Below are 101,023 nucleotides of genomic sequence, written 5' to 3' on the forward strand. Positions count from 1 at the left end.
AGGAGGGTTTTGGGGGTTGGGACTAGCTGGCCTCCGGGATTCTTTCCAGCTCTAGGTCTATGAGCCTAGGAATTAGAAACGTTTGGAGGGCTTTAATCTCATGGCTAGAAGGATTACCCACATCTATGAGATCATGGACCTTTGATACAGACAAAGCAAGAGAGAGATCCACACAATAGGAGTAGGCCAGGCAGAGAGAATTAGGGGGAGAGGGTGAGGGAGATGGAGAGGCAGAAACAGAAACGAATGTGAACCCAGAAATAAGGACCCAGGGAGGACCCCGCTCTAATATATATATGCTCATCCACAGGTCCACATGTAAATGACACACACAAGTCATTCACACAATGAAGCACGATCACAAGTGAATACGTGGAGTTCTCTAGTGCCCATAGACATTCAGACACCAGGAGCCTTCCTTCACAAACCTTGCCACAGGCATGACAGAACACCCAGAATCTCGTGGAGTATTAGCCCCATCTGGTGGCCTTGGGCAACATCACCAGTTGGTCTTGATCTTGGGGGAAAAAATGTTGGTTTCTTTCTGGACTAGTTGAAAACTATTTATGTATGAACTTCCTATCCTCTGGCTTTATGAACAAAACAAATATTTAGTCAATAATCACTTTGTGCCAAGAGTTTTACATACATACACACACACACACACGTGTCTGTATGCATCTATGTATATGCTAGATAGATAGATTGATAGATTGATAGATAGATAGATGTTATAACTTGGATAATTTTACAATTTGGGAAACTGAAGCAGACAGAGGGTGATTTGCCTAGCTAGGAAGTGTCTGAGGATGGATTGGAACTTCCTGACTGTGCCACTTGCACTAGACCTGCACATCCTTTCCACTTTGGCCACAGGATCTTTCCTGTCCTATCTTTATTGGTCAGAGTCATCTTGGATCATGGGCAATAATAGAATACCTCTCAAAGCCTGTCCTAGGCCAGGCTCTCATCCCTTTCCCTGCTCTTATTACAATAGCCTCCTCTCCATTCCAACCCCCTGCCTTCAGTTTCTCTCCCTCCAATCTGTCCGTCATAGGCTGCCAGAATTATATTTCATTTCTTTGCTCAAAAACCTTTAAAGGTTCCCTATTGCCAGTTGGGAAAAAATGCAAAGAACACATTTGGTATTGAGTCCTTCAAAATCTGGCTGGTATCTATATTTGATCGTTATCTGCCATGCATCCCCCTTTGCCTGGTCTGCCCAGCTGCTACCTCTTCTCATCTTATTTGTGTCTCATGGTGTCGTTGCACATACTGTTCACCATGATAGGAATAATCATAAAGACTTGCATGACTATCTAATTTTCCTCAGAGCTGTAAAGTAGGTGGTACAAGAACAGATGAGGAAATTGAGGCTTAGCCAGGTAAAGTGACTCTCCCATTATCCCTCAGCCAGGAGGGCCATCTCTGCACTGACTTCCTGCTGCTCCCCTTTCACTTCCAGCTGGTCAGATCTTCCCCATTATCCAGGACTGTTCAAAGCCCCTGTTCCAGGGAATGCTCTCTGACAGACTTCTCCATTCCTAGTCCTTCATTCTAGCTTCTCTGCCAAGGAAACAGGTGGCTGTGACAGGTAAGTTTGTATGTCATTTCCTGGGGCTGTGGTTTAGGAAGTACATGGAAACTGAGGGAGGGAGTCTTGGCAACTTGAGCCTTGGGATGGGGGAGAAAGATGTGCTGGAGGCAGCTTAAACTGGCTCTTTGTTAAATGTTCATAATGAGAATTTACACTTTGGAAATCTGCAAATGCTCCAAATTGGGAGTTAATTGTTTTGTTGATTGCCTAGACTTAAGACAGTGATAGAGAAAATGTTAATAATGCAGATTAAAAATATACAAGTAGATGAATATTGAAAAACTTTCATACCATGTAATTGGAAAAATAAACTAAAATATCAATTAAAAATAATGCATGTTGGTGGAGTTGTGAACTGATACACCCTTTCTGGAGAACAATTTGGAATTATGCCCAAAGGTCAATAAAAATGTTCATGTCCTTTGATTCGGCAATACCATTCCTGGGTCTATAACCTGAAGAGACCATGAAAAAAAAGTAAAAATCCCACATGTACAAAAAATATTCCTAGAAGCTTTTCTTAGTGGCAAAGAATTGAAAATTGAGGGGATATCCATCAATTGGGGAATAGCTGATTGGATTGTATATGTACGTGATGGAACACTATTGTTCTATAAGAAATCATGAAGGACAGGGTTTCAGAAAAACCTGGAAAGACTTGCATGAATTGATGCTGAGTGAAGTGAGCAGAATGAGAAGAACGCTGTGCATTCTAACAGCAATATCAGGTGATGATCAACCATGATGGACTTGTTCATTTCAGCAAAGACAATTTTAAAAGACTTGTGATGAAAAATACCACCCATATCCAGAGAAGGAACTATGGAGTTTAAATGAAGATCAAAATTTATTATCTTCAATTTTTGAAAGTTGTCTTGTGTATTATGTCATTCCCCCCCAAAAAAATGCTTTCTTTCTTCCATTTGGATTTGATTTTTCTCTCACACGATCAATTTGTATCTATGTTTAGCATGGTTATAAATGTAGAGCCTTTATTAGGAGGGGGAAGGGAAAGGAAGAAGGAAGAAAAATGTAAAACTCAAAAACTTGCAAAAAAATGGTTAAAAACTACTGCTGCATGTAGTTGGAAAAACAAAATAGTTTTTAAAAAATATTGCAGATTAAATTTAATTCATTTATTATTTTTCAGAGAACCATTTTTTGAATTTACTAGCACATTCCTGGGGAGGAGGATCCAAGACCAGGACATACTGTGGCTCTTAAGGAACTCTGAAGGGACCTGTTGGAGCTCTTCAGGCCTTAGGACCATGTTTTAGTAAATGGGGGAAGGGCAGGTCACCAGTCAGATTCTTACCATTGCAGGGTTGGGAGGGATCTTAGATTTAACCAGTGGGAAGAAAAGAGGAATAAACATTTATATAGCCTAATTTGTGTCAGATACTGGGCCAGATAGGTTTTGTTATTATCCCTCACTTTATTATAACTCCTCAGTTGAGGAAACCAAGGCAGAAGTTAAGAGACTTGCTCAGTCATACAACTAGGAAGTATCTGCGGTCAAATTTGAATTCAGATCTTCCTGACTCCAGGCCCAGGGCTCTGGCCTCTGTGACACCTCATGTATTTCACCAAAAATAAGACTGGATCTTATGTTAATGCATTAGGACTTTTCAGGGGATGTTTGGAACAGATAGGAATCATTATTTGATCTATTCTTCTTTCTGCAAGAAAGTGGGGTGAGTGCTGGCAGAATCACAAACAAGCCAACCTCTTTGGTCACCTCACAAAACAATGGCGGTGTTAAATCTACCCACTTTCTTTTAACTATGGGCACCAGGCTTTTTCAGTTTCAAGAACATAAATACCTAAAAGATATTTATTATTCAATTTTATCTCTCTTGCCCTTGGTGATGATTAGGGGTGGGGTTTTCTCTCCATCCAGATGTTATCCCAGGCCTGTGTCTGTACTCTAATTGGTCATTCAGCAATAGGTTTCAAGTTATCTGTTTACTTATGCATTTATCTCTTAACCAAAGATGCCCCCTTGGGTATTTACAAATACTTAATCATAATTTATATTATCATTTATATTAAGTATTAATGTCAATAATATTTATATTTAATTATATATTTATATTATATTATATTATATTATATTATATTATATTATATTATATTATATTATATTATATTATATTATATTATATTATTTTATAATTCAATACCTCCATTGTGTGTTGCAAGAGATGTACTAAATGCATCCATCTGGCTGAAGATCTTAACTAGGGTAGGATTTATATTACATTGCATTCTGGGGGGGGGGGAAAGGACTTATTTCCAGAAGGTCTTTTTTTTCCTCAAGGATTATGGTAGCTACTCCAAACAAACATGGGTTACCTTGAATGGTAGTGAGGTCTCTGTGACTGGAAATGTTTAAGCAGAGACTACATAGGCTTCTATTAGGTAGCCTTATAGAAAATTTCTCTTTCAAATGTGAGGTGATCCAGATACACTTTGAGATTCCTTACTCTCCTGAATTTCTACAGATTTAATATCCTTTAAAACCTCCAGAGGTAGCAAGCTCCTTACCTTCTGAAGCTGCCCATTCTGTTTTTGGATGTCACTTTTCTCTCCAGCCAAAAGGCATCTTTTCCCCGTTACTTTCCCTTGCTGCTGCTGTTGGGGGCCAGGTTAAATAAATCTGTTCCCTCTCCTAGGGAAGGCTTTGCAAATACTTGAAAATAGCAATTAAATTCCCACCAAGATTCCTCTTCTTCTGCCTGAACAATTCCATTTATTTCAATGGATTCTAGCTTGGTAGAGTCTCTAGTCTCCTTGTCATCTTCTTCCCCTTTTCTAGATGTGCTTCCTAAAATCCTGGTCATTGTATTCCTTGTATGTTTGGAACCACACAGAGAGCAGTGGGATTATTGCCTCCCTTTGTTCCTGATACCAGATTCTACATGCTGAGATAAATAAATACTCTTGCACTAATCCCTTTATCTATCAGAGTCTAAATTTCCTCCTTTGAGGAAAATAGAGAATAAATTAGATGGTCTGTTAATTCCTTTACAATTACATTTTGAGTTCTACCCCTGAGATGTGACACATTCAATTCAATAATACATATTTATTAAATGTCCACTGTTTTCAAGGCATAATACTTGGATGTTGGGTGTGAAAAGATAAAAAAAAAATTAGAGTCTACCCTCAAGGAGTTATATCCTACTGGGGTAAGGAGAATATCATATATACCTAAAGAGGTACATTATAAGATAGAGTGTGCCAAAGAAAGATATAAAGTGCTCAAGGAAAATTTGAAAAGGAAGAGAATACCTTTAGCTAGGGGTTGTCAGGGAAGGCTTGTTTTTGCAATGTGACCAGGGAGGAGAAAGCGGAAAGGAGAGAAGATAAAATAAGATTGATTTTTTTAAAAAAGGAGAGATGTAGAAGGAGCATGTTTCAGACCTGAGACATTGCCTGCATTAATGTGCTGAGGTGGAAAACAGAACGTGTAATATATAACTGTCTAATTTGGCTAGAAAAGAGAATGAATAAAAGAGAGTAATGATAAATTGGAGACAGTTTGATGAGGATCATGCACAAACTATGAGTTAGCATATAATATTATAAAGACTAGGAGCTCCTGAAGATTTTTGAGCAAGGGAATGATGTAATAAGTTTTGTGCCCTTAGGAAGCTTATTTTGGGAGCTGGGTGGAAGGGGGAGGGCAGGGATGAAGGCAGCCAGGAAGGTCTCTGAAGTAGTCCAGCCAGGAGTTCATATGGTCCTGAGCTAGGGCAATGGCTGTCTGAATGGACAGATGAGACATGAGAAATGGATGGGAGAATTACTGTTAAGGGAGGGGGGAAAGGGAGGGGAGATTCAAAGATGACTTAAAGGTTTGGAAACTGGGGAACTGAGAATGGCAATGCCCTGAATAAAAAATAGGGAAGTTAGGAGGTCTAGGGGGAAAGATAATGGGTATATTATTGGTTATGATAAGTTTGAGATGATATACAGGTTGACAAAGTATAGCAGGCAACTGGAAGTAAGGGACTTAAGTTCAGTGGAATGAGCTTGTTTATATTTTGTTGTGGCTGTCATTATTGTTCAATTCTGTCCCAGTCTTTGAAACCCCTTTTGGGCTTTTCTTGGCAAAGATACTGGAGTGGTTTGTCATTTTCTTCTCCAGCTTATTTTACAGATGAGACCTGAGGCAAATAGGGTTCAGTGACTTGCCCAGCTAGTAAGTAGGTGAGGCCAGATTTGAATTCAAGAAGATGAGTCTTCCTGAATCCTAGTCAGGCATCCTATCTTTTGCACTATTTATCTGCTCTATATGTATATTATTGATATTTGTCTTTCTTTCTTGAAGGAGACTATGACATCAGGGAGATGATGCCATGACATACAACTGAACTGGATTTGAATGAGGGGATGCTGTGCAAAGTCACCAGCCTCACCTTCTCCTCCAGGGTCATTTGGGCCCAGTGGTCAGATATGCATCAGGATGACTGGGTCACAATGGGAGACCCTGGCCTTTTAATGTATATAGAGGTTGTATAAAGGGGAAATTACCTGCTTAGATGTGATAATTTTATCCACTAAGGGAGAGAGTGTAGAGGGAAAAGAGAAGAGGCTCTAGAACAGAGCCTTGAGGATGAACAAAGAAATTCAAAAAGGAACAATCAGCCAGGTGGCAGGAGAGTCAGAAGAGAGCAGCTCTATGCCCAAAAGGAGGGAGGAATATTCAACAAATCATTAGGTAATTTATCAACCTTTCTCAAGGGGCTCAAGGTGAACTTTTTCTCCAAAATCATTCCCAGCCCTCACACTCTGGCACTTCAATATCAAGTTCCCAGCCCCTTCTCTCATTTCTGCCACCTCAATTCTTTTGCCCCATTGATTCATTCTACCATGCTGATGTTTGGATGTTTATCCTTCCTTCTTTTTTTGTTTGTTTTTTTGCAAGGCAATGGGGTTAAGTGACTTGCCCAAGGCCACCCCGCTAGGTAATACTGTATTAAGAGTCTGAGGCTGAATTTGAACTCAGGTCCTCCTGACTGCAGGGCCGGCGCTCTACCCACTGCCACCTGGCTGCCCCCTGTCCTTCCTTCTTGAAGAAGGCCGTGCCAGCAGGGAAGTGATGGTGTGGCAGGCGCACACACCGGACTTCAGTGAGGGGATTGTGCTCCGTCAGCAGCCTCACTTTTAGTCCCAGAACAAGCGGGGGTGGCCCTGGCAGTGAGGCAATCGGGGCGGGTGACTCGCCCAGGGTCACACAGCCGCTCCGTGTTATGTCTGGATGCCAACTCCCTCTTCCTGACTCCAAGGCCAGTGCACCAAGCTCCCTGCCCCCACTGCCCAAGGCACGGGGGCGCCCCATACCCACGGCTTGGCCACTTTGGCTTGTAAACCTCGGCCCCAAGCCCCTGCCTTCCACCGCTCCCCGTGGCCCGGGTCTCTGGGGCTCAGCACTCCTCCGCCCTCCCCCCATCGGGTCTCCCTCTGTCTCCTAGCCCCGGGGCCACGCGGCCCTGCGCCCCAGCTCCCCCAGCCCTCACTGCTGTTGCCTGCGCCCCCGACCTCTTCCGAAGCTCCCCTCCCCTCCCGGGCGCCCAGCCGCACGCTCTGCCTTCTGTCCTACACCCTGCCCCGCCCGGAGCGGGGCGCAGCTGCGCCTGCGCGGCCCCGGCGGGTCCGTCCGGCGCTCGGGGGCCTGGGCCCCGGCGCGCTACCATCCGGGCCTCTCCGGGCCCCGCCCCGCCCCCACCCCGCGGTGCCCCTCCCGCCCAGTCGAGGTGACGTCATCCCCGGGGCCCAGCCCGGGAGAAAGGAAGCCCTTTGAGGACAAGATGGCCCCAGCGGAGGAAGTCCGGCCGGGGAGGCCCGGCCGGGGAGGCCCGAGGACCCATTCTCAGGCCGCTTCCGGATGCTCCGCGGGGGCCCGGGAGTCGGCCGGAGCTCGTCCCACCCGTCGGCAGGTGGCGCCCTCACCCAGGCCTGCTGCCGCGGCTCTTCAGGCCTCCCCTCCCCCCGCGGCCCCTCCCGAGCTGCCTCTACAAGGACCGAGAGCTTTGCCGAGGGAGGCAGGGTGCCCCCTGGAAGCCGCCGGGGCCGCCCTCCCTGCAGGCCCTGCCACCCCGGCTCCCAGTTTCTGATCTCCCCATCCCTTCGCACCAAAAAGCCCAATATGTTTATATGAATCAGCTATCCATAGTCACCGTGATAAAAATTAAAACCTTTCAGGATCATGAAAACACTAGTTTTGGCCCCAGGCGTCCCCCGAAAACATCTCAGATCATTTGAAGAACCAGAGCCCTACCCTAATGGGGCCTTCGGCAAATAAATGCTGCTTTTCTCTAAGAAGAGACTGGTGGACAGGAAAATAAATGAGAGCCTGTCTCCGCTCTCAGGAAATTCAGTCTAATAGGATGAAATTCAGTCTAATAGAACTTGAAAGCAAGGCACAAAGTATAGTTTACACTTGTTTCCAACTGGGGGAGGTGGAAGCTCAGGGAAGGCTTTATGCAGAAGACAGAGTTTGGAGTAGGGGCTTGAGGGATGGGTAGGATTTTGATAGGTGGAGTATCTGAAGAGGGAGAAAAAAAATCTAAGGCATGATTAAGTGACAGTAAATAATCCATTTGGATTATAAGCCATGTGGAGGAGAATGAAGCTAAGAAGCAGACTGAATATAAACTTTATCCCTTCTGCAGTGGGGAGCCATGGAAGGTTAATGAGCAGGAGAATGATGTGATAAAGGGAAGATCTTGCTGGCAGAGTATGCAAAGGGAGAGACTGAAGGATCCAAGACCCGGGCTGTTATAACGAAGCCCATTAAAATGGAACTGAGAAATGTTCAACAAAATAAGATGATAAGACATAAATATTACATTTTAAAACTAAATCGTGAGCCTTACGGACAAATGAGTGTCTCCTGTTGCTGTTTGAATGTGATGTCACAAGTGCAAGCAAGAGATGCTAAAGGCAAAGGAGAGCGAGATCATGGGAAGGAAGAGGGAGGGAGAGGCAACTCACAAGAGCTGGCAAAGGATCGGACGTGGCAGTAGGGAAGATGCAAAAATGATAGGTAATGGGGCGGCTAGATGGCGCAGTGGATAGAGCACCAGCCCTGGAGTCAGGAGTACCTGAGTTCAAATCCGAGTTCAGACACTTAATAATTACCTAGCTGTGCAGCCTTGGGCAAAGCCACTTAATCCTATTGCCTTGGAAAAACTAAAAAAAAAAAAAATTGACAGGCAATAAGATCTTAATGAACAGGGATATTGATGTTGCCCTAAACAAGAATAGGCATGTAGGGATGAGAGGAGGATATTGGGGGGAGAAGGAGAGGAGGAGAAATGGTGAATTCTCTTTGGGACAAAGTTAAGGTGCTGATTAGGACAGAGAATAATAAAACTATTCCTTTTACTGGATGCTAGCTAGATTCATACAGGCTTAACTAGATTATTATGTCATATGTACAAACATCAGTGTCCTATAGACAACTGAAAATGCATTACTGCAGAGACAGGAGAAAGGCTGGGGCTAGAGCTATATATTTGATGAGACATAGATCTGGAAATTATCCATATAGAAATGGTAGGTGAAAACACCAAAATAGATGAGAATATTAAGCAATGGAGTAGAACTGGGAAAGGCAGCTAGGGGACTCAGTGGATAGAGCACTAGGCCTGCAGTCGATCAGAATTCAAAAATGACTTCAGATACTTGGCTAAGTGGCCCTGGGCAAGTCACTTAACTTTTATTTATCTTAATCCACTGGTGAAGCAAACAGCCTCTTCATTATCTTTACCAAAAAAAAAAACCACAACAGAAAAACAACCTCATGGATAATGGTCCATGGGATGCAAAGATTTGGACACACCTGAATGACAACAATAGTAAGAAAAGAGAGGAGAATCCAGATAGAGCATAGGAAAGTATCTGCTTGCACATGACTTTCTCAGATACTTGTTTGTTTTTCATGTGTAAATGTTTTCCTTGGTTTCTATATGAATATACTGAAGACACAGTCACACACATATACACACACACACACAGAGGGATTGTGTATAGACATTCACATGTCTAGGCACACACAGAAACACATGTGGAATGCAAATAGATATATGTACAAGCACATATTTACATGTCCTGATTGTGTTCCCATCTGTTTAGCTACTTAGACATTTGTTCTTATTTGTGGATAACTGTGCACATAGGCTTGTTTGTATACCACCACATCCATAGATGCTTAGGGCCAGGCCTGAAAAGACTCACCTAGTCACATGTACAGACACACCCTTACGTAATCCTGGCGGATGCCTGGCGCTGCTGTCTGGGGTGACTGTAACAGCAAAGCTTGCGATGTTGGCTGCCTATTTCTGCCATCTGCTGAGGGATTATGATTAATCCAAGAGAATGTGGGTGGAAGGGGCAGCAGGTGTGGCTGTCTTTGAGGGGGCAGGGGCAGCAAATTGGAGAAAATATTTCTTTATTCTCTCAATGCCGAAATCTGAACTCAGCTGCACCTGGGACTAACGGCTGGTTATTTTCTCTGTCCTTCCCAGCAAGCCATGGCCCAATACCCATGGGAGCCATTAAATCACTAAGGGCTGAAATCTGTTGTGGGAGGGAAGGGTACTGGCCTTATCCAACCCTTTGGAGGAAAAGCTGGGCCTTGGTCTCTAGATCTGGCTATGGAGTTAAACTTGAGAGATACTTCAAGAATGTTTATTCTCTCATCCATTTATTTATTCATAAAACAATAAGCACCTACCACAAATAAGAATTTCCATGTCTAGGTTACTTAAAGATTTACATGTATTCTTACAACTCTGAAGTGGGCAATTATCTTCATTTTACAAATGAGAAAACTGAGGCTTGGTTAGGTGTTTCTTCTAAGGTCATATGTAGCTGATGAGGGCCAAAACTGGACCTGAAACCCAGGTTTCTTGATTCTCAGAGCAGTATTTGTTTCCTTCTATATATGTACACATGTGCAGGTCTGCACCTATGTATCTGTGTGGATTCACACATGTGTGTGAAGAGAGAGAGAGAACTTTCTTTTCTTGTTTGCACTGAAAAAGCTCATGGCATTGGTAGTAAGGGTCCCTTCAGTATTCGAGATATAGCTGATTAGGACAGAGAATAATAAAACTATTGCCTTCCTTTTATTGGATGCTAGCTAGATTCATACAGGCTTAACTAGATTATTATGTCATATGGACAAATTCCTTTTCCTCTCTGAGCTAAGTAAAGCTACTGGGTGCCGAATCTCTGCTGAATCCCCATCTCTCCCTAGCCCTGGGATCTGGAGATGATCCTGGATAGCTTTTTCTACATGTCTTTGTGTTCCCCTGTGTTATATATACATACATATGTATACCTAAACACATGTATATATATATATGTATATGTATGTTTGCATATATGTATAGCAAAAAAGTCTTGTGTCTTGCCATGAGTTGTCAAGGGTCTTACACAAATAGATTATTGAAGGATTGGACCACAAGGACAATTCTTTTAACAATTATTGCTGTATCCTTGACAACATCTTGGGTCTTTCCTATTTTCTAGAGTGAGCCTGAATCAGAGGTTGAAGAGTTCTTGTGGGCATTATTGTAATCTCTGTTGCTTTGGAGACTATGCTTTTGTATCAGTGACTATAGGTCTCCCTTGCCCCTACTGAAGGGGCCCAGGAAATAGGTAGCTCCATTTTTTCCCCCCTCCTTTTTAGATAACTTTCACAAAGTAGACCTAGAAATTTGAATAATCTGGTCCAGATACCTTTGGGGAAAATTAGAGAATATAAATTCAAGAGGGGAGAATCCCCCCAAATCAGCAGGAGACCGAGTGACTTGACACTGGGGGAGAAAGGAGTCACATGGCAATCATTTAACATAAACTTATATGGGTATTGAAGATAGAAACCCATTTGGAGATATTAGATAAAGGAGTTGTGATTTTCTTTAAGACAGCTAATTGCAATGATTTTTTTTTTGAGCTATTAAAAAATATTCTCAGACTGAGTCAATGGGGCCAGTTTAGTGAGCCTGTCCCCTGAGAAAGGAAATGAGTGCCATCTGATGGAGGAAAGAGAAATTTTAGTAGGCCGAGCTGAGAAAGTGAATTACAAGAACTATCTTTTGGAAAAGAGCTGAACTTTATTTTTTCTATTTTAATTGAAATTTTATTTTATTTTTTCCAATTACATGCTGTGATAATTTTCAGTATTCATTCATTTGCAAATTTTTGAGTTATACATTTTTCTTCCACCCTCCCTTCCCTCCTCCCACCCTATGGCAGTGAACAGTCTGGTAAAAAAGTTATACATGTACCTTTGTGTTTAACATAATTGCATATGAGTCATTTTATGTAAATAGAATTAGAATTAAGGAGAAAGGAAGAAAACCATTTGTTAGGAAGGAAAAACATAAGAGAAGTTTTTAAAAAGTGAACCTTAGCATGCATTCAAATTCCATGGGTTTTTCCCTCTAGATGTGAATGGCATTTTGTCTAGCAGGTCTCTCAGGGTTGCCCCCTGATAAGAGCTGAACTTTAGAAATCGGTAAAGCTAAAGGTTGAGGAGGACAGAGATATTGAGAGAACCACCATGTGCTTGGAGAAGTGAAGCAGGGAGCTTCTCTGCAGTGATGGACAAATGATGGGAACAATGACTGGTGACATCTGCTAAGAGCAGAGTTGTTGCATGAGACAAGTAATATGGCACAGATGGAAAAGCTGTGGAGAAGAACTGTAATGAAGAGAAACCATCCCTGACTGTCTCCAACTGGATCTCTATCCAGGTCATTAGTGGAAGTCACAGATAGCATACAGGTCTCTGGGGAAGAGCTATACACTATGGATTCAAGTGAGTCTTATCCATTTCTATTTACTTGTAAATAAAATTCATGTTTCCAGCTTGGTTTGCTTTTAGGCTAAGTTGGTAGCTGCACTTGGGGAACAGGAATATGTGTGTGTGCTAAATACTGAAACTCCAAGAGAATTTATGCAAGCAAATAAGCCAAAAAAATGAAAGATTCCCCCAAAGTGTAACACCAGACTTTTTGCATTGGGAGTCTGATTTAAAGGGCATGCTTTACCTCCCCAACCATCTCTTCACCAGCTACTTTGCCACTTTGTGTATCCTTTGTAATGCTCCTATTTTCTCTCTCTTACCTCTCCCTCCTACCTCTACTGTTTTTCCAGTTCAGGAACCACACAAATCAAATCAATGTTGCTATTATTGCCAGAATAGTATGTCAATCTACTCTCCTATGCCACCATTCACCTTCCTTGTAACTTTCCAAACCAAAATACCTTTCCTGGCCATAAGCTCCTTTATGTGTTCTCTCCTCCTATAAGAATGTAAGTTCCTTGAGGACATGAACTGTCTCCACTTTTGTATTTTTATGTCCAGCACAGCTTTTGGTATGTAGTAAGTACTTAATAAATTTTTTGTTTATTCATTATACTCCTGTTAATACAGCTTAAAGTCACATTTCCTTTGTTGACTGCCATGTCTTACTCTGGAGCAAGGTCAATTTTTTAAAAATGTAATATTTTTAATTTAATATTTTATTTTCCCCAATTACATGTAAAAACAATTTTAACATTTTTTTAGGTTTTTGGGGTTTTTTTTGAGACAAATGGGGTTAAGTGGCTTGCCCAAGGCCACACAGCTAGGTCATTATTAAGTGTCTGAGGCCAGATTTGAACTCAAGTACTCCTGACTCCAGGGCTGGTGCTCTATCCACTGCTCTACTTTAACTGCCCCTTAACATTTGTTTTTTTAAATTTTTGAGTTCCAGATTCTTAACTTCCCTTTTTCTAATCCCTTTCCCCTGTACTAAAAAGGCAAACAACTTGATATTTATATATATATATATATATATATATATATATATATATATATATACACATATATGCATTCATCCAAAACAACTTCCATGTTAATCATGTTGTGAAAGAAAACACAGACAACAAAAACCCAAGAAAAATCAAGAAAAAGTATATTTTGATCTACATTCAGTCTTCATCAATTTCTTCTCTAGAGATGGATAGCATTTTTCTTCATAAGTCCTTCAGAATTGTCTTGGATCATTGTATGACTGAGAAGAGCTAAATTGTTCACTGAAGATCATTATACAGTATCACTTAGTATGTACAATGTTCTTCTGGTTCTCATTTCACTTTGCATCAGTTAATGTAAGTTTTTCCAGGTTTTTCTGAGAGCATCTTGCTATCATTTCTTATAGCACAATAGTTTTCTATATATTTCATATATATATATATATTTCATAATAATTTACAACACATACACAATTTATTCAGTCATTACTCAATTGATAGTCCCTCAGTTTTCATTTCTCTGTCACCACTATTGCTGCTATAAAGATTTTTGTACACATATGTCCTTTTCCTTTTTGTTTTTTATCTTTTTGGGATACAGGCTTAGTAGTGGTATTGCTTGGTCAAAGGGTATGCATGGTTTTGTAGACTTTTGGGCATAGTTTCAAATTGCTTTACATAATGATTGATATACAGCTTCACCTACAGTGTATTACTAGTCTCAATTTTCTTACCTCCCCTCCAATATTTGTCATTTTCCTTTTCTGTCATATTAGCCAACTTAACATGTGTGGGATGATAGGTCAGAGTTGTTTAATTTGCATTTTTCTAAGCAATGATGATTTAGATCATGTTTTTATTATGACTCTAGATAGCTTTGATTACTTCATCTGAAAACTGCCTGTTCATATCCTTTAACCATTTATCAACTGAGATATCTCTATTTCTATAAATTTAATTCTGTTTTCTCTGTATCTGAAAAATGAGGTCTTTATAAGTGAAGTTTATTATAATTTTTTACAGACATGATTACAATGTATTTCCCTCCTTCATATTTTCCCCTTGTTTATCTTACTCTCTCACCTTATCCATTCTTCCTTTTTTTTTTTTAAGGTTTTTGTGAGGCAATGGGGTTAAGTGGCTTATCCAAGGCTGCACAGCTAGGTAATTATTAAGTGTCTGAGGCCAAATTTGAACTCAGGTACTCCTGACTCCAGGGCCCATGCTCTATCCACTGTGCCACCTAGCCACCCCCACCTTATCCATTCTTAAAAGTGTTTTGCTTCCCACATTTACTTCCTCCAAACCACCCTCCTTTCTCTCAGCACCTTTTCCTCTTTTCCTTACCCTCCCCCTTCACTCCTGCCCTTTTCCTCCTATTTTGTTATATGGCAATATAGATTTCTATATCCAACTGAGTGTTTTTTTATTTACTCTTTGACCTTTATGTTGAGAATAAGGTTCACATGCTCCACCCCACTTCCCCCATCTTCCCCTCCAGTATAAAAGCTCTTTTTCACCTTTTTTTGTCAGACATTTACCCCATTTAAATTCCTTCCTTCTTTCCATTACTCCTAATACATTCCTTTTTCTAATCCCTTAATTTTATTTTTAGAAAATTATCCAATCATATTCAACTCACACTCATACCCTCTGTCTACAAATGATCCCTCTAACTGCCCTAATAATGAGAAAGCTTTTTAGGAGTTACAAGTATCGTTTTTCCATGTAGTAATGCAAACATTTTAGCTTTACTGAGTCCCTGTCTTTTCTCTACCATCTTTGAGCTGTCTCTTATTTTGTTTTTTGGTTTTTTTAAACATGATTTCTTCTTTCTTTTTATCTTGTTATGCTTCTCTTGAGTTTTTTTATTTAAAAGTCGAATTTTCTATTAACTCTGGTCTTTTATCAGGAATACTTGAAAGTCCTTTGTTTCATTGAATATTCATTTTTTCTCCTAAAGGATTATACTCAGTTTTGCTGCCTAGGTGATTCTTGGTTGTAATTCGAATTCCTTTTTCCTCCAGAATATCATATTCCAAGCCCTCTGATCCTTAAATGTAGAAACTGCTAAACTTTGTGTGATCCCGACTATGACTCCACAATATTTGAATTGATTTTTTTTTTACTGCAATATTTACTTCTTGACTTGGAAACTCTGGAATTTGGTTATAATATTCCTGGGAGTTTTCATTTTGGGATCTCTTTCAGGAGGTGATTAGCAGATTCTATTTTATACTGTGGTTCTAGAATATCAGGGCATTTTTTCTTGATTATTTGTTGAAATGATGTCTAAGCTCCTCCAGGTTTTTCCAATGAGATATTTTACATTTTCTTCTATTTTTTTCATTCTTTTGATTTTGTTTTATTTTCTTGATGTCTCATAATGTTATTAGCTTCTGCTTGTCCATTCTAATTTTTAGGGAATTATTTTCTTCAGTGAGCTTTTGTACCTCCTTTTCCATTTGATCAGTTCTACTTTCCAAGGCATTCTTTTCACTGGACTTTTGTGCCTCTTTTAATATTTGTCCTATTCTATTTTTTTTAATATTTGTCCTATTCTATTTTATTCTATTTTTAAGGGGTTTTTTTTTAGGTTTTTGCAAGGCAAACGGGGTTAAGTGGCTTGCCCAAGGCCACACAGCTAGGTAATTATTAAGTTTCTAAGACTGGATTTGAACTTAGGTGCTCCTGACTCCAGGGTTGGCACTTTATCCACTACACCATTAAGGTGTTATTTTCTTGAGTATTTTTGTGCCCCCTTTGCCAAGCTGTTGATTCTTTTTTTTTCCATCATTTTCTTAAATCACTCATTTCTTTTCCCAATTTTTCCTCTATCTCTTACTTGATTTTTTTTTAGATTTTTTCAAGGCAATGGGGTTAAGTGGCTTGCCCAAGGCCACATGGCTAGGTAATTATTAAGTGTCTGAGGTCGGATTTGAACCCAAATTCTCCTGACTCTTGATTTTTAAAAGTCTTTTTGAGCTAGTCCATGGCCTGAGATCAAATCACATTTTAATTTGCGACTTTGGATGTAGCAGTTTTTACTTTCTTGTCTTCTGAGTTTATAATTGATCTTCCCTGTCTCTGTAGTAACTTCCTATAATTAGTATATTTTTCTGCTGTTTGCTTATTTCCCAGCTTGTTTCTTGACTTTTAACTCTATGCTAATGTAGTCCTGCTTCTAGAGTGGAAAGGGCACTGTCCCAAGTGTTAGGTATTTTGTACATCTGTTTTCAGAGATAATTTTGCAAACCTATAACTTTTTGGTTCTTTCAAGGTGGTTTGATTTAGGGAGAGGTGTGTTTTCTATTCTTCTGGCCTATTCTCTGGTCTATGAGAAGCCACAAGCTCTCTTTTTCTGCCTGGAACTGTGAATAGAGTTCCAGCTCCCCTATGATAGTAAGCTTTTGTGCTTGTACTACTTCTTGCCCTGGGATTGTGATCCAGGACTTCAACTTCAGTGCAGCAAAGTCTTCCCCTGGTACCAGCAAAGAGACTCCTGTAATATCCTTTTAATTTAAATATTTTATTTGTTTTTTCCAACTACAAGCAATGGTAGTTTTTACCAATCTTTTTTTTTGCAAGGTTTTGATTTGTACATTTTTTTTCTCCCTTCCTCTCCTGCCTTCCCCTCCCCTCTGACAGAAAGCAGTCTGAATATTATTTTGACCAGTTGTCTGACCATCTTGCTATCTGTGGATTGAGAGCTCCAGAAACCACCACTGCTGCCATTGATTTAGTCACCCTCAAGACCTACTGCCAGCCTCAACTGGCCTGTGCTCTGCTCTTACCTAGTGCAACAGACCTTTCCTCCCAATCTTTTAAGTTGTTTTGGGCTGGAAAGTTTCAACCTCTCCTTTTGTGGGATTCTACCACTCTGGAATTTGTTTGGAGGTGTTATTTAAAGTTGTTTGGGGGAGGTTTGGGGAGAGTTCGAGTCCCTGCCTTTTCTCTATCATCTTTGAGCTGTCTCCTATTTTGTTTTTTGTTTTTTATTTTTAACATGAAATATTATTTAGTTACTTCTTTCTCTTATATTTTTGCTGATAAATACTTGAAAACTGATGCAAAGTGAAGTGGGCAGAACTAGAAGAACATTATACATAATAGCAGCAATTGTTGTTCAGCCTCGTCTGACTCTTCATGACCCCATTTGGGGTTTCTTGGCAAAGATACTGGTGTAATTTGCCATTTCCTTCTCCATCTCATATTACTGATGTGGAAATAAGACAAACAGGGTTAAATGACTTGTCCAGGATCACATAGCTAATCAGAGTCCCAATTTGAACTCATGAATTTGTCTTCCTGATTCCAAGCTCAGTGCTATATCTACTGTGCTACCCAGCAATATTGTAATGATAATCAATTGCAAAAGATTTAGCAATGATCATTGTAATGATCTATGACATTTCCAAAATACTCATGATGAAAAATCATTCCATCTCCAGAAAGAAGAGAAAAACTTTTGAGTGCAAATTTTTTAACCCTATTTTTTAAACTTTTATTTATTTATTTATATTTTTTAGCAACATGGCTAAAAGGAAAATAAATTTTACCTGAATTCACATGTATAATGGATATCATATTGCTTGTCCTCTCAAAGGGTAGGAGAAGAACTAGAAAAGGGAGAGAATTTGGAACTAAAAATTTTAAAATGAATGTTACAATAAAAAAACTGATGAATAGCTGAACCCAAGTGTATTCTTTTCTTTTATCCCTAATAAGTTTCATCCTATTAGATTTAACCCATCCTTCTAGTCTGTGGAGAACTTTTAGGATCTTGATTCTTTCATTCAATATGCTCATTTTCCTTTTCTTCTATTAAAGAGCCTGTATTTTTTAAAAAGGTCACAATACATATTTATTCACCACATTTCATTCTTCCCTGCAGTTAAAACAAAAAATTAGAAAATACTGTGGGTGATGGATTACAGGTGATCATTCTTTTTTTGTTTCCTGCTAGAAAATTCAAAGCTCATCTGTCTTTCCAGCAGACTCTGAAAGCAAAAAGGGAACATTTGCCCTTTCTATCTCATGAGTCTGTTATTCAATTACTTTATATAGGACTGAAACATTGCCAACTTGACCAGATCATAGCTTTCAAGACTCAGATTGCTCTCCTAGCTTTGTCTTCTCTCTCCCTGCCTCTTTCTTAACTCTCTTTACCAAATTTCACCTGATTACCTTGAGTGGAGCCCTTCAACCTAATCCTGAGCATGGTGAACAATTCCACACTTCAAGACACCCCTTGCCTTAGAAGCTCCTTTTTGTTTTGTTTTGTTTTAGGTTTTTGCAAGGCAAATGGGGTTAAGTGGCTTGCCCAAGGCCACACAGCTAGATAATTATTAAGTGTCTAAGACCGGATTTGAACCCAGGTACTCCTGACTCCAGGGCAGGTGCTTTATCCACTTCGCCACCTATCTGCCCCTCTAGAGGCTCCTTTAAAGAGCAACTAGGTGGTGCAGTGTATAGAGCACTGGCCCTGGAGTCAGGAGGACCAGAGTTGAAATATGGCCTCAGACACTTAATAATTACCAAGCTGTGTGATCTTAAGCAAGTCACTTAACCCTGTTCCCCCTGCAAAATAAATAAATAAATAAATATAATGAATTAAAAAAAAAGAAGCTCCTATAAAATGCTGCTACTTATCAATATCAAGACACCAGTCTGCGTTAAATAGTTCGAAACTGGTCCAGGAAGAAGCATAAACATATTGTACTTCCAATTTATTCTTTTTTAAGTGATTTGCCCAAGGTCACACAGCTAGGCAATTAATTAGTGTCAGGCCCCTTCCAATTCATTCTAATTCAACAGGAGCACTAGAATGATTTGCCTTTTCTTTCTCTAGATCAGGACTGAGGCAAATTAGGGTGAAGTGATTTGCCCAGGGTCACACATCTATTTAAGCGTCTGAGGGTGGATTTGAATTCAAGAAGAGTCTTCCTGACTTCCAGTCCATTGCTCTACCTAGTTACCTCTATATCATCTTTTTCCAGGATTTTCACAATAGTCTCCCTACCTCTAGTGTCCCCCCACTCTAATCCAAAGTGATTTTCCTAAAGTGCAAGTGTAATCTCCTCTAAGTGCTAGTCACTCCCTATTTATTTATAAATTCTTCTGATTGGCGTTTAAATGCCTTTGCAACAGGTCCCTTCCTACCCTTTCAGCTCTTCTCAAATCATACTTCCCTCCACATATTCTAATTTAGCCATAATAGCCTGTTTGCTATTTTACACATTCAACCCATCATCTCCCAAAATCTTTGCACTAAATGCCTTCATGTTCTCACTTCTGCCTCTCTGAACCCCTGATTTCCTTTAAGACTTACTTAAGTGCCACCTTTTACAACAAAGCTTTTTATCCTTCCGGCTGTTGATGTCTTCTCTCCCTAAGCTACTTTTCATTCTATAAACATATATTCTCTCTCTCTCTCTCCCATCCTCCCTCCCTCCCCTCCCCACTCTTATAGTCTCCTCCTTTAGAGTTTAAACTCTTTAAGGGTAGGGAATGTTTTATTTTTGCTATTGTAGTCCCAGCTCTTTGAAAAGTATCTCTACATAGGTGATTTAATAAATGCTTGCTGACTGATGGTCAGGAATTAGCTGGCAGAAATTCATGGAAGATATTGCTCCTATACTGTGTTATCAGAATTGAGATCCAAAAATATCTACATAGGAACAATAGGTAAAGATGAAATTTGATTTTGGATAAATAAAAGTCCTATTCTTCATTTAAAAAAACCTGTAGGCAGTATGGGAAAGACTTGTTTGTATAAATATATAGCATATAAATATATATTTATATATGTATAAATATTCAATACATGCATTGTTCATATACATAAACACATATATGTATATAGTGGGAAACTGGATGGACTGTCATGGATAAATAATATATCACTTAATGGCCAACATAGTGGCAATGAACCCCTTTATCCTGCTAGACTGCTCTTCAGACAGCAGCTACAATCTGTTTGTAATGTGGAAAGAGTACTGACTATGGACCTGAGTTCAAAATCTGCCTCTGATCCTTATACCTTTATATTTTTGGACATGTCATCTTGTTTCCTTATGTGTATAATGAGGGAAATTGGACTAGATGGTCTCTGGGAACCAGTTTAGCTTAGCACATAATTCCTTTAATCTGTGATCACACTTGAAACTTTTCTGGTTTTATAGTATCTGCCACTGTTGTTTTTGAGTTTTCAGGGGCATCTGAGATCCATGGTGATCCTTGTGTTTGTTTGTTTTAAGATTTTTCAGGGCAATGGGGTTAAGTGGCTTGCCCAAGGCTACACGGCTAGGTAATTATTAAGTGTCTGAGGTCGCATTTGAACCCAGGTACTCCTGACTCCAAGGCCGGTGCTCTGTTCACTGCGCCACCTAGCCGCCTCCATCCTTGTGAATGTTTAAAGAATCACAGACTGGCTTCCTTGCCAGGTAGATCCTATGTGAGAGATTTAACAGAGGACATTCTGGACAAGAGTTGCCTAGCCTAAAAAGTTATGAATCAGTTGAGATAAGTACTGTTGAAAGCTAAATCCTTACTGATTACAACACAAGTCTATGCAATAAAGACTAGTGGGATTGTGAAGAAATTGCAACATCTACATGTGTAAATTGGAGATAATGATGCTTAACTTAGGGCAGCATGAATGGTTACTAGAGTAAAGCAACTGGGGCTTTGTCTCACACTGCCAATATGCAGGGGAGGGAGGGAAAGGCTGGGAAAGGCTAACTGTCTTCTTTTGATATTGTACAAACATGGGAGCCCAGACACTTCCATGGGGTACTGGCATCAGAACCATAGAGCTATTTCCTCTGTCAAAGAAAAAATAAACAATGCTAATAATGCACACTGCAATTCAGGTTCAAGTTATCCAGAAAAAATTTTGTTGTATCTAATATTATTCATGTCTAGTTCAGAAGATCAGAGATAAAGAGTGAAAATGATAGAGATGTATAAAGTGGTTGAGCATCTTTCAACTAGTCCATTATAGCAATTTGTGCTGTTTCTGGGAGTCCTTTCTTGATTTCTTATTTCTTAAGGAAAAACTTTAAATTTAATGATCCTCCCTCCTATTTAATATCAAATAATGGGAATGCAATCTTATATAATTTTGAACTATGCTCTAATATATTTAAAGAGAGCTAGGTTCGTGTATTGTGCAAATGTTATCTGCCCCAAGATGATTTGAAATAACATTTAGAGTGAAACTCAAAATTTTACAAAAAATCAATGTTGAAAATTATCTTTACATGTGATTGAAAAAAATTAAATTAAAAAAGACAAAAGAAATAACATTTAGAGGAATCTTTTTTATTTGTTTTGTTCACTAGGAATCTTGAATAAGGAAAAGATAATAGGTTAAAATACAGTAACATTCTTGAATAATTATCATGAACCACTCTCATTAGAGATTGAAAAAGAGTTTCTTCTCGTGATCTGTATCTTTGTCTTGAATGCAAAATAGCTCTTTGGTGGGCCAAGATACCAGTCTTTTCAGATGAGTGGGAACACAATAGTTTTATATTGAGTTATGTTTTAGGGATAGCTAGGTGGCACAGTGTATATAGAGCACCTGCCCTGGAGTCAGGAGGATCTTAGTTCAAATGCAGCCTCAGACACTACTTAATAGTTACCTAGCTGTATGACCTTGGGCAAGTCACTTAACCCCATTGCCTTATAAAAAAAAGTTATGTTTATGATCCAGTCTTTCTGAAGAGCAATTTGGAACTTTTCCCAAAGGACAATAAAACTGCATATCCTTTGACACAGCAACACCACTACTGGGTCTGTATCCTGAAGAGGTCACAGAAAAGGGTAAAAATCCCACATGTACAAAAATAATCATAGCAGTTCTTTTTGTGGTGGCAAAGAATTAGAAATTGAGGGGATGTCCATCAATTGGTGAATGACTGAACAAATTGTGGTATATGTATGTGATAGAGTGCTATTATTCTACAAGAAAACTTGAGGGATAGGATTTCAGAAGAACCTGGAAAAACTTGGATGAACTGATACTGAGTGAAATGAGCAGGACCAGAAGAACATTATACACAATATCAATAGCATGGGGGTAATGGCGGACTTGTTCATTTCAGCAGTCAGTAATCAAAGACAATTTTAAAATGTTTGTCATTTATTTTCATTTTTTTTAAGGTTTTTACAAGGCAATGGGGTTAAGTGGTTTGCCCAAGACCACACAGCTAGGTAATTATTAAGTGTCTGAGGCCAGACTTAAACTCAGGTACTCCTGACTCCAGGGCCAGTGCTCTATCCACTGCGCAACCTAGCCTCCCTTGTCATTTATTTTCAAAGAAAACTGTGACATCAGGGAAGTGGTACCGTGACAAAAAAAGACATGATGGAAAATACCATCCATAACCAAAGAAGGAACTGTGGAGTTTAAATGAAGAACAAGGCTTATTATCTTCAATTTTTAAAAGTTGTCATATATTATGTCATTTTTTTCTCTCCAATGTTTTCTTCTGTTTGGATTTAATTCTTCTCTCACAACATGATCAATATTGATTTAGCATGGTTATAAATATAGAGCCTATATCAGATTGTTTTCTGTCAGGAGGAGGGGGAAGGGAAAGAGGGAGGGAGAAAACCTTGGAAAAAAATTGATTGGTAAAAACTACTGCTGTATGTAGTTGGAAAAACAAATAAAATATTTCTTAAAAGAGAGTTATGCTTAGTTTTTCACTATTTTATTCATTTTCTTTCTGTATTTCAAAGGAAAGTCTTAGCTTTTTCTTCTCACCACTTTTTTTTTTTTTGCAAGGCCAATGGGGTTAAGTGGCTTGCCTAAGGCCACTGAGCTAGGTAATTATTAAGTGTCTGAGACCAGATTTGAACCCAAGTACTCCTGACTCCAGGGCCAGTGCTTTATCCACTGCCCCACCTTTTCTAAAGAAAAAGTCTTGGAAGGATTTTAGACCTGAGAAATAGTATTTCTTCTATTTCTAGAGCAACTAAAAAGGAGAATTTTTTTTTATATTCTTCCATAACTCAATGGCCCTTCTCCAAATCCTGCTTACCCAGATCCCAGATTTCCTTTCTCCCAAAGTTTAATCCTAGGACCTTTCAATTTGTCCTACCATTGAATCTTAAGGACCAACTCTTATTCTTCTGAATTTTCTTCCAATTAGTAAGAAGGACTTTGTAAACTTTGTATACAAGGATTGTCTCTCTTTCTGTATGCATTCCCAGCATGTAGCATGTGATTGTCAAATAGTGTTTAATGAATGTGTTTCCTTTCCTTTCTGGATTCTAGGAGCTGTATCAGATACTGAGGAATATAAAGAAAAAAACATTTGACAGTCTGTGCCCTTTCTATATTGGATCTTAAGACAGTTATGTATTTATTGAATCTCATCCACTAGTAAGAACTCCTCTACATAGTTTTCCAGTTATTTTTCCAGTTGTTGTTGTTCAGTCATTTTATTTGGATCTGACTTTTCATGACACCATTTGGGATACTTATGGTAGAGATACTGGAATAGTTTGCCATTTCCTTTGCCATTTTACAGAAGAGAAAACTGAGACAAACAAGGTTAAGTGACTTGCCCAGGGTCACAAAGCTAGTTAATTTCTGAGACCATATTTGAACTCAGTTTGGTCCTCTATTCACTGTGTCAAGTGGCTGCCCTTTTTGGTTATTGCAAGACTGCTATTAGGTCTTCCCTACATTTTTTCTTTACCAGATCAAATATGATAAATTATAATATTTTCTCCTGTTTATATAGTACTTTAAGGTTTACAAAATGATTTTCTTTGATTGAGGAAGCCAGGTGGCACTGTGAATTAGAATATAGGACTTGAGCTGACACTTAGCACTGTAGTGACCTTGGGCAAGTGACTTGATTTCTGTTTACCTTAGTTTCTTCCTCTATAAAATGGGGAACAAATTTATGTGACATTTACCTCCCAGGGATTTTGTGAGGATACAATGAGATAATATTTACAAAATGCTTTGCAAACCTTAAACCTTATATCTAAATGCCAGCTATTATCTTCTCACAATTACCCTGGGAAATAGGCAGCATATTATTATAGGTCACACAGTAAGCAGCAGATGTTCTATCTCCAATTCCAGTGCTTTTCCCATTATACCACACTTCTTTTCCCCTAACAATTGTTGATGTTGTTGTTGTTGTTGTTGTTCAGTTGTATCTGACACTTGTGACCCAATTTGGGGTTTTCTTGGCAGAGTTCCTGGAGTGGTTTGCTATTTCCTTCTCCAGCTTTTATAAATAAGGAAACTGAGGCAAATAGGGTTTGTCTGAGGACAGATTTGAACTCGGGAAAATGAGTGTTCCTGACTCCAGGCCTGACATTCTGTCCACTATGTCATCTAGCTGCCCTCCCATTAATAGTACCAGATCTCATTTCTATAGTACTTTAAGATTCACAGAATACTTTAACTGTCATATTTTTTTTTAAGACAAGTTGTGCAGGCATTATTATCATTCCAATTTTGAAGATGAGGCCCAAGGCAGTGAAATGGCTTATCCCAGATCAGATAGTTTGTTAGTGGAAGAGTTAGGATTTATTACTTGCTCACCAAGATAGCACAGTGGTTAGAGGGCTGGGCCTCAAGTCTGGAAGACCTGAGTTCAAATCTTGCTTCAGTCATTTACTAGTTGTATGTCCCTGGGTAAGTTACTTTACTCTGTTTGCCTTAACACTAGGGATGGAAATAGTGAACCCCTCTAGTATCTTTGCCAAGAAAACCCCATGTGTACCTAGTAGGGGGATGCTGTGGTCCCAGGGTCATGAAGAGTCAAACATAACTGAGCAACAACTACGTACAGCATACCAGATCTACTAAACTTATACTCCTATCCTTTAACATTTCCTATCTAGTATGATTTCCCATTCTCTAAGCATCTTGATAACCTTTCCTATGTCGCCTGAAATCCTGATCTTAACCCTACCCTAATCATCTCTCCCTAACCCTGAACTTGGAATCAATCCTAACATTAAATTTCTTTTTCTTGTGCTCCTGATCATTACCTACCATGTGATAGATGCTATATTTTTATGTACTTTTGGAGAAATTTGGCATCCTGTTTTTTTAGGTGATAGGAACCCTGTCTTTTATTTCTACATGTTTGTATCTTGGTTGGGGAAATAAGAAGGAAATTATAATATTTCATATTGCTAAAGCACTTTCAGCTTTGCAAAGTAGGTGTTACCTTGCACATCTGGAATACCAGCTCCCAAGCAGTCTGAGGTGGTAGATCTCTTGAACTGCAGTGGATTATGCTTCTTTGGGTATCTATACTAACTTTTTTTTTTTTTTTTTTTAGAATTTTGCAAGGCAAATGGGGTTGAGTGGCTTGCCCAAGGCCACACAATGTCTGAGGTCAGATTTGAACTCAGGTACTCCTGACTCCAGGGCCAGTGCTTTATCCACTGTGCCACCTAGCTGCCCCTATACTAACTTTTGCAGCAATGTGGTGAGTTTGGGGGGAAGACGGAATCATGATTTGCCAAAAAAGAGTGATCTGATTTAGGGCAGGGTTTCCATGCCAAACTAGAGTGGTATCAGGCCTATGAATAGCCCTTGCATTTCTGATCTGAGCAAGATGAGGAGACCTTGTCTGTTTAAAAAAAAATATTGAAAAATGTACTTTCTTCACAAGAACTCCAGCTAGCATAGTGAAAATGTTGGTATTATTATTTGAACTGCTCTCCCAAGGAAGTGAATTCAATGGTTAAAGAGGATTTTGAGTGGAACTCAATAGCTTGCCATGGCATTAGAATGCTTTCTTATTGACTGAGAATGAGACAGAAATTGTAGAATGGAAACAATTAGCTTGAGACGGACTGCCTGTTTGGGCTGATCTCAGGTCAGCTAGGTTATGGAAAGGTGAAAGATAGCTAAGTGAAAAATGTCGATAGCTAAAAGGATTGGCAAGGTGAGCCAATCTAGGCCAAGGAATTGTAGCTATATAGAATAGCTTAGAAATTAAATTCCTTTTAGACTAGGTCTGATTTTTATTCCTTTTCTTTCATTTGCACTTCTAGACCTTCACCTGTGGTGATATTTCTTAATTTTGGGGGTCTTCTTTTATCTTGACAATAAATTCTAGAAATGTATTCTTGGGATAAGTGTGAATAGTTGGGGGCAGGAGGAATGGTGGGAAGAATTATTAAGACCAAGCATCCAAGAGATGGTGATGATGTTAGAAGGGAGATGGGGAATCAAGGATGAGGAAAGGAGGGTTAGGGCAAGGGATCCAAGCTGACTCTGGAGCTAGAAAGGTCAGGAGGCTCAGGGGACTTCTTATGGGAGGGGCAAGATAGAGATCATCAAAGTTTAGAAAATAGTAAATGTCCAAAAAATAAAATTGGGGAATCCAAGAATGTAAAGAACACAAGCTAAAATAGAGGGCTGTAGTAGATAGCAATAATTTAACTAGTCAGTGCTAACTAGAAGTTAGGACCCTTTGCTTAGGAAAATAGAGATAGTTTTTTGTTTGTTTTTTTTTTTTTGTCCTCAGCATATACCTGAACCTAACTCTATGGGTCTGGAGGACTGAAAAGGCACAAGGGAGTAGAGACCAGAATCAAGGAGGCCAGCATTCTCACCCCCCCCATCCCTACTTGAGAATGTTCTCTTGAGGCCAAACTAGGGGGGGAAGAGAAGGGAGAGGAAGGAGGGGTACAGGAAGGAGAGGGGGTGTGAAAGAGGAGAGTGGATAGAGTCAAACCCAGCTGAAGAGCTTGGTGGATTAGGACAATCCGTTCTGGCCTGACATCGAATATCGGGAATGTGGAACAAGTACACCCAGTGCCAGGGCTCCCATATGCGCCATCATTCTCTCTCTCTTCCCCAGCCAAGATCTTGACCCAGCAGGGAATTTGGTGGAGGGCTGGGCTGGGGGCTCTTCTAAGGGGAATCAAAACAAGGAAGAACCATGTTGGAGCCCAAATGTTTGAATGCAAAGTAGAGAAGAAGCAAGAGTATGGATGTACCTCTGGCTATCAGGACAACACAAAATGGAGGCAGGATACTGGGATCATCCTGGACTATTCTGGCTGTAGGTTCTCCAAATATTGGTCCTTCTGATTCCCTGGGAACTATTAGGCAGAGAATTCAGATTCAGAAAAATCTGATTTTAAGAACCAGTTGTCACTTACAATATTTGGTCAGTTATTTTCTGTCTCTGAGCCTCAATTTTCTCATCAATAAAATGGGAATGCCTCCTAGGCCTCCCATACATGTTTCAAGAACCAATTTTGCCACTTATAAATTCTATGACCTTGAGGAAATCATTTTAACTCAATTCTACACTTATATAAGTTCATAAGTTCACGCTCAACAATAACATTTCAGAAGTGCTTTGAGGCTTATACAAAGCACTGCTTCACTTAGTGAGGCAGATATAATAAATTTTATTATCTTCAGTGCAGAGATGAAGAAACAAGCTTAGAGAGATAGAATAATTAATCCTTGCCAAAAGGAAAAAACAACACTGAATATGGAGCTAGAGAACCTAGGTTTGAGTCTTTCCTCTTCTATTTGGTGCCTCTGTGACCCTGGACAAGGATTTGGACAAGTAAGATGGATTGAATCAAATAATTTTTAGAAGTCCCTTTCTTATTCTAAATCTATGAACCAGATGTCTTTGGGCAAGTTACTAGGTTGGGTCATCAAAGATCAGTTTCTTCAGCTGTAAAATGGGGTTTCAAATATTTTTCCTATCTACCTCCCAAGATTATTGGAAGAACCAACTGTTATAATATGGCTAAAAGGACTGGATTTGTAAACTGGACAATGCAATGTAAATTGATATAAATGTCAAACAAATTGCTAGGTCATTCAGCCAACCATTGGCAGAACTATTCCCCAAGGGCTAGAAACTGTTCCCACAACATTAAATTCTTAAGTCTGAAAAGACCAGCAGTAAGGACTAGCATCTACTGGTCTCCAAGGGGAGGGGGTTTCAAATTCTCTGTGTGTGGAGCTGATATTCTCCATCTAATTCCCACAAGTCATTTGGAGGGACTATTTAGAAAATCCATTCTATTAAATACCCATTATTTGTCAAACCCTTTTTCCAGTATTTAGAGAGGTACCAGTCTCTGTCATGTAATTTATAGTCTAGTTCAGTAGAAGGAGAACTGAGGTCAGAATTATAGATATTAGTGGGTATCTATGGACAAATCACTTAACCTCTATGGGCCTCACCTGTAAAAACAAGGGGGTTGGATTATATGGCCTTTAAAGTTCCTTATACCCCTAGATCTATGACCTAAAGATAAGCACAGATAACTATCACACACTAAATTGAATAATAGAGAGGTATAAAACAAAGTTCTGTGGAAGATTGGGTGAGAAAGACTGTTATGTTCAGCAAGTACCAGAGAAGACTTCCTGGAATTGGATTTGGGATGGTAAGAGTGGAGATTATTAACAGGAATAAAAAGAGTATGGAGGGGGTAGCTAGATTGCACAGTGGATAGTGTACCAGCCTTGGAGACAGGAGAACCTAAGTTCAAATCTGGTTGCAGCTAGCTGTGTAACCCTACTCAAGTCACTTAAACCCTGATTGCCTCAGCACTACCACTAAGAGAAAAAGAAAAGTAGGGAGAGAATTCTAGACCTGGGTAATGGTATGAATAAAGGTCCAAAGACAGAAAAATGCTGGGTGGGTTCAGACGATCAGGAAGTAGTATAGTTTGGCTGAAGGAGAGGAAGGCAGGAAGCATAGAATGATTTCAGATTATTGAGGGCCTTGAAGGTCAGACCAAGGAATCTGAGCTTTATTTAGTAGAGAACTATGAACAATCAAAGAAGCAAAGTTAGGTGGTACAGTGGACAGAATACTGGCCTTGGAGTCAGGAGGACCTGAGTTCCAATCCAGATTCAGATACCTATCAGCTGGGTAAGTCATTTAAATATGTTTGCTTCAGTTCTTCATCTATAAAATGAGCCAGAGAAGGAAATGGCAAACCATTCCAGCATCTCTGCCAAGAAAACCTTAAATGGGGTCCGACAGAGTCAGACACAACTAATCAACTAAACAACAACAAAGAACAATGAAGATTTTTAAGTGGAGGATTGACACTGACTATATATATCTAAGATAAAAAGATTCAGCTTGATTTTAAGCATTCTGAGTTTGAGGTATCAGGGAACATTCAGATAGAGATGTAACTTGAGAGCTCAGAGAAGGAACTTGAATGGATTTGGGATCCATCATATGGAAGACCTCTTGTGGAAGTTGGAGTGAATGAGACTGCTGAGAAAGTAGATGGAGAAAACACAAGAGCTCAGGCTGAATTCCAGGGAAACTCTTACACTGGAACATAAATTTAGAATCTGAAGACCCTCTGGAGCAAGATTCTTGTTCTCCTCTCTTTACATATGAGGAATAAGGCCCAGAGAAGGTGACTTGTCCAAGGTCACACTTGTAGTAAGTAGAAGACTCAAGATTTGAACACAGGTCCTCTGACCCCAGAGACAGTGCTTTCTCACGACTATTCCATACTGTCTTCAAAAATGCATCAGTTGGAAAGAAGATAGATGTCAGAGAAGGAACAGACAAAGGGCACCTGCTCCCTGGCTTGTCTGCCTCTGCCTGGGACCTTTAGGGGTTCAATGGCTCTTTCTTCTTGGCCTGTCTATCCTGCAGCTGGTTCAATCCCTCATTCCTGGGCTGAGCTCATTCCACTGGCCTGGAATCATATCCCAGCAGTTGGTGTTAGCCCTCTCCTCTGTCCCCTTGGGGGGGAAGAACGTCTTCTCTTCCAGTTGTTCAACCTGCAAGTTCCTAAAAGGAGGGAGCATTGAACTTTGGATTGGGTTGTAAGGTTCTAATTTTTCTAGTATCTTAAAATTTATAACTGGTAATATAAAAATTATCCCCATTTTATAGAAAAAGAAGTGACTTTCCCAGTCTCACATGGACCTGCTCTACTTATTCTGAGGTTCCCCCTTGATGGACCAGGATAAAGGACCAGGTTCAGCTTGTTCATCAGCCTGGCTTTTAGGACATTGAACTTAGGTGGCAACTTAGGGTCTGAGGTAAGGTTCTTTCTCATAAACCAAATAGGATAATAGAATATTTCATCAGGAAGGGACCTCAGAGGCCATGCCTTTCAACCCCTTCATTTTTTAGAGGAGGAAACTGAGGCTCACAGCTGGTCATACATTACCTCTCAAACTCCAAGTAGGCAATTTTGCTCCCTAACCACTTGATGGAGCTTGTGCCACACTGTGTTGAAGATAACTAGAGAGTTTTTAGATAGATTGTACAGGACAGTGGAAAGTACCCTAGACTCAGATGGATTGGAGCCAGCTGGACTGGACAGCTGATTGTTAAAACTTCAGTGAATATTTATACTGCTGGAACTAGTAAATACTACAAATCAGGGCTTGATTTGTTGACTGTCTAGATTTAAGAAAGTGATGGAAAAAATCTTAATAACAATAATTTAAAGTTAGATGTGTTGGTGTATGCATACACACCATATTTTTACCCAGACTGGAATTCAAGAAACCTGAGTTTGAGTCCTAGCTCTGTTAGCTGAATAGTCTTCAACATTCACCTTGGACTTCACCTCCCTGATCTTCGGTTTATGTCATTGTAAAATGGAGATAAAGTTCATGTTTCCTCCCCCCCCCCCCCCCACAACCTGGGCATTGGGTAGAAAGTGCTTTGCAAACTTTGAAGTATTATAAAAATGAGCTAGGATTAGCATGAGATGAAAGCAAGGGAGAGGCCCAGGTTGCCTCTTGGATAGCCTGCACCAAATACTTTATTCATTAGAGTAGGTTATAAGAGGTTTGGATCCTTCCTACTTCTTCCCAGCCAATGTGTGTTTATTGATCCCATCCCACCCCACTCCATTTCATTTCATGATGTGTATTTGTTGGTCCTGTCCCATGACTTCTCATTCCATCCCATCACTGTGTTTATTGAGTCTGTCTGATACTAAAATCCCTTTTCATTTATTTACTTAGTCCATCTTCTCCCTATTCAATCTGTTTATTGATCCTTTCTTTTCCAGTGCCATTCAGGCTGTATATATAGATTTCATCCTATGAAATCTGTTTTTATTGATCCTACCCCTTATTTCTCCATCCCCACAATGGGTTTATGCTTCTCATTTCATCCCATCCCTTTGCTTTTGGTCTGTGTGCCCACTTTACTTCTAGGAGCAATGAGGTAGTTAGAGATGATAAATCCTGTAGGGCTGAGAGGAGGGAAATGGGTTTCAGCTGGGAAGGTCATTAATCTTAGGCCAATGTAAGTAGTAGGGGTCCAGAGAAAAGGAGGTGATAATTCCATGGTCTGTTGTCTGGTCCTTGGGGACATCCAGAGAGGGACAACTAGGATGGTGACAGGACTATAGACCATGTTACAGGAAGACTGGATGAAGGATCCATGAGTGTTGAGCCTAGAGGGTGGGGGAGTTGGAGGGACATGAGTCCTTTTCTGAGGAAGATCCATATGCACTCAGAAGGTAGAACAAGGAGATATTGTTGAAAGGCAGTAAGAGAGGTGTAGAAACAGATTTCAGTTCAATTAAAGGTAAAGCTTCCTAACAATTAGAGCAGTCCAAAAGTGAGATGAGCATCCTGCCCTGGCAGGTAGTGGGTTCTTGGTCACTAGAGATCTTTGCACAGACTCTGGATGACCATTTGTCAGGAGACATTAGAGGGGGTTCCAGTTCAGGTCTTCAGGTTGGTCTCTAAGGAACCTTCTGGTTCAGGGATTCCTTGAGTCTGAAGGTTCCCTGGAAGAGTGGTGACTGAGCCTTGAGGACTGGGTGGGCTGTGGTATATTTTAGATGGACAGTACAAGCAAAATCATGCAGCTGGGAAATGATTATCTGGAGGAGACAGATAAAGTTGTGGCTGGGTTCAAGGTGGTGGTGACAAATTGCAGAGGGACTAGAAAAAGCCAGGTTTGGTTAGTCAATAAGGTATCACTATATCTTTTTAAACATAGTCATGAAGGCAGTTAGGTGATACAGTGGATAGGATGCTGAATTGGAGTCATAAAAACCTGAGTTCAAATGCAGTCTCAGAGGTCACTGTGTGACCCTGGGCAAATCATTTAACCCTTCTTTGCCTAATCCAATAGGAGACAGAAATGGCAAACCACTAATGTATCTTTGCCAAGAAAATCTCATATAGGGCCACAAAAGACTGAACACAACATTTCAATCAGATTTGCACATCATTACTTGAGTAATCTTGAGCAAACCTCTTAACCTTACTGTGTCTCTGTTTCCTTATCTATAAAATTAAGGAGTTGGACTAGATTTCCTTTTGGCTCTAAGTCCTACTCCTAGGAGCATTTTCAAGGAGGAGTAACTGTTGCAGAGCCCTATGGTGAGAGAAGGCAGAAGAGGCAGAGATGTATATACCCCTGGTCCAAGCTTAGTGTATATATGCTCAACTCCTTGCAATCAGAGGTAAGGTTCAGCTCTGCTTCATCTGCCTCCCCTTCACCCCACATCCCTGAATTGTTGAGATGAACTGGAAGCAGATAGATAACATGGAGGAGGATGTTACAGCAATATAGGGGAGGGTCGATGAAAGCATGATGATTGATGGTGGCCCTGAGAATGGAGAAGCAACAAGAGACATCTTGGAAGAAGAATTGACAGGACTTGGAGACAGATTGGAAGAGGTGTAAGGGACAGAAAAGAGGAATGACTAAGGTTTTGAGTCTGAGTTTTGGGGGAACAGTGATGTGTATCATTAATAGCAACTGTGAATGTGAAAAAAAAAAGCAGTTTGTGGCAAGGAGAGAAGATGAATAGCTCATCTTGGGACTTGTTGAATTTGGGATGGTGGTGAATCTCCAGATAGAGGACTGGCTTGTCCATTGTCACATAGATGCTAAGGCTTAGAACTGAACCCTAACTTCCATCCCTTTAATTCCAAATTCAATGCTCTTCCCTTCATCCCACACTAGACCCCATGTCCAACAACTGGAACAGGTGGGACTGGGGTTCAAGAAAGGTCGGGGGGGCGGCTAGGTGGCAAAGTGGATAGAACACTGGCCCTGGAGTCAGGAGTACCTGGGTTCAAATCCGATCTCAGACACTTAATAATTACCTAGCTGTGTGGCCTTGGGCAAGCCACTTAACCCCATTTGCCTTGCAAAAACCTAAAAAGAAAAAAGAAAGGTCAGGACTGGACATGAGATTTGGGAGTCATTTATTTTAGAATTGAATGTGAATGACTTTTGCCAGACAAGCAAAAAAACAAAACAAAACAGCAAAGCAAGAAGAAAAAAGAGAAAGAAGTGTCTAGAACCTATATTTAGAGCCTGGGAGAAAAAGTCAGAAAGCCGGGCACAGCTACAGAATAATTTTCAAGGTGCAGGTTATGAACCCCAAGTCTAACCCATCCTTGAATCTGTTTATATTCAGATCATTTCACTCTTTTTTTTTAGGTTTTTCCAAGGCAAACGGGGTTAAGTGGCTTGCCCAAGGCCACACAGCTAGGTAATTATTAAGTGTCTGAGACCGGATTTGAACCCAGGTACTCCTGACTCCAGGGCCGGTGCTCTATCCACTACTACACCTAGCCACCCTTAGATCATTTCACTCTTGACCACTTTAATAGTAACAAGTTCCACATTTAAATCTCTTTGTAATGGAGGAAGGAGGAAAACTTAGGGAGAAGAACAAAAGAGAGATGGGATAGAATTTTGGCTCTCATAATTAGTAGCTGTTTGAGGATTAGCAAAATTATCTAACCTCTCCAAGTCTTAATTTTCCTCACCTGTTTCCTTTTTAGGAAACAATAATTGCACCAATCACTTCCTAGGGCTTTTGTGGGGCTGTTACTTTGTACCTCTCAAAGAATCCTATAAATATGAATTAATAGTTAGTCCAGGTTCACTTGTCCCTGAAGCCCATTTTCTTATTCTACAAAATGGAGATAGTAATCCCTGTTCTTCCAACCTCCTCTGGCAATTGAAAAGGTTCCAACAAGATAGTAAGTGTTAAAAAGTGCAAGAGGGTCTTGAAGTCAGAGGATTTGGAACCAGAGGGGACTTGCAGGTCCATCCCTAGGCTATTAAAGATGAGGAAACTCAGATTGTTCTCAATCAGAACTTGTTTCGTATCTAGTTCTTACTGTTTGACATGTTTGAGCCCATGATGGGGGAAAGAGCATGTTTTAAATCTTGAATTGCACAGGAATGAGAAGGCTTAGAAATGTGGGCAGAATTCTGTAGAGTTCTCACTCAACACACAATGTCTGACACTTGTCTGGAATCTGGGCTTCCTCCATCTAGGCCTTTCACACCCCTGAAGATGGCCTTTGCTGGTCCTTCCAAGACTGAGGGAAAGTCCTGGAAGAAGGCTGCCACAAGGAGGCCTTGATCTGCAGACTAGGCCCAGCATCCCTTGACTACAGGATGGTTGGGCAGCAGCTGCCATTGGGACTTTCATGGGGCAGAGGTGGAGTAGAGAGTAGATCCAGGGGATCAGGGCCCAGGGAAACCTGATCCATCCTTTGAGAATACGGACGTGCTGCCTGGCTCAGCCTGGGTTGAAACTCCAGCCCAGGACTCAGGGACAGGAACAGCTGTGGCCTAGGCCCCCCACACTGCTTTTTGCCTCCTCCCACACTCCAAGCTGCTTGGTGCCCAAGAGGCTGGCCAGGTGGTGGGCGGGGCAGGCGGACCATCCCCAGGAGCTTGTACTCGAAGCTGACTTTCCCAGCGTGGGAGCTGCAGAGCCAGTAGGCTCAGTTTCAGACCTGGCTAGGCTTCCTGGTCACGCTGGGTTAATGGGGCGGTTGAGTTAATACCGAACAGATGGGGGAGGATTGTGGGCATGGGTGGAGTTGGTGTGTGTGTGTGGAGGGGGGAGGAAGAGCCCTACCCCAACTGTCCCTGACAAGATCCCACGGGAACAAGATTTCACACCCTGCCCTAGCTAGTCCAGTGTTAAAGACATGCACATATTGACCACATACAAGTCAGACACAAACAACCACAGGACACAGAGCTGAGAGGAATCTTGGAACACAGAACATCAGAGCTGGAAGAGAGACCTTGGAACTGAGGACAATAGAGCCGGAAGGAACCTTGGAATGAGCAACAAGATACTAGATTTATGGGAAATCTTGAATCTTGGCTCTTGTGAGACTGACTGGTCATCTAACCTCTCCAAGTCTTAATTTTCCTCATCTGTAAAATGGAGACAATAATAATAATTGCCCCACTGCCCTCACAGGCATTAAAGATATCTAGGGAACCTGGAATGTGGAACATAGAAAATTCTGAGTTGGAAGGAACTTGAGAGAACATCTTGCTCAGTATAAAACATTGTAGAGAAGGATGGTGGGAAGGATGAGGTAGCCCAAGAAGCTGGTGATAGAACCAAGACTATGACAAATATGGATCAAAGCCAGGCAACTAGGAGAGAGCTGGCACAATAGAGTCAGTTTGATAGCTGGGGGACAAGTTTCTAAGAGATTAATCCATGCACTGACCCCAGCAGGATTATGTCTAGGACTAGGAAAGGATACTCCTGACCTGGACCTTGGGTCCAAAGCCCCAGGCTAGCCTAATCTGATCCTGTCTTCCTCTGCAGAGTAGAAAGGCTGCTGGCCTGGAGTCAGGAATGTGGGCTTCTAGTCCCAGATCTGCCAACAACTTGCTGACATTGGGCAAATTCCTTTCCCTCCCTATACCTTGAGAAGCAGAGTCTTAAGGAACTACCACAAGATTCTTAGTGCTTATTTTCATTGTGCTTCCCAATATCTTAAAAAGCCACCTTGTTGCTGCTGGGCTTCCTTCCTACTCCCCCTCTCTTCTCTGGGTCTGTCTGAAAGTTGGTCTCCCCCCACCGCCAAACCACTCTGCCAAACCTCACATTCCATCTTTCAGGTTATCTTCACTCCCCAACCCCTAATACTGCCCTAAGGCAAAAGTGAAGCATGCAAAGGTCTATTCCAAAAAATAATTTATCAAAGGTCATATATATATATGCATAGACACATTATGTACATCAATATTCCCTGGGATCAAGGGAAGGGAAAGGAAAAGGAAAAGGGAAGGGAGATGAGGAAGGAAAGGTAAGGTTGGGTTCTTTTAGGGACAACTTCAGGTGAAAAGGACCTGTGTCTGTCCCTTAATGATACTGGACTCTGATTTAAAAAAAATATCAAGGCACGACTGTACTGAATAGGCAGTCATTCAAGGTCAGGCCTGTTCTTACCCTTCTTAGGGGAAGGCCAGGGACCAGAGAGAAAGTTTCAGGGCAGAGTCAAATTCTTGAAATCATAAACAGACCAGGATATTCATATCACCGCTATCTCAGTTCACAGTCAGTTTGGTTCAGTTCATGTCCTTACACTGTGGTAGATGAAGGGGTTTGGGCCCAGACTCCCGGGGGCCAGGGGCTCATGGGTGAAAACTGAGTCATTGGAAGAACAGGTGCTGCTAGTATCTTCGCCGGCTGGTGAATACTGCTCAAAGGCCATGGAGAGGTCCAGGTACTGCAGCAGGGAGGAATCAACAAAGGGGGAGAAAGGAGAGGTAGTCTTAGGCTGGTTTATGGGGGAGTACTAGCTCTGCTCTGGCTGGTCCTGAAGACTCTATCCCAGCCCTGCTATTGCTGATCTTGTACACCCAACCGTAGGCCTGTTCTGGACCTTTCCTTTCCTTCTTCCCCCACCTCCCTTCACCCATAGCCACCTGATGGACCCCAGAAGGAGAGGCCCCATCTGATTTGGGGTGGGAATTCAGATAGAAATATATATATATATATTTTTAGGTTTTTTTGCAAGGCAAATGGGGTTAAGTGGCTTGCCCAAGGCCACACAGCTAGGTAATTATTAAGTGTCTGAGACCAGATTTGAACCCAGGTACTCCTGACTCCAAGGCTGGTGCTTTATCCACTACACCACCTAGCTGCCCCTAGATAGAAATATTAAATAAAAACAACTTCTATTTCTATAGCTCAAGTCACTTTTCCTATAATAACTTTCTGAGATGTGAAAGTGATTCTTCCCATTTAACAGATGAAGAACTTGAGGTTAGGAGAAGTTAAGGGACTATCCCTAAGAAGTTAGCTCAAATAACTGAAAAGAAGCTGAAACTGGGAGGTCTAACTCTTATCACACTAAGTCTTGACCGAGGCCTGGGGACAGTAAAAATCAGGTGTGTTGGGGAGAGGGGATCAACCATCGATGAATGCCCACAAGTCATACCTCCTCAGAGATAGCTGTCAAGATCTTGTTCAGGGCTTCAACCAGCTGCTTGAAGGTGGGTCTCTGGGAGGGAATAGCATGCCAGCATTCACGCATCAGCATGTACCTGGAGTGGAGAGAGCGAAGGGAGGAGGGTCAAGGACCTGGATGGGAAGAAGAAACTGTGGGCTAAGAGGGAAAAAGGAATAAGAAAGGGGGGGGGGGTCACAGCTCCAGGTAAATGGGAGGGACCATAGCTCCAAAAGGGGAGGGGGAGGGGGACAAGTAAGGAGCTCATGGAGGAAGGAAAGAGAGAATCAGAAAAACAAGGAGGATGGCTCACAGCTCTGGTGGGCAGTGGGAAGGCCGGTCCATACGATGTCCTTCTCTCAGCAGGGAGAAAAGCTCTTCTACAGGGATGCCAGGGTAAGGGGAGCCACCTAAGGTAAAAATCTCCCACAGCAGGATCCCAAAGGACCACCTGGGAGAGGGAGGGCGGACAGGCAGGCAGAATTTGGAGCCTGGGCCATGATGGATTCTACACTCTCCCAACCCCACCCAAAATCCAAGGGTAACCATTACTGACTTCAAGGTAGGAGAATCTAGATAAAGACTGGGATCAGGGCATTAGAGGAGTTGGGGGAGGGGATGGGGAATCCTAAGCCTGAAACAAGGACCCCTAGGTCTAAAGATCCTAGAATATAGGGAAACAACAGATGGTACTTAATAAATGTTCAACAACTGGTTATCTGAAACATGATACAGACGAACAATATCAGAACTAGAAGGACCCTTAAGCAGAATCCAATTCAAGTCTTTCATTTTGTGGAGAAGGAAACTGAGGCACAGTGAGGGGAAGTGAATGGCCAGTGCAAGATTAGAACTCAGGACTTCCTCTTTCCTATTTCAATGCAAGGAAGAAACATGTTTATTCTGAGCTCCAGGGTTCCTAGAACTTACACATCACTTTGGTGAGTGTAGACTCGGTCAAACAGGGCCTCAGGTGCCATCCACTTGACAGGCAGGCGGCCCTGCAATGGGGAAACAGGGCAAGGCTGCTCAGGGCCAGGGTCCCTGCCTGAGCAGGGAAAGATACAGGGATACTATGTTGGGACCTCCAGCCCTGACTGAAATGCTGTAAGGTCTCAGGAGGAGATGAGAGAAAGGCAGTTTTTTTGCATTCGTGTCTGTGTGTGTGTGTGTGTGTGTGTGTGTGGTGTGTGAGATGGGGAGGACTGAGAGACTGAAAAAAAAAGAAAAAAAGGGAGAGAAGAGAAAGGAGGGAGGAAAAGAAAGAAGAGGGATAGAAAAGTGAGGGAGGGGGGAGGGAGAGAGACTGAGAGAAGTGAGAAGGAAGAGGAAGAGAGAATCAGACAAAGAGGGAGGGGAGAGAGAGAAAGAAAAGGGAAGAAGGAAAGAGGGTTTTGGGGGAGCTAAGTCCACTCCTCTTAGAACACTAGGGGGCCCTAAGCTGACTCTTACAAAGCAACCAGAGGTGACTAATTTGAAAGGAAGGAGAGTAGAGACAAGCAGGGCAGGGCAGGGCAATGCTGCTCTGGGGGAGCAGGTTCTTTGTTGTGTGCTGCAGGGAAGTTTCCTGCATTGGAATGTCTTATAGGCTGCCCATGGCCTCAGCCATCGACTATACTAAGAGGATGGGTACTGATGATTCAGTCAGAAAGGAGTGATTTCTGAGTCCTTTCCCTGTTTCCTCTGCTGGGTCTGGACCAGAGAGAACCTTGCCTTTAGAGTTCATGGACTCCCTTCATACATGCCACTCTGATTTCTGGCTCACCCTCCTCCATTTTTTACCCATTATTTATATATCCTTGTGCCCTCTCCCCTGCCCCTTCCCTTCCTCTGGACAGGCCTCTCTGGTTCACTCACATTGCTGGTTTTCTTGTAGTAGTCAATGTCATGAACACCTCGGGCCAGGCCAAAATCTGCAATCTTCATCACATTGTCCTCGGTAACCAGCACATTTCGGGCAGCCAAGTCCCTGTGTATGCACTGGCATGGGGACACCAAGAAAAAAATTCTCATGTAATTGCTTCCCTTAATTCCAAGGCTTATAACAGAGAAAGGGGTAGTTTTCTTAGCCTGAAATGCACCCCTCCCTGACCTCCCCACCACACCAGAGGCTGAGTCTTCTTTTCTAGATGTGGAAATGTCCTATACTGTCTGCCTTCTGCTCCAGGGGGATAATAGGACTAGAAAGTGCTCACTCTTTCTCTAAAGATCAAGGGCATAGACTCTCAAGGTCTTTTAGAAATGTTTGGCATCACTTGTACCAAAATATTCATAGCAGCCCTGTTTGTGATGGCAAAGAATTGGAAATTAAGTGAATGTCCTTCAGTTGGAGAATGGCTTAACAAACTGTGGAATATGTATGTCATGGAACACTATTGTTCTATTAAAAGCCAGGAGGGATGGGAATTCAGGGAAGCCTGGAAGGATTTGCATGAACTGCTGCTGAGATGAGCAGAACCAGAAGAACATTATACACCCTAACAGCAACATGGGGGTGATGTTCAACCTTAATGGACTTGCTCATTCCATCAGTGCAACAATCAGGTACAATTTTGGGGTATCTGTGATGGAGAATACCATCTGTATCCAGAGAAACAAGTGTGGAGTTTGAACAAAGACCAAAGACTATTACCTTCAATTTAGAAAAAAAAAAAAACCTGTTATCTTATTATGTAATTTTGCTATCTCTTATACTTTATTTGTTTTTCTTTAAGGCTATGATTTCTTTCTCATCACCTTCAACTTAGATCAATGTATACCATGGAAACAATGTAAAGGCGAACAGACTGTCTTCTGTGGGGGGTGGGGGAAGGAAGCAAGAACAGGGGAAAAATTTTAAAACTCAAAATAAATAAAATCTTTAAAGGGGCAGCTAGGTGGTGCAGTAGATAGAGCATTGGTCCTGGAGTCAGGAGTACCTGAGTTCAAATCCGGCCTCAGACACTTAATAATTACCTAGCTGTGTAGCCTTGGGCAAACCACTTGACCCCGTTTGCCTTGCAAAAAAAACGAAAAAAATCTTTCTTTAAAAAAAAAAGTATGTTCAGGAGGGGCAGCTAGGTGGTGAAGTAGATAGAGCATCAACCATGAAGTCAGGAGGACCTAAGTTCAAATCAGACCTCAGACACTTAATAATTGCCTAGCTATGTGATCTTGGGCAATTCATTTAACCCTGTTGCCTTAAATAAATAAAATTTTTAAAAAAAAGAAGTATGTTTGAGGAAACTCCAGAGGCAGTTATGGATGTTGTTGTTGTAGAAAGAGCTCTAGACTCAAAGAATGACAAGTTTTCAGAATTTAAAGAGATCATGGAGGTTGCATTTGAACCCACATAACCTTTAACAGCAAATCTAGTACTCTTTCTACTATATTATGTTGTTTCTAGGAAAACTGGGCTGGAATCCTTAATAACCTTAAGTTACCTATCTAAGCATTAGTTTCCCCATCTGTAATGGGAGCAGTACATACATCTGACCTGACCACAGAGGATTTTGTGAGGGAAGTGATTTTCAAGCTTTTTTTTAAAGCTTCTCTGCTACAGAAAAGGGAGATGTTATTGCTATTGAAATTCAAAAGATCTGTGATATCACCAGCAGAGATGGTCCCTTCACAGATGCAGATCACAGCCCCCTCCTACCCTTAGTTTAATCATTTACTGGGCTCATACTTGAAGCCTTTCCAGTTTTGTAGAATCTTTTTTCCTTTTTTTTTGGGGGGGGGTTTGATGATAAATGATTTTTTGGTCTTTGCAAAGCAATGGGGTTAAGTGGTTTGCCCAAGTGCACATAGCTAGGCAATTATTAAGTGTCTGAGGCAGGATTGCCTCAGGGCCAGTGCTCTAACCATTGTGCCACCTAGCTGCCTGAGGATAAATCATTTAAAAAAAATTATTATATTTTTCCAATTAAATGTAAAGGTAACTTTCAACATACTTTTTTGTAATGATTTTGTAGCATCTAAAGCTGACTGTGCCAGCTTTAATTCATTCTTACCATGAAGGATTACCACCACCACCACCACCACCACTACCTTAACAAAAACTGTTAGCATCTCTCGATCAAGGCTGTCCTCCCATCTTTCCTTACCTTCCGAGACTCCAAATATTCCATGCCCCGGGCCACTTGGTAAGCAGAAGAGACTAGGGCCTGGAAAGACATTTGTTCCTCAAGGGACCTGGGTGCATCCAAGGTGTAGTCAGGACTAGGTGGTCTTCTTGCTCGAAGGTACTCCCGGAGATTGCCTTTGGCAGCAAATTCTACGATCACGTACAGGGGCCCTGTGGTAAGAGAGGCGAGCTCATAGATTTAGGTGGAAGAGTACTTTGAAATCATCTAATCCAACTTTTAATTTGACAGATGAGGAAACCAGGAAGAGTAAAAGACTTGTTCTGGATCACACAGTGGTCAAACAAAGATTCCAGCCCACACCTTCTGATTCCAATTTCAGCACTGTTTTCCTCACAATTCAGTGGGGATTCTCTCCTCCCCCTCCCCTGGCACAGATTTTCCCTTCTATTCCCCCCCCCCCACATCCCCAATCCCACCTTCCTGGGTGCAAACACCCAGCAGATTGATAATATTCTTGTGTCGGCCAATGAGCTTCATCATTTCCATCTCAGAGATCAGGTCTGCTAGGTCTTTGTCAGAGGCATTGTCTATTGCAGGTGACATGCAGGGAGGGAGGAGATGGAGTGTGGGCCCCATAGAAGTAGAGGGTGGGAGCCCTTCCTTCAGGGCCCAGCTCTAGTGCTATCTCCTCCAGGAAGCCTTCCCTGATTTCCCTCCCCATTCTCTCCCCAGGAAGAAGTGATCTGTTTTCCTTGATTCATAGAATTTGAAGCTGGGCAGGACCTTTCTCAGAACAAAACCACAGGGTGTTATGACTGAAAGGGACCTTCCTGGTCATTTTACAGATGAAGAAAATGAGGATGAGAGGGGAAGTCTTGCTGAATTTTGTACAGATATTAAGTGGCAGAGCCTGGATTTGAAACCATATCAAATATAAACCCAGAGCTACTTCCACTGCCCCATGGCTGCCTTTCCCACTCTGGTCATTCTGTTTACTCCTTCTCATGTTCTCTAAACTCAGTATATACCTCCTCTACCATGCACCCTCCCATTGGATTGTCAAGCTTCTTAAGGACAGGATTTGTGCCATATCTAGCTGTGTATACACAATACTAAGCTTGTTACATTGGTGGGGAAGACAAGGAGGGTCATATAGCAGGTAGGAAAGCTCCTTGCCCTAGGACTGTGCTTCTCACTCACCTTTCAGCATTTTGATGGCCACGGTGGCAGCCCCATCTGGTTGCTGAGGGTCCATGCCATAGGCCTCTGCACGTACCACCTGTCCAAAACAGCCCTCACCAAGGGGCTTCCCTAGCACCAGCCTAGAGACAGAGACCAAAGGCTTTACCTGGGACACCAATCTCAACTTCATATCCATGAGGAATAGAAGAAAGGGAGGTATAGCACTTGGTGGTATCGCCCGTCTTCTACCAGACTCCCTGGGAGCCAAAGCTGGCTTACTTAGGTTTGCCCTCTGCTCCCATCCCCTTACCTGCTGCTCTCCAGCTCAAGCCCTGCCTACGCCTCCCCTCACTTTCTTCTTGCCTTCTATTCCCCAGGTAAGTAGGAAAAAATAGGACCCAAATGTGGGGATGGGGGAGATCAGCATCTGGCTGGTGGCTCCCATGGAACCCACCTGTCTCGGGGAAACTCCCATTTGGCATCAAGTGGCAGGTCCAGCTCCACGAGGCCAGGAAGCATAGGGGTACAGCTAGAAGACAGGCGGCCACCCCGCACAAGGGAGGAACTCAGCTTCCCTGATGAGCCTGACTCCAGGGAAAACTGGGAGGAAGCAGATCAACGAAGGTGAAACATACAGAGAGAGAGAAGAGCTGGCCAATGAAGGCACAAGGCTGGGTGGGGCCAGGAAGGTAGAAGGGGAGAGAGGCAGGTCAGTGAGGGTCCAGGAAATAAGGGAGAAGACCGGATCAATAAAAGTCTGGGGAGGTAGGGGTGGCAATAAGTGTTGCAGACCTAGAAGAGGCTGGGAGGGCCCTCTCCTAAGAAACTGGGTAGAACCAGCTTTGTACCTGTCTGATGAGGGGGAAGCGTGAGAGTTTCTGCACAGCCAGGGGCTGGCGGGATGTCCGACTGGACAAGGTCTGCCCCCAGCACAGCCCGGCAATGATCAGGATCACAACTACAGCCAGTGAGCCCGAGGTATACATGATGATGTCTGTGGCCTTCATCTCTGATGGGGCAGCTTCCCATGCCAGCTCCTCCTCTATCAGGTACACAGGGTAGGTACACAACAATGGAGACAATACTAAGTTAGTATTTCAGGGAGCTGGCTTCCTCCTTTACACACTGTTCCCCCATGTACAAACACACATACTCAGGAAACTAGCAAACAGAAGCACATACAAACTACCACACACAGGTATTTGCTAGTATATGCATGCTTTCCCCCTCAACCCCTGCCCAGTTCATGCCAGCCTGGGAGATGCCTCAGAACCTAGGCTCTCCTGAGTCATATCACCTAGGCAGAATCCCAGCTACCAGGGCCTTACCAGGCAGCACGGTGAGCCAGGCAGATTGGTAGGAGAGACCGATGGAGTTGCCAGCCAGGCAAGTGTATTCCCCTGCATCCTCTGCTGACACATTACGTAAGTATAAGACTTCTACCTCAGAGCTGTTGATATCGGCAGTCTGCAGGGAAAAGAAGACAATTTAGGATGGGGCAGGACAAGGTTAGAATACCAAGGGTGTCCCAAACCAGATGAACCCTGTCATTGTCCCTCCCCCTAGGCTGGTCAGGTCCCCCTTCCCCCACCTTACCACCCTCTCCCAGTTAGGCAACAAGTACCTTCTAAGTGATTTCTATGTACTAGGTTCTGTCCTAAGCACTGGGGGGTGCAAAGAAAGACAAAAATAGGGTCCCTGCTCAAGGAACTCCTATTCTAAAGCGGGAAATAACATGCAAACAGCTATGCATGTATGAGATAGATACAGTGTCATGAAAGATAATCTTATGGGGAAAGTCTCCTATATAAGGTGACCTTTGAGCTGAATATGCAGAGAAGCCAGATATGGGGGGAGCTGGGCTGCCTGCCTACCTTGAGCACCTGCACAAAGGGGAAGCCGTCAGCCCCAAAGCTGCTCCCGTTGACTTCGATGTGCTTCAGCCACTGGATGTGGGGCTGGGCATCACTGTAGACTTTGCAAAGCAGCTCTACGTCACTGCCAACCACTGCTGTGGTGTTGGCAGGCAGGCCAGCCTGCAGGATGGGCCGGTGCGGGGAGCGCTCTGCAGGGTGGGGAGCAGTGTCAAAGCTAGCCCCCGGCCCCTATCCAAGATCAGTGAAGGCTCCAAAGCACCCTAACTTAAAAGTCAAGCTACCTTATCCCATCATTTTACAGAAGATATTGAGGCCTAGAGAAAGGAAATGACTTAGCTATGGAACAGAGAAGCCAGGGATTGAACTGGCTTTTGAACTTCTACTTATGGTCCCCCTTTCTCCTTCCCTACTTCAGAGGAGAACGGCCCATGGATCTGCATCCCATTTTGCCTCTCCCCTGAGACTCCAGGCTGCTGCTCACCCAGTACATCCAGGAGGTAGTTGTAATGGAGACTCCCCAGGGCATTCTCTACCACGCAGGTATAAGTTCCACGGTCTGAGGGCACCACGCTTTCCATGACGAGACTCCAGTGCTGATGTCTGAGCTGGAGGGAGAAGAAGTGACCCAGGTAGACCCCATCAGTGACACCAGCCAGGAAGACTTATCCACAACTTGTCTGTTGGCAAGTATATGGGCACATGGATGTCCTTACACTCAGACATGGGTACAGACATACCCCCACCCCCACTGGATAGAAAAGCAGAAACTGTTTTCACTTGTCTATGCAGACCCATCATTATTACTCATAACAACACATGCAGACCTACACAAGTGTCTTCATAAACATACACATGCCAAATCATATGAATTGCAGGGCCTTGTCAGTGAGAGGGCAAAACTTATAAACTGTCCTTGCATGTTCAGTCTTTACACATGCAGATATATATAGCCATATGTGCATACATGTGTACATAGGCCACATAGACATATGGGAAGGTGGCAGACACAATCATCTTGTCCATAGTCCTTAAGAATTTTTCCACTTCCTCGAGCGGGTAATCCCTTGTGTGTGGTCACACATAAGAGATCAAAGAGAGTGCACATACCATTTCTAGGATGAGATACACACACCTGTCCTCAGAGGACAGGATTGAGCTGGGTGAGCTGTGTAGGCAGGAAGCCACTAGAGATCTAGAAGGTATGGAGGACTCTGAAAGGGAAGCTGGGGGCAGCCAGATAGTCTGCCAGCTGGGGGTCACCAGGAGCAGCAGAGCCTAGCAACTAAGGTTAGAACCTAAGTTTAGGTATGGGCTCTGACACTTGGTAGCTATGCTACTTAGGGCAAATCACTTAATCTCTCTGAACTTCAATTTCTTCACCCACAAAAGGGGGGGGAATAATGCTTGCCCTAAGTAATATAACCCATAGGATAATTGGGGAAAAATTATCATAAGATTCTCAGGAGGTTTGGTTTAGTTTATACCCCAGTTGATGGAATCCCCAGGGATCTCTGCACAAGGAGTTCCTGGGAGTAAGGCTGGGCAGGGGACATGGTCCAGGCCAAGATTTACTGCTCTGTTTCCCTGGTTCTCACCCGGATGCCCCCAATTCGATGCTCTCCATGGAAGTCTTCTCCATTCTTCAGCCAGCGGATGGTGGGCATGGGGTTGCCTGCAGCTGGGCACCGAAACTTGACTGTGTTGCCTGCAGGCACTGCATGCAACTTCTTCTCCATGCGATGGGGATGTGTCCAGTAGGGGCCTAAGGAGGGCAAATCCAAGGAGAGATGGAGAGCCATCTCAGTGGAAAGAGACATTTCCATCTCCACTGGCCCAAGCATGTCAAAGTGGAAAAGGACCTTGGAGTTCACCTGCTCTAACTTAAACCTGAAGAGGGTTTGCTTTCATGCTTGAAGGTCATGGTACTGTAAAACTTGCATGAATATCTTCAATGAAAGGAAACTCACTACTTACAAGCAGCCCATTCTCCCTCTGGGCAGCTCTATTTATTACAAAAGTCTTATCTTCTTGGAACAGTTTGAAACCTGCCTCCACTGCCTTAGAGTTTTTCTCTGAGACTAAAGAGAGTATGTCTAATTATTCTTTAGCATGACATGTCTTCAAATATTGGTGACAGTGATCTTTTCCTTTCTAAGTCTTCTTGTCCTAACAAGCCTTGAAAAGGAGGTCTCTAAACTGAGAAGGGACCTCAAAGATCATACAGTATCATCTGTTCCTAAACAGGAATCTCCTGGGTAGCATTCCCTGTAAGTATTCATCCAACTCTTCCTTGAAGACTTCTAGTGGGGCAGCTAGGTGGCACAGGGGCAGCTAGGTGGCGCAGTGGATAGAGCACATGGAGTCAGGAGTACCTGAGTTCAAATCCAGCCTCAGACACTTAATAATTACCTAGCTGTGTGGCCTTGGGCAAGCCACTTAACCCCATTGCCTTGCCAACAAAAAAAACCCCAAAACCTAAAAAAACCTAAAAAAAAAAGACTTCTAGTGATAGAGAGCTCTTCCTCTAGGTATCATCCATTCCATATTTGTAGAGCTCATATCATTAGCAAATATTTTCTTGTATGGAGCTAAAATCTACCTCTCTGTAACTTTCCCAGTTACAGGGTTCCACCCTCCTGAAGCCAAAGAGATTCTAAACCCTCTTCTCCAAGAGATAGCCCTTCAAGTTCTTGAAGACCATCATCAGGTCCCTTCTTGGAAAGCTAACCCTGAATTTGTTCCTAAATTTGAATTGGGTAGAGGAATGATTTGCTGACCTTGCTGTGGATAAATATGTCCCTTAGGAAGGTCCCTGTGGGGGCTGTCACTGTCCTCATCATCATCACCGGAGGCCAGAGAATCTATTAGCCAAAGAGAAGTGACAAACTTGGTACATAGAGGCCAAGGGTCCAGATTGAAGGTAAAATCCAAGAAAGGTGTAAGACCCAGCCCTGGTCCAGCCCTGGTCCAGCACCTCTATCCCTCCCTTTTCACATCCACTCCCTTCCCTCCTACCTATGACAGAGATGGTAAGGTTGTACAGAACTTGACCAGATCCTCTTGACACACACAAGTAGAGGCCAGCATCCTCATATACTAGAGTGGCAATTTCCAGACGACCTCGCCAGGCTCTCACACGACCTGAAGGTGCTAGGCGATTGCCTTCTTTATACCAGTGGCCACCTCGATTGGCACGACCACAGCAGAGTCGTAATGCCTGGCCCACAGCCAGGCTCAGGTGCTGTTCCAGTTCTTCTGGGCCTGGGGCTTGGCAGGGCTCTATGGCCAAATCACAAGGGGTTAAGGAAGACAAGTTAGGGCCTGAATTTGAGCTGTATCTTGCTTCTCATTCCCCAGGGTCTTGTGGAAAGACCCAAAGGAGTCTGGGGGGAGGGGGAGGGAGGTCCCAGGGGCCTCTGACTTTGGAGATTCATTATCTAAGATTAAAATGAACAGTTATATCCCTTTTTACATTCTTCCATTTCTTTTACCTATGGGGGAACATGCCCCACTCCCATTTATTCTACACCTAAGTTCATCCCCAGGCTCCCCATGTGTCCATCTGTGCTCTTCCAATAAGAGTCTACTCCCTGGATGCTCCCCTTTCTGTCCCCTTCACCCCCTTATTCCTAATATCTAGGGACTTAATCTTCATGATCCTCTTAGGACCGAGGAGTTCTCCAGCTCCATTCTTTTATTCAGCATCTCTAAGCTATACCCTCCACCGAATGAATTTATGGAAACTCTTTATCCTGTCTTGCCAATAAAAATTTTTATTCTATATACCCTTCTTGCTCTCACCCATGCACTTTACCTACTGTCACTCTTCCCTACCCTGCCCCAGGTGGGAACACACACTTTTAGATGCTTTCATGCCCAAAGTGAAGGTTTATCCCAGGCTCATCATGCAGGGTCTCATGCCAGCCCCATCACCTTGCAAGGCCCAGCCACTCAAATGTGGCAGAGCTGGCAACTTACAAAGGGCAGGGGAAAGCTGGTCTTCTCCCAGGCAGCACTGGGAGCTGGTGACCTAACCCCGCCTCTGGGTTTCCCCAAGGGACAGCACCTATCATATGTCACAGGGGCATCGGTCCACTTCCCTCCTGGCTACCTGAAAGCTTATGGATGCACAGAGGGTCAGAGCTGAAAGGGATCTAAGAATACAGATTTTAGAACATAGAACATTAGAGCTGAGAAGTTCCTTGGAATGTAGAATGTTAGAGCTAGAGAGAATTTTAGAATAGGATTTTTTTTTTAAAGTAAGTGACCTGCCCAGAATCACACAACTAGCAAATGACTGAGGTCACATTTGAACTCAGGTCCTCCTGACCCCAAGGTCAGTGTTCCATCTACTAACTGTCCTCAGAACATAGAATTTTATGGCTAAAAAGGTATCTTAGAATACCAAAGGTCACAGCTAGAAATTTTAAGAGAATGTTAGGGCTGAGGACCTTTACAGATCATTGACATAAAGAGATTAAGGGTCAGAGAGAGAAGGAAATGACTTGAACAAAGTCATAGAGCTTGTTAGTGGCACAGCCAGAATGTGAATCTTTACATCCTGCTTCTGAACTTGAGCCCTGAGGTTTCCTCAGGAAATGTGCCCCTGCATCTCACTTTGACTTACTTCTCCCTCCCCACCCCCACCCCGGCTTATACTCTCTCCCATCCTAAGAGCCTTACCCTGTTCCACCTCTTCAGAGGTAAAAGCATGAATGGCCAGGAATCCAGCTGCCGCCAAGAGAGTTGCCAACACTGATGGCAGTGGCTGCATCTTCTAGTCCCGAGTCTTCCCAGCTGGAATTATGGCCTCTGGCCAGAGCAGTCACTTCTCTGCAGAAAAGGAGGGAGGGTGAGTGAGTTTGGCAGGGGGAACAAAAAAGGAATCCCAAAGATATGGATGGAAAGAGATGCAGAGACGGGTCTTTATTTCTAAATATCTAAATAAAAGGATATTCATCACAAGGTGGGGCACACAGTAAGTATTCAACTTTGACTGAAGAAGCCTAAAAATGGAATAACCATCTTTATACCATAGAATCTCCAATTTGGAGGGGACCCCAAGGGTCAGTGAGTTTCACCTATCTAGTGCCCAAGTAACACAGCAGCATCCATAACAGGCACACTTCTAAAGATAGGGATGGAGCTCATGCCCTCCAGAGACAAGGTCCTCCTGTGGGGAGCTCTGACAGTGAAGATGGTCTTTCTATAGAACTAAAAGCAGCCTCCCAGGAATTCTACTTGAGCCCATTGCTAAAGGGTTAGGTCCACTGATGCAGATCACATGCAATCTTTTCTAAGACCAGCCCTTTCAAATAGAGGAATACAACTGGGTGTAATTTTTCTTTCAGTTAAATTAGTCTTTCAGCTAAGCATCTCTAGTTTCTTCATGGGTTCCTTCTGTGAGGTGGTTTTTGGGTTCCTTCACCAATCTTGTCAATATTCTACTTAAAGCCTGATGTTCAGAAGCAACCACAGAGCTACAAGATCTAGTTTGCTTAGGGAAGAATACAAAGAGAATCATCTCTTGCCTCATTAGTGCTCAATAATCTGACTCTAATGACAGCCTAAAACTCTATCAGTTTCTTTGCCCTCTAAGATGAACAAAGTGCATCTTGCTTGAAAGACCCTCCCAGCAGATTCCCTGTCCCTCTCAGTTGTGCATCCTCCAAGTTGGATCCACGGGCTTGTCTGCCCACCCTTGGGCTCTCTGTACTGGCATCCCTGCCAAGAAAGAGCAAAAACAGCAAATATTTACTCCCTCTGCTTTCCCCAAGGAGTCCTGCAGAGCTACCCATATGTCCTGCTAAGGAGATGGGGCTGGAACCCTTTTCAGGGCCCCCAACATATCCTGACCCCAAGTCAAGGCTCATCAATCCTTCTTCCCCGGAAAGCAGCTGAAGCCCCTTTTAGATGAATCTGCATACAAATTTACATATTCCCTTCAATACCACAGTATGGGTCCTATCTCCACCTTCACAGCTCACCCCCCCCCCCCAGGCTTCCTTACTGGATGGCTACATGACCTGCCCTGGCCAATCATTTATCTGGTTCTTCATTTATTTGTTCATTCTAACAGACCTTTATTAAGCATTTTTGTGCCAGGCCCTATGCTCCAGTTAGCCCTAGATACAAAGATAAAAACCGAACATTCCTAGCCCCTGAGGAGCTTACATTTTAATGGGGCATGGGACAAACAATAGAGTACATAGATAAGTAAATAAGGATACATACAAATTAATATGGGTGAGGTCCTAACAAAGATCTTGAAAGGTCAAAGCGATGCATCCTTACTAGCTACCCTAGGGGGATAAGTGGGCTAGGACTAGGACTCCTACAAAGCAAAGTCTTTCCCAGTGATTGAAAAGGACTTTGAATTTAAAGCCAGAAAAGCCAGGTTCAAATCTTGCTTTTGCTACTTAATATTAGCTGTGGGCCTTCCTTGTCAAGTTCCTTCCTCTCTCTGGCCCTCATTCCTCCGGCTGACTCTGTGTTCCTTCCAATGTAAACTTTTAGATATTTGAAGTTTCAGAGGATTTAGAACCAGAAGGGATCTTTGAGATCATTTAGTCTAACCCCTTCATTTTTAAAAAATAAATTTTTATTGGTACTTTGTTTTTACATTACCTATGTTTTCCCCGTTTCCCTCCCCATCCCAGAGAGCTATTCCACATAACAAAAAAAGAAAAAGAGAAAAAGGGGAGAAGGAATACAGCAAACCTGATAAGTATATATAAAAACCCCCGTTTCCTACTTGTGGATATCCCCCTTCTCCCACCTTTGCAAAGGCAAGGGGCCAGCTCCTTCATTTTACCAATGAAAGAAACAGGCCTATAGAGAGGAAGTGACTTGTTTGAGGTCCACAGCAATTATAAGTATCAGAGATGGGATTAAAAATCAAGCCTTTTGACTGTAAACTGGGCTCTTTCCAGTATACCATGGAAGGATTTGATTTAATCATGAAATCAGTCATTATAGGTCCTGGCTAGTTACACTTTCTGGTATGAAAAGCATCCTCCTTTTTATAAAAAGTCATTTTTAAAAAGCTCTAGTTTTCAGATTCAACTGAAGCAAATCTTGCTTGAGTGTCTCACCTTCAGTGATTGTTCATCTTGTTTCCTCCCTAATTCTAATTGTGGTAAAATGGGAAAAATCTGAGACTTAAAGTTAGATGTGGGTTCCAGTCTCACTTCCCATTTGCTAGCTATCTTAGGCAAGTCACTTTACTTGCATTTGTTCTGCTATTAGCATTTAGTGTTTATTGATTTGATATCTCATCTTTGACCCTCATTTTGTTCTCCAGTTAAATGCTAGTCAACATGTAGCTAAAAATACACGTGATGAAGCACTAGCCTTCACACTTCAAGTGCCATCTCAGACACTCTGGCAGTGTGACCCTGGGCAAACCACTGAATCTCAGTACTTCTAGGAAGTTCTCTGAGACTATATAGTTTTTGGTGAAGTGGGTTTCATTCCCTTAAGTTTTCTTTATCAATGAAAACACAGGTTTGGACCAAAATATGTATGTGGCCATTCAGTTGTTTCCAACTCTTCATGACCCCATTTAGGGTGTTCTGGACAAAGATACTGGAGTGGTTGGACTTTCCTTTTCTGGTTCATTTTATAGATGAAGAAACTGAGGCAAACAGGGTCACAGGGCTGATAAGAATCTAAGGTTTCATTTCAAATTAAGTCTTACTGATTCTAGGTCTAGAATTCTATCCACTGTGCCACCTAGCTGTCCCATATGTATCTATTTATACATGCATCTGTGTGTGTATATATATATATATATAATATATATATATTACTTATCTCACAGTTCTGCTGTTAGGAACAAAAGTGTAAATAAATTACTATTAATGTTTGTATTGTCCACCTTTTAGATTAAGCTCCTTGAGAATAAGAAATGGGACTTTTTAAAATTCTGCAATACTAGATTATTTCCAAAATCCCTTTCAATTAAACAATTTAATAACTTATGGTTTCTTCTAGCAGTAGAGGACTGTATACTTAATAGATGCTCAATAAGTGTTTGTTAAATGTGTGATCCAAGAAAAGTCAATTAACCTTCCCTGTCCTGGGCAACTTTCTGTTCCTATAAGCTGCCCATCTGCTCTGGTAGTTTCCTCACCAAGAATTCCATATAATAGTGAAATCATAGGTCCAACTGTCTGGTTCAAATAGGTTTCCACTGGTATCAAGAACTCTTGTTGAGAAAATGGAATGCATCAGTGTAAATGACAATTTATAGTATCAGAGAATAGTCTGGGGCATTGGGATTAAATTGATTTGCTCAGCTGTGTTGTGTCAGAGAGATATTTGAATATATCAACAAGTACTTATGTTGCTAGCACTGGGGATAAAACCTGAGATTTACTGCTCTCTATTATGTTATGCTGCCATAGCATATTAACACTGGGTAACTGGGACAGTTAGCTCTGAGTCAGGAGGACCTGAGTTCAAATTCAGCCTCAGACACTTAATTATCTAGCTGTATGACCTTGGACAAGTCATTTAACCCCATTGCCTTGCAAAAATGAAAAACCAAAACAAAACAAAAGACTGGGGAAGAAAAGGTAGTTTCAGTGGTGAGAGGGTTAATGAAGAGAGGTGGGGCTCAGCAGTGGGGGGCAAACTGACAGCTCTAACAACCAGCCCTTTAAGGCTGCTCTCCAGGAGCTCATAATCTAATGAGGGGGAAAATATGCAAACAACCATAGTCACACACACACACACACACACACACACACACACACACACACACACACGATGTGTATATATATATATATATATATGTATATATATATATATATTTATAAAACACAATAGATACATAATGTATATCATAAATCAGAGATAATAAAGGAAAGTCATTAGCATTCATTAAGGTAGATTGGGAAAAATTTCTTAGAGCTGGTGGAACATGAACTAGGACCCAAAGGAAGTTAGGAGGCAAGAATGAGGGAGAAAATTTCAGGCATCTGGAATAGCCAATGAAAATGCCCAGGGGTCCTGATATGAGAGGTCCAGGAATAAGCACAAGAGGCTCCTGGAACAAAATTCATGGTTATGAAGATTCAGAAGATAGAGTTTACTTTCTGTTCCAGGAGAAGGGGGTAGAAAGGTGGATATGGAAAAGGGAATGTGGGGAGACTTCTTAGAAGAGGAGATGTCTGAACTATTTCTTGAGAGATGAGAATTTCACAAGTGGAGATGACAAGGACATTTCAGGTAATAGCAATAACTGCAGAGACAGGAAATGTTTAGAGAGGAACAGGGAAAGGATCACTCTGATGTCAGGGGCCAAAGAGGCTGGAGCTCTTCCAAGGTCTGGGCTGGCCTTGAAACTGGCCTCTGAGGGAATCATGACTGCCCTCTCTTCATGTTGAAAGGAGAGGCACTGCCTCCTACTCAACCAAGGTGTCATCTTCAGTGAAGCAGGACAGTGGTGTGGGGGTGGGGGGGAGTGGAATGGAGTCAGGAGCTCCCAGCCTACCAGTCTCTGGGGAGAGAGAGAAAGGGAAGAGGCTCCATGGCCAATGAGTACTAGCTCTGGTTTGTTCTTTGGACAGGGTGACAAAGGGCTTTGTGTGCTATGGGTTCTGGTTACTGATTTACTCTTCTTTCACTAACACCCTCCCCCCACTCGATCCCATCACCACCAAGGCCACTAACCCAGCCCACTAGGGAGCCCTGACCCAGAACCCCATCCAGGCCTCATCACTGCTCTGTAGTGCACCCTCTCACCCCCAAACAGCGCCCTCCAAACACACACACCTGTCCCTTCCCGGTAGACTTCGAACAGCAGAGTTCTCCATTTCCATAATGCTCTGCATGTTTCGGGTCATTCTCAATTCAAGATTCAGAACTTTGACTTGCTCCCCAACTCTGCTCAGCCCACAGGGCATGCTGGTTGGACCTCGCCCTCCCCCTACCTCTTTCCCAAGTCTTTTCTGCTCGAGTGTCCATCCATCCCTGAAGTTGTCCCCTGCCTCAGCCTGCAAGGGCTCCTCCTCGGAGGCCACTAAACTCCTGCTCCCGGGCACCAGGAATCCCGGCTCCCCTGCCCAGCCCTGCCCAGCCCTGCCCAGCCCTGCCCTGCCCAGCCCAGCCCTGCCCTGCCCAGCCCCCCAGCCGGCCCTCACCTCCGTGGCTCCGCAGCCGCCTCCGCTCCCTCGCTAGTCCTCCCCGGAGCCGCGCCGCAGGGCCCCCATCAGCTACAGGGAGCGCGCTCGGGTTCGCTCCGCTCCACAGTCAGGGGCGCAGCTCCGGGGGGCTGGTGCCGGGGCCAGGACCGCCCCGTCCCGCCCCAGTCCTGCGGTCCCGGCTCCGGCTCTAAGGACGCTGGCCCCGGTCCCTGGGTCACTGCCCGTAGTGGTCCGCCCCCAAGCTATGGAGCCCACAGCTGCGGGTGGGGAAGACCGGCGAGTCTGGGAGGGGAGGTGGGGGCATCCCAGGGTGGACCCCTCCTCTCTCCTTCCAACTCCGCCCCGCCCTGCCGCTTCCCTATTCTCCCATCTTTCCCTCCTCTCCACCTCTTCCCTCCACTTTTCATCCCCTACCCCTCCCTTAAGCCCATCCCTCTGGCTAGTTAGTCCTGGCCCTGGCGACCCGAGGCACTTCACTTTCTCCTCTCTGGGCTTGTTTTCTGCCTGCAAAATTGAAGGGCTAAATGGTCTCCAAGGACGTTTCCTGCCTTGATGTTTGGTAGCTCTGGAGCGAGACTGGTTTTGAATTTAGGCTTAGCCTGGGTTGCAGTGGTGAGAGGGTTAATGAAGAGAGGTGGGGCTGGGCAGGTGGCCCTTCGGAGTTAGGGTAACAAGCGGAGTCCCCTACCTACCCCTTCGGCCTCCTTGGTCAAATACTGGTGGGGATGGAGGCGCCCTTTCAATCCCTGATCACCCTAAGTGTCCCCTAATTGTAGGAGTTGCGTTCTTAGTCAAGGCCAGGCCATTATTGCCTTCAAGTGAAGACTTCCTATCTGATATCACACCCCCTCCCCCCATTTTCTAAGGCAACCAGGAATTAATATCTCCAGTAAACCAACTTACAATTCAGTTAACATTAGCTACTGGCCCACTGGGTGGCCTGAGTTAGGTTTAGAAAAATAGATTTAGATAAAATCCAGTCAGGCTGCAGGCTTCACCAACAAATCTTTCCAGAACACTTATTTCAGGGCCCTGAAGGGAGCTACCAAAAGGGGTAAGACAAACTTCCAGTCCCGAAACTATTTAGTGGAAAATTGGTTGAGGGAAGAGGGGTAGAGGATACAATGTCAGAGCTGGAGGGTTTCTGAGAGATCATTTAATCTTACAGATGAGGACGCTGAGGCCCAAAGACTGATTTCAAGGAAGGCAAATAAGTAGCTGTAGAAGTACCAAGGAGACCAGCCAATCAACCCAACTCCACCAAGTGACTGGTCAGTGTCTTTTTGGTCTCAGGACTCCTTTCCACTCCTTTCCAAGAGTTATTGAGGATCCCTTCAAAGAACTTTTGTTTACAATGGATTATATCTCAGTATTTGTTAGAAACTAAGACGTTTCAGTATCATTGTAAAAATACTTTTCACCTTGTGGATCCTTTGAAAGCTTCCCAGAACCATATCTGGAGAACCACTAGTTTGTTATGCTATTGTTCTATTAGAAACCAGGAGGGAGGGGTGGCTAGGTGGCAGTGGATAAAGCCCTGGAGTCAGGAGTACCTGGGTTCAAATTACCTAGCTGGGTGGCCTTGGGCAAGCCACTTAACCCCATTTGCTTTGCAAAAACCTAAAAAAAAAAACAAAAAAAAAACCAGGAGGGATGGGATTTCAGAGAAGCCTGGAAAGACTTGCTTGAATTGATGCTGAGTAGAACAAGAAGAACTTTATACACCCTAACAGCAACATGGGGGTGATGATCAGCCTTTATAGACTTGCTCATTCCATCAGTGCAGGGACAATTTTAGGGTATCTGCAAGAGAGAATGCCAGCTGTATTCAGAGAAAGAATTGTGGAGTTTAAACAAAGACCAAAGACTATTATTACCTTCAATTTAAAAAAAAAAAGTTGTCTTATGTACTACATAATTTTGCCATCTCTAATATTTTATTTTTTCCTCAAGGATTTGTTTTTTTCTCTCAACATATTCAATTTTGATCAATGCATAATCAGATTGCCCTTCTGTGGGGGGAAGGGGGAGAGAGAAGAAAATGTGGGGGGGGGGCGTAAAATTCAAAACCTTACCAAAAAAATGATATGTAGAAACTACTATTGTATGTAATTGGAAAACAAATAAAATATTTATATAATTAAAAAAATTAAAATGTAATTAAATAATAAAAAAACTAAAAAGTAATCACAGTGATGTAAAACTAGGAAGTATGTAACTATAGCTTATACCTTGTACACATTAAAATCTCAAAGAACCTAGACCACTCTGACTAAACTCTTTTGCCAGAATAAACTCAATTGATAGAGAAGATAACCGAAAATTGTGAGGGAGTAAGATGAATCCACTAGTCAAAGGATAGACATCATTTTGAAAACAAGAGAAGCGGTTAGGAAAAATTTAATGTTTTTCCATTGGCAGTTTGTGTCGGGAATAATAGTCATCATAAATGAAAAAAAAGTTTGTGAGGTAAACACTGTAGCTATTATTACAGATGAAGAAAGGTTCCATGAGGCAGGTGATTCAGTCAATCAACAATAGGTTTATTATGTGCCTGGGAAGAGAAAGAAAGGCAAAAGACTAACTCTGCTGGGTGTTCAGTCTTGTCTGACTCTTCCTGACCCCATTTGGGGTTTTCTTGGCAAAGTTGCTGGAGTAGTTTGCCATTTCTTTTTCCAATCCATTTGATAGATGAAGAAACTAAGGAAAACAGGGTTAAGTGATTTGTCTAGGGTTACATTTGCCTGAGGTCACATTTGAACTCAGTTCTTCTTGACTCCAGGTGTGGAGCTCTATCCACTGGGCCAACTAGCTTCCCCATGAACAATTATGTACAAACAAGATATGGATAAGATATGAATAAAATTAACAGAAGGAAAGAGCTAGTATTAAGGGGAATCTAAAAAAGTTTCTAGTAGGAGGTAGGAGCTGAAATTGCAGCAGAAGCCAAAAGGCAGAGAAAAGGAAGGAGAAATTTATTGGGGTCACACAGAGAAGAAATATTAAATGTAAGTTTAAAGCCAGGTCTTTCCTAATTCCAAGATCACTACTACTTCAACTGCATCATGATTTCCCATTCATTTTTCCATGCCTCTTTTCTCTCTTTCTCACCTGCTCTTTCACAGAAATTACTAATCTGAATATAGAACAAATGATCTAATTTCCTAGACTCTGCCCTGGGCTTTACTGCTGCCTGCCTCAGTTTCCTCATCTGTAAAAATGAAGATTAAAAATAGCACATAGCTTCCAGGTTAGTGAGTATAAAATAACATTTGTAAGGTATTTCACAAACCATAGAATGCTATATAAATGCTAGCTATTATCTCTTGCCTCTGTCCTGGATCAGGGAAAGTGGGCAGATGGCTCTAAAGACAGCTGGCTGAGACTCCAATGTCTCTTGATCCTTTCTCCTGCACTCTGACCTCAGGTCAAAGGCCAGGCAGCTGTTCAGGTCTTCACATGGGTAGGAGGCTAGGATGCTGAGGGGTCAACACAGTCTGTTCCTATCCTATTCCCTTGCCTCCAGCTCTAATCAAACCCTGGGTATCACTGTTTAGATCCCTGAGGTTCTATTAGGTGGGGGGAAGGAGAGGAAAGAGAGTAGGACCCTGAGAAAGCTATGGGATATTTGGGGGATCTTGAGGAAGTAGGGACCTGAAGGAGGTGGGGAAGGCCTGAAGAGAATATGGGGACCTTTGGAAGATTTGTAGGGGAGAAAAACTTTGCCACAACAATATCCTAAAGGGAACCAAACCTTGAAGTTCCTTAATCTGATCATCTCCTGTAATTGTAAACAATCCAATCAGTATTTCCTCTTCAGTTCCCTGTAGTTAACAGGTCCTTCCAGTTCACATCCTGCTTTGCTATTTTATTAATCCAATGAATCTAGGTCTACTACCCTGAATGCTGCCTCCATTATTAACTTCATTGATATTCAACCTAACTGTTCTCACTCAGTCCTTATTCTCTCCACTTCCACTAGGTCCCTGGAAATCCATTTTGTCCTTATTAAATTATTCCTCATCCTGGACTTTTTTTCTCCACTCATTCTGTCTCTTCATATGAAATGAAACCAGACTTTCTCATGAGGAGTCCATATTTCTATCTTCTCTAATAATGGATTCTTTTCCCCTGCCCTGAAGGTAGCAGCAATATACTCCTTGCCCCTCAGTGCCACTTCCAGATCTGTTTTGCCACCATCACTCAAAAAACTCTTCTTTGTAGTTTATGCCATCCAAATATGTTCCCAATAGTCTTTGCCATTGTATTGACCTCACCAGATCACTCTTCCCACCTTTCTTCAAGAATAGACTCAGTCTTTCTTTTCCCCCATCATTATCCTTAGTGATTTTAGTGTCCATGTTGAAGATCTTTGCAACAATGTCTTCATGCTTTCTTGAAATCATTCCTAGGACTCCCATCTTGACTCTCTTTGAGGCATGTAAAGTAGAAAGGGTACAAAAGTGGAGTCAGAGATACTCAGTTTAAGTCCAAAGTTTATTATTAATAAATATTTATTAGTTGTATGACATTGGGTAGATCACTTTTATCCCTTTTCCTCTCCTGACCTCAGGAGAGTTCTAAATGACCTCAGGAGACCTCTAAAATGAGTCAAATTGGACTAGATAATGTCTAAGCTTCCTTCTAATTCTAAATCTATGTCCCAGGGACCTTCCAGGGTAGTTAATGCTCATCATCATGTATATATCCTTTCCCCACACAGTTCACCCCTGCTACCTTCCAACTGTTCTCTCATCCTTTTCTTTGCCCTAATCCTGACTCCATTCCTCAATTCTTTCCTATTCTCCCAATCTATAAACTCTGTTCTGTCCATTGTTCCTTCTCTGCTTAGTCATTTCAATAAATACTCTCCAGTATCCTTGACTTCTTTGCGACTGACCTACCATTCTTACCCTCCACTAATCCTAACCATGGGCAACTCCTACCATACACTGCCTCCTTTCCTAAGTCAAAGCTGTTTCAGTATGCTGGAGAAAATTCCCAAAAGATGCTGACTGGCATTTACCACAATGATTATTACTATCTAGCTTCAACTGGGTCCTCACTGGTATAGTCATGCTTTTTATTCATAATTGACTGACTCCCTATTACACCACCCACTGAGGCTATTATACATCCTCTCTTTCTTCAAGTCTCTCAACATCATATTTCTTCCTGAGTACGTGACCTTATCCTTTACTGAGAAAATTGAGGCTATGGAATATGAATTTCCTTGCTCCACAATTTATAACCTATGTTTTGACAACTTTTTCTTCCTTCTTTAAATTTTCAGAGGGAGAAGTTGCCCCTTCTCCTTGCTAAGAAATTAACCTGACTCTTTGTAACCTTAACACAACTCCTTTCCATCCTTTTTGACCTTGCTCCATCAGGTATCTTGTCCATCTCAAGTATCTTCAGTATCACTCCTTCCCTGCTATCCACAGTATTGCTCAGGGAATTTTCATCCTAAAACAAAACAAAGCAAAATAAAACCAAAGCAACAAAAAATCCTCCTTTATATTACTGCTTCCTATGGTGCCTATCTATTTGGCCATTTCTTCTAAAACTCCTTTTTTGCTTACTCATCTTCTTCCTGCCTCTTACTGGTGGTTATCTTAACCTTCTCTCTTAGGTCCTCTTCCCATCTATATTCTCTTGGCAATCTTATTCCCAGGATTTTGAGGATCTTTCCTCTACAGACATCTCTCAAACCCACATTTTCAGTCCAAATCTCTTTCTTTAATTGAGTTATACATCACTTATTCCCTGTCCTACATCTAATTTCATCTAGATGTTTGATGTGCACTCAAAATTCATGTCCAAGACTGTGATCACTTTCTCTCCCCAAGCCAGTTGCTCTTCCCAAACTCCCTTGTTTATATCACCCCTATTCTCTCATTCACTGTTCAATCCTTAGAATCAGTCATCTTTGACTCCTTCCTCTTCCTCACTGTTCAACTGCCAGGAGTGATCAATTATTAATATATTTAGTTTCTAAATTATTTTCACATATATCCTTTCCTCTTCACCTACTCAGTAAGCTATGCCTTATTAATAAAGTATTAAGGAAAAAGAGAAATTTAACAAAACTAATCAATATATCATGGGAATTTGAGAATATGTAATATTCCATACCCATAGACACCCTTCTTCCCACCCTCCACTCTCCACCCTCTGCAAAGGGAAAGAGGTGTATTTTTTCACATCTTCTCCAGAGCTTCATCCATCCCCTTTTCTTCATTCATACTACCACTATTTGCTTATCACTGCTTTCTAAAAAATCATTTTATGACTTTATTTTTATCTCTTTCCAGACTTTCCTAACAGCTTCATAAGTAATCTTGTTGATATTACTCCTCTAATCATGGAACACCTTTTCTTAACATTCCAATAAGCCTTAAGAACCCTTGTAAAAAGTGATTAGCATTTAGAAAGAAAGGTAGTGATGACCAAAAGCCAATAAAGTATCATCAAGGACAATTTATGCCGGATGACTTTTATTTTCTCTTTGAAAGGATTACCTAACTGGCAAATCAAGGGAATGTTAGTGACAGGGTTTTCCTGGATTTCAACAAAACTTTAATATAATCTCTCTCGATTAGAAAGACATGTAATTTCCTGAGTATGGATAACTTCATTTTTTTGTATTTGTAACGTCACCCAGTCAGTCTGTAACTCAGTAAGTACCCAACAAAATGAATGAATGAAGCATTAATAAGTACTATGGGTAAAGCACTATATGAAGTACAGAGGGAGTGCAAATGGTAAAGTAAAACAATCCCTTTCTCCTCCCTTTATAACAGGAGACATCACATATGGATATGTGTGTCACAGGGAAAATGCTTAATAAAAATGCTTGTTGGTTGAAGCTACTCTTGTGTCTAAGAATAATGTCAATAATGATAACTAGCTAGCATTTATTTATAGAGTACTACCATGCTAAGTTCCTTTATAAATATTATCATATTTGATCCTCACAACAACTCTGGAGAATAGGCACTATTAGCTTCACTGTACAGATGAGGAAACAGACAGATTTGACCAGGGTCACAGAGCTAGTAGTGTCTGAAAATGGATTTGAATTCAGTTCTCCTGATCTGAAGAGTGTGACAGGACTGAAAGGTCTGAACACCAACTTCCTGACTCCTGGTCTAGTGATCTCTCCACTGCACCACTTAGCTGCCAATATGGGTAAAATGATAGTACAGTTAGTGCAAAACTGGTAGAATAACTGGACCCAAAGATTTGTTTACAAATCAACTGATGTCAGTTTGAGAAAAGGTCTCTAGGACTGTGCCCCAAGGTTCAAAGTTTTCATCAAAGGTTTGGAGAAAGGCACAGAGAATAATTATGCTTATCAAATTTGAGGATGACAAAAGCTAGGAGAGATACCTAATTCCTTGGACAACAAAATCAAAATTCCAAAAGACCTTGAGAGCTTAGAAAAGCTCTCTATAAGATGAATTAAAAAGATGAAATTTAATGAAGATAAATGTAAAGAACAATGCTTGGGTTACAAAAATAGGGGTGGTGGCTCCCATCAGCTACTGGGAGCAGGGCTGTCGCTTCCTGCTATGCTCTTGGTTCAGCTCCAGGTAGAGGCAGCTAGTGCTGGGGGCCAGTATCTACCAGCCCTGCCCCAGTCCTCTGGGTCACTGGCTTAGGCTCTAAGGACGCCTGGCCTAGATCACTGGGTCACTGCCTCACTGCTAGAAGATGGGATATATGTATACATATGTGTACACACACACACACACACACACACACACACACACACACACACCAATTTGCCTGAAAAAGATCTGAAGCTTTAGGGGAACTATGAATTGGCATGACCATTTTAGAAATTCGAAATAATGCAAGTAACTAAAATGTTTATATCCTTTGTCCCAGCACTAGGCTTATACTTTAAGGAAGTCATTGGTAAAAACAAAGTCTCATAAATACCAAAATATTTATAGTAGCATTTTTTGAGGCAGTAAATAAATAGCAAAAAAGCAGATGCCCATAAATTTTGGTACATGAATTTAATGGAATATGACTGTGCTGTTAGAAATGACAAATATGAGATAGAGAAGCTAGGAAAGATCTAAATTGATACAGTATGAAGCAAGCAGAGTTAAGAAAACATATACAGTAACTATAGCAATGTAAGTAGAAAACTAAGACCACAAAAACAATCAAAAATGAATGTTGCATAAAGAACAAATGTAGCTTCAAAGAAGATAGGAAAAGCCACCTTTATTTCTCTACTCACCCACCCCCATCCCCCCAACTCTTACTTTCCTCCTTGGGCAGATCTAAGAAGTCTATGGATTTTCATTTTTTTTTCAATCTGTGGATCTGTTATGCTAATTCTTTTCCTCTTGGTCTCTAACAGATTCTTTGTAATATGGGATGACTCAGTGGGAGGGAGGAAAAGAGAAGGATTTTCTGCCTCCAAGGGCAGCTCTACTGGACTGCATGGTGTCTGTCATCCACAGCATCATGAACTACTTTGGGAGGTAGTCTGCTCTCAAAGTTCTTCTGTCCAGGGTTGGATGGCTCTTTAGATCTGGCTCAGATTCAGATCAGTTCACAGACCCTGTGCTACATTTCTGAACTATGGCCATCCTGCCTTCTCCTTTTGGGCCTAAACTCTCCCTAAGTATTTCCATCAGTTGAAATCTTTAGGCCCACTTCAGATGTCACCCTTTCTAGTACGTTTTCCATCTCTCTCCTTTGGTGAAAGTGATCTATCCAGGGGTGGCTAGGTGGCGTAGTGGGCCCTGGGTTCAAATCTGGTCTCAGACACTTAATGATTACCTAGCTGTGTGGCCTTGGGCAAGCCATTTAACCCTATTTGCCTTGCAAAAACCTAAAAAAAAAGTGATCTATCCCTCCTCATAGTTCTCTTAGAACCCCTTTACCCTTTTTTCACCTTGTATCAATTATCAATTACTTGTATAATTCTCCCTAGTCCCCTGCTTCCATCAGATTATAGGCTTCTTCACAGCAAGGTTTGTTTTATGTATAAAAATGTATCATGTACATGTTTACTACACAACCAGAATACATGTTAGTTGAAATCAATGAGGCCTAAAGGGAAAAGGGGTGGGCACTGAGGGAAAGCCAATGAGGCATGGGGTGGGCCCCAGTTAAGGGAGCTGAGGTTCTGGTTTCCCTGGGGCAAGAGTTTCTCCTTGCTCCCAGAAAGGAGTTTCTAGAAAATGAGTTTAATCTGATGCCACCTGGGAGTTCTCCTTGGCTCTAAGTCTTCATCCCTTTTTCCATTCCATACTTTGCTTTTGGAGCAGGCTGGGCTTTGAACTGTGGCCTGAGACCCTGGGGATCCCTTAGCCTGATTCCATCCCAAATACCACAGGATGGACTCTCCCTGAGACCCTGGGAAAGAGGGAAGTAGAGAAGGGGGGGAGCTGAGGTTAGTCTCTTTCCCCAGATCTATAACCCCTTCATATGTCTGGCACCAACTGAAACCACTGCCACCTCCCTATCTCCTAAATAGATAAGTTCCCCAGGCTAGCAGGCACTCCCCAGGGCTCCTCTCCTCCAAACCATCTCCTCTGGTGTTCCCTTCCCCCTTGCCCTGGAGTACTCTATAACAATACACTTGAGAAATCTTGGGGGAGGAAAGTCTTGAGTTTCAGCCTTGGCCTTACACTAATGGTCCTTAGAAGTCACCAGGACAGTTTTATTTCAGTTTCTCCCTTAGGAGACATGAATTCTTATCTTTACTTCCATAAAAGAGTAAGGAATCAGGTACTGATCATGGAGTTCTTTCCTGCCCTTGGGCGGGGTTTGTGAATGCAGGTGAGGGTTCTCTACAAAAAGTTCAGAGAGGAATCAGCCTTGAATCAATGTAGCCTAGGTGTCAATATTGCTTTGGATGGCAGTCAGCTTTGATGACCAGCTTAGAGAACACTTTTGTTATTCTTATTCTTATTTTTGTCATTCAACAATTAGTTGCGTGCTTGTCCAGCTCTAGTACCTTAGTCCCAACCCTAGTTCCAGCCCTTATGAGCTTTTGAGGCCTGGGTCAGGAATGCCAGTTTCACAGCATGGTCCTAAGCCCTATTTCCCTTCTAGTCATCTGGAGATCCCCAAAGAGTCATCCCACAACTTTTTCCTCTATTACTGAGGATGGGGAATTCTGGAGCACTCTTGCCTCCTGGGAACCTTAAAATGAATTTTGGAAAAGGCTATGCCTTCCACTGGATACCTAAGTTGAGTTCTCTTCATTTATGCTAATGATATCAAGTTTCTTTACCCATCTCCAAAGACTTCCTCTGGGAACATCTGCACTCAATTTCTAAACAGGGACAGCAAAACCACAAAGGATGGGAGGGGCTGTGGAAGTCATTCTTCCTCAAACCACCACAGCTAGTGTGGAGACAAGGAGACTGAAGTAGGCCTGCTCAAGTTCTTGGAGGGAGCTAGGAATTTCCAGGAGTCCAGAGGACTTTCAAAACAGACCCTAAAGGCAGACTCTTATGTAAAAGTGATGGGTATTGTTTAATTTTTTTTTTAAGTTTTTGCTAGGCAATAGGGTTAAGTGGCTTGCCCAAGGCCACACAGCTAGGTAATTATTAAGTATCTGAGGTCAAATTTGAACTCAGGGCCAGTGCTCTGTCCACTTTGCCACCTAGCTGCCCCGTATTGTATAATTTTAAAGAGATGGGATTTTGAATCAGAGGATTTAAATTCAAATTAACACTCTAGAACTTGTTTCCTTAATAGGGCTGGATGACCTCTAAATCATCCTTTGCCTCTCTGCTATTAATTTTATGTACAATGAACAAGACTCCTGAAGAAAGGAGTTCTCTTGTCAGACTGTGGGTTCTGATTTCTGGAAGGCTGAAGGCTCTTGAGAGGTAGAATTCTGAGATTCAGGGTTTCAGCTACAAAGGTCCTTAGGATATTGAAGGTTAGAATCTGAAAATTTCTTGGCATATGAAAGATTAGAGCTTTTTTTTAATAGAAAGTGTACTTAGAGACCACTAGTTGGTGATTCTAAAGTACAAAGAACCATAGAATTTTAGAGATGTAAAGATTCCCCCTTTCAATTTTCCAAATAAACTGGAGGCTAGATCAATAAAATGACTTGTCACATAGGTAAAAAGGGGTCAGTGGGGAATTCAGGCCTAGCGATTCTGATCCTTTCTATCATACCATGCCACTTCATAATCCAAGACACCTTTCATTGAAGGAGGATGTGGAGTCCTGAAATGGCTTAAAGGGAGTAGACTAAATGATCTTTTAAGACTTCTTTTACTTCCTAAGTCTAATTTTGTAACAGTAGTTTAGAAAGGGGGAAAAGGGTGATGATGGAAGGATATAGGCACCTTGGGGCTGGTAGCTGGGAAGATTTTGACTCCTTCATAGTAGCTACCCTGAATTCTCCTCCCCCCACCCCCACTCAGCCAGAAAAAGAGTGAAGGGGAGGATGAAGAAGAGGAATCTGACTGAAGTTAATCCTGGAGGAAGCAAAGGTCTGGACCTAGGCACAGGAGACACCTAGGGTTGAGATACTAGGATTTTTCACCTGCTGTTAGTAATGGAGGTTGGCTTGAGATGGGATGTGGTCTGGCTTCAGAATTGTCATGGAATCCTATTCTGTCTGAAGCATAAGGGACCCTAATCCCCTTGCTGAACAACGTGTACACATACAGGCAATGGTGATATGGTGGAGCAAGCACTAGATTTGGAGTCAGAAGACTTCAATTCTGTCTCTTATTAGCTGTGTGACTGTGGATGTCAGTACTATAAGCTTGTGATCATAGTCCTGCTTCAGTGGGGCAAAGAGTGGGTCCTGAGACATTTTCAGGAGGTCTGTTAGTATTAGTCAGATAGATTTGACCTAAGATATTAAAATGCTTCCTCCCTTTTCAACTCCATGTTAGGCTATATTTTCTTCACATATTTCAACCAAAACAACATATCTCAACAGAATAAATGCAGAAGCAGGTATGAGAATCCAACTACTTTCTATTAAACACACATTAAAGAAATTAGCAAAAAAAGTAAAACAATGCCACTCTTCTATTTTTTTTTTTGCTTTGGAAAATATTTTTTCATAATATATTAATATTTTAAAAAATTATATTTTAATTTCTAACATGGTAAATATAGACATAACCCACATAAATCCTGATTTAGGTTACCCTCCTGACCTCCAGAATAAGGCTTGAAGTAAGGAAGGGGAAGGAATGGGAGGGGGGAGCTGAGGTGAGGAGGGAGAAACTCCCAGAAGTAGCACTGGATCAGGAACCTGGAGACCAGCTCTCACTATGAGACCATGAACAAATCTTCTTTTGCTTCTCTGGTCCCCAGTTCCTCAACTAAAAAAATGACAGGATGGTATAATTGGATACTTTCTCAAGGATTTTCCAGTTTTCAATGAGGGTGAGGGGGAAGGTAAGGGAGGAGGAATCAAGGGGTGGAGAAAAGAGATTTCTATTATTGGGTCACTGGCGCCCTCTGGTGGTCACCAGAAGACTTGACTGGTCCATACTTCAAGATCCTGTATATTACAACCCCTCCACAAGGTGAAGGCCATGTCCAAAGGAGGTTGTGGTCACTTCATCATGCAACTAATCTGGTGATGTTTTTATGAAAATAATCAGGATAGGGGTGGCTAGGTGGCGCAGTGGATAAAGCACCAGCCCTGGAGTCAGGAGTACCTGGGTTCAAATCCAGTCTCACACTTACTAGCTGTGTGGCCTTGGGCAAGCCACTTAACCCCATTTGCCTTGTAAAAAACTAAAAAAAAAAAAAAATCAGGATAGCATGCAGGCTGGTGGGAAAACAGCAACTCCTCCTCAGGGCTGAAGACAAAGCTTCACCAGTCTACATTCTGGCAAATCTTCCTAAACTGAGCATCCCCACTATACTATGAGGAGGTAGGTAGTGAAGAACTTGGCTGAAGGCTTCTCCACTTAATGTCAATAACTCACAGGTCTACAGTATCTTAAGATTTACAGAACTGTAGATAGATTGCCCTAAGGCTCTGCTCACAATCCCAGTGACTTCTTGGATTAAAAGACCTTTTCCTAGTATTACTGTGCTGTCTTTCAGATATTTTAAAGATCATTACTTTTAATGACTCCTCCCTGAAACAAAAGTCCATCTTTCAACAGTTTTCCAATAATGCAACATGGAATATCAGTCTCCAAGGAACTAAAAGTTGTAGGTCATCTAAAGGTCAATGGAAAAGTACATGGTGGATGTGAATAAGCTATAACATATTACAAAGAATTACACTGAAGAAATGGTGTAAAGGTAATAATTGGGGAATAAAGCAGAAAAAAAGGTTAACTAGTTATGTACTGAAGTACCCAAGGGATAGCTTAAATGCTACATTGCTATCTTACAGGTCACTTAACCCATCTGGATCTTCATTTTCTTGTCTGTAAAATTAAGGGATGGATACTGAAGGTCCCTTCCAGCTCTAAATCCATGATTCTATTATTCTTGTTCAGTTACAGACTGGATTAGATGTCCAGGAGCATTGAGGACTCTGATGTCCCTTTTTATTCTACATTTTTATTTTCTCCTTTTTCTACACCTGGCAAAGGGAAGACAAAATCTGCTTAGGCAGTAATACAGACTAAAACACCAAACCTACCATGCAATTCAAAAACTTCTGGAACAGGTGAATAAACTAAATCCAAGTCCACCTAAAATTGGTTTAGGATATCTTACGGAGTATGGAGAGGACAGATGTCATTGTCTTTTAGAATCACTTTGGGGTGGGGTAAGAGTGGGGTGAGACTGTTCCAAGAAAATGCAAATTAAATCTCCCAGGCTTGTCTTATGAAACTTTGGCTCAGAATTGATTTTGAAAATTTAGTTCCTGCCTGGTAAGGTAAGAGTTTTACATACTGCTAATTCCGAATTTTGTAGAGAGAGAAAAAAAAAATGTACTGCTATCCTCTATAAATTTTAAAGAGAAAGGGGTGAGGAAATAGATGAAGAAGATGCCAATCTAATGATGATGGAAATAGCAGAAAAGGGAAAGGGAAATAAAATCAGGGCCAGCAAATCTATGTTCCCAATGAGCCATATAGACTTGCTATGATTCACTATGCTGACCCCTTCCTTTCTCTGACAAGGTCAGGTGGTGGCAGGGGGCAAAAATCCCAGAAAGAAATACCAGATCTTTTGCTCCCAAGTTCTGTCTATGTTAATGGTCCACCCAGGCTGAGAATCAGGAAACAGAAGCATCACAATAACATAGAAAGAAGTGGCAGGTTGTGGATCTCCCACTGTGGTAATGTAGAGGTAGATTCAAAATCTGGTTGAAATAGAGTAGGAACAACCCCTAACCAGAAATTCATTAGGTTTACAACAAGCTTTGGCTTTATAACACAAATATCATTCACTCTACCCACCCACTGGCCAACTCTACCAGCTATTCAAATCTTAGTCTAAATGAAGCTGAATAGTTTCTCCTTAAAACCTCTTAAAGATCAGAAGAAAATTTTGCTTCTGAGATAATCCTGGTTTGGGGGAACCCACACCCAAGTGACTGGATTTGAAGTCAGAAAGTAGTTCAAACCCCAACTCTGACATTTTCTAGTTCTTTGATATTAAGTATTATTATCTCTCTGAATCTCAATTTTATCAATTAAAGAATCACCTTGTATCACCTACTTCATGGTTACAAATGTCATGAAAATTTAAGTATGTTATTATGACAGGAAGGTGGGTACCAATGACAAGTTGCCTCAGACTCAGGAACCATAAACATAATGGCATATTGCTGATAATCAGTAGAAGCTTTGGCACAGAACAAGTCATTTTTTATTGGGAGGCCTCTCTCCCATGGGGCACAGAGTAGACACATCCATACACAAAAGATATTTCTTCACAAAGAAAAGGGAGGCTGGGGTTTTAGAGGGAAGCAGGAAAAGTTTTGTTAATATATAGCAGGCTTCCTCCATTTCCTAGTATGGGGAAGGGAGAAATCTTAAGGGTAGGTACTAAGAAAGGGAACGCCATTCTCTTCAAATTACCTCCCTCCGAGATGTCCAGGAACCCTTGCTATGTCAGAATAGAAAAAACATTCTCCCCTTCAGAGTCTACCCCTTGCTGCTTGTGGGGCAGTTGCTTGTTACAAGTTGGCTTCAGGACTAGTTTGGTTAGGCATGAGAATCACCTATGTAGTGCTGACTCAAGGACAAATAAGAAAACTTGAAGACTCAAAAAATGAAGACTTGAGGACATCGTGGGTCTCAAGATGATGACTAGGAAGACGAAGGAAAGGAAGTTGGGTGTGTCTATAGCACTACAGAGATGAGAATGAAAACTTCGGATTTCAAGACCTCCCAAAGGCCACAGGAATTCTCCAGGGGAGTTGGCCACAATAATAAAAGAAACAAAGGCTCAAGAAATAAATGTTTCTGGCCAGTCTGAAGAGCACAGAAAATCTGGTAATCATTTGCACAGACTAACATGACACATATCTTTTTGCCATGGTGAAATGAAAATTATCTATGTCTGCAGTACAAGCTGGTCTACTTTTTAGAAGACAAAGTAAAGTGCCTTGAAGAACATCTCTTCAATCCCTGTTACTGGAAAGAATGCAGTCTTTAAAAAAAAAGAGCTTTCATGTAAAATGTAAAGACAAAGATCTGTAAAGATACAGAAGACACAGTCTTCAGCAGGAGGATGGAAGTTGGTGACTAAAAGAAAGGGAAGGACCTCTGAGCACCTAAAACTAAATAGTAGCTATTCCTGAAGAGGAAGTGGAACCCTCCAAGGAAGAAGCAGCTATTTGTCCTCAAAGATGCTGTCAGATCAAAAAACTTTCAAATGTTTCAAAGGAAAAAGAAACAAATATTCAAAATATGCTACAGAACACCCAGGCCGAGAGAGTAAACAGACTTCACACAAGTCTGACCCTGGGGAATGAGACCACAGTAGTCATTATCAGGGCTCTCTGTGAAAAGCAAAGCAGCAAGCTAATAATTTCTTAGCTTGCACTAATGATAATTTTATTTAAAAAAATGGAGGAAAATGGCAAACTGCTAGTCTGGATGAAAATTTTACCAAAAAGGAACTGCGTCCTAAAAAAGAAATGAGGGGAATCAAGGGCAAACTAATCACACTTCATCTTCAGTTTTTAAAAAGGAGAGGATAACTGAGCATAGTCTGATATGCATGCAAGGTTACTGAGAAAAAATTATTTGAAGATTCAGAGAAAGGCTAGGCAGGATCCTATTGACCAAATTTTGACAGAAGTCCTAAAAGGAGGGAAAGGAAGTTTTTAAGAATGAAAACTCTGGAGACACAAAATTCCAATAAGGAGAAAGAAATTTGTAAGCAAATGAAATACAAGCAACTTAAGATTTTTAAAAAAGATATGTATGGAAGGAAGTTAAAAGGCAGGTATTGGAAGATGAATACAAAGCATGGCATGGTATCAGAAACACCAAACTCAGAATGAACTAAAACTGTTAGGAAAAGCTAAAAAAAGGAAAAGGAAGATATAAGACAAGATTGGACTACTGCTCAGAGTGGACGGGTCAATTATAATTGACAGACAAGGGAGACAAAATTTTTACTTTGTTACTTTACTTTGTCTGCCAAAGACAATGAACTTTGGGGATCGGTAAGGACTGAAGAAAAATGGCTAATAGGATATTAATATCCAAGATTAGCGGTCAAAGAATAAGAGTATCTATTTGCACTTCAGGTGTACACCAGGCCCAGGTAAATGATATACCAAAGAACTGGTATATTTGATTGCCGAAGCAATATTGTGAATTTTTGAAAAGATCAAGATGAACAATATAAATGCAACAGGATTGGAAAAAGGCAAATGTCTGAATATTAAAAAGGGAAGAGTTTGGAATTTGCAACCGTAAACCAATAGGCATAACAAATTCTAGAACATAATACCAAAGAGGTGGTGTTAAGGAATGTACAAAAAATAAGTAGTAATCACAAAGAGCCAGGATATGATGTCATGAAGAACAGGTCATGCTGCATACTTTTTTTTTTCTGGAGGGGGGTGGATGAAGATTTATTAGACAAATCAGGGATTCAGATTTAGTTTACCATAGATTTAGTTTACCAAGATTTTAGCAAAGCATTCAACAAATCTTTTGTGCTATTCTTGTGGAAAAAGAGCTAGATGATAATGGACTTGGTATTAGATGAATGGCTGAACCAAGGGGTCTTAATTAATGATTTATGTCACTATCTGAAGGTGGTCTTTAACAGAATGCCCCAGAGAAGTTATTGGCCTTATGTTGTTCAACATTTTTATCAATGACTTGATAAAGATTACAAATAACATGTTTATCAAATTCACAGACAAAACTAAACTGTGAGGGAAAGCTAACAGATTGGATTACAATGAGGATTCAAAAGATCTCAAGTCCAAAACACTGGGATCACTTGAGAGGGCTAAATGTCAAGTTTTATGCTTGGGTTAAAAAAATCAAATTGGGGGAAAAAAAAGTAAAGACTGGAAAGGTATTGCTGGCTAAGTTCATCTAAAAAAGTTCTGCCAGTCTGAGTGGACTTTTGAAACTCATTATGAGTCAGTATTATGCTAAGATAGCCAGAAAAGCAATCTGAGGCTTTCCTGAGAGGCATAGTGTTTGGGACACCAGGGAAATGAAAAGTTTCACTTTCACCTGCCAAAGTCAGATCATACCTGGAACACTGCCAGGTTCTAGGAGTCATGATTTGTGAAGAATATGGATAAATTGCAAAGTTAGAAGAGGGAGACCAGAAGGACCTCAAGATGATGTCATATGACAAACAGGTGAACTGGCTATGCTTCTGCTTGGAGAAGACAAAACCTGAGGGGACAAAATGCCTATCTTCAATATATGAAGGGCTATAATGTGGAAGGAGTCCTGCTAGGCTGGAGATTAAGGGGAAGTTAAAGGAGAACTAGGGTAGAAACTACAAGAAGGCTGATTTCAGCCTGACATAAGGGAAATTTTCCAACAATCAGAATTGTCCAAAAGTAGAATGGGTTCTTCTCCTTCAAAGATCTTCAAGCAAAGGCTGGCTGGCCACTTGTCAGGAATACTGTGCAGTAGACTTCTGGTCAGTATGGATTAGGTCAGAAGGTCTCGAAGGCTCCTTCCTGTGCCTAAGTAGTCCTTCGTGGGGGGGGGGGGGCTGCCAAAGGGACCCTCAGCTTACTTGTTTGCATGGTGCAGTATAGATCAACTTTTTTACCCTCCCTCCTGTTACTTCTCTGATCATTTTAAAAATAACCCTCTCTAGCCTGAAAAATCTGTGAATGAAAAACTCTAACACTAATCAGCCCCCTAATACCTAAAGGGGCTCTTCTTCCAAATCTTTTCCACAGATTCCATTGATCACTACCACATTCTCATCTGGGAGGGGGCTGAGCAACCAAGGGAAGGAGAAAGTCTGAAGAGTCAGGTGAATAATGACTTTAATGTGGTCTGTCTGTAGATAGGTAGTAGAACTTGGGCAAGTAGAGCTGCTACCAAGTGACCTCCTTTAATCTGTACTCTCAGAGTAACCTTCCAGAGATGACGAATGATTGGGAACAGCAACAACTGTGAGGAAAGACCCTTGTGCTACCCATACAAATCTAATCACTGAATATGCCCAGAGTAGCTTGGCCTAATATCATTTAGACATTGTTAAGGAGGGACATATCTGAGACTTCCAACAAAAGTCAGAAAACATTTCATCAGATCAAATAGATTTAAAAGGGAATCCCTCTTAACTAGAAATAACTTGGTCTTTTGAAAGATAAATAAGTAGAGTTGGCCAATACCTTGCTAAAAGTTGTCTTAGGAACAGCGTTTTTTTTTTGTTCCCTCCCTCTGCCATGGTTAGGCACTCCCATTATGTGGTTTTCCTAGTAGATATCCTGGTCACTAGGAAAAAACTTAAGGACTTGTCTCTTTGAATAAAGGAAAATAAATCATATGCACATTTTCCCATTAGGGAAGACCAAGTAAGACACACCTAGACATACAATGTTCAAGTGGGAGTTGGGAAGAACAATTATGCTAACATCCAGCTCTATATTATTACTCCTGATCTAAGATAAACTAATCAAGGTACGTTCTGGAAACCCAAGAGTTCTGCACTGCTTGTAGAGGGCAGGAACACAGCTTAGAGGCAGAGGAGTGGCAAGAAATGACATATAAAGGAGAGACACCACCTGTATGCTTGAGAAACACACAGGACAAGATGTCAAATAACTGATTATGCCAAAGGGGCTTCCTAATGGAGCACACAAGATGGAGCACAGCTTGCTACATCAGATTCTTTTCAAACTAAGTCATTTCTGCTTTTATCCTGTGAAGTCACTAAGGGAGGGAGGCACAGGATAGTCTCTGACCAGAAAACAGAGCTGCTGAGAGTTAGCACTAGGTGCTTGTTCTTGACTGGCACCAACTTGAAGAGAACAGTATTGCCACTGGCTCTAGGAGTCTTGGCTAAAGTAACTGTAGTCTCCTGAGGACACTGTTTCTTCTCGAACATACTGCTGCTTTGGAAAGCGTCCTAGGATCGGCACTGCTCCTGGTATACTGTGGGGAAGGTGGGAAAAGGGAGGAATAGAGGAAGGAAAGAGAAGGGTAGAGGAGACAGGTATATCAGAATCTCTGCAAAAGCCTGGACTCCCAACCTCCCTAAATTAGTATCAGAACTTCTTCCCGAGATTGTGGTCAGGTCAGGCATTATAGAGTATCTAGTGGATGCTGGATTTGTTGGGTCACAAAGCCAGGGTTTGGTTTTTTTTTTGGTTTTGTTTTTAGGTTTTTTCAAGGCAAATGGGGTTAAGCCACCCCTAAAGCTAGGTTTTGAATCCTATTTTTGTTATTATCAGTGTGATAAAGACCTCTCTCCGGGTCTTAAATTTCTTCATTTGCAAAATAAGAAGGTTGGACAAGAGTGATCTCTAAAGATCTTTCCCATTCTCAATCCTGTGATCCTGGTCACAAGTCTAATTACCAGTAAGTTATCTGGTAGTGTATTTGAGGAGTTGCTAACAATACTGAGCATAATTTTACAAACCAAATAAACTGTCTTGGGAGAAGTTAACCCTTGCAACCAAATTGCACATATAAAAATCAATTCAGTAAAACTGAGGAAGACTAATGATTTCATCAAAAGCAAAGAAGTTTACCTCCTGACAGGAGAGAAAACAGATTTTTAAAAAATAATTTGCAAGTGATTCTGAGGATCAACATGATGAACTAGATTCAAGGGCACAGAAATTATCTTCAGACAGTCAGTCCTTAAGATCATGGGTTTATTAAAGATGAAAGGGAGGGGCGGCTAGGTGGCATAGTGGATAAAGCACCGGCCTTGGAGTCAGGAGTACCTGGGTTCAAATCCAGTCTCACACACTTAATAATTACCTAGCTGTGTGGCCTTGGGCAAGCCATTTAACCCCATTTGCCTTGCAAAAATCTAAAAAAAAAAAAAAAAAAAAAAAAAGATGAAAGGGACCTTAGATATGGCCTTGTTCAACCCTTTCATTTTACAGATGAGGAAATGAGGATTTTAAGAAACAACTCCCACAATATCACACTGGTGAAAAGGAGCAGAACCAGGATTTGAATCTAGGTCCTTGACATTCAGGGGTTCTTTCCAAGTTGCTTATCTTCTTCAGCTCTGTGCAAATTCTTCAGTAATTCTCCTTCAAAATGCTATCCCATATGGAATGGTGTTCCTCCCCATTTTTGGAAGGCACTAAAAAAAGTGTTCCTCCCCATTTTTGGAGTTCTACAGGGGACTACCAGATGCTGCCATAATTCTATGCCAAAGTTCAGAATGAGCCAAATATCTGCTAAGAGAAGTGGTGCAACTGGGCACTGGTAGAATATGCCATTCCATGGCCCTGCCCCTCCCAGTATGCTTTTAACCCATGCCCATAGTCAAAAAGCAAAGCTCACTTACTGGTTCCTGTGCTTGAAGCCACTGATGTGCGCCTGGTACTGCTCTATGGAATTCAGTATGATTTTGCATGTGTTGCAGGGGTAGCCCCACCCAGCTGAAACAAATAGCAATATTAAAGCATACCGTGATTCCAACTTAGGGCCTGTGGCTACAATATGCAAGACAGTTCATAAATGGTCAAGATCTATTAAATACTTTTGAGTAATGAACACAACAGATGATATTCATGGCCCTTTAAAATTTTTAAATTCTTTTTTCCACCTTACTCTTATCCCCACAAACCCTTCAGTTCTAACTGATGAGGATAACAGAACCAAGTCAGATATTAACTCAGACATGAAACATCAGGGGACTTTAAAGTGATCTAACCAAGATTATACAACTCAGGATCTCAAGCAGGACTTAAACCCAGGTCTTTTGACACTGAATTCACTGTTCTTTTTAAAGGAAAACCTTCCTTTTTTTTAAGAGTCAGTTTTAGACTCTCATAATGTACCATTCTAAGTGTTCAAGATGATGGTGCTCTTCAATCAAATTAACCTCAAAAAGGTATTCTTCTTCTTGGGCTCATAATAGCAATTAACAGATTATTTTGACAGCGTAATCTATCTATCCTGGGGCTTGAAGAGAGTTTGCCTTATAGCCAGGCTCGTTCCAGATATAGTGGTCTTTATTGGCATGGTATAACAGAAAGAACGCTGGCTTAAAAAGCCAGAAACCTAGAGGGTTTTAAGTTCCAAGATTTACCAAAGACTTACAGTCTTAACAATTAACTAGTTCTTTTTCCTTGGCCTCAGTTAAATGAAGGGGTTGCAGTAGATGATTAACTAAAAGGTCCTTTCTAATTAACATTCCATATTGTAAAGTTCTTTCTGGTTTTGATGTTGCATGCTCTACTGAGGTCCCTTCTTATCTCTACTGTTCTTTAAGGTCTGCTCTAATGAAGGTTCTTCTGAGTTTTTACATTTCATGTTGTAATGTGTCTTCATTAATAGTTTGTGTTCTAAGATCCTTTAGATACTGCATTGTTTTATTCATTGTTCAGCACTCCATCTGGTATAACATTGGTATCTCAAGGAGTTATATAGCAGTGGCAGATTTTTTTAAAGCCATTTATTGAAGGAACAAGAATTAGGAGTCATGAAACCCCATTTTAAGTCTAGGTACCTAAAAAAAATCCATGCTTTCCATTAAAATGTTTTGCTAAAGTTTCATACCTCCTTTGAGACAAAGTATACACTACACATCTACCAAAAGGTAAACTGCCATCCTCAGATGGCAAGGCCTGTATATATAAGACCATTTTCCAAAAGGATCATAAACATTAACATTTTGGGACCAACAGCATCCCCAGAAAATTATGTGAGGGAAGGAGGGAATATTTTATCCCTTACTACAGAGTTGGTTTTATTTTGTCCATCAGTTTGTGAATATGCTGCATGAGACATAAAAAAAAAAAAACGAATCCAGTTTTCTCTTGAAAGCCTGGTCTCAGAAATGCTATATCTGGGGCAGCTAGGTGGTACAGTGGATAGAGCACCAGCCCTGGAGTCAGGAGGACCCGAGTTCAAATATGACCCTCAGATACTTATTACCTAGCTGTGTGACCTTGGGCAAGTCACTTAACTCCATTGTCTTGCCAAAAAAACCCTCAAAAATTTTTTCAAAAATGTTGTATCTGCTGTATTAAAGACTTGACCATTCAAAGTTCTGTGGGGCCAAATTTCTATCTAGGGTCCCTCCCATTTAACAATGCTACCATAATCAAAGCCATTACTGATACAGACTACTATCCAGTCTTCAAGCACACAAGTAGGTAGAAGCCTCTCCAGAAACCAAACACAGGCCTATAAAGATCTTAGACAAGATACCTAATCTTCCCAAGCATGTGTTTGACTACCATTATAACAGATATAATACTAGCTAACCCCTAGGGATTCAATTCCCATTAACACTACATAGTGTAACAGCTGAAGTAAAAAAGATCCTGGTTCTAAATTCTGGTTCACTTACATGTGTGAGCCTTAGGGCTCAAGGGTGCTCAATATTGCTGCATACTGGATTAGATAACCTTTAAGGTTCACCCAGGCCTACATCTATGTTAAAGATAGAAAACAGTCTGTTTTCACTTATTTGGATAAGTCAGGTCATAGGACATTTACTGGTCAGGGACTAGGTACTGGTGGGGTGGATCTGGTTCCTTAGATCCTCAGGATGCACTGTAGAACTATTGTGAGAATAGCAGCTGTGAAGGTCACCTCCTCTTTATCCACAAATTACAGCTGTCAGTAACCAGAGATATACCTACTATATGCAGTAACCAAGCTTCAGGAGAAAGGCAGGGTCATATAGTCTCAAGAATAGTGAATTAGGAGTCCAAAAGTCCAAAGGCCAAAGTCCTAGTTCTAGCACTCATTGGGTTCATCCTTCCTTGAAATGAACCCTTGCCCTATGTCTCTCACAGGCCTTCTGTATAGATCAAAAACATTAAAGAGTGCTATCTAAATGTATAGTATTGCTTACTATTTATGTGGGAAACTTTTATGATGATCTCAAAACTAAAGGGTATAATAAATTTTTTTTTTTAGGTTTTTGGAAGACAAATGGGGTTAAGTGGCTTGCCCAAGGCCACACAGCTAGGTAATTATTAAGTGTCTGAGACCAGATTTGAACCCAGGTACTCCTGACTCCAGGACCGGGGGTATAATAAATGTTAAGGAAACTGTCTTATGCCAGTGACTTACAGATGAAAAATGGCACAAAAGATAACCACCAAGGCCACATGACTGGAAAAGGGGATAGGTGTTCATATACTAAGAGGGAAGTTGTAAGAGATGAACAACATGAATCATGAAATGATAACTAAACAATATTAAAAGAACCAGAAGAAAGTCCTACAGTATGTTAGATGGATAAAAATACATAAATGAGTTAAGATCTGCACTGTCAGAGATTACAGTCATGCCAATGGGATTAAAGATCTAAGTACCCAAATACAAAAGCAATTCAAGTAGTATTAGTTGGAAAGATAAGGAAAGTTATTGATCTCCTGAAAGCAATTTGATAAAGCCCCTAGATCTCATATGACTTTGCTGAGGACCAAAAAAGATGGGGGGGGGGGGGGGAAGAGGCCAGTTGAAGTTGGAAAGTACCTGCATATCTACAGGGATCAGCAAACATATAATAAATGGCTAATGGCCTTATAAGGAATGTCTATAGATTAATATCAACGCACAACCATAAAGTAAAAATGGTACATATGATCCCTGGACATTTCTATTTTGGCAAGGCAAGATTTTAGGACTTCAACTTTAGATTTGCTGGAGTTCCAAAAATCAGCACGTCTCCTTTTAGGAAAAAGGCAGGGCTTTTTTTTCTGTCTATATGATGGTTGCTCAGTGGTCTGGTGTTAAATAAGAACACAAGTGACTGGAGAAAGGATATTCATTATTCAATCAAAATTGTTGGTAGAACTGGACAGCAACTTAGGAAAAAATAGATTTAGACAAGCATCTAACATATATTAAAAATTCCAAATGAATAAGCAATCTAAATTCAAAAACCACACTATAAACAAAATAAGAGAATGGAAGGTCATATGCTCCACATGGAGACAGAAAAAATTATTTAACCACAACAGATGAAATTATATATGAAAAATAAGATTATTTCTATCATATAAAAATTAAAACACAAATAAAAGTAATGGAACTAGAACAAAAAAGATATAAATTGGGAAAAATATTTGCATTAAACCTATGGAAGAGACATGATATAGTAGACAGGGTGCTGGATTTGGAGTTGGATCCTATTGGGACTTAACCTCTCAGCCTCATTTGCAAATGGAGTTGTTTTCTCATTTGCAAAGGAAGGTGTTTGCCTAAATAGTCCTTCCAGATCTAAGCCTACAATCCTATAAATTTGATAAAAGTCATCCAATTAAAATCTACAGGGAATTGACACAAATCTAAAAGATCAGGAATCATTCCCTAATAATTAAAGGGTACAAAAAAGCAATTTTTATTGGGAGAAATACAAACTGTCAATAAACATGTAAAAATGTTTCAAAATACTAATAATGAAAGGAAATCAAAGCAAAATAACCACCTTACACCTAAACTGACAAAAGATGAAAAATAAAAATTCTAATTTGGTGGGACTTTCACTACTGATAAATTTATGAATTACTTTGTTTTGGAGGACAGAATTCTCTAAGAAGAAGAGCCATATTTGTACAAAAATTCTATGCATCACTATCTGTGAATGGAAAAAGCTGAAAACAAATGTGGTCAGTAAATCAAAAATGACTAAATAGATTGCAGCAAATGAATGTTATGAAATTTTACTATACCAATCAAGAACAACAAGTATGAAGAATTTCAAGAAACATACAGACTTACATGATAAAGAAAAAGTTTCAAAAGCACACTGACAACTATAGAAAAGGTCATATTAAGTGGAAGCAAAATTCAAGTTAAATACAATGGAATACCTTGGTACTAACCTTGTCAAGTAACAGACAGAGCTTTCTTTTCAACAAATAGTCCTATAAAAAATAGTACTATAAAAGTTTTATAGTACACTTACAAAATGTAAACTAAAATAAACTATTAGTCACAGTCTAGATCTCAGAAAGTATACTTTGTTTTTGGATTGTTTGTGAGTTTCTATTTGCCTGTTGTCAAAATTTATAAGTGAAAAAAGTTAAATTTGTAAAAACTTATAATTCCTGGAGGGGGGAAAGCTAATTTGCTTACTTTAGTTAGAAATTCTGTGTTTAGGAAGCTGGGAACTGAAGGGAGAGAACCAAAAAGAAAGTACAAAAATCTAAAGCTGTTTCATGTCCCCCCCACCCACCCAAGGCCTCTCTGGATCCAGTTGCTCAGGAAGGCCCTATGTTTTGTAATCAGAACCTTATTTTGGCATCAGCTTCATCAGCAGCAGCATAGTGGAAGAGCACTGGAATGGGATTTAGAAGAACCAGATCAAAATCTTGGCCTCCACCCTGTGTCTCATTTTCCTTTTCTGTAAAATAAAAACTTATTGTACTCTCCCAACTCTAAATTCTATCATCTGACATTTCCCATGTATCTCAGAACAACTGTTCTTCCACTATAAAGGGCAAAGTGGGGAGAGAAGGCTTCCTTACCAAAAGTCTTCAATATTCTAATTGATCTTTCATCTGTCTATGATTCTTATTACTACTAACAGGGAGGGAAGAGATGAAGGAATCTGATCTTGATCAGTTAAAATAAGATAGAATGAGATGTATTTTACTACCTTTCTGAAATCTCCATTATTGGACTAATCTTGCCTTCGGGCGGCTAGGTGGCACAGTGGAATAGAGCACCAGCCCTGGAGTCAGGAGTACCTGAGTTCAAATCTGGCCTCAGACACATAATAATTACCTAGCTGTGTGGCCTTGGGCAAGCCACTTAACCCCATTGCCTTATAAAAAAAAAAAAAAGACTATTGCCTCAGCACCAGAAGATGGAAGGAGACGGAAGAGATCCTCAAAATAATCACATCACAGAATACTACTGTACTAAGAAATTATTATACTCAGAAATCTGGGGGCAGCTAGGTGGTGTAGTGGGCATAACATGGGCCCTGGAGCCAGGAGGACCTGAGGACTTGATACTTACTTGGGCAAGTCACTTAACCCCACTGCCTCATACACACAAAAAAAACCAAAAAAAAAAATCTGTAGAATTCTTTTCTGGATATATTCTAGCTTGTCAGCATCCTTCCTAATGAAAACTGACTCCCAGAAAGATAAACAAAACTGGCTCCCAGAAAAAAAATCTAGGATTTAGAACTGGAAAGAACCTGAGAAATCAACTGCGGGGGGTGGTGCAGCAAGGTGGCACAGTGGATAGAGCACTGGCCCTGGAGTCAGGAGGATCCAAATTCAAATCTGGCTTCAGACACTTAAAATTACCTGTGTGACCTTGGGGAAGTCACTTAACCCCAATGCCTAGCCAAAAAAAAAAAAATCAACTGGTCTATAAGACTGCTCATTTTACACTTGAGGAAATTGAAGCCAAGATAGTTTAACTTGTCAAACTTCAGAAAAGCCTAGAAAGACTTACATGAACTGTTGTTGAGTGAAGTGAGCAGAATGAGAACATTGTATAAATAAACAGCAACATCGTATGATGATCAACTATGATGAACTTAGCTCTTCTCAGCAGTACAATGATCAAAGACAATTCTAAAGAATTTGTGATGGCAAACACTATTGAAATTCAGAGAAGGAACTATGAAATATGAATGCAGACCAAAGCATATTATATTCAACTTTAAAAATTTTTGTTTTTTTTCCTCTTTTTTTAGCTGCCCGTTTTTTCCCTCCTCATAGCTTTATCCCCACTTTTGATCTGATTCTTCTTTTCCAATGTGATTAACATAATATAGTTGTACATGTATTAACCAATATTACATTACTCACTGTCAAGGGTAGGAGGGAGGGGAGGGAGACACATGGAACTCAAAACCTTACAAAAATGAATTTCGTTGGCAAAATAAATTTAATTTAAAAAAAAGTAAAAAAATTAGTCTCATCACTAGTGAGTGACCAGGTGTAGGGAGGAGGAATGCTTTTGAAAGAACTGAGGAGAAATATTAGTTCATTCTGGAGCCTTGAGAAATGTGAGGCTTGAAAAGTAACTACCAGACCTCACCCAATCTACCTAGTAGGAGGTCTTAATCTGCTATTCTACACCATGGATTCTAAAAAGTTTAGGTGGCTACAAAAGAGCTATGATACAAAATGTTCTAAGTCAGAAGTTCCTCTCTCAGCACCCCTATTAAGTAAACATCTTTCATCCTCTACTTAAAATATGAACAGCAGGCCAGAGAAAGCAGCCTGTTAATAGGTTTAATTCCTTCATCCAGGTGACCTCAGCCAGCGTATAGAATGGTTTAGGTAGCCTCATTAGGAAGCCTTAGAGACTGCCCATTTTACTAAAGTCAAGATAGGTTAGGTAACTTGCCCAATAACCCATAAGGAGAAGTAATATATATATCTGGAATTCAAATATAAATCCTATGACTACAAATCAAGTGATGTTTTCATTGCCCTACAACATTGCCCCTTTGCCTAGCCTAGATCCCAAGGTAAGTTGTCCTCACCTTCTGAAGTTGTAATGGGGGAATCCTTGCTCTTGCCATAATGAGCCATCAGCTTGACTTTGGTCTCTTGTTTTCTATGCTTTTTGCCAACATAGTGCTGCTTGGCCATGGAGGGATTGTTGAAAGTGGCATGGCAGAGATTGCAGAACTTGTCCGGATCAGATGTATCACTACTGTCTTCAGTGAAACCAGGGGTAATAAGGAGTTTTGATTGAACTACACACGAGAACACAAAGAAAGACAATTAAAAATCTCAGGAGTTTTTAGGCTTTTCATTAACTAAATTAAAACTCATTTGAGAATATCTCTTGCTGTAGCAGAATGAAAGGGATGATGGAACTTGCCAAAAGTATAGGAAGAAATAATGATTAAGCTCCTCATTTTGGATTAGAATTTAACAAATCAGACAAACTGAGCTTGGTTCTCTATTCTGGAAAAAAATCTTTGTGTTTCATTCCTTTGCTTATCATTATTCAAATATTTTCTAACTTTAAGTAACAATGAAGACTTTGTCCTGGGCTCTCATCTTCTCTGTACTTCTCATTTGATCTCACTACTCCTATGAATTAAATTATCTTGAGTTCTAATTCTAGATCTAAAATACATACCCTTAACTCAGTTGTAGCAACAGACTAAGCTCCAGAACTATATCACCAACTGTTTGAAAATGAATGTCGTATAGATACCTCAAAAACCAACAGGTTTAAAACAGAATACAACCTCTTTCAAACATCTCTTTTTCTGTAAAGGGCAACACCACTTTCCAAGTCTTCCACATCACCAATATTCAAGAACCCCGAGTCATCCTTGATTCTTTATTTTCCCTGTTACCAACATTTGCCAAATTTTTGTCAATTATTCTTCCATAACATATATCCCTTTCTCTCCACTCACATGGCAACAATCTTAGTTCAAAACATCACCTCTTAGCATATACTATAGCAATCACTTTTTTTTTAATGGGTTTCTTTGTCTACATTCCCTCCCTTCTCCATTTATAGTCCAGAGAGCTGTCAAAGCTATCTTTTCTAAAGCACAGGTATGGCTAGGACATTTCAAGAATGTTCAAGAAACTCCAGGACCTTCCACTTGTCTCTAAAACACATACAAAACTCCTTTATTTGGCATTTAAAATCTCTTACAGCATTACATCAGGTTACTTTTCCAGACCTACTAAACACTTTACAATGAAGTCAAACTACTCTACCTGTTGTACTGTACATAAAACACTCACCTGTCCTCTCTATTCCTTGGGGTCAGCTCTCTGTCCACATCCTCAAAATATACCGTTTCTTCATCTCTGCCCCTTAAAATCCACAATTTATTTCCAAATTCTGTTCAATAACCACTTCCTCTATAAGAACTTTTCTCATTGTCTACAGCTACCAGTCTCTCCCTTTAAGTTATTTTGTATTTATATATTAATGTAAAAATATCAAAGAACTCCAACCAAAATCCTGACTCCAATTCCAGTGCTATTTCCACTACTCTAATATTCTCCTTAGTGCTTGGCCTGGATCTTACATTGACTTCCAATGTTGAAGGATAATGTCAGGATGTAAACTGTCTGAGAACAAGGACTAGGATCTACTTTTGTTTCTGCATCTCTAGCATCCAGCATAGTGTATGGAATATAGTCAGCTTTGAATGCTTGTGAATTAAATGCCTGACAATATGTGCCTTTATTAACACTTCTCTCCCCTTAAGTCCCATAAAATTGGATATAGAAACTTTTCAAAATATAATGTTATGCAAACTCAAAACATCCCAGTTATAGTGACCAGAGACCAATTTATAGGTAAATAGAACCAACATTTATTTGTAATTTACAAAGAAAAGGGAAGAAAAAGAATCATTTATATATACCAGGCACTGTGCTTTTTAAAATGACAAATATCTCATTTGATCCTCATAACAGCCCTGCATGCTAAGTAGTACTATTGAGGAAAATGAGGCAGAGGTTAAATAAATTCCCTAGGGTCATACAACAAGTTAAGTATCTCATGCCAAACTGAACTATGAATCTTCTTGACTCTGGGCCCAACACTATCTACTATGCCCCCAGGTGCCTCAAAGCACAGTGCATCCATTAACTCATTTGATCTTCATAATACTCAGTAGGTACTAAATATATCAATAGCTCCATTCAATGAATAGAAAAATGAAGCTTAGTGTGGAGGGGAATTATCTTGCTCAAGATCATATAGCTATTAAATGGCAGAGCAAGGGATCTGAATCCAGATCTCCTGGATCCAAAGCAAAGTAAATCAATAATAATTTATATGATGGGTTGTAATTTATAAAATGCTTCTGATACATTTATTTTTTGGTGAGGCAGTGGGGTTAAGTGACTTGCCCAAGGCCACACAGCTAGGTAATAAGTATCTGAGGCTAGATTTGAACTCAGGTACTCGACTCCAGGGCCGGTGTTCTATCCACTGTGCCACCTAGCTGCCCCTTTGATACATCTTTTCATTGGAGTCTAAAAACCCTATGAGTTGAGAAGTATAGTTGTCATTTTCAGTTTTTAGATGTAGAAAATAAGGATCAGAGAATTCAAATGATTTGCCCAAAGTAAAAAAAAAAAAGTTGTGAACTCAGGTCATTTGACTCTAAATTGACTGCCCTTTTTTAGCTGACAAGTGCTGCTTCTTAAAGGTTGTTCAGAAATGGAATCTTTCCTTCTATATATGTCCCAGAAGCTTGGAGCAGAATCAAGACCTATGGCTTTTAATTTTTGAATTACAAGACAATGTATTTGTTGAGTCCTGGTTCAATGTACTCAGCTAATCAGAGAACAATATTAATGTTCTAATATCAGTGACTATGCATAGCTCCCTTTGTGGGGTCAATTTCTTTCATTTGGTTGATCACAGACAGTCACTTTTGTCTTTTTGTGTCATATTGGAAATCAGAACCTGAGATGAACAGCAACATTGTATGTACTAAGTACAAGTCCACACCCACCAAAACTCCAGTCAAACCCATGTTTTTTCTTTTCAAAATAACGTTTTTAATAAGGGAAAGTGCTTGCTTTATGCAATGTCTAATTTAGAAAGACCCATTCAAGAGGGTCATAGAATTCTAGACTTTGCATTGTTTCTGATACCTCAATGTGACTTGGGGAATGTCGAGGACTTGAAGCATACACCAGCAGTACCTTAACTCTGCAAAGTCCTATAGGCTATATCCTTGTCTGAACTGTAATTCTGATGTCTAAGGACAAGATTAACTAAATTGGGAAGGTCTCTCCCTTTGGGAAGGATTTTAGATGAAGTTTGTTTTGTTACAGAAAATCTCAAAAAACAACCTATTAAATTATAGAAGACTGTAATTTGCATTGGTGCTGAAAAATACATCAACTCTTTTGGTTGTCATGCCACTCTATTCATCTTGAGCTGGAAATTCATTAGCATTCCTAGAGCTTTTTCACATTTAAGTATTTTTAAACTAGATTTTTACATCCCTTATTTGTATAGTTTTTTTCTTTAATCCATATTAAACCACCTATCTCTCTCTTTATAACATCTGAAAATTTAATAAGCACATTACATGTGTCTTTGTCATAACAGTGAAGGACTCAATACATGTAATGAAGATTATGTAAAAGAACTGAGGATGTTTAGCCAAGAAGACATTGTGAGAAGATGGGATCATTTCCTTCAGCTTCTTGTGGAAGAATGTTTAAGCTTATTCTACTTGGTTCCATAAGGTAGAGTAAGGATCAATGGAGGGAAGTTATTTTGTTGTTTCAACTGTGTCCAACTCTGTGACCTGTTTTAGAGTTTTCTTGCCATTTCCTCCTCCAGATCATCTGACAGGTAAGGAAAACTGAAGGAACCAGGTGAAGTGACTTGCACAGCTAGTGTCTGAGGCTGGATTTAAACTCACTAAGATGTATCTTCTCAATTCTGGACCCAGTGATCTATCTACTATGCCACCCAGGGAAGTTACTAAAAAACAAATATTCATTCCATATAAAGGAAAAAATTAAAACTTTTAAAAAATGGATTAGGTTGCTTCAGTAAATACTGAGCTTCCAAGTCAGTAGAATTGTTCAGAGGATTATATTTATATACGGGATTTATACTTTAAATAGGGCTTGGATTAGACAACCACAAAAGTCCTTTCCAGTTTTGGAAGTTTGATCCTAAGATTCTATGATCTTGAGTTTCCTAGGCCAATGATTTGGCATGTCAAATTATTCATAAAATAATGACTATCATGAACACAGCTATGCGGCTTAGTTCAAAACAAAATGGAAGTTTCAAATTCCTATTAAAAATTAAATTAAGGACATCAATCAATCAATCATTTCTTCTTATGAGTTCAAAGAAGGTACTTAAGATAGGAAGCCTGGCATTAAGAGTATAAATCAATAGGATAAAACCCAGGATGAATCCCCATTGTGAGAAGTTAAAGTAGTCTATTTTCAAACCACGTGGTTTGGAAATTAATTCCTAATAGCTGAAAACACAGCTTGCTAGACAATGAAAACAGCACTGAAGTTCTCTGCTTTTACAGGCAATCTCTCTGTCTCAGTAAGAGGAGGCTGCATTTGCAGATAAAAGCAAGTAGGGTATGACCCACACACTCCAAAAAGAAGATGATTTTGCTTTCAAGTCTGAGCACACAAATGACTGGGGAAGATCAAAGTTGTTGAGAAGATGGAAGTGGAAGAGGCAGGAGGGAATTTCTCAATATACTCTTAATATACCCATAGAACTTCTGTACTTTCAACATCTCATTCTAATTCCAGACAAAGGATTGGGTCATGAAGCTCCTGCAGAGAAAAATCCAGCTGGCCCTAGGAGATGTTAAGTAGCCAAGTCCCTTAAAAAATTTGACTTGGTGTTTGTTAGAAGATGTGGACTCAAGCCTTGATGTGACCGTCAAATGCTTTTACTTATCTGAAAAATGGAAATAACTCATTACCAGGCTATTGTGAAGATTAAATAAGACAATATTAAGCATGTCCAATCATCCTTAGGTCCAATTTCTCATTTCTGGAATGTCACCTTTTCTCTAACCACACTAATATTTTAATTCAGACCTACATCAAGCAGCAAGTGGATTACTCTAATAGCTTTTCTACACAATATTCTTTTTTTCCAGTCTCTTTTTCTAATCAATGCTCCAAAGTTGTTGAAGTAATGTTGCTAAGGCATAGGTTTGACCATGGCACTCAATAGCTCAAAGATTCTTTAATGGCTCCCTATTGCTTAAAGGAAAAGATAAAACTCCTGATATTTAAAGCTTTTAATAATCTTGTTCCTATATTTCTAGACTTATTTCATACAACTTTCCTTTACAAATTGTGTATGTACCAGTCAATTTCAATTAGCTACTGCTTCTCAAAACTGACCCTCCATCTTTTGCTTTTGGACATTTGTACCACTTGACATTTCTCCCTATACCTGGAGTACAGTACTTTCTTCTGACCTCAGATCCCAGACTCTGGGGGCAACCTAACTTAGTATTATTTCATATTATTCCCACTCTACAAATACTGGCAAGTTATGTAAACTTGCCATGTTATCTCTTGCTTCTATTCATTCCAAAATGCTTCTTCCTAATGCTCCAGTATATGCCCTACTTCTATTCCCCTTCAGAATTAGTCCCTTTCTTCAAAGCTTAGCTCTGACATGGGCAGCTAGGTAGAGAGCACAGTGGATAGAGCACTGGCCTTGGAATCAGGAAGATAAGAGTTCAAAGGTGGCCTCTGACACTTACTAGTTGTGTGACCTTGGGCATCAAGTCACTTAACCCAGATTGCCTCACATCCAGGGCCATCTCCAGTCATCCTAATTCATATCTGGCCACTAGACCCAGATGGCTCTGTAGGAGAAAAAGTGGGGCTGGTGATTTAGCACAGTACCCTGGCACTCAAATCCAATTCATGTTGTCATCATGGCATCACCTCCCTCGTGTCATGGTATTTGGGAACAAAAGACAAACAACCATCTCTTGATTTCATCCCCCTTCCTCAAATTTTCCAAAATTATTTTTTACTCCACATTGTATTCTATATTGAATTTATCTATGCACAAATCATATTCCCATAGTAAATATAAACTCTTTGAGGGAAGGGACATTATTATTATTATTATTATTACAATTTTTGCAATTCTATTTCTTTGCACTTAAAATATTTGTTGAATCAAATCTGTTCTTGCCTTGGTTATTTAAACCATCCAAATTCAGTAAACCCCATCTATCCTTCACACTGCAACCTGAATAATCTCCCTATAAGATATATATATGTATACATATATATATACATATATATATATGTAGATATAAAATTTGGCTCCACCCTAATTTTCTAGCCTTACTTCACACTCTGAACTTTCATGTTTTTCATTCCACCTTCATCTTATTGTCTCAACTATGTCTTTGCTCATAACAACACTAAATGTGGAAGAGACTTCTTTCCTTCCTTTAAAATCAACTCAGATGTTTCATTCTATATGGCATCTTCTTTGACTCTCCTGGTAAAGCTCTCCTTTGTTCTTATCTCACTATCTCACTGAATTAGAGGTCTTTGCCATTATTTAGTGCTCTAAATGTCTCCGACTATAAACCCTGTGAGAACAAGGTCTGCCATATCTTTAAATTCCCAATGACCTGTCCTTGTTCACAGCAGGTACTTAATAGGTTCAATGAACAGTCTGGTTGAGTGGAGCTGCCCTTGCTTAAGCCATCCCCCAGAGATTTCATTTTGACCATCAGCCCCATCCCATCCTCAGACATGAAGACGGTGCAGAGAAAGAGCAGTACCTTCCGCCTGGGAGTTACTCTGCTTCAACTTCATGTTCTTGGCATGGGTCTTCCCCAGGTAGTGAGACTGGGCCACGATGGGGGAGGAAAAGGTCATGTTGCAGATGGCACAGCACCGATCCCTGTCATCGCCATGGCTGCTCTCCTGCTCAGGAGGGAGAACGGGGCCTTTTACTGGCTATTACAGGGACCAGGCTAGAACAAGACAGTTCCACCCACCCTCTATCTGCAGGGTCCTGCCCTCTAGTTCAGGTGATCAGAGGGCAATCCTTAAGTTGGGAACAAATGGCTCAGTAATAATGCTCCCTCTAATATGAAGAGTAATTCATGCCTTTTCAAAGAATTTTTGCTCATCTAAGTCTCATAATAGTCCCGTGAGGATGAAAGGGGTCATAAGGTCCCTGCTAGAAAGAACCTTAGAAACCATTTAGGACAATTCCCTCATTTTATAGAAAAATTAGGAAATTGAGGTCCAGAGAAATTTAGTGACTTGTCCAAGAAGCAAATCTGTGATTTGAATCTAGGTCCTTTCAATCTAGTCCTAATCTGACTCCAAATCCAGCGTTCTATGACAGCCCCTTAAATATACCCCTCCTCTGACGGCTGGTACCACAAAATTCCTCTACTCTCTCTCTCTTCCTCAATAATCCCATTTCACAGATCAGGAAAAAGATTCAGAGAGGGAACATGATCATGCAGTTCCTAAGTGGCAGAACCAGTACATGACTCCAGGTCATAAAGCTTTGCACAGGGATCTTTACTCTATACTTAATTCAGATAGACAGATCCAGGCAGGATAGTTAAATGTCTGAGGGGTAGAGATGACAGACTTCTAGATTTGGGGAACAGGGTGGTAACAACTTCTCAATGTGGCAGGAATTGAATTTACAGAGAAAGCAATAGACATGGTGACTTGAATTGTAGGAATAGTTATTGTCCTATGATGTTATTAAGGTTTGGGATTTTTGAAGTATAGAATTTAGAATGGAAAGGGACCTTAGAGGTTCAAGTCATGTAGTCCAGCTCCTTCATTTGACAAATGACGCATCAAGTGTTTTGCCCAGGGTCAAACAGGTAGCAAATGACAGAGCAATCATACACAATTTAAGTCTAATTAGATCCTAATCATAGCAATTAAGAAGTATAATCTACTTGTTAGACTTTAGATTCCCTAATTCCATTCTTTAAAAGGAAAATGAAAACCATAAACCAAAGCTTCTAATGTGGCTCCTCATTCCACACATTAGAACACTTGAGAAATGAGGTATTCTGACAAGAGGGATCCCATTTTCAAAATGCTCTCTTTATCACTAGTTACCTCTGAGCAATATTGATGCTTATATACTGTTAGGAAAGTAGCTGAACACTAAGTTAAGCTCCAATATACTCCAGAAGGAGAATGTTTTGTTTTAATGGTCTTCCTTACTATGGGAGGCCTTTTATCATTACCTGTTTTGAATCCAGCTTCAGTTTTTTCCCTTCATTAATCTCTTCCTCTTTGTGAATAGATGTGTATCTCCTCACTTTGTTGGCATGCTTCTTGCTCTGGAAAGAACCCAGAATAAAGAAAATTTTAAAAAAAAACCTTTTTAAACCAATTATCATACATTAATATGCTTGGCTAACAATATTTACCTATCTAGAACATCTGTCCCAGAATCTTAAACGAATTGTTAGATTCTTTGATTTTGCAAGGCAATGGGGTTAAGTGACTTGCCCAAGATCACACAGCTAGGTAATTATTAAGTGTCTGAGGCTAGATTTGAATTGAGGTCCTCCTGACTCTAGGGCTGGTGCCCTATCCAGTGCATCACCTAGCTGCCCCCTAATTGATTCTTATAAAAAATATTGAAATAATCTCTTAATAACCAATGATTTAGGGAACAGGTATAATATAATAAAAATAAGGCATATGAAAGTTGTCACCTAAGGTCACATAGCAAAAATACTATAAAGGAGCTGTACACTATGAACATGGGAGTGCCTTCATTGTTGGGCTGAATTTTGAGGTAAACAGATCTTTTCTAATTGCTTATTTGTATTTCTATATCTATTCAAAGAATAAAAAGACATCAGAGTTGGAAGGGACTTCCCAACTAGCAATCACTTAGTCCACTCTCTTACTTTTACAGACAGAAGAAACAGATTAAGTGAGGGGAAGAGTCACTTGCCCAGGATATTACAGCTCATCAATGGCTACTATATAGGGACTTGACCCAGCTGACTGATACACATTTTCCCACTATTCCAGGCTGCTTCCCCTTCTTTAAAAGGGAGAGGCAAAGGTGAGAATATGTATCTAATTAGTTAAGTGTGGTCACTATGGACAAAGAAGCACAAATCATTTGGTGAATTCTTTATTGATTTTTAAGTGTTGCTGGGATTAGAAGACTGGACCAATGAACCAGGTCTAGAGGTAGAGGGTGGAGAAGGAGAGCTCACTAAACTCAGCTTGGGAATCCATTTTCCTTTGGAGTACTACATACAGAAGGAATGGAATCACTAGGATATAAGCCTGGAAAGTTTAGTATAGGTTAAGTTTCCAAACAGAGGGTCACTTAGTCTAAAAGTGATTCATGGTTTAGATACTTCTAATTTCTGAATATTTAATATAGAATCTCCTTTGCTTTAAGAAACCTTATATACTGTACAAAGGCAGAGTTGAGGATGAAGTGTGAAGAACAGTACAATAGCACCACCAACCTCCCAGTCATCCAGAATCAAAATCTCAATCAACTCTGATTTATCCCTTTTTTTTTATATTCATCAGTAACCAAGTCCTGATGTTTTTCTGGAGAACAATATAAGAAGACTGCCAGGGAAGCAAGGAAGGTGAATATTGGAATCAGGGCACCTTGAAATAGTGGAAGGAGAACAGATAAACAGAATTCTTGTATAGTTGTCTCTGAATTCAGTCAAGAAAATTCAGGGACCAGGAAAGCCCATGAGTCTGGAGTTTTGGCTTGGGATCCAATAAAAGAATGAGAAGCAAAAGGGCCCGAACCAGAGGCAAGGTTCCCTTGGTCTGCTCAGAGAGGAGAAACTAATGTCTGGGAATATAACTTATAGTCAATGATGCCCAAGACTCCTAGTCGAACTACTGCATTATTTATGAATACACACAAAGGCTAGATCCAAGAAGGTAACAGGGAAATGTCACCTTTCAAAGTTGGTAAGAGAAAAGAGAAACTAGAAATGGAATCCAGCTGTTCCTCTCACTCTCACTTCTGAACTGCTGTCAATTAATCTATGAAGTAATTAAGGTTCTTTTAAATGGTTACTCTAAATGATACCTGGTAATGGGCAAGTTTCTGGGACTCAGAAATGAGTACTGCGTTGCACACTTTACACTGGACATCAGTGAACAGGTGGTTATTTTCTTGAATCATTCGATCCACTGTGGAGGAAAAGAAAAGCCATATTAATTGCCTCATATCCATCCTACAAGGTTATAACATGACACAGTTCCCAATATAACTGATCAGTATATCTCTATGAAGTCAATAAAAGAGAATCAAAAATAGAGTTCTGGATTTTTTTTTTTTAGTTTTTGCAAGGCAATGGGGTTAAGTGACTTGCCCAAGGGCACACAGCTAGGTAATTATTGTCTGAGGCTGGATTTGAACTCAGGTACTCCTGACTCCAAGGCCAGTGCTCTATTCACTGTGCCACTTAGCCACCCCTTGGATTTCTTTACACAAGAAGGCAGGATGTCAAACTGGGAAACCAGAAGCTTGATTTAAATTTTACCACAATTATGCCAAGGGGGCTAAGAATTCTGTCTCTTTGATACATAAGAAGTCATTTTCTATTCTATCAGTAACAGAGCTGTGTGGTTGCCCCTGAAACCTACAGATAAGAAATCACATTTCTATCAAAGTTTAAAATTTACAGAAGGAATTGCTTTTCTTTGCTTCAAGATGGAATTGTATGGTAGGGTAGGGTGTAGAAATGTTTTGTGTAAAAGACCAAAAGAAATAAAACTTTAGAATATAAAAACAGAATATCTTCCATAAGTTAGAGAGAGGTCAAGTGCTGTGTCCAAGGTCACAGAACTATTTAAGTGTTTTTTAATTTGATTAAAAAAAATTGTTAAGTTACACAGTCATGTGATATCAAATGGCTCTGGTTCTGACCTTATTAGGGGAGAAACACACACACACACATTTACACAGAACATTTGAAGAACAACAATAATGCAGTTAAAAACCAAATGTGGGATGGAGGCCACTAACAATTGAGGAAAGATCATAAAAATCTTTATGTAGAGGTGATGCCTGCAGCAGATTTTGAAGGGAGGAATTCTAAGATATGGAAGAAAGAAAGAAGAGAATGGAGATAGGTGGTACAGTGACTTGTCTATGGTCACACAGTCAGTAATTATTAAGTGTCACATTTGAACTCAGGTCCTCCTGACTCCAGGGCAGGGCTCTAACCCACTGTGCCACCTAGCTACCCCTTATTAATCCATTTAGAAGGAACTTTCATACCTTGCTATTAGAAAGGGCACAGCCTAGAAAAAGAGAAGGTAGAAAGATGCAGACAAGGGAGTCAAGATAACTATCTAAGGCACTGATACAAAGATATGACAAAATGGAGAATAGGAAGAAAGTTTAGATTTCTATATAATGGGGTGGAGGAGAGAGATTACAGATTAAGAGTGGCCCGATTACTAGATTTAAGACTGATCCAATAATTAGAGAGGGTAGGAGGACATGTATTAGGAAGCTTGCAAGGTTCTGGTGCCTGGTGGGTCTGGGTAAAGGTTGAAGTCAACCTCAGCTGGGTAAGCTGTGGGACAAGGAATCACGGCTGTGAGAATGGAGATCCGTAGAAAACAATTATGCCAGGGAGAGGAAGCAGGAAGAATCTTTAAAGCCCTTATCCAATACTGGTGGGGAGGGGCTGTACCCAGGTAAGGCTGGATGTGGAGGGTCAGCAAAAAACAAGGGGTGGGAAAGTGGTATGATCAGGTGAGGCTGGAGAAATTGAAGAAGTAAGGTTAGAGGAAAGGGCAAGATGTCTAGGAGGTGGGGGAGGAACCTCCCAGGATCACTGAAGCCAGGGTTTGATATTCAGATGCAGCTGTTGGAAGTCAAGACAGTAAGGTCCATGGAGGCGAAGTTGTCTGACCAGTAGAGAGGGTTCAATATCCAGGTGTAGCTGGTGGTGGATCAAGACGTGGGTGAAAGGTATCCAGGAGAGGCTGGGCAGTAAGGGGATGAGGAAGATGCCCCAGGTGAAGCTGCGGGGCAATCATGGCAGTTAAGCCCACCCAGGGGCTCCTGGGGGTGGGGGTGGGGGGGCACGAGCACACGCCGGTAGGAAGTCCAGGTGGAGCTGGGGACCATCAGGGCCGTTGGGATGGGGGAGGGGTGATACACCCTGGCAGATGCTCTGAGGCCCCGCACTGCGCCCCCTGGCCGCGGGGGGAATCAAGGCAGGTAGGATTTAAGATGGGGGGGGGAGAGAGGAGAAGCCAGACAGGTGAGGCTAGCCGCGAGGCTCCGCGGGGCCCCGGGGGCTGCCGAGAGCGGGGCGCGGGAGGGAGAACTTCCCGGAGCTCGGGGCGGCCTGGAGACCTGGGGGCAGGCAGGGCTGGCCGGGGCCGGCGGGCTGGGCTCGGCGCTGCCCGGGCCGGCCGCCACGTGAGTCAGGCCGGTCCGGGGCAGGGGACGCGTCCGGGTGAGCCTGGGGGCGGAATGAATGGGCCCCGGGGACGCAGCGGACGCGGAGCTTCCGTCGGCCTCGAGCCCGCCCCGAGACTCACCCGCCTCCTTGCCCGCGGGGCCCGCCGTTTCGCCGTTGCTGCCGGGCGCGTCGGCCATCTTTCCCGGAGACCCCGCTGGGCGCAGCCAGCACCGGCCTCAGCCCCTGCCCCGAGCCCCGCAGCCCAGCGCCAGCCGCGGATCTCGCGAGAACAACGGCCGTGGTTCGGTTGTTGTTGTTTTTTTTTTTTTTTTTTTGGTTGGTTCCCCCTCCCCCTCCACGCCACTACGGCGGCTGCGACCGCGAGATTTCCGGCGGGCGCCAAAGGCAGCGCTCGCGAGACGTGCCCCGGGCGCGCCGGATGCCCACGGCTTTCGAAGGGCTTAACTGACCCTGCGCTGCCCTCAACTCCCCGGAGTCAAAGAATCCTGACGCGCGGCCCCACGGACCAACAGAAGCGTTCCATCCAACCGCCACGGCGTGCAGTTGGGACGTGGCGCGGGCCCGGGGCCACCTGCGGCCTGGCCCAGGGATGCAGTCCGGGGCCCGGCGGATAAAGAGCCTCTATATAGGGGTTCAGACGATGGCCTGCTGCAAAGGATTATACTGGGGTATTCAGCCAAGTTTTGGGGAAGGCAACAGTTTATTATGTTGGGCTTCTGCCTCTGTTTCCTGCCCGTGTGGGCTCCTCCCAGCAGCTGGTCTCTAAGGTGATAGCTGGTTGGCAAAATCAGGGTGCCCATGGGGCCATGCTTTATGCAAGGTCTGGTAGAGGGGGGGCAATATCTCAGGAATATTGGCAAAAAATGTTAGAGGAACACATTTTCTCAGGGTACACAAAGTCGGCATAGCTCATGATCTGTTATAGAAAGGCACAAAATGTAACTGCTTTCTGTTAGGTATTAATTACCATGGCAACACAAGGGTAACTCAGGGAAAAGCCATCTTGTGGGGGACTTTGGGGCTAGCTGTCCCCTCCCCCCACCCCTACAATTAAATAATTAAGTGCCTTTTATGAACAGGAGTGCCACAGTAAGTGACTAGTGAACAAAGGTGAGGGGGGGGGAAAAAAGCAGTTCTTCAAACACACCATTCCATTTGGCAAAATGGCCTGTGTATGCAGTTGCAATATAAGGTAGAGTATTAAGGTGGTAGAAGAGAAAGTTCTTTAAGAAACATTCCTGGGGGTAGCTAGGTGGCACAGTGGGTAGAGCACCGGCCCTGCAGTCCAGAGTACCTGAGTTCAAATCCGGCCTCAGACAATTACCTAGCAGTGTGGCCTTGGGCAAGCCACTTAACCTCATTGCCTTGCAAGGAGAAAAACTAAAAAAAGAAAAAAGAAACACTACAGGGCAGTTAAAAGGGTTTGCTATGACCTGATCAAAAATGGAATCTCTGTTGCTGTGGCTGTCTTGTAAATTTGACCCACAGGGAGAACTGGCCCCTCTTTATTTGGGGAAGGGGAGGAACTTATAGCAGGAAGTTACAGTTACGATTGTCCAGTTCTAAAATTGCCCTAATAAGAATAGCAATAACTATATCAACAAATGAGTAAAGAATTTCTTTTGGTAAACAAAAACAAAATCGGTTTCCATAGTCTCCAGGAAGACCAGGGGAATTTGAATCCAAAAATAGCCTGGCAATAACCAAAGATAACTGCTCCACTGTAGTAGGTCACCTTGATATTGGACAGCTCTGAAGCTAAATGCATCTCTAAGGACACACTAAGATCTGAAGAAATTTGAGCTACCATCTGTCCAGCTATAAGAGCACCAACATTACAACCCTACAAATAGACTTTTTCAAAAGAATTGATTTTTTTTCCAATTACACACAAAAACAAGTTTCAATATTCATTTTTTTTTAAGTTTTTGCTAGCCGCCCCTCAATATTCATTTTTAAAACCTTAGGTTCTGAATTTTATTTTTCTCCTCCCCAATTCCTCTCATCGAGAAAGCAAGTTAAGGGGCAGCTAGATGGCGCAGTGGATAGACCACTGGCCCTGGAGTCAGGAGTACCTGAGTTCCAATCCAGCCTCAGACACTTAATAATTACCTAGCCGTGTGGCCTTAGGCAAGCCATTTAACCCCATTTGCCTTGCAAAAACCTTTTTAAAAAAAAAGAGAGGAAGAAAGCAAGTTATTTGATCTAAGTTCTAAATGTATAGTCATAAGGGAGAGATGGGGAAAAAAATAAACCTCAAAACCTTGCAAAAAATGATTGATGAAAATTATTGGGGCAGCTAGGTGGCGCAGTGGATAGAGCACCGGCCTTGGAGTCAGGAGTACCTGAGTTCAAATCTGACCTCAGACACTTAATTACCTAGCTGTGTGACCTAACCTCATTGCCTTGAAAAATCTAAAAAAAAAACCAACAAAAAAAGAAAATTATTATTGTATGTTGTTGGATAAACATTTAAAATGGGGGAAAAAATATGTAGTTATGAAAAACATTGCCACAATGTCATGTTGTAAAAGTAAACATCCCACCCCCCCAAGAGAAATCTCAAGAAAAATAAAAGTTTTAAAAAAAGTATACTTCAATCTGCATTCAGACCACATCAACTCTATTTTTGGAATGGATGGTATCATAAATCCTGCAAAGGTTCTTTGGGTCACAGTATTGCTGAGAAAAGGTGAATTTTACAACATTACTGTTACTTTGCATATAGTACATTCCCCATTGTGTCTGTAAGTTTACTGAAAGCATCCTGTTCATTATTTCTTAAAACAATAGCATTTCATCTTAATCACACACCACAATTTGTTCCACCATTCCCCAACCACTGGGCATCATCCCTTCATCCACCAGTTCCCTGCCACCAGAAAAAGAGCTGCTTTAAATATCTGATGTAGATAAATATCCCATATACCTATGTATATTAATTTTTCAATCCTGTTTATCTCTTCTGGAATATAGACTTAATAGAGGCATTGCTAGGTAAAAGTGTATGTATGGTTTTATAGACCTTTGGGCATAGTCTGAACTTGCTCTACAGAATTGTTGAATTCCTCTACCAGTGCATTATGGTCTCCATTTCCCTCATTTCTTCCAACATTTTCTCTTTCTGTCCTACTAACAGATCTAACAGGTATAGGGTAATATCACAGAATTGTTTCAACCTTCATTTCTTTTATCAATGGTAAGTTGGGACATTTTAAAAAATGATTTAAATAGCATTGATAATCTCATCTGAAAACTGTTCATATCTTTTAATCATTTATCAATTGAGGAAATGGCTCTTATTTTATAAATCTGACTCAGTTCTTTGAGAAATGAGTTATTTCAGAGAAATTGTTTCAATATTTTTTCCCCCACAGTCACTATTGCATAGGATTATGGTCCAGTGTCATATGACCAAGTCAGTTCAGGGTGACTATTGTTTATACCAGTCTGGACAGGATATTTTCCTGGGGAGTAGCAGATTGTGGACTAATGTCCAGAAGCAGGCTATACTTCTCTGGACTGTACAGCTTATAGAGATAGGTGGTCTGAGACTCATGTGAGATGTGGTGATGGCACCTGGATCCCTTGTCAGGATTCATTATGGTAAAGAAAATTGTGATTACCACTGCATATACCCATATGCCAAGGATTGGTCAGAGTGTTGTAATCCAGATTTATGGACCTGCTACTTGGGCACAGGATGGGAGTTAGGGGGCCCTGGAGGGTGGAGTTGGAGGCTGGCTGACTAAGTCATGCAAATAGCTATTCAACATAAGAGTTGTATTAGACAATCTATTGATTGGAGAAAGAAGAATTTGTGGTAAATTGAATCCATCAAGTTTCTGCCTGAAAAATAGATGACATTAGGCAAGTAGTAAAAGAAATAATGAGGGACATCAGAAAGTTGGCAAACCTGGAAAATAAGATTGGTCCATGCCTGATAATGAAGTAAAATCTTGATAGAAAAAGAGTCGGTAGTCATGTTAACAAAAATTGTGATTTAAGAAAGAAAGCATTATTAAGGTATGTAGAATCCAAGTTCTTAATAAAAAAGAAAATGAGGGAATTGTGAGGAATATGGGGTTGTTTAGGTTCCACAAGAATGTGAAGGGACATTGTTAGTTTACATTACAAAGACTGAGGTCAGCCTGTATTGTTGCCTATGGGTAGGAAGGTGAGTGTAAGACAAAAGATTTAGCCTCAACCTGATCAAAAACACATTAGATCAAGTATGCCCCATCTAATTCTGAATTAACCTAGGGTTTGTGTCCTCCTCCTTTGTGCATGCTCAAGGAGGTAGCTGTCCATGCTCATTAGTCTAATGAGCAAGGTGGGGAAATATGGGGTAATGTATCAATTTCATTTGTGACCCCAGCCAATGATTGATGTGAGGGGGGAAGGAACAAAGCCTTTCAAAGTGCATATAAGATCTAACATTTTTAGATTTCAGGGTCCCTCAACCCTTGAGAGAGGTGTGCCATTTATTAAGATGTCTTAATAAAAATTTAATAAAGATAAGATATCTCTCCTTAAAATGTTCAAGTCTTGGGGTGGCTAGGTGGCACAGTGGATAGAGCACCAGCCTTGGAGTCAGGAGTACCTGGGTTCAAATCCGACCTCAGACACTTAATAATTACCTAGCCCTGTGGCCTTGGGCAAGCCATTTAACCCCACTGCCATGAAAAAAAATCTAAAAAAAAATTTAAAAAAAATGTTCAAGTCTTTTGTTATTGCTAGAAGATAACCTTATATTTTTTGATTTAGTTTTTTGACATTGTTTTAATATTCTTGTCTTCTGGAGTCATGTTCTATTATATCATCCTTGATTTTTAGGGAACTTGTTGCTTGGGCAAGGTTTTTATACATATATTTGACTTGACACTCAGTTGTACATAAAGAAGCAGTCCCTTGAGGACAGAGCTTCAAGGAATGCTACCTAAATCACTGAGAAGAGAGGCAACAAAGAATTTAAGGGAGTACCAGCCCTAGCTATTGAGAGTCAGCTGCTGGGAGTAAAATGTCCTCATTCATTGCTCTTTAGTATAGATCCAGGATAGTACATGGTTCCAGGTTTGGTTATTTAATCGTTGTAAAAGTCAACCAGGCAACCAACCTCAAGTTCCTCTTCTATTTCAGTCTGAGATTGAGAACATAGAAACCTCTCTCCAATTTAATACCTTTCTAACAGTAATACCCCATTATTTCAATTATCTATTTGTAGCTAAGTTAGGTGGCACAGTGGATAGAGCACTGGCCTTAGAGTTAGGAGGACCTGAGTTCAAATGTGGCCTCAGACTTAATAATTACCTAGCTTTTTGACCTTGGGCAAGTCACTTAACCCCATTGCTTTACCTATTTGTACTTTTTTTATTTCTGTCACTAAATAGAATGGGAAAGGAGAATCAATTTTGTCAAAGACTAATTTCTTCCTTTGAACAATTAAGAAACCTCCAAGTTTGAGGAAAGTGAGATCAAATTCAGCCCATACAAAGCTTGGTCAAGAGTCATAAATTTAGAACTAGAAGGGACTTTACAGGTCATCTAGTTCAATTCAATCTATTTTAAAAATGACAAAATTTGAATCCAGAGAAAGGAAGTGACCTTCCCTAAGTCACAGAGGT

At 41.2% G+C, this 101,023-nt stretch overlaps 2 protein-coding genes across 7 annotated transcripts; both read right to left on the reverse strand.

The window, feature by feature from the left end:
• Nucleotides 1–33,613: 33,613 nt before the first annotated feature.
• Nucleotides 33,614–55,002, reverse strand: FGFR4 (fibroblast growth factor receptor 4). 3 transcript variants are annotated; one of them, XM_074212313.1, is made up of 18 exons: nt 54,918–55,002; nt 49,453–49,602; nt 47,785–48,048; nt 47,547–47,630; nt 46,365–46,531; nt 45,251–45,374; nt 44,767–44,957; nt 44,221–44,359; nt 43,741–43,934; nt 43,347–43,492; nt 42,911–43,032; nt 42,187–42,297; nt 41,729–41,919; nt 39,501–39,623; nt 38,574–38,644; nt 37,957–38,094; nt 37,635–37,740; nt 33,614–36,920 (listed from the first exon to the last, which is right to left on the reverse strand). In XM_074212313.1, the coding sequence occupies exons 2-18, from the start codon at nt 49,541–49,543 to the stop codon at nt 36,765–36,767; spliced, it is 2,418 nt and encodes an 805-aa protein (XP_074068414.1). In that variant the 5' UTR covers nt 49,544–49,602; nt 54,918–55,002; the 3' UTR covers nt 33,614–36,764. The 3 variants fall into 3 exon arrangements, with proteins under 3 accessions (XP_074068414.1, XP_074068416.1, XP_074068415.1); XM_074212315.1 differs by lacking the exon at nt 54,918–55,002 and adding an exon at nt 54,708–54,821; XM_074212314.1 differs by lacking the exon at nt 54,918–55,002 and adding an exon at nt 54,550–54,682.
• Nucleotides 55,003–57,158: 2,156 nt separating this feature from the next.
• Nucleotides 57,159–95,673, reverse strand: ZNF346 (zinc finger protein 346). Of its 4 annotated transcripts, XR_012473731.1 has the most exons (8): nt 95,518–95,669; nt 93,041–93,144; nt 91,197–91,292; nt 89,748–89,892; nt 82,968–83,183; nt 75,834–75,927; nt 74,269–74,458; nt 57,163–60,386 (listed from the first exon to the last, which is right to left on the reverse strand). XR_012473731.1 is itself a non-coding variant. In XM_074212318.1 (7 exons), the coding sequence occupies exons 1-7, from the start codon at nt 95,573–95,575 to the stop codon at nt 60,371–60,373; spliced, it is 729 nt and encodes a 242-aa protein (XP_074068419.1). In that variant the 5' UTR covers nt 95,576–95,673; the 3' UTR covers nt 57,159–60,370. The 4 variants fall into 4 exon arrangements, 3 of the variants coding, with proteins under 3 accessions (XP_074068419.1, XP_074068417.1, XP_074068418.1); XM_074212318.1 differs by lacking the exon at nt 74,269–74,458 and having other exon boundaries at nt 57,159–60,386; nt 95,518–95,673; XM_074212316.1 differs by lacking the exon at nt 57,163–60,386 and having other exon boundaries at nt 73,328–74,458; nt 95,518–95,668.
• Between the last annotated feature and the right edge of the window lie 5,350 nt (nt 95,674–101,023).

Source organism: Macrotis lagotis, chromosome 1, assembly GCF_037893015.1.
Source record: "Macrotis lagotis isolate mMagLag1 chromosome 1, bilby.v1.9.chrom.fasta, whole genome shotgun sequence".
Lineage (NCBI taxonomy): Eukaryota > Metazoa > Chordata > Mammalia > Peramelemorphia > Peramelidae > Macrotis > Macrotis lagotis.

Excerpts from the sequence above, each read along its gene's own strand:
- FGFR4 (XM_074212313.1), bottom strand. The coding sequence starts at position 49,543 with ATGCAGCCACTGCCATCAGTGTTGGCAACTCTCTTGGCGGCAGCTGGA. Across the intron at positions 43,935-44,220 it reads CTGGCTCACCGTGCTGCCTG|AGGAGGAGCTGGCATGGGAA; the intron begins GTAAGGCCCTGG and ends TGTACCTGATAG. Across the intron at positions 42,298-42,910 it reads GGCCATCAAAATGCTGAAAG|ACAATGCCTCTGACAAAGAC; the intron begins GTGAGTGAGAAG and ends CACCTGCAATAG.
- ZNF346 (XM_074212316.1), bottom strand. The coding sequence starts at position 95,575 with ATGGCCGACGCGCCCGGCAGCAACGGCGAAACGGCGGGCCCCGCGGGC. Across the intron at positions 75,928-82,967 it reads CCCCATTACAACTTCAGAAG|CTGGGTGGGGCTACCCCTGC; the intron begins GTGAGGACAACT and ends TATTTGTTTCAG. Across the intron at positions 74,459-75,833 it reads GGCTTCAAGCACAGGAACCA|TATACCAGGAGCAGTGCCGA; the intron begins GTAAGTGAGCTT and ends CCTTCCCCACAG.